The sequence below is a fragment of the Podarcis liolepis genome (assembly GCF_965112155.1).
Source record: "Podarcis liolepis genome assembly, chromosome: 3".
Taxonomy (NCBI): Eukaryota; Metazoa; Chordata; class Lepidosauria; order Squamata; family Lacertidae; genus Podarcis; species Podarcis liolepis.
Genome location: NC_139557.1, coordinates 34,403,581 through 34,514,317, shown reverse-complemented (window position 1 = coordinate 34,514,317; position 110,737 = coordinate 34,403,581). Strand labels below are relative to the sequence as shown.

The 110,737-nt window shown below is 43.5% G+C and overlaps 3 protein-coding genes across 14 annotated transcripts; all 3 read right to left on the bottom strand.

Moving 5' to 3' along the window:
* Positions 1 to 1,671: 1,671 nt before the first annotated feature.
* TINAG (tubulointerstitial nephritis antigen) lies at positions 1,672 to 34,022 on the bottom strand. The gene is made up of 11 exons (XM_083495654.1): positions 33,568 to 34,022; positions 29,059 to 29,122; positions 21,990 to 22,079; positions 19,728 to 19,842; positions 18,530 to 18,653; positions 16,502 to 16,652; positions 7,211 to 7,388; positions 6,469 to 6,514; positions 5,735 to 5,858; positions 3,348 to 3,393; positions 1,672 to 1,978 (listed from the first exon to the last, which is right to left on the bottom strand). Exons 1-11 carry the CDS (start codon positions 33,896 to 33,898, stop codon positions 1,862 to 1,864), a joined length of 1,386 nt encoding a protein of 461 aa, XP_083351780.1. The 5' UTR covers positions 33,899 to 34,022; the 3' UTR covers positions 1,672 to 1,861.
* Positions 34,023 to 38,452: 4,430 nt separating this feature from the next.
* On the bottom strand, positions 38,453 to 88,619 carry MLIP (muscular LMNA interacting protein). 12 transcript variants are annotated; one of them, XM_083495518.1, is made up of 16 exons: positions 87,919 to 88,207; positions 73,142 to 73,222; positions 69,850 to 69,993; positions 67,628 to 67,978; positions 62,421 to 64,007; positions 58,012 to 58,083; positions 56,838 to 56,903; positions 54,939 to 55,022; positions 54,776 to 54,835; positions 53,543 to 53,587; positions 51,154 to 51,198; positions 47,610 to 47,738; positions 46,554 to 46,742; positions 42,080 to 42,133; positions 40,533 to 40,692; positions 38,453 to 38,814 (listed from the first exon to the last, which is right to left on the bottom strand). In XM_083495518.1, exons 1-15 carry the CDS (start codon positions 87,982 to 87,984, stop codon positions 40,534 to 40,536), a joined length of 3,132 nt encoding a protein of 1,043 aa, XP_083351644.1. In that variant the 5' UTR covers positions 87,985 to 88,207; the 3' UTR covers positions 38,453 to 38,814; position 40,533. The 12 variants fall into 12 exon arrangements, with proteins under 12 accessions (XP_083351644.1, XP_083351648.1, XP_083351655.1 ...); XM_083495522.1 differs by having other exon boundaries at positions 38,453 to 38,776; positions 87,919 to 88,206; XM_083495529.1 differs by lacking the exons at positions 73,142 to 73,222; positions 87,919 to 88,207 and adding an exon at positions 88,271 to 88,619.
* A 7,553-nt stretch (positions 88,620 to 96,172) lies between these two features.
* Positions 96,173 to 107,870, bottom strand: LOC310702444 (uncharacterized protein; the record flags this gene model as incomplete). Its single annotated transcript, XM_083493928.1, has 7 exons — positions 96,173 to 96,350; positions 98,383 to 98,478; positions 99,816 to 99,893; positions 100,521 to 100,610; positions 102,062 to 102,316; positions 103,107 to 103,313; positions 107,814 to 107,870. Coding segments are annotated over 7 exons (936 nt in total), but the record flags the coding sequence as incomplete, so codon positions are not given.
* Between the last annotated feature and the right edge of the window lie 2,867 nt (positions 107,871 to 110,737).

The window sequence follows — 110,737 nt, the reverse complement described above, 5'->3', positions numbered from 1 at the left end:
TACTCTCCAGTAAGGGACACGCGTGGCACTGTTGTCTAAACCAGTGTTTCCCAACCGGTGTTCCGCGGCACACTAGTGTGCCGCAAGATGTTGCCTGGAGGGAGGCGGGCGAGTCCAAAAAAGGTTGGGAAACACTGGTTTCTCTTTCAAAAAGGAAACGTGGGTTAAAGCGCCGCCGCCTCCCACTCACTTTCCTGCTCTGGCTTCCCTAACAGTTTTCCGAGTTGCGTCACTGGATCCAGCCCCCTTTTCCACATGTGACACGGGGCTGGAGGGAGGGAAAGAGGGCTTTACGTCGCGCACAAAGGCAGCCTCCTAGAAGCACTCTGGGCCGGCGCCATTTCGCCGAAGGCGCCAGAGGACCCCCACCCTCAGCTCCTTCAGAAAGGAAGCCCCGCCCCTCGGCTCCCTACGCTGCCAGGCAGCTCAGCTGACTGACGAGGACGTTCTGCGGCGGCGGTGGCCGCCGCACAACCACCGCAGTTGCTGGCAGCGTCCGCAGCGCAATAAGTAACAGCGCCTGGTGCTGCCAACTCTTTCTCTCTCTCTCTCTCCCGCCCCGCCCCCAAGCTCTCGCGCGCCCCGCGTCAACATCGCCGCACGCAGCTTCCCAAGCTCGAGGCCAGCCGCTGCACGCACGTGCCGGCTCGTCATCGGCTCCGGTTGTTGCCTTTCTCTGCCGAGGTCGGTGGACCCCGAGCCTAGGCTTCCTTCCCGCACCCCGCTTTCCGAAGACCGCACACCAGTTGGGCCAGTACATATTCCCCTCCCGTGACTGGAGCGGAATAGCCCTTTCTCTTCTTCCCCAACCCTTGTCGTTGGAGGAGTCCCTCAGTCCCTCGCTTTGCTGCCTCCTCCCCCCCCCACCCCCAAAGCTTGGAGGTTCCCCGGCAAGGGGGAGGGGAAAAAATTGAAAGTTACACTTTCATGCGTCCCTCCTGGCGTGACGCTGCGCGCTGACGTCACGGGGCTGTAATGGTGGTGTGCCTCGAGATTTTTTTCATCAAACAAGTGTGCCTTTGCCCAAAAAAGGTTGGGGAACACTGGTCTAAACCACTGAGCCTCTTGGGCTTGCCTATTGGAAGGTGGGCAGTTTGAATCCGTACGCCAGTGGTGAGCTCCCGTTGCTCTGTCCCAGCTTCTGCCAACCTAGAAGTTCAGAAGCACACTACTGCAAGTAGATAAATAGGTACCATTGTGACAGGAAGGTAAACAGCATTTCTGTGCGCTCTGGCACTCATCATGGTGTCCCATTTTACCAGAAGTGGCTTAGTCATGCTGGCCACATGACCCAGAAAGCTGTCTGCGGACAAATGCCGTCTCCCTCAGCCTGAAAAGCGAGATGAGTGTTGTACCCCTAGTCGCCTTTGACTGTACTTAACCATCCAGGGGTCCTTTACCTTTACCTTCTACCTTATTCTCAGGTAGGAGTGCATAGGATTACAGCCTTAATTGGGTACCATGTAGACAAGCAGTGGGTATATTGGCATATGTATGCAATGTGCAGCCTAAGGTATCACAGTCATTATTGGCACCCATTGAGTAATGACATCTGCTACAGAAGGAGAAGGTCATGAGAACTGGCTGTTATACACATATGCTACCTTTCATTTGTGCCATTAATGAAGAAAAAGATAGACAGACTGCCAATATCCCTGGAGCTGGAAGCAAAGCAAGTAACAGAATTTGATCATGCTGGATGTACAGCCATGTTTTAATTCACACAGAAATGCAGTATGTTTAAGTGAAGGTAAAACAGTCACACAAATAAAACATAAGGATGCACAAAGACATTATAGATGGTACATTCTGGGTATATAAAAAGCTTTTGGAGTGTAATAATGATATAAATGAAAATCAACTAAAGGTGACACTTAGTAGCTATAATCAGCTTTTCAATATCACATTCGTTTTCTCCACGTAAAATCCTGAAATAGCCATTTTCTCCCCAGGAGCTCCCCCAGGAATTTGCAGCAATCTACAGGAGGGGAAAGAAATAACTTTTTATTACTGTGAATGGCCAGATCGTAGTGAAGCAGGGATGTAGTGAAAGGAGAAAAGGAGTCATATCGCCAGTGGCAATAATAGTACTGTCCTCTTCCAAAAGGTCTGCCACTTGCCCCCATATCTTATAAAGAACTACTTTATATGGAGTGAAACTTGTAGTATATCTAGCCCATCAGCATACACTGACAGCACCCAGACATTACAAGAGTAGACTAAATGCTATAAAAGTCATGAGCTGAAGTTGTTCTGTATCTCCTTCTTGTAACCTAATACTCCCTGCTCTGGGTGGTTTCTTGTCCACTGTCCAATGGGGCTGTCAATGGTTATTTTGAGCTGGGGAATGGCTGGAGGGAGGGCTTAAGCAGCTTCTCTCTATCCAATCCAACTTGCAGTCTTTCCTGGCTAACCTCCAACACACACACACACACACACCCTGAACTCTCTTTGACATGTGGTAGTCTAAGGCTGTGTACACACTGCACCCAGTGCACTCCCACAGCTGGTTTGGGAAGCAGTTCGCTTACAATGTTATCCATATCTATCCTGTTGCTTTTTGAGAAAGGTATTACGAGGCATCCTGTTTATGCTGGCTAAGGGAATTGATATTATTAAAAAACACTGATGTTTTAGACCTTGAAGGTCATGACAATAGGTATGGTTGGCATGCATATTTGTGGTATGAGAAGGTTAAAGCAGCTGATCTCTTAGTTTGCCTTATCTCAAACCGGAATCAGGCCAGTGGCCCATCTAGTCCAGCATCCTGTTCTCACAGTGGTCCACCAGATGCCTGTGAGATTAGAGTACAAGAATTCTCTCCCTTCTTGTGGTTTACAGCAATTGGTATTCAGAAGCATTTGTGCCTCCAGCTGTAGAGGAAGAATTTAGGTCTTGTGACTAGCAGCCATTGATAGTCACTGGAAACAGTCAGCAGAACTTTCACTCATTCTGCCACCAAACATTGCTATACTAATATAAGGTGAGAAAGCAGAAGGAAAACCACGACATTTTGCTAGGAACAACTGGCATTGTGGGCAACCCAACCACAATGTGAGCCCCCAGTTTTGGTAGCCATGGAAGATCACATGGACTTGATGCAACCAATGAATGTGAAACAGTAAAATGGGAGGAGGGAAAGACAAATTTAGATAATTTACATGAGCAAAGAAGGCTATGACCCCAATCTAGAGAAAGATAGTCATGCTCGAGTAAGTTCCACTGAAAGGGATGGTTAGTTAATTTGCAAGTTGACCCATTCATTTTCAGTGGGACTTAAGCACAAGCAACTTTTTCTGGTTGGGGTCCTCTGTCTTTGCTCTATCTTACTGCCCAAGTACACTTACCCAGAATTTCTGCTTTTGTCCATCTGCATCTGGCAGTGCACCCCACCTATCCAAAGAGATGGCATTCATCAGACATGCTATATATTTTTTCTCCACCTCCCCCGTACATCAGGGTGGGGGTGATGAAATAATCAAAGGAGGAGCTTTTGACTGTTTACATCTTTGCATACAAGCTTTGAAGCACTGCAGTTTGGTGTTTTCTAAATCACTTTTGCAGACATCATTTTGCAACTGTCTACACCTGCACACTATGCAGGCAGCATGAGAAGCTCTTGAAACACAGTCATCTGTACACACAGAAGGTGTGTCTAGCACAGATTAGTTTCTTTGCTCCCTCCCCTTTCAACACCCACTGACACTCCTTTTAAAGAAAAGTTGTCCAGAAGACCGCCAACCCAAGAGAAGGCACTCTCAGTTTCCACAAGTACTTCAGAATGCATTGCAAAATTATAGCAAAAGACACTTTAGAAACACCAAAGCCAGCAATATGAAGACTACAATGTGTGAACTCTGGCCAAAAAAAAATGTGTCTCCACAAGGCAGAGAAGGCACTTTACTGCTGTGTGTGTCTGTATACACCCTCTGATATGTTTTTTTTAAATGGTGAGCAATCAATATAAATCATAACAGAAGAGTGAATCTGAAAGTATATTGCTCATTGCTATGCTGATGAGAAGTATATTTTCAGTGTCAACATGGAAATTGCAGGCAATGTTAGAACTTAGACTTCTTGTCAGTGAAATAGCTTCTTATTTTCTTTAATGGGCTTTCTTCTGTGGGGAAGTTGCCAGCTCACTGAACCAAAGTTAAACAGAACGAGAGTAAGTAAATGTGAAGACATTTCCCCTGAGTTTCTGCCCTCTGCATGTCTATTTCAGTTCCAAAGCTACCCATTCCTTGGCTCGGGATAAAAATAAGCAGAACTGGGACTACAGACCTTTACAAATACTGATTAGACTACAGAATGGCTTATCACCAGCATCTAACTATAAAGGAGCGACTGTTAGGGGAACAAAGCATTAAATAACCAGCTATGCAGGTATCTTGGTACCTTCTGCTGTCATTGACCAGATGAATCCCTCTTGAAATTGGTTGCATGAAGGGTTCTAGTTCAATAGACTCCATAATTTCAGCAAAGCTCAGTTTCCTGATTTTCCTGACTACAGTGTCCATAGCAGCCAGTTTGTGATAACCCCCTTTAGAAAATCTAGTTTCACTAAGGACCAGACTTAGATGCTTGCTCAGTTATGTAAAACACTAGCAACCTCGCAGCCACATCCAAGCAGCATCTGTGCAACTCCATCACAAACCACCGTGGGCTTCAGAAGGGATGGAGGTTGACCGGAGTGGCCTGGCCTCCAACAATCTTATCCCAAGATGTGTTGGGATAACTCCCCCTAGTGCTGGAACAAGTTGGCACCAGAGAAATAGTGGCAAGAAAGTTGTGGGAATTCATAAAAACTACCAGGGAGGCAAGGCATGGCTGTGAAGTTCTTGCCCTCACAGAAGATGCTGTTTTAGCTGCTGTAGCAGCACAAAGCCCCTCTTGGCCTTCTGGCAGCTAAAAAAGACAGAGAAGACAATTTCTTGGGAAGCTGATACCCACTCATACATAAGATCATGAAACATCACTTATTAAAATGCAAGTGTGTAGAAACGTAAGGCGCTGGAAATGTATTTTAATTGCAAGCTTGTAGCGTTAACGATCCACTCAGTGATCCGTAAACCTCCACTTCTACCGCATATCAATAATGGCGAGAAGCAATTACTTTTAAAGTAGAGTTTTATACATTTAATTTATTTACTGGAAGACTCTCAAGTCCTAAGAGTAAGCATCAACCAGGGCAATAGAAGTTGTTGTGCAAAATAATGGAAAGGAGGAGATGTGGAAGAATCATAACCGCACCATAAATTTAAAGCTCTCTTACAGCACTTTAACAGTTGCGGCTTCCCCCAAAGAATGCTAGGAACCGTAGCATGTTAAGGATGCTGAGAGTGGTTAGGAAACCCCTCACAGAGCTACAATACCTAGCACCCTTAAAAACTACAATTCCCATGATTTTGGGGGGAACATCATAGCTATTAAAGTAGCGTAAGATTAAAAACTAATTTAAAATATTTAAAAAATAAGTGCTTTCAATATATGGTGTGGATGTAGCCTATGTCTATGCTCAGCCACTGTGTCCACTTTATGGACTATAGCTCCGAAGCAGAAGGGGAAGCAAAACAAGATGTGTATATTATATTCCCCGCCCCTGTGTTTCAGAAGCCGAAATGACTTCAACTATAAGTCTGCCATTTAGTGTCCATGGTCCCATGAGGCAGGATACTCATCCAGCAGAGGTTCAGCAGGAATCCATGCTGCTCAGCTTTCAGACATCACTTACCCAACAATCTTGACAGAATGGGTTCTCCTGTGATTCTCATGTTGCAGCTGCCCACCTGTCCTCCGAATGTGCTTATAGATCCCGCTCTTGTAAAGGAAGAAATCACGATACACGTGCATGACAGCTGGATTTAAAAAAGGAACCAGCAAGCAAAGTCAATGTTCATTTTCCTTATTCTTCCAATTTTACCTATGGCTCATCGCTGACAGGTCATAGACTAACAAGGAACCCAGCTTACGTCCGAAGTATGAAACATAAGCAAATAAGGTAAGTGTAAAACATTGGTGTAAGTGGAAGCAAAGCAGTTCTGTCTTCCCATTCCTGGTGTTTCCTGCAGCTTCATTCATTTCCCCATTCCTAGCCTCTCCAGATAGGGTCAAGAAAGATGCCTTTTCTGAAATCCTGGTTGACAGCTGCCAATCAGTGTAGACAATGAGTTCGACGGACCAATGACCTGACTGTCTGAGACACCTTCCTATGTTCCTAAGGACCAGGGGAAGGAAGACAACATGTGCAGGGAAGACATTGCCATTATAGTACTGGTGGGGATGTTATCAGAACCCTCCCTCTAAACAGAGGTAAGCAGCCCTATCAGTGATACAGACATCTGTTTGATGCTTGGTGTGACGTGTGGTGTTGGCACAAAGGACCTTACACAGTGCTTGTTTTTATGCGTGGGCAGGATGCAATAATTTGGTTTTGGTTTTGCAATCAAGAGCATTTGTTTTCTTTACCTTGCACTGGCCCGTTCTCCTTAATTTCTTTCATTATGTCCGTCTCCTAAAAGTGGAGGGAAGAGACATATACTATTTTTGCATATATTTCCCCACATTTAACATTTCAGAATGAGTTGGATATAAAGCTTTTACAACGGGCTGAATTTAACTATTGTGATAAATGGTCTGATCTTCCGCCTGCCCAGGCTAATGTGAATGACTAGCTGCCACTTAATGCTTTTTCAATTTCCATGCTTATTGGTGCATTAGTAAATTTGTAAGTGCCTCAACTGTTGTTTCAAACTAAAGATTTTATCTCTAGAATTTCATTGGGTTTTGTTTATTGTCTTGTTTTAAAGGAAATTTACCTGAATGCTTCCTCTCAGGGGACACAAAGTTTACTTTCACAGTGCTGATATAATAACAAACTTTTATCCAGTGCTGTAAAGTTTTGAAAGAACTTTCACATATATTATAGCAGTCCTGTAATGCAGTACAGTAATGCATTTTATTATCATATATCTGTTTTTAACTTTATGGTTCATTCCATAGTTCAAGAAAGGTACCAGACACCTAGGTGGAATCTAGACACATATAAAAACCACTTTGAAAACACTTTTATTTTTTTAAAAAAGCGTTTTAAAAAATACATTGAATTTTCCATGGCTCACCATCGCCATCTAGTGTCACATTGTATATTGCACTTAAAATACACTTAAAACGTTTTATTTGCAGCTGAGTCCCTGTTGTCTGCACTTACCTGTGAGGAGATTCTGTAGGGAGAACCGCACTGATAAATGCGGTTGGATGGTTCTAAGGCATTTGGACATGGTCGCATAGCCTGCCTTTTCCCAGCAGCATCAGCCACACTTGAAACCCCACAAGCAGCCGGGTCAGATTGATTCCAGAATAATGGGTAGCAAGCATGAGACACCAGCCTATTGGGATCAGACGACACATTATTTATTTTTTTATTATTTTTCAATTCTGTGTTTTAATTTTTAATTCCCCTTGAACCTACCAGAGCCAAATTTTGGGAGTTAATGGGGAGAGGGGGAAATCCCCTGTTGCACAAGTAGAAATCCTTGCACAGGGTTTGGGTTGATGGGAGTCGTTAGTTGAATCCTGCCCATAGTTTGGAAGCAATTGCTTTGGAGTAATGATGGAGAATCTATGACCCTTCAGATGTTTTTGTGCTATAACTAACATCATCCCTGACTGTTGGCCATATTGGCTATGGCAAAGGAGAGTTGAAGGGCAACATCTAAAGGGTCTAAGGCAGTGTTTCCCAAACGTTTTTGGGCAACGGCACACCTGTTAGCCGGAAAAAAATCTCGCGGCACACCACCATTAAAGCCCCGCCCCGTGACGTCAGCGCGCAGCGTCACGCCGGGAGGGACGCACAAAAGCGAAAGTTTTTTCCCTCCCCCTTGCCGGGGTGGGAGGAGGCAGCAGAGCGAGGGCAGCTGAGGCGGCGGCGGCGGCTGTTGTGGTGGTGGCGGCGATAGCGGGCGGAGGAGGAGCCGTCGCCGGGAGTTGCTGCTGCTGCTGTTGCTGCTGCTGCCCGGACATGCCGGCCTCCTCCTCCTCCGCTCCTCCCTTTTGCGCGCGCTGCCCCGCCGCTCGGCACCAGCACCGCGGAGCCGCCCCCGGCTCGACGCGGATCCTCGCCGCCGCCTCTCGCCGCCCGACTCGCCCGCCTCCCTCCCACGGCACACCAGCCGGTGTCTCACGGCACACTAGTGTGCCGCGGAACACCGGTTGGGAAACACTGGTCTAAGGATGTGTGAATGTGCCATCATGTGACTGCACCTTAGTCCACTTGCACTTTTATCCACCATTTTCCATTCCACTGCAATTGGCTTATTTTGCACAGGTCTTCCTGAAGGAGCGTCTCCACCTCCATCGTTCTGCCTGGACACTGAGGTCCAGTGCTGAGGGCCTTCTGGCGGTTCCCTCACTGCGAGAAGCCAAGTTACAGGGAACCAGGCAGAGGGCCTTCTCGGTAGTGGCACCTGCCCTGTGGAAGACCCTCCCACCAGTGTGGTGTAGTGGTTAAGAGCGGTGTACTCGTAATCTGGTGAACTGGGTTTGCTTCCCCGCTCCTCCACATGCAGCTGCTGGGTGACCTTGGGCCAGCCACACTTCTCTGAAGTCTCTCAGCCTCACTCACCTCACAGAGTGTTTGTTGTGGGGGAGGAAGGCAAAAGAGAATGTTAGCCGCTTTGAGACTCCTTCGGGTAGTGATAAAGCAGGATATCAAATCCAAACTCCTCCTCCTCCTCCAGATGTCAAAGAGAAAAACAACTACCAGACTTTTAGAAGACATTTGAAGGCAGCCCTCTTTAGGGAAGCTTTTAATGTTTAACAGACTACTGTATTTTAATACTTTGTTGGAAGCCGCCCAGAGTGACTGGGGAACCCAGCCAGATGGGCGGGGTATAAATAATAAATTCTATTCTATTATATTTTGTCATCCGCCGATACAGAAACATATGTTTTTAAAAACATATATCGAGCCAACGATAGATGCACATATCTCAGCCATCAACCATTTACAAATATTCCCTGTGTGTTGTCTTTCCAGAGGGGAAGCCCCATTGCAGCAAAACCAACAAAGAGCCTTGTGGCACAATAAAGACAGAGTTAACGAAGTAGATATGAAGCAGTAATGAAGTAATGGTGATGAACTGCTGATAGCTCAGTCGGTAGAGCATGAGACTCTTAATCACAGGGTTGTGGGTTTGAGACCCACATTGGGCAAAAGATTCCTGCATTGCAGTGAACTGGACTGGGTGGTCCTTGTGGTCCCTTCCAATTCTTCAATTCTATGATTCTGAGTGGCAATAAATAAATAAATAAATAAATAAATAAATAATCCAGGTAAGTAGGGTTAGGATTATTCCCACCTTGGTCAATCAGATGCTTTTAGGACAGGGTTGGCGAACCTTTTCAGTCTGAGGTCCACATCCCCTTCTGCACGACCTTCTGAGGGTTGCTATTTTTCACCATCTTGATTTTACAATTCCGTATATACTCATCAGCCTGTTTTGTTCCCCTCCGTGAGTCATCCAGGAAGGACCACTTAGCATCCTGTTGACATTTTGCTCTGAATTCCCACATTATAGTAAACATTTTATAAGCATGCTCTGTTGCCCCTTAATCACTTAGAAGTCCATTTTATGGCAAAATAATATATATATATATATAAAGTTATGTGTGTGCATGTGCTGAAGTAATGCTTAAGGTCATTTATGTGTTAAATGCTTGTAGGAAACATGGTTTTGTATTTAATTCTTTTTTGTGTCAATTAATTTCTGCCATGTGAAAAGAGCAGTAAAGAATAATTTGTTCCATTGGTTTTCAAATGCGCTGTAGAAAAGAGATATAGGCTGCCTCTAGCAATAATGAACAACAAATTATACACATTCAAGGTCAATATAGACTTTTACTGAATAAAGTCTGATTGATTTGGAAAGTTCTTTCCTTCGCTTCCTTCCTGCTCATGCACAGGAACACATCAGGCATGGAAAGGGAAACCTATGCACACTTCTTATTGGGTATGGATGAATCCAGATGTTGTTGGACTCCAACTCTCCTTGGCCCCAGCCAGCATGGCAAATGGTCAGGGATCTAATGGGACTTGTAGCAGTAGCATAGCATTGGTTGCCAGCACACAGCTGTACTGAGGTAGCACCAGGTGCTGAAATGTTGTATCCCTAACAATTTTGCACCTGGAGCAATCACCCCTGTGTCCCCCGCACTACACCACTGACTTGTGGTCCAACTGGTCTCCCATCCCTGCCAGAGTGGCATGCAACATCCTTACAAACAGGCTGTTTGTAATATGAACAGCCTACTTGCAGCAGATGACACCAGTGGATGCTACTAAGAACTATGAGATGAACACATGAGACTCCCATTGCCGCTGGTAATGGCAGGTGTGCTGTAATGCTGTTTGAGGTGGTGGTGGTGGTGGTGGTGGTGAGTTTAAAGATTCAGTTGGAGCCTGTGGGCATCTATTACTGGACATACACCTCTTTGATCTTCCTTATATTGGTTTACAGGGTTTTTTTTAGGCCAAGCAGCCTCCTGGCAATTCAGGTTTATTCTGTATATCCCTTTGCTACAGCTGGATCTTTCTTTTTCATTTGACACATGGACAGACTGCACATCATTTTATTTCTATGCAAGGCATTTGTGTGTTAATTCCTTGGCATGTCATTGACGATAAATGGTGAATGAGTGTGGGGTGGGGAGAGCAAAAGGCGGCAGAAAAGATTAACGTGCCAAAGGCAGGGTAGAAGATGACCGGTGCAAAGCAAGAGGAGGGAGGCTCATTTATTATTTTAGAGTTGCTGAAGAATACCTGCATAATACATTAAATCAAATAATAAGGCACAGTAAGGACATTTGATCCTTTCAGGGCAAAAGAAGATTGTCAAATAATATGCCAAATCATTTTCTGTATTATGGCTTTCATCTAGTTAATTCGAGTTAGAAATGCAGCTGGGACTGGAAGGCAAGTTATTGAATTCAAAAAAGACTAGAATCAGGGTGAAAAGATTGCATTCAGCTGGGTCATATTCAGAGAAGACCCACTGAAATTAATGGACTGAAGTTAACCATGCCCATTATACTCTGAGTAGCTCTAACTTTGTATACAACCTGGAGCCTCATGAGTCGAGCTCAGTCTGATGACCCTCACCCATCTAGACACTGGTCTTGCACGATACTTTCATAGCCGCACCTAATTTAGGTATTTCAGGGAAAGAGCTGAGCATCATCAGCACAACAATCATGCAGTGCTCCAAAACCTCTAATAACAAAATGCTACGCTGCAACAAAAAAAGCAGAGACATCACCTTGCCAACAAAGGCCCAGAACAGACATTAAGAAAGGTCAATTACTGATTCTTCTTTTCCAGGATTTGAGATATCTTCTAAGGCTTCCAGTGTGCTTCTAAAAGACTTTAAAGTATTAGTCAGCACAACTGTTCAGTTAGAAAAGCAGTATGCTTGAACTGCTCATTCTGTGCAGAAGTTCTCAATGACTGGAAGTCATTGAAAATAATGCTAGACAAGGTAGCATAGAAGGGGTAGAGAAAAAGAGCTCCATGTTGTGGCTTATCCACTCATTAAAATTGTACTTGTTTATACCGTTCCTCAAAAGAGCTCGGGGTGGCACACATGGTTCTCTGCCCCTTCCCCCTATGCATTTTATCCTCACAATAACCCTGTGTGGTAGGTTAGGGTAAGAGACAATGATTAGCACAAAGTCATCCATTGAGCTTCCTCAAGAATGTGGCATTGTACTCTTCTTCTCCCAGGTCCTAGTTTATTAACTCTCCCCGCTACACCACATGGGCTGTGACCAAAATTCAGCAGAGATCTATGGGATCAACAGGTGTCTTAGAGTCCACCTTACATGCTGAATGAATGGTGCAGGGTGTGGAAAATGCTCTCATAAGAAGTCATTGTAGGTGCATCCATGTTGTGTTAAGCAGTGTTAAGCAGTCTGCATCTCAGCAGGTTTACTGCCTTCTAAATCGGGTGGAGAACCTGTGGCCCTCAAGGTGTTACTCTCCAATTCCCATCAGCTCCAGCCAGCATGGTCAATGGTAAGTGATGATGGGAGCTGTAGTCCATCAACATCTCTAGGGCCCCAGGTTAGCCATCCCTGTTCTAATTGGAGGCCCTTCGTCTCTCTCTCAATAGGGTATCTCAACAGGCAGTTCTTGTCCAGGTCCCCATCCACGTCCCTGCTACTGAAACAGGAGAATAATGAGCTGTTGGGTGCCTTAAATCTAAACCATGGAGAGATGCCTTCCATTTAGTAGGATGGGCCTTCCGAAATGCTCAGCTCAACAGTGGTCCACTAGCTATGGTAATGTCCTAAGGTGCCAGATGGGACACCACTCTGACTTCTTAAGTGTGTAAGCTCTGCAGCCAAATCTGTACCTGCAGGATGGCAGACTTACAGCATAATCTTATACATATCTATTCAGAAGCAAGTCCCATTGAAGTCAATGAGGCTTATTCCCTTCCAGGTTTATTGGTATAGGATACCCACCACAGATAATTAAATATTGATATAGGGAGCTGCTTAGAGATGTTTAAATTTGTGTGAGAGCCTATTACATTTTCTTAAGAGCCTTGTCAAATCCATTTAGAAAGTTAGCATCCCACTGGCATAGAATAACTACAGTTAGTGCAATACTGACAAATGAGTCTTGCATCAGTCACATATAAGTAAATAGGACGTTTAAACCGCAGTGAACAAGCAGGTAAAATTTTAGGTTTCTCCAGTGAAAGGGAGTCCTAATTTTCATCTCTGAGATCTGTCACATCGCCACAACATGCATAATTACTAGTGCTGATGAGGCTTTGTTACCAACACAGGATTACTTTACATTTAAATCCTACAAAAGCGACAACATTTCCCCCTCGAGATAAAAATAATGGGGCAGGGAGAACGGCCTAACGTGCTTCTTCTTTTAAAATGCACTTTCCTTCTAAATATTCTTTTAAGCATTCTGAACAAATTTCTAAAGGAGAATTATAGGGGATTACTTAACTCAGTAGGTAGAATTATTTTCTCCTCTGAAGGACTGGTGGCAGGAAGGAATGGTAGAAGGAAGAGGTCAGGTAGTGAAGCTAGAGAGGGGAAATTTAGAAGGTGCTTTTAATTACAAATGGAATATGGCACTCACTTTAAAGTTCCTTAGTTCAGGGATAGTCAACCTGGTGCCCTCCCAGCGTTGCTGGGTTCCAGCTTCCATCGTGCTGGCCTTGTTGTCTGGGGCTGCTGGGAGCTGGTGTCCAATAAGATCTGGAGGCACCATGTTGATTTGGAGGAAACACTGCAGCATGTGCCTAAATCTGTAGAAGTCTGGGAGTAACCGAATGCTCAGCACATGTCCCTTAAATTGCTCAGACGCAGAACCACTTGCACAGACTTGTAGTACAAGACACATGATTCTACACATCTGTTTGGGGGCTGCTGAATGCAGGCTTCCACACCCATTCTACTTTCTACTAGTTGGTGTCTTGCCCTGCTATATCTGTGTATGGAGTGCAGTCTCTGAATCTTGCAGCATTATTATAGTTGGGTGGAAGCGAGAAAATAAGAGAAGTAGAGTTGCCGGAGCTATGAGGGCCTAAAGATAGGATCTGCTGGGCAGATGAGCTGTCTTTAAGAGAGGCCATGCCAGCTTCTTCCCTCCTCAAGTGCTATAATGGCAAGTGATGATTTGTATGTTCAGAAACATCCACTGCAGACTGAGCTTTCATACTCTCATTTTCTCAAGGAGAATGACTTTCGGTGACTACGATCCACTCATATTGAGCTGTGAGTGAGCAAAGAACTTGCGCTTACGCAAATCCTTTATTTAAGAAAACCGGCAACACCCTTTTGGCTGTCATTTCGGGCTCATTAGGGAACAAGGAAGGTGTAGAATGAATGTTATTTGAGCTCTTACTTAGCCATCTTTAAGGATTTCAGATCCTGATCAGCGCCATCTACAGTGACTGACAGCAGCCTTACAGGGTTTAGATGAGGGTCTCTCCTACTCCTGCCTGGAGGTACCAGGGATTGTACCTGGAGTTTCTGTGTACAAATGAGATGCTCTGCCACTGAGCTATGGCTCTTCCCTTTAAGAGACTAGGGTGTGTCTTAGGAACATGAGAAGTTCATTACTGCACTGTGGTGCTGCCTCCAGAATGGAGATGCATAACCTCAAACTTGAAGGGAGCAAGCCTGGGCAGAGTAGGCTGAGAGGTGACAGACGCACCTAATGTAAAGAAGTCTCCATGGTAGGCCCTGAGGGAACCATCACACCCTTCATTCCAAAAAGAATATGCTACAGGTAAAAGTCACTTTCGTGCGACATTCTGGTTTTGATGTATGAATCAGCAATGAGCCATTTATGAAACAATACATGTCTACACAGAAGTAAGTCTTGCTGAGGTCAACTGGGCTTTCTCCCAATTAGGTAAGTGTCGGATGCACTTAATCAAGGCATTAAGTTTCACTGAACCTCACAGGGCTTACTTCTGAATGGGGGCGGGGTATATAGGATTGTGCTTTAAGTTGCTAAGATAACAAAGAATCCAGTGGCATCTAAATAACTAACAAATTTGTTCTGACAAAGCTTTTGTGGACTAGGGTATACATTGTTTAACAGCAGCAGCAGCAACAACAACAGCAACAACACGCTCATCTGACTGGGTTGCCCCAGCCACTCTGGGTGGCTTCCAACAAAAATACAGGAAAAACAAAACAACAAACATTAAAAGCTTCACAATGGGGAACATGCAGGAGAAATGATTTTGTGGAAATATGGAAGGTGTTTGTAGAATTTGTACTGTTAAAATGAAAAGGGTGGTGGAGTGCACATTTTTGTTCTTATTTATTTATGATCCTTACTTTGTCAAAATAAAATCATCATCTAATAAAAAGAGAGAGAGAGCGCACTATGCTTGTCAGCTGTTATTATAAGTCATTTTATTTCTTAGTAGATGAGCCTATGTCTTGGACAGGCATATGTCTTATGGAATTATTTGGATGTATCATTTTGAACATTTTGGAACTGTTTTTGAAGAAGTTGAAGTTAGTAAAGCTTTGAACAACAACAATAAAAAAGCTTCCTGAAATAGGGCTGTCTTCAGATGGTTACAAACGGAGAGAGAGAGAGAGAGAGAGAGAGAGAGAGAGAGAGAGAGAGAGAGAAAAAGGAAGGAAGGAAGGAAGGAAGGAAGGAAGGAAGGAAGGAAGGGAGAGTTGCTGTGTTTAACTCTTCAACATCTGTCAGGAGGGCATTCCACAAGGCAGGTGTGTCTACTGAAAAGGCCTTCTGCCTGGCTGCCTGTAGCTTCCGTTCTCACCATGAGGGAACTGCCTAAAGGCCCTCAGTGTTGGACCGCTATAGCTGACATATCCAATGAATCACAGAATCATAGAGTTGAGGTAAACTCTAGTAAATGAAAATGTATGTTGTAATATATTTGCTCGCCTTTAAGGTGCTACAGACCTCATTGTTGTTTCAGCAACTTACAGTACAATCAAGACTGCCCCACCCATGAGGCAAGGTGAGGCAAACACTTTGGGCAGCAAGATCTACCGAGGCAGCAGATCCAGCCACCAAGGAATACATCACTTGCTGCCACTGCTGGCTGCAGCGCACTACTTGCCTAACCAGAAGTTGTTTTTGTTGCAACAGGCCAGTACAGCTTCCCCTCTGGATTTAGCTACCACATTCAAATAAACAGACCCTGACAATCAAGGAATTGTTGGTCAAATGTCAAATCTGATTCAAAATTAGTTTTGAAATTTGCTTATGACAGTTATTAGAGAGCTTGATGACCATGACACGTTCCAGGAATCAATCCTATTATATTTGCACCAGTCCTATTTCTAAGGTGGCGTCAGTATTATAGCGTTCATCTTTGTAACAATCTAAGGAGGTTGTTACTTTTTAAATGTTACAGATGGCGCACTGTAACTGGTCCAAGAAACTGTGGGTGGATCCAAACACAGAAATTTCCTCCCCTATAAATATGTCAGAAATTAGATCGTTTTAACAAAAGGGGGAAAATCTCTATGGAAAATGACGTTTTAAAATTTCTTGCTCTCTGGCGCCATCTGGTGTTGCATGTTAATAGCACATTCAGATCGCTGGTTCTTTACTAATGTAGCTGGGTCCTAAGGCCATCCTTGAGTCAATGAGGGAAGTCATATTTGCACTCACATCCCCTGCGTACACTTTCTTGCATATGAATGGCATGGCTTAAGTATATGAATACATTAACATTGCACTCTCTGGACAATAGATCTGCAATTCATACGGCACTTCTCATTTATACTGAGAAAATTATTGGGAAATCTTATCAGATTTGCACTTATGCTTTGCATAAATTTAAAATATGTCAGTTTGGTGACTTTGTTTTTGTTTTGCTTCAGGATGTTCACATATATAAGTTGCTTTTCTTAAACATTATTGCTGTTGATTATTTTAAGCTCTAAAAGCACAGTAAGTAAATGATTTATTTACCCATATTTTTTGAGGTAAGACCAAGCCCCATTTATGCTTCCTCCTCTGCATCCAAGCTGGTTTCTGGTGTCACAAGAGATCAAATTTTGAGGGGAAAGGTTGTCTGTGAAACGGCCTTTGGACCCAATTGCTATTCTGTCTGCCGCAACACCTGTTTTATGGGAAACAGTTGGATTACTAAGTAATCTATATTGTTTGGACGGTTAGAATTTTCTCCGTGCCAGACATAATAAATCTGTGTCACAGAATATATATGGAACCACGGAGTGTCCTTTAATTCTAGCAAATTGCTATGAGGGAATGCCCTTAACTTTAAGGTTTCACATTCCCACACAATTGGAGATGCACTTCCTAGGACTTTGATAGGTTGCATCTTCAAATGTGATCAATCCCTTTGGCCAGCTGGAAGGCAAGTTGAGAAACTCAAGATGCCCCAATTTGCTTGCCTACAGGGTATATCCTACCTAAAGCGTACCTGAGAAGTCCCTGTATGGCTTGGGACCTGGGATTTCTTCCCACACAAACGTGTGCATCCACTTCTGAGAGTGACCCTTAGGAACACAGGAAGCTGCTCCATATCTAGTCGGACAATTGGTCCGTCTAGCTCAGATTTCCCCACATTAACCTGCAGCCACATTCCAGGGTTTCAGATAGGAGGCATTCCCAGTCCTACCTGGAGATGCCAGGGATTGAAACTGGGACCTTCTGTTTACAAAGCAGATGCTCCACCACTGAGCTATGACCTTTCTCCTTCTCTGTGTCCCACCACTGCCAGAGTTTCCACTGGTGACTTTGTGGGAGAAGCCCTTCTCTAGGTTAGTACCCAGGTTGTTTTGGATGGTGACTGGAGCCAAAGAGCAGACTCCAGTGCTGCTATTCCACTCCCATAACAACCTTTGATCCAGCAGATTCCTCCACTAATGGAAGAGGAGATGGGATTGCCCCCAATTCCGCCCTTCGTCCTGGAGGCCCCCCGAGCCAACTTCCATGGTGTTGTGGAGGGTCTGGGACAATTTTTGTGTGTGTGTGTGAGAGAGAGGTACAGGAGGCACTAGAGGGAAGATGAAATGGTCAACACTCCTCTCTCTTCCTCCCATATTGCCAGAGCTACCTGCTGGTTCAAAAGCCATGAAGCAAGCGGAATGATGGATTCCACCCAGAGCATCCTGCCACTCCTCCCTGCTGCCAGAGGGCAACTAATCATAGCTACAGATAGGTTTTTCCTAGAGAAATAGATGGGAAGGAAAAGCAGACAACTCCAGTGCATGGTTGGTCCCTAGCCAATGGCTAGGGCCAAGCTGCTCTTCCACTTTCTGGTGCTGATGAGGGAAAGAGACCTCTGAGCATCTTTTCATCAAATTCTATCTTCCCACCCCCACCGATTTCTATATTGCTATGTTATCCAAATCAACCAGGCATTAGTTCATTGGTTTGCAAAAATCCACAACTTCCTGTAGATCAGAAGAGTAGGCCATTCTCTTCCAACAAGGGTCACATGTATCCACAGAGCCTTTCCCTGGCACTCACAGGGTTCCCCCCTCCACACTGAAATTAGGCTTGAAAGAAGTATCCTACTTTCTAAAGGGTTGACTGACCCCTGTCTTATACTGATCTCTTGCATGGGCGCCTGTGTACACAGAGAGTTCCCATCTAAGGAGGATGCCTGGCTGCATATGATAGACATGCTGTTTACTCTATTGATGTGGTTAGGGAAGATTGCATTTGCATGTTACTCTGCACCCCAAAGTCCAGTCTGGGTCTGTCTTTTATTCTAGCTTACGATCCACCTCCCCATTTAAGGGGCATTAGAGGGGAGGCAATAAATAAGAGAAGGATAATCCCAAAGGGAAAAAGACTACCCTAAACAGATAAAATAGTAAACCCTTTTGAAACCCTTTGGAAAAGTAAAGAGATGCACAAACCTTCTCTAGCAAGCAGTGAACTACTAACTGAAATATTCTATTGCAAGCATGGACAGCCTCTCTCCTATGTTTAGGGTGCAAGAAAAAGAGGGGAGGGACACATTACTTGCAGTTGAAAAGGCCCAGGATGCTGCACAGTTTCTCTGATCCAGTGGGTCATGAATCCACCCAGGCCATTCATACGAGGCCACAAAAAATTCGGGGAAATCTGTTTCTGTGATCAGGTTTTCCTACAAGAAACCCAAGGCATTTGACTGGATGACTATATTCAAACATACATATTATGACCAATAGTGACTCCCTAGGGTTTCAGATGGCAGGATTTCCCAGACCAACCTAGAGATGCTGGGGATTGTACCTGGGGACCTTCTGCATCCAAAGGAGATGCTTTGCCACTGAGCCACAGCCTTTCCCCATTTGACCCCACATGGGTGGATTTCTAAGGACCACTTTTTCCAAGTGTTATATGTTTTCTAATTGTTACATGTTATTTCAGGCTAATGCTATTCTAGGCTGCATCAACAGAAGTCCAGTGTCAGATCAAGGGAAGTCATAGGACCACCCTTTTCTGCCTTGGACATACCACACCTGGAATATTGTGTCCAGTTCTGGGTGCCACAATTTAAGGACATTGACAAGCTGTGCAGAGGAGGGCAACTGAAATGATCAAGGGTCTGGAAACCAAGCCTTATGAGGAATGGTTGGGGGAGTTTGGTATGCTTAGCCTAGAAAAGAGGAGATTTGGTAGCCAACTAAAGGGCTGTCACATGGAAGATGGAGCAAGCTTGTTTTCTTCTGTACTGCAGGGTATGATCTGAACAAATCGATTCAGGTTACAAGAAAGGAGATTCTGACTAAACATCAGGAAAAACTTTCTGATGGCAAGAGTTGTTCGACAATAGAACAGACCTTCCCTCAGAAGGTGGTGGACTCTCCTTCCTTGGAGGTTTTTAAGCAGAGGTTGGGTGGTCATCTGTCATGGATGCTTTAGCTGAGATTCCTGCATTGCAGGGGGCTGGACTAGATAGCCCTTGGGGTTCTTTCCAATTCTATAGTTTTATGATTCTGTGATTCTTTGTGCTAATCTGAGTGAGCAGCTTTCCATCAGAGGAAGATTTCATTTTCACATATAAGAGAATCACGATTTTCACCTGGTTAGCCAATTGCCTGTGCTTGACACATTCCCTCAGTGTCATGCCCAGGATGATGGACAAATCCATTTGAAGCATAGCTTGAGGATAACTGTTTGGAAAGGCTCCATTGAAGTTTGCTGTTTGAAGAGAGGAGAGAAAATGAAAACCTACCGTGACTTGTCTTGTGTCCAGCAGGGCAGCAGATGGGGGAAACGTGCCAAGACGATAATAGAAACCTTCTTTCAAACTCATTCCCCAGAACTGGCTGTAGTTCTTAGCTTTCCAGCTGCCGCAGTGATAAAAAAATAAAAAAAATAGTGTGTTAGTCATGCATGTTTAGCTCTATGGGCAGTTCATCATAGATGTTGCCATTTTAAAAAAGTTTTGAATGAAGCCTTCATAAGATTTTCCTCCATAAGAAACGATCTTCCACTGATGTGGGAAATGGTAGCATTTAAACTTGCCATTCAAGGTCTGCATTCGTACAATAAAAAGGAATACATTGCCCATTCCTTTTAAGATAATACTTTGATAATTCTGGGCAATTTCCCTCCTTTCAACATAAATATGGTATTCCTGAGTTTCATCATTCACACAAATTCACATCATTCAGTGCACTATCATACTATAGCTTAGTCATATTGCTTATCAGCTAATACTATGTGCAAAATTGCAGTGAGTTAATCACAGAAGATAGAGCTTTGCTATAGATATGCACAACCACAAGATTTATTTCTGTGCATCCGGTCTCAAGATTTATCACTCAGATTTTATCTTGGTTTCTTTCACATTTGTTTGTTTGTTTGCTTGTTTGTTTAAAATGTCCCCCTTGCATCCACCATAGGTATTCTTTTCCCTGTAGTGTTGAAATGCCTGATCCATATGTGGTGATATCCAAGGCTAGTCATATTCACAGAAGACCTATTGAAATCAATGGGTTTCAATGGTCTACTCTACAGCTAACACTAGGTATCACCCACAGCAAACCCATTTCCAGGAACCATGATGATTTAGACTTCCAAGATCATGTTTATCACATGAACCTTTGCTGACACAAAAATGGTGGTGGAACGGTGATCATGGTAATCTCACCTACAGTTGAAATGCAAGGGGTCGTCTTTTGCTGCAACAGTACTTACACATACACACATACATAGTGTGAGACACGCACATCCCTTTTTTGTCTTATCTACTGGGAGAGGGTGGCACTGTGGTCTAAAGCACCAACCCTCTTGGGGTTGTCCATAGGAAGGTCAGCAGTTCGAGTCAGTGTAACGGTGGTGAGCTCCCATTGCTCTGTCCCAGCTCCTACCAACCTAGCAGTTCGAAAGCACACCAGTGCAAGTAGATAAATAGGTACCGCTGCAGCGGGAAGGTAAACAGCGTTTTTGTGCGCTCTGGTATTCATCACAGTGTCCCATTGTACCAGAAGTGGTTTAGAAGTGGTTTGTACCACATGACCTGGAAAGCTTTATGTGGACAAACGCTATCTCCCTCAACCTGAAGTGAGATGAGTGCCACACCCCATAGTCGCCTTTGACTGGACTTAACCATCCAGGGGTCCTCCTATCTTAAGAAATAGGATCCAATTTACTGAGGGTTTCACCCGGCGACTGCTCAAGAACATTACTTAAAATGCCCCACTAACAAACACAGTCATTTTACGTTAACAAATGTTATTATGGGACAGGGTCTACTTTATGCATGGCTATCCTCCTGTAGTGTGTGTGTGTGATCATGGATACAAACATACATTTTTGGAGCAGGGGGAGTTATTACAAAGTGAAACCAGGGTTTCAATTTAGTCACCTTTTAATTGTGACATTTCTGCTGCCAGGCCCAGGCAGCAAGATATGGGAATTGCAGCAGAAAGTAATACTGTTTCTGCATTTTGTCTCCCATGGGATCAGTTAAGATGAAAAAATCTTGGTGACATTTTGCTGTATCTTAGTGCACTTTGCTGTATCAAGGATGCGCTGCACAGAGCAGAAATCCTTAGTGGATTAAGTGGCCTATATGTTCAATATAAAGAGTCATCAAATCATAAAGTTATAAAAATCAATGCGCTCCTTCTTGAAAATGGAAACTAACTTCATGGGGGCACTCAGCATTCAATTTGTTTGTGTGAAGCTGTTACTCTCGATATCAAAATCGTCGGGGGAATAATGTTCGAAGCTTCGGAGAGAGGTTGCTTCTCTATGCTGTGTAGAGGAATAGCTGCATAGAGTTATTTCAAAAGAAGAAAATCACATATCTTGCGCTGTGCTCACAGAGGAGGTGTAATAACAAATGCATACACACACATCTGTGGGCATGGTGCTTGGGGGGAAAAAAGATATCAAGGCAATTGCGTAAGGCTCAAGTGATCTTTTTCTCTGTCAATAAAATGGGAGCTATTTCCATCTTAGTGCTGCAGAACAGGACTTTTCTCACCCATAGTTGCCATCGTTGATTTGCTTAATTAAGTTGGGCTGCATGAGACACGTTTCTTCTAGGCAGTTCCACTTGCTGCTCATGCATTTGCTGAAAGGAATAAAAGGAGAGAGTTAGACTTACATAGGAAAAGTTTGTGGAGAATAATTACAAACACATAGTATGTTGTCCTGAAACAATGATCTTATAATCCTCTTTTCATCTCTCCCTCTCTGTGTGTGTATCTGGTGAAGAACATTTGGCCTTCTGTCATATATTCCTTCTTTGTTTTATCTGCTTGGTGACAGGTTTTTTTAAAATCAATAATCAAGATTAGTGGGTATTCAGTAACCCTTATGGGCCCCACAAAAGAATGGGTTCTTCTAAATCTAGTTTATGATTTACAGTTGTCCCCCAGAATATAGCTGTTCTTTGGAACAGATCCCTGCCCTATCTCAGAAAAATCTTCCACACCACGTTCATCCGAGCTCCTTAATGTGGTCTGAACCCACCAAGCCTCTTGAGCTTGCTGAAGCAGTTCAAATCTGCACGAAGGGGTGAGCTCCTGTTGCTTTGTCTCAGCTCCTGCCAATCTAACAGTTTGAAAGCATACCAGCAGGAGTAGATAAATAGCTACCACTGTGGCAGGAAGATATACAGTGTTTCTGTGAGCTCTGGCTTCTGTCATGGTGTCCTGAAAGTGGAGATGAGCACTGTTATGTAGTGTAGTTTCACCCTGGGCCAACAGGGGGATACTGTATATAGTTTTCACTCAGGTCTGTAGATAGTTTTCACTCAGGTCCGCGGCAGTTATTTTAGGCGGGAACTCTGGGCTGTTGTGGTTACAATGTTGACAGCCGGCTGCCTATAAATACAGGCCGGCTGAGCTGTTCGCAGTCAGTTCTATTCCAGCTTACCATAATGAAGAGCTACTTGAAGAAATCGCTGTGCCGGCTGCTATGTCAACCCACGACTTAACACTGGCGACGAAGGTGGGATGGATGGACATCAGAGCACAGCCAGATGCGGCCAGCCTCTGAACTGAGCTGAATCACTGAGCTGAATCACAGAGCGAAATCACTGAGCGAAATCACTGGGCAGAACCAATTCAGAGCTGACTGTTCTGGCTAGAGCACTGTGTTCCATCCATCGCCCTTCACGCCGGCATCGGAATCATGGCTTCACTTGTGCTTCTACCGCCGTTTGCGCCAGCCTCTGAATCATGGGACTCCTACCTCGCTCGGTTCGACTGCTACCTCCAAGCCAACGAGCTGACAGCAGTATCAAAGGATCGGAAGCGGGGCCTATTCCTCAGCCTCTGTGGGCCTGAGGTGTTTGAGACGGCCCGAGCGTTGGTTGCGCCTGAAGCAGTCCAGGCAACACCATGGGACACGATCCAAGAGAAGCTCCGCAACCACTACGCACCAAAGCCGTCCAAGATTGCTGCCCGCCATGCGTTCTACCACCGGAACCAGGCAGAGGGGGAGTCAATCAACAACTACACCACCGCCCTGCGACAGGCTGCAATGCACTGTGAGTTCCGAGACTTAGACGATGCCCTGATGGATCGAATCGTCTGCGGGGTCCGGGACATCCATCTGCAACGGCGCCTCCTAGCCAAGCCAGACCTCACGCTACAGAAAGCCATTGAGGAGGCTGTGGCCTCAGAAGCTGCTGAACGCTCCGCCCAGGAGATCCGCAAGTCCAGCAGCCCGCATCTTGCTAGGGAGCCAGTTCCGGTGCATCATGAAGAGGCCAGCAGTGAGGAGGCATCCTCCAGTGAAGACGATGACGTACACCAGACAAAGCGGGAGCGCAGGAAGTTCCAACAGAAGTCCAAGGGCCAACCGGAATGTGCTGGCTGCGGAGGCAACCATTCCCGTGCCAAGTGTCGATTCAGAGACGCCATCTGTAGGAAGTGTTCCAGAAGGGGCCACATCGCTAAGGTCTGCCGATCGGCTCCGTCTGACACCCCCCCTTCATCGATTCGCAAGTCCAAGTCTTCACTCCAGTCTGCCAAGGAAAGTTGTTTCGCTCTCACCAACTGCCGCTGCCCGTCTGGAACCACGATTGGCCAAACCGACTCGCCTACGCGACGCAAGCTGAACTTCACGGTGCTCATTGAAGGAGCTCCATGTGACATGGAGATCGACACCGGGTCTGCCCTGTCCATCGTGTCATGGAGCACCATCAAAAGACTGGTACCCAGAGTGTCCAAAAGGCAACTCGACTCTCACCGCGTACACCTGAGAGACTACCAGGGAAACGACATTCCCGTGGTAGGCGTTGGCCGGTTCCGGATCGCCTTCAAGGATTTTTCGGGCCTGCTCCGGTTGGTGGTGGTCGAAGGTCAGCGGCCAAGCCTCCTAGGGCTAGACTGGTTTGATGCCCTCGGCCTGGAAGTCACCGGCATCAACTGCATCTCTAACGCAGAGACTGAGGGTCTGGTCAAAGACTTTACCGAGGTTTTTGACGGCACCTTGGGCCAATATACAGGTACGCCCATCTCCTTTAGCCTTGATCCACAAGTCGCCCCCATCAAGCTAAAGCCACGCCGGGTTCCCTTTGCTCTCAAGGCTAAGGTGGACGAACAACTGGACAAACTGATCGCCCAAGGAGTTTTGGAGCCGGTTGACCACGCAAAGTGGGAAACCCCCATCGTCACGCCTGTCAAGCCAGATGGGTCGGTGAGAATCTGCGCTGACTACAAGTGCACGATCAACAAGGCACTTCAGCAGCACGCTTATCCGGTTCCTGTTGTCCAACACCTGCTGCATTCCCTGGGTGAGGGTAAGGTCTTCGCTAAGCTGGACCTTGCCCAAGCCTATCAACAACTGCCAGTCGATGATACCACTGCTGAAGCCCAGACGATCGTCACCCACCGGGGGGCATTCCGTTGCCGCCGGTTGCAGTTCGGGGTGAGTGTGGCTCCTGGCATCTTCCAAAGCCTTATGGAGCGTCTCCTGCAAGGGTTTCCGGGCGTGGTACCATATTTTGATGACGTCTTGGTGTCTGCAGACTCACACCAGCAGCTGTTCGAGCGCCTCCGTGCCGTGCTGACCAGGTTCCAGGAGGCCGGGCTCAAGGTAAAGAGGGAGAAGTGCCAGATCGCCGTTCCACAGGTAGAGTTCCTGGGCTATCTTATCGATGCCTCCGGTCTTCATCCAACCACATCCAAGATCCGCGCTATCCAGCAGGCCCCCACCCCAAAGAACAAAACGGAGTTGCAGGCATTCCTGGGGCTGCTGAACTTTTATAACATGTTCCTGCCCGACAAAGCCACAGTGGCTGAGCCTCTTCACCGACTCCTTAGCACTAAGACGCCTTGGGCCTGGGGTCATCGGGAGACGGCGGCCTTCAACGCGGTCAAGGCTCTCCTTTCTTCAGACAGTGTGCTGGTACAGTACAGTGAATCCAGGCCGCTGGTCCTTGCCTGCGACGCCTCACCTTTTGGCATCGGTGCTGTCCTTAGTCACCGTTTTCCAGATGGAAGAGAAGCACCGCTCGCCTACTTTTCCAGGACACTATCTCCGACGGAACGGAATTACAGCCAGCTCGACAAGGAGGCATTGGCACTTGTGGCTGGAGTGAAGAGGTTCCATGAATACCTCTATGGCAGGACTTTTGACCTCATCACTGACCACAAGCCACTCCTGGGCCTCCTTGCCGGTGATCGTCCAACTCCACCGGTCCTCTCACCACGCATGCTGCGATGGACTGTTTTCCTGGCTGCCTACCACTACCGGCTCATCCATCGCCCGGGGAAATCGATGGGCCATGCCGACGCCCTCAGCCGTTGCCCTCTTCCAGCATTTGTGGAAGACCCGGCTCCAGCTTCATCGCTCCTTCTGATTGAGGATCTTCTGGCAGCGCCTGTATCGGCTGCCACTGTGGCCTCCGCATCTGCCCAGGATCGCACCATCAGCCGGGTGCTCAACTGGGTGTGGAGGGGGTGGCCACAAGGGCCTTTTGCATCGGAGTTCCAGCCCTTCGCAACCAGACAACATGAACTCTCAGCTCATCGTGGCTGCCTGCTGTGGGGAGACCGCGTCGTGATTCCCCAGGGACTCCGTCAGCGCGTCCTGGAGGCTCTGCACGTTGGCCACCCGGGAATTGTCAAAATGAAGGCGTTGGCTCGGTGTTACGTCTGGTGGCCTAATATGGACGATGCCATCACTGCCTGGGTGTCCGCCTGTCAAGCGTGCCAGGAGTCGAGGCCTGCACCACCGGCAGCTAAGGGACACACCTGGGAGACGCCAAAGACACCCTGGTCGAGGGTGCACATCGATCTGGCTGGCCCCTTTCACGGCCGGACCTTTATGGTAGTGGTGGACGCCTATTCCAAATGGCTGGAGGTCGCCCTGATGCCCTCCACCACTACCGAAGCTGTCATCCAGGTGCTGCGAGGCCTGTTTGCAACGCATGGGTGTCCTGATGTCCTTGTCTCTGACAACGGACCGCAGTTCACGTCAGGCACGTTTGAGCGGTATCTTTTGGGACTGGGCATCCGCCATGCCCTAACGGCACCCTTTCATCCATCCAGCAACGGGCAAGCGGAAAGAATGGTGCGCTCGACAAAAGAGGCACTGGCGCGCCTGGACCGGGGAGACTGGCATGAGCGGGTCGCCGAATACTTGTTCGTGCAACACATCACCCCTCATGCGGCCACAGGGAGGAGTCCTGCTGAACTGCTTATGGGCCGCCGCCTCAGGTCACCGCTCGACCGGCTACACCCAGACTTTGCCGTGGCTGAACCCCCAGGCTGTGCCAACGCACCACGGTCATTTGTCCCAGGAAACCAGGTCTTTGCCCGGAACTATATGGGGGACATCCCTTGGGTGCCAGCCACAGTAGTGGGAGTCACTGGACCTCGCTCGTACCAGGTGGCACTCGAAGACGGACGCTTGTGGCGACGGCACATAGACCAGCTTAGGCGCAGGGTTGGGGACTTGGACACTACCGAGGTGCCCCCAACTGCGCTTGCGGCTCCAGAAGAGACACGTACAGATGGCGAGGCCCCACCTACACCTCCCTCGCAAACTGCCAGCGTGGAGCCAAACCAAGCCGTTTCAGAACAGACTCAGACCACTCCACTTGCGGAGGCTCCACCCACAGCAGCGGATCCAGGGGAGTTGGTTCCAACGCCACCTAGGGTCGCACCACAGCCTCAGCGAGAACTGTGTGGCCCTCCGGACTTGGCTACCAGTCCCCGGCGGTCTGGCAGAGTTTCCAAGCGCCCAACTTATTTAAAGGACTATGTTGTTGGACAGGTATCACTGTTGGTCTAAGTATGGGAAATGTAACCAATATGCTTTTGTGCTTAATTGAACCATTACGCGTAGTGCTGTATATAAGGAAACCATTACGATTGTAACTAACGCCTTATCTCGGTGGGGAGGGGTGTTATGTAGTGTAGTTTCACCCTGGGCCAACAGGGGGATACTGTATATAGTTTTCACTCAGGTCTGTAGATAGTTTTCACTCAGGTCCGCGGCAGTTATTTTAGGCGGGAACTCTGGGCTGTTGTGGTTACAATGTTGACAGCCGGCTGCCTATAAATACAGGCCGGCTGAGCTGTTCGCAGTCAGTTCTATTCCAGCTTACCATAATAAAGAGCTACTTGAAGAAATCGCTGTGCCGGCTGCTATGTCAACCCACGACTTAACAAGCACCACACCCCATAGCCAAATTTGACTGGACCTAACCGTCCAGGGGTCCTTTACCTTTTTCGCGTTTGTGACAATGTCCTTAAAGTGAAGAATCATAAACTGTCACATGCCTGCAGACCTGTTCCCCAGATAGAAATGGAATTCATTCTAGGGTTGCACATTCTGCTTTCCAGACCATTCACAGTCCAAATGCTGCTGCAGAATTGTTAGGATGGATTTGGGATTGGAATCTGGCCAAGACCAGCAGCTGGGTCCTCAGATACAACAGACCATTTTATCTAATCAAGAAATTAGTCATGTTAGTGCTTTGCTCTCTCTGTAATGCATGCAGTCATGCAATGAAAATTGCCCAATTAATATCCATTTGAAAGAGAGGTTAATGGGCTTGTTAATGCATTCAAAATAAGGTGTAGATGGCTCTGTCTCTTTCTCTCAATCCCTCCCTCTGTCCGTCCTATATTGCTTGGCAAATGCTGTGGGATTTTAGTTTAAATATGCTTCTGCTGCCTCAGTCTGCAATCCTAAACCCACTCGCCTGGTAATAAGCCCCCACTGAACTCAACAGGACTTACTTCTACATAGACATGGATAGGCTCACCCTGTTAGTTGCCCTAACTTAAGATGTAATCAAGAATTACATTTAAGGGGCAGGGAGGAGACAATATTTCAGTTCTCTTTCTTTTTTACTCCTCTTCAATCACATTGATCTGTATAAAGTCAATGACTAATAACTAAGCAAGCTTTTAATTATGGATTTTAATGCACCAGCAGCTTTTCTGACAGAGATTCCACTATTCTTTTCCCTTTCAAAAGAAACCTCCACACCATCTAAATTCCTTAGCTGGGCAACTGGAGCCTGTGATCTCCTACTTCACAGTCTCTAATTAATAAATTTGGTGAATCACCTATCAGCCAAACAACATGGGTGCAATAATAACCAACTCCTATTTCAAATAGTCTCAGTATCTATAGGTAAAGGTAAAGGGACCCCTGATCATCAGATCCAGTCATGGCCGACTCTGGGGTTGCGGCACTCATCTCGCTTTATTGGCCGAGGGACCCGGCGTACAGCTTCTGGGTCATGTGGCCAGCATGACTAAGCCGCTTCTGGCAAACCAGAGCAGTGCACAGAAATGCTGCTTATCTTCCCGCCGGTGCGCTACCTAGTTATCTACTTGCACTTTGACGTGCTTTCGAACTGCTAGGTTGGCAGGACTCAGTATCTATACAGCGACTTAAGATGCATGAAGTGTTTCACATCCATTATCTTGTTGGAATCCTTGCCACATATTCTGTCTATTTGCAGGTGGGAGATGAATGGGTTGCCTAAAACCAGCTAGTGAGTTTGTGAGATAGACAAGAGCTGGTTTCTTAAGGCTGATCTCAAGAGTGAAGACGTTTCATTTGTTTCTCTCAATTACCAGGAATTGCAGTTGTCTTGAATTGTTGCTCCTTCTTCATAGTACCGACCACCTTTGAAGCATCCTGCCAATGCAGTACATAGAAAAAAGGAGGCCATAATTAGCCAAATGCCAGCGAGGTAATTGATTGTACATAATTTGCCTAAAGACAGAGGATAGCATTCTGTCCCACCGCCCAGTTTCTGCCAAGTAGACATTTTAATTTTCTGCATCAGTGAACTCGATGAATAAGCGAATCATGCCCGTACAAATTGAGAAAAGATTTCATTATATATTCTTGTAATGCTGTTTACATATCCCTCTGCTTCCAGCATAATTATTCACATTCCTAAAAAGGTTTAATGATCATTCCTTTGTTTCCCCTGTCTGAAAAATTTATGCTGTGTACTCACTTTAAGCAGAGTACATAAGCATCATTAGATTCATATAAACATGGAATGAAACATGCATTTTCCTGTCAGCTAATTCTGAACACAGTATAGTTGAAAAACTAATGGGTCTGGAATGTCTCCAAAAAAGAAAGAAAAAGAAGTCATGAATATTAGGCAAAACCCTACTAAAGATAATTGTGTGATACAGTCCTGTTGAGAGCAACAGACTTACGCTAGTCACAACTAACACCCTCTATTTAATGTGTAGGCCAATCCTGTGCATGTTTACTCAGGAGCAAGTCTGCTTGATAGGGCTTATTCCCAGTGGCATATCTCTGATATTTCAGAGTCATCTTCTCTAACTCCGTGGCCACTTTTGGAAGTAATGCTAAGCCAAACCAGGGCTTGGCTTGGCATTAACACACAAATACACAGGTTCCTGAGGAGAGGATCATGGCCATTTTGCTCCTCCCTGGTCTTTTTATAGTTCAGCTTGGTGCATCAGCTAAGCCACTGAGCTACAGCCCTTCTCACATGTAGCCATGTTTACCCCAAAACATGTTTCTACCACTCTTCCGTTGTTCCCCCAAGTTTTCATTTTAGATTGTAAGCTCATCAGGGCAGGGACCTGTCCTCCTGTATTCTCTAAAGTACCATATACAACCGATAGACACTGAATCAATAGAACTGCAGAGACTTGCAGCTTTAGATAATATTTATGAATCAAGGCCACTAATAGTTAATAAGGTGCCTCCAATCCACCAGGCGAAAAAGTTATACAGACCTTTTTTTGTGATCAGGAGACAATCACCCCTCTCTTTTCTAAGTAGGAGATACATTTAGTATTATTTTTCCGTTCATAGAGGCAGAAATAGATGATAGATGATAGATAGATAGATAGATAGATAGATAGATAGATAGATAGATAGATGATAGATAGATAGATAGATAGATAGATAGATAGATAGATAGATAGATAGATGATAGATAGATGATAGATAGATAGATAGATAATAAATAGATAGATAGATAGATAGATAGATAGATAGATAGATAGATAGATGATAGATAGATGATAGATAGATAGATAGATAGATAGATAGATAGATAGATAGATAGATAGATGATAGATAGATAGATAGATGATAGATGTATCTGTAACAGGCTTTAATGGGCTGATGTGCACAGCTCATTGCGGCAAAGAGAATGTTGCCTGAGGTGGGAAGATGCCAAGTGTCTTTCTCTTCCTCCAGCTTCCTGGAGGAACAAGCCTCACTGAATTCCACTCTTCACAGCTGCTTCACAGAAAGTCCTTCTGATCTGCGCTGCCTCAAATGAGGGAGCCTCTGTCATCATTAGCAGAGAATAGATATTCTCCTCCATGGGGTTTCCTTGGCAAATACAGCTCCACGCCAGGCTATCAGCTGGAAGAATTGTTTGCCGGCAATTTAACTGAAAGGAGCCAACTTGCTATTGGTACTCAGCAGAGATTCTCTTTTCTTTCAGAGGTGTGTGGAAATTGGAGGGCGAGAACGGAGCCCTGTCCCTTTCAGCATTTCCTTTTCATGCTTTTCTGCTGGAACTAGAGCCAGGTTAGTGCTTGCATTATTTCCGTGGATAGCCTTGCTTAATTCAGGGCTAGTGATGTTGTTGGACTCCAAGGTCCATCAGCCTCAGCCAGCATGGTCAATTGTCAGGGATAATGGGAGTTGTAGTCCAGCAGTACCAAGAGGGACATCAGTTCCCCCTCTCCCAATCTAGTTGGCAATGGATTCCATGAAGAACACATGCAATATCAGAAATTTGTAGACCTTTGGTCCCATGTGTAATCCATGTTCTGGTGATACTCTTGCTACTATAGTCCTTAATATTATTTGAGTCTGGTTTGGTTTGGAGTAGGAGAGGAGAAGCAGCTGGTGTAAAATTGGTATAGCTCTCTTAAAGTCTACCAGTGATTTTGGGCCTTAGCTCAGTGGTAGAACATTGGCTTTGCATGCAGAAGGTCACAGGTTCAATTCCAAGCATCTGCAGATATCTGAAATCCTTGGAGCGATTCTGCAAGTCATTATAAAAAAAAAAGGTAAAGGTAACGGACCCCTGGATGGTTAAGTCCAGTCAAAGGTGACTATGGGGTTGCGGCGCTCATCTTGCTTTCAGGCCAAGGGAGCCGGTGTTTGTCCACAGACAGCTTTCTGGGTCATGTGACCCATGACTAAACCCCTTCTGGGGCAATGGAACACCATGACGGAAGTCAGAGTGCATGGAAACGCTGTTTACCTTCCCGCCACAGCAGTACCTATTTATCTACTTGCACTGGTGTGCTTTCGAACTGCTAGGTTGGCAGGAGCTGGGACAGGGCAATGTGAGCTCACCGGTTGTGAGGATTCGAACCCCTGACCTTCTGATCAGCAAGCCCAAGAGGCTCAGTGGTTTAGCTCACAGCACCACCCGCGTCAGTGTATGCAGTATGCAGTGTGTGCAGTACTTAACTTGATGGACCAATGGCCTGACTGACAGCTTCATACATTGTTGTTCCCATGAATTACACAAGGGCTTTAGAATCTAGAAGCAAAAACACCAGGTCCAGAACCGAAAAGACAAATGAAAAAAAAAGGAGGATCAGATTCCATCTAAATAGGAGCAAAGCCACTTGTTTGTTGCCGCTTTGCTGTACATTCCTGTCTATAGATCTAGAGCCCTGACTCATCTTCAGAGATGAGAGGGGGGATCCAGATTTGCCAGGGAGGTTTTCCTTATTAGGTCTCAGAGGATGCCTTTAAATATTTTTTTCTGAAACAGGTATCGACTTTCCAAACATTATTTGAATTCATCTTCAAATCTATGACTAACTGAAGTCAATTGATTTCAACTGGTCTAATCTGAGTAGAGCTTATGTTAGCTTCTACGATTACAGGTGGTAAAAGCATAACATAATTGTCAAGGGCTGCCTCAGGTCTCAGCTCACAAAAGACCAACGCCAAGCTCTTCTTATATACAAGGATGTTTATTGCAGTTCATTATTGGTTCCACAACCGAGGCGTGCAGCCCCGCGTCTCTTAGCCTTAGACCTTAGAAGTCCCCTCTGAGTCGGTCCCTCCCCTACACCAGTTTAATAAGCTAATGCTGCCCCACCTTTTTCTCTCTTTCCTTTTCCGCAGGGTCTTTCTGCCCGCCGGGGTTCCTCCCCTCCTGCTTTCTCCTGAAGCGGAGTCTCCAGACTGCTCCTCCCCCCTCCTGTGGGCTTTGGGACCTGGCTCCTCCTCCTCCGGGCTCCCTGTTCTTCCGCGCGCCTCCTCATTTGAACTTGGCGCGCGCGCCCAAACTCTGACCTTCCTTTTGACAGTTATGCTACTCCCCTCACTGTCCTCCTCCCCTTCCGGGAGAACGGCTTGCTCTGATCCCTCCCCTTTCTTTGTCGCTGGAGCTGCTCCCTCTGACACACTGGAACCTCCCCCTCCTTCGCTGCGCTCTGGTGGGGAGGCTGGCCCTGATTCCCAGCTGCCGCTTTGGGGTCCCCTGCTGGCCCCCCGCTCCTGACACTTTCCCCCTGGGGCTCCCCTTGCCCTTACCACAGGCGCCCCCTTCTGGGAATCCTCTGATTCGCTGGAGAGACTCATGGAATCCCCTGCGTCATTGCTATCCTCTTCCTCACTATCCTGGGATTCCTCTCCATCGCTCTCCATTTCCTGCCTTCCCTGTGCCTTTGTCCCTGTACCCCTGACAATAATTTTGCGTGCTAAATTACTTCACGGTATCTGTCACAGCACAGTGTGTGAAATCCAAGAACATGTTTTGTTAATAACTTCCGATGAACTTTGAGAAATGTCATTTGCGATACATTTTGATTTCTATTAAAATGTGTTTAAAATGAGCAATGCTACCAAATGTATTGCTTAATTTTGCAAGTTCACAGATTCTATCTGTGGGGAAAGTTCTTAGCTCAGTCATAGAGTGTCTGCTTTTGATGCAGAAGGTCCCAGATTCCATCTCTGTCATCTCCAAGTAGAGGACACACCTCCTAACTTGCCAATAACAGTTTCTAAAAAAATAAATAACGTTGTAGCATTTGGCCAGTTTACATTCAGGGGGACACATAGGTTTTACGCCAAATGCAGCTGGAGATATATTCAACACTCACCCGCTAGCACTGATGAAGCTGTAATAGGGTTGCCCCGGCAAACAGTCCAGAAATCAGGGCAGCAGTCTACAGAGCCAGGAGGGCCTGAGGAACAGAAAGCATCACAGTAGCATGTGGCATTCCTGGCATAGTACAGAAAGGTGCAGCCATCATCTCTGCCTGGACAGCAGCCTCGTAGCCTACAGTAACTTCCCCCGGATAGTGTCCTTTTGGCTCTGTTTTCCGTCGAATGGTCTTTCAGCAGAATATTATTATTGGAGGCATATAGTCTGTCCATGCAAAGCATGACTGCAAAGCAACAAAAAACAAAAAGGCAGGTATAGATCTCCATTCTGGGGTGTTTGTTTCCCAATGGTAGATTTTCTAGGTCTCGCTGAGCAGGACTCTTTCAGAATGGTTCTCTACCAAGTGTGCAGGTCAAAACAAAGCAAAAAAAATGCTCATGATTCGAGCAAGAAGTCCACACAGAAGCTTGGAAAATAATGTTCTCTGTGATGTGGAAAACATTTGGACTTTAACCATTAGTCAGAGATGTTATAAAATGCCCTGTTTACACAAGATTTTTACACAAGCCGCTGAGTATCACATAAATACTGGACACAAGGTCCGAAGAAATAAACAGAAATCCTTTCAGATAATTGGAACGATAAACAACTGGGCACATCAAGAGAGCTGAATACTTTTCTAGAAAGCTACATCTGATCTCACCATTGTGATGTATAAAGTATCTTTGATAGTTTATGGGTCTATCTCTGGCAAGATTAAATGCTGCACTGATGCCATCACATCTTGAAATACATGAAAATACTCCTACTCAGTAGGCTAATTCAATACATTTTTTATGCTTGAGGCAGGTTAGGAAATCTCTACACATATACAACAAATCAAGGTGGATACTACCCAAGGCTGACCTAAATGTTTTGACAGTTGAGGCAGAAAATCTCTCACACATACCCCTCCCCTCCCCGGGAGTAAAAATACAGCCAATTAAATAAATAATATCTTGCCCTTTTAGAACACCCCAGAATCAGTTGCCTGAGGCAACTTCAAATATAGCAGCAGGAAAACAGTCTTCGCTAGGCATGGAAAGATTCAATGGAAATTGAAATTTCACATGGCTGTATGAGTCAGAAAAACTGTGTCTGGGAAAGCACAGGAAACAAAAATTGATTGAAGAGCATTTCATCACGTCAGACAACATTATTTTTAGTCACCAAACCCAGATACTGTTGATTTTTCACAATAATGCTTTTTGCCCAAGAACATAGAAGTTATCGGTAACTGTTTTAGAGCTTAAAGCGAAGCTACATGAACATAGAATAAGATCTGCTACTAATATTTGGCAGTTCTGCATGTCCATCACCATTTTAATGCTGATAATTATTGCTATATTGGATTACCTGCCAAAGGGAGAGGAATACCTACCGTGAACCTATTGACTTTGAGGCACACTTCTCAGATTACTGTCACCCTCAAGGCAGGCAATTATAACCCAGTCTTAATCACAGTCAACATCAGTAGCACAATACATGCACTCTTATGTTGGATGGACCTGAGGTTCTAATGCCTACTATTCTTAGATACTGTCAGGGCTTTTTCTAGCCGGAACTTGCCGGAACTCAGTTCCAGCACCTCTCAGGTGGGCGCCATTGCCATTCTAAGAGAATGAGGGAGGCGTTCGTGGTGAGTTCCAGCACCTCTTTTTCTAGAAAAAAATAGCACTTGGTTAGTATACTTCTAGCTTAATATCCCACCAGTGTTACTTGTTGCTTACTGGCCAAACTACATGTTACACACAAATGCATGCAACTCTAGGCCCATAGCTATTCTGAGAGAGAGAAAGCCACATTTAGGGTGATAAGGTTGTGTCATCATGGGATCAGCTTCGAATCCTCATATTACAAACTCAAAATTTATCCAGTTTTTGTTCAAACTCTCATGGAACAGCCAGAAGGGCCTCCCCTGGCAAATGGCTTCTTTTTCTCACAGCAGCAATGCAAGCCAAGAACATGTATGGGAACACCCCAAGCATATTTGCTGTCCCCGGGTGCATGCGGAAGGGCAGGTGAAGGAAACGTGAGCTCCTCTTTTGCAGAGCAAATACCTCAGGTTGGGGCAATCAAAACAGAGAAAACCTGCCCCTTATCTAGCCCATTCAGCAGTCTCCCACTTGGCATTTTCGCCTGTTTGGAGGGCCCTCAAGGAACTACTGTACTGCCCAAGGTTAGTGCTGCAGTGGGGATGAGGAACCTGCCTCGTGTGTATACTACAAAGCCCACCATCCATTAACATTTGACCATGCTGCCTGGGAATGATGGGAGTTAGAGTCCAACAACATCTGGAGGTCCATCAGTTCCACATCCCTGACAGAGCATCTCATACCTTGTACAGCATTCCTTGACAATTCTGATATACCTGGCAACACTGAGTGGATAAGTGACAGGCAGCAAGAAATGATTCATTACCTCGTCTTGTGCTAATACCCTCTGGAAGAAGTTTTTCCTCTTCAAATAAGACTGCGAATGTGCGCCTACCTCATTCTGCACTGCATTTTGTTCTGTGAGCTGCCCAGGGAACTTATGTAATGCCACAGCACCATAAATCCAGTAAAAGGAAAACAACCATAAATTTTATATCATACAAATGTTCTCGTGCAAATAAGGACTTTCAGATGTGCCAGCCAGCAGCCGAAAATCCAAGTCGTTGCAAACATTGTGCCACAACCTAATTAAGCATGCTAAATGCCCATTAAAATCACATGTAGTTTAATTGAAGCCTCGTTATTTTTACATTAGCTTTAGGAGTATATTACATGGATTCTCACTGAGACTTTACCGCTTAAGCAATTGCCATAAAATGTAATGACACATATTTCTACATTTTCAGCGGTTAATGAAGCACCTATTAGCTACTGAAGCACCTGCACATTGACACACCAAACATAACCCTTGCAATATTTCTCATTTCCAATGGTGTTTTGTTTCAGAATACTGACTTTTGGAGGGCTGTTTGCATAAATAATGACTCCTACAACTGGGCTAGAAAATCAACAATCGCACTGTCTCTGCTCTACATAAACACCATTCATTTAAAGCACATTTCCACCCCAAAGAATCTTGTAAACTGTAGTTTAAGGATGCTGGGGATTATAGCTTTGTGATGGGTAAACTACAGTCCCCAGCATTCTCTGGAAGGAGGAGGTGTGCTTTAAACGTGTGTCAATGGGTGTTAGGTTGATGAATGGCTACACATCTTATCACCTTTGACATTTTGCTCCCAGAATCTGTCTTGCACTGCTTACCTTATACATTCAATGAAAACAAGTGATAATGGTTTTCCTAGGGAGAACTATGTCAGGTACAGCTGGGGAAATTGATGTTTGAATACTACCCATTACACGTCTTTTTCTTTTTCTTTTGCAAGGGAAATACAAAACTGGCACAGTAAGGATCAGCCAGTATTTTTCCATGTGCAGGAAGGTTTTTGCTTCTACCAATTCTCCACCTATCCTTGGGATACATTCAGAAATAGACCTGTAACCTGAACAGGTACAATGCAAGAAAATCTTGTTCATTGGGCCTAATGAAGCCTCTCTCAAATGACTGGGACATTCTAGGTTGTGCCCAGTGATTACGACTAACCCAGATCCATTCATTTCAATGGGCATATGCTGAGTAAAATGTCAGTGAATGCAATCCTCTGTTTATCATTTTCCAACTGAGGTCAGACTACTACACATTTCTCATTTTCCATCATACAGTAGTTTTGACAATCACCTGTCTTGGGTTTGTCTTGTCTTGTACCATTTCATATTGTTCAGTCAGTTTTGTGTAGGCTTAGAGCTGTCTGGAAATTAAGAAATTATTTGTGACATACTGTAATAATCCAAAGGTATAGCCTGAAAGCAGGTGAGTGTAGCACTTTCCTGAATGTCAGTAAGTTAGTGCCTGGAACAACATGGGTGATGCCTTGGACGCCATGTCAGACAAAAGGTGCAGGGATATAAATGAAAGAAAACAATAAAATTAAAGGCTTACATGTCTTTAGAAGCTTATCAAAACCAATTCTCTCTCTCTCTCTCTCTCACTCTCTCTCTCCCCATTTTCTGATACTGTCAGGAAAAAACAGTCCTTGAATAGAAAGAGGAAAAGGTTGGGCACCTGAATCTGCTTGTAGAAATTATTGTGTACAAACCTTGTCACCACCTGGATGTTTCTGAAGCAGCTAGGAGGCTGGCAACACAAGAATGGGCCTTCTCTGCAGTGGCTCCCCACTTGTGGAATGCTCTCCCCAGGGTGGCTTGCCTGGTACCTTCATTACATATCTTCAGGCACCAGGCAAAAATGTTTCTCAATAACTAGGCCTTTGGTTGATTGAACATTCTAAAGTTTTTAAATGTGTTTGTGGGAAAGGGGTTACCGGTTTATTTTTGTTTTATTATGTATTTGGTTTTCTCATTTTGTATTTTTATGCTGTGAACCTACCCGAGATCTTTGGATGAAAGGCAGTACACTTGTACCTCGGGTTAAGTACTTAATTCGTTCCGGAGGTCCGTTCTTAATCTGAAACTGTTCTTAACCTGAAGCACCACTTTAGCTAATGGGGCCTCCCGCTGCTGCTGCACCGCCGTAGCACAATTTTTGTTCTCATTCTGAAGCAAAGTTCTTAACCTGAAGCACTATTTTTGGGTTAGTGGAGTCTGTAACCTGAAGCGTATGTAACCTGAAGCGTATGTAACCCGAGGTACCACTGTACTGTATATAAATTTAATGAATAGTATTATAATAAATAGAATAATAAATAAAAAGAATAATAAATAGACTAACACAACTAACAAATCCTTCTGACCACTATTCAGCAGGCATAAATGAGTCACACATGAAAATTGCTTTATACAATATACAACTCAACTTTATTTCATTTCAAAATGTAAATCGTTTTCTGATCAGCCGAAGCTGATTTTCTAGGCAACATGCGTTAAAAACACTTCAGGAAGTTATACAGAATTTTTCAACAATCATTTCACTGTATATTCACTGTTGAGTTCCTGATTACTTGTGGTATGCTACTGATATTTTACAACGAATACAGAGAGAGGCCATTTTTAAGCTGCAACACTTCAGCTCACTTCAGCATAGATCTCATGTCAGCATCGCAGCAGACTGGTAAGTAGCATTCCCTACAATTAACTTCTAATCCGAAATCATGTCTGAAAAGAGAGAGAGAGAGAGAGAGAAATGCCACAGACTGAAATTGTATCTAATAATCTCCATCAATTGATGTTCCAATTTATAAACAATTAGAACTGGATTACCACGTAAGATTTTACTAAGCCACTAACATACAGATAGTCATGTACTCAGGCTATTGGATATTTGTGAAAAGGATGTTAAATTCACTATAAGAACCTGAAATTGAAGGCACATTAACATTTTAAGTGTAGTGGAAAGTAATCTGAATATATATCCACTACCCTAAAAAATTACGTCTTGGAATGCTTCAAATGTATGTTCAAATAAATTCCATCATTTAGGCACCATAATCTTCTGTGTATGTATTTTCTCAGATGTAAGTCCAATGGAATTAAATTGGGCTTAGTCTGAAGTAAGAATGCGCAGTATTGTAGCCTTACACCTGTCTTCATCCTAAAATGATGCACTTGAAAGCATCTTATGCTCCTTTTCAAAGTCCTTGTTCAGGGCTTTGTAAATTAATACAGCTCAGGTCCAGCATACCTTAGGGACCACCTGAACCCTTATATCCCAGCTTAATTGTATTATTGTATTATTATTACTAATTGCATTATTATTATTATTATTATTATTATTATTATTATTATTATTATATATTAACTTTATATACAGTCATGCCTTGGAAGTTGAAAGGAATCCGTTCCAGAAGTCCGTTCAACTTCCAAAAAGTTCAGAAACTAAAGCACGGCTTCTGATTGGCTGCAGGAAGCTCCTGCAGCCAATCGGAAGCCACTGAAGCCCCGTTGGATGTTTGGCTTCCAAAATAGTTCGGAAACTGGAACAGTTTGGTGTTCGGGAGCCAAAACGTTCAAGAACTAAGCTGTTCAAAAACCAAGGTACAACAGGGGTGTGTTGACCAGAGTGCAAACATGCTCATATGAATAAATAATTTTGATCCATTATTGGGCTTTAGTAGAGCATGTCTACAGTGCTGAGTTGTTAACATCGCATGAAACATCCAGCTGTGATGATGTCCCTCTTTGTTAATAAAGGGTATTATTTTACACAGACAGCCTATAATTATTTCAGAGATCCTGGAGGCTAAAGACTGATGCACTAATTCATTGATGAGAACCTAAGAGGTCTTTATTAGGCAACTTCTGCAACCCATTTGGAGGGTCATCAGTGTTTCTGTTCTGAGTGCAGAGGGCAAGATGGCTAGACCCTGCTGCTGGACCTCCTGCCATGTGCCTTGCATGCTTTACATATCGAAAAGGTGGGTCATGAACAGGAAATAGTATTGCAGTGGTCAGAGAAGGTTTTCTCAACCTTGGGTCCCTAGATGTTGTTGGACTACAACTCCCATCATTCCTAGCCAGCATGACCAGTGGTCAATGATGATGAGAGTTGTTGTTCAAGAACATCTGGAGACCAAGGTTGAGAAAGGCTAGGATAAAGTGTTGGTCTAGAACAGTGTTTCCCAAACTTGGGTCTCTAGCTGTTTTTGGACTACAGCTCCCATCATCCCTAGCTAGCAGGACCAGTGGTCAGGGATGATGGGAATTGTAGTCCAAATGCAGCTGGAGACCCAGGTTTGGGAAACACTGGTCTGGTTCCTGGAGATCAGGGTTCAAATCCCCACTTAGCCACAAAGCACACTAGGTGACCTTGGGGTAAGTCATACTCAGCCTCATCTACCTCACAGACCACTGTGAGTACAATGCATGCCACCTTGAGCTCATTGGGGGAAGGTAGGATAATAAACAAATCTACCTTAGGTGGTTTTCGCAAAAACGTTCTCAAAGTCTCCTCTGGGTAGACAGTGAGCTCTGCTGTGAGGACTGCCATTGTCTGGAACATTTCCTCTGCTTAGATCTTTGTTTTCCTGGCAGGGCAGCAAATCCAGCTTGTTTTGTGCTCTAGCAGAACAAAGCTGTAAAAGTTTCCAGTTAGAAAGAATATTGCTATTCTGAACACAACACAGGTATGCTTGCCCCTCTCTTTTTCCTCTTCAAAAAAACAACATAGCTTTTAGAAGTTTTAGAAGTTTTAAATTTGGGGAAACAGAATAAAGGCTTCACTCTAGAACAAGCTTCCCCCTCCTGCCCCCACACCAGCCATAGCTGAGGAAGAAGTTTGGTAGGTGGGGCTCCTGACAGCCATGGCATGAGAATAACATTAGAATCCTGTGTCTACATCAGGCCAGCCATCCACTCAGCAACAAGAGTGTTGGCTTCAGTCTCCTTGTTCAGCCACAAAAAAGGTACAGGCAGGATTTCCCCTTCCCCTTCTATATGATAAATTCTATCCTACCTATCGCCATGCCGTGATCACCATTATTTTCATTTGTAGGCACAAGTGTGTAATTTGTGTGCCATTTAGTGCTCTCTTTCACACATATTACACAGTTCCTGAAGCTACTCCACTGGCTTCCGATAAGCTAACCTATAAAACAACTTGTGACCAGGATACCTGGAGGAGTGCCTCTGCCCCTACTGTCCTGTCCAAGCATTACACTCTTGGCTGTGTCACTATCTTGGTTGGAGGAAACCAGGGGGAGGGCCTTCTCTGTGGTGGCCCCCTTTCTATATAGAATTGCCTCCCTTACAGCTCCAACAAGTGCCAACACTTGTTAAACACAGCACTTGTTAAAAACATAGGTAAAGCTAAAGGGACCCCGACCATTAGGTCCACTCTGGGTTTGCGGCGCTCATCTCGCTTTATTGGCTGAGGGAGCCAGCGTACAGCTTCCGGGTCATGTGGCCAGCATGACTAAGCGGCTTCTGGCGAACCAGAGCAGCACACGGAAATGCCATTTACCTTCCCGCCGGAGCAGCACCTATTTATCTACTTGCACTTTGACTTGTTTTCGAATGCTAGGTTGGCAGGAGCAGGGACCGAGCAACGGGAGCTCACCCCGTCACAGGGATTTGAAATCTTCTGATCGGCAAATCCTAGGCTCTGTGGTTTAACCCACAGCACCACCCGCGTCTCCCGTTAAAAACATACCTGTGCACTAAAGCATTTCCTGGTGTTTTATTGTCAAAAGTTAATTAATTGTGTCATTTGGGTTATCAGCTGCATTTTACTTATAGCATTGTGGTTTCCCTGTTGTGTATTTGAATGCCTTTATAAAGAAGTAAAATAAATAAACAGATTAAAGGATTTAACCCATGCATGTGAACCTGTCATACAAAACAACCTTTTCCCATCTACACCCTCTCCTAATTTTCATTCTTACATTGCATCAACAAGAACAAATCTGAGTGAGCGGTCATAACCCTGCATGCATTTAGAAATGCAGAATGCTTTACCATTACCTCTTTGGAGCTGAGTGCTTCATTTTCTGGAATGGGCACTATCGGATGAGTGGGCTGCAAAGAGAGGAAATGTCAAGAGCGTTACAAAGCAGACACTGCAATGGCACTTAATGCCATTTCATGAGGGTGAAACACCTGGCGTATTGCAAATGGGACGCCAATACACTGAAGATAAATGTTCAGATAAATGCCCATGAACCCTGCATGACAGTTTGATGTCTGAAAAACTCCTCTCACTGTACTGTTAGCAGAATGCCCATCATTAAGACAGACAGCATGCATGTGCGGGTCTGTGTACTTTGAAGATTTTGAAAGTGTGTGTCTGCAGTGCATCTCAATGTGCACTGTGTACAGGCACTCAGACACACCCCAATACTTTGCAAGATTTCCATCAGTGGTGGACAATCTTCCAAATGCTGTTTGGGGTGGTGATGAAGGTGAGCCCCCCCCCCACACTGTAACAATAGCCTTAAAAGCTGTGCTTCACCCTTTCCACAGGATTAAATAAAGGAAAATATTCACTTGTGGAGACTGTTGGAGGATGGGTGCTAAACCAGTTTTCAGTCTCTGGTGACCTCAGCCACTGAGCCTTACGTTTGCTGCTACCCACATAGCCCCAGAGAGTGCTAGCTGTATAGTGATCACTACTAGCTTAGATTAATTTAAAAGGGAATCAGATCAGCTCCTCTGTCTATAACAGCTTTCCCTAGACTTAGGATGTCTCTGGGTGTTGTTGGGTATCAACTACCATCAACCAACATGGTCAATGATCAAGGATGGTGAGAGCTCAGCAACATCTGGAGGAACCAAGGATGGGAAAGGCTGGTCTGTAGCTGAGGGTCTTCTTGCCTACATGGAATCCTCATGTTTAGAGCTTTCACTTTTGGGGCTTTCCATAACCAGCTGTTTTGTCCCCTGCTAGAAATAGGATGCTAATTTAGATGTTTAGTTGCAATTCCCCCAAAAGAATAAAACCCCATATCCAGAAAATGCCAGCTTGAAATACTTAGTTTTTATTCATATGCAAACAACCGATTTATTGAGCACTTATCCTCATTTGTTTCCAGGGAGGTTAGATGATGTTCCATCAAGGAAACATTGACCCATACTTTCCAGCGCCTTTTCCTTTTCACAAAGGTCTGATTTTGGAGGGGAGGGAAGGAGGGGGTGCTTGCAAGAATGCCAAATCAACTTTAATTTCTCTACCTGAATTTGCCAACATGTCACTGAATCCCACCAAAAAATGGGGGGAAGAGTCAGGGAACACCCACTGTCAGCTCTAACTCCAAATTGTTGGAGTTAGAGTAGAACCTATACACATACCATTTGTATGCAGCTAAGGACCATGCTGAGAGTAATATGAGTGTAGGTATGTCACCAGTGGCTCCTCTCTCTCTCTGACCTCCCACACCTGCCCCAATAAACCCAAGTGTTCCTTCTACTCTTCGGGCATCTCAAAAGGCTTTCTGACACTGTTCTTTCTAGACCAGCAATTCCATGTCAGAACACTTGACACTTAAGCTGCAGCGCCAGAAGATCACAAAATAGATTAATTAAACCTTTATTCCTCTTGCATGAGAGAATGAGTCATGTTTACTTTCCATATTTTTAATGGTATGGTAGATCACCTGCTATCACTCACAGCAGAAGCGTGGGGCTTTTTGAACGACTGTCTTTTTAGCTGTGGGAGGTTTTTTTCATTCCCAAGAGGAACTGTGTGCCCTTGACATCAAATTCTACCAGTTGGCAACTGGCAAATGCCATAGCAACAAGACTGTTTCCAACATCTTCTGTTTCCCACATATTTTCTGTGCTATTTAGTGAGGCTAAAATCTCTTTCAAACTTTCGTTCTCCCTAGGCGTTTAAGACATGCAGATCTGTTTTGTCCTGATGTGAAAGGAATGCAAAAACATACAGAAGCACTTAAAGTTTACACACAAATCCAATTTATTTCTAAGGTAAACTGCCCCCCCACCCAATTCTTTCAGGCTGTGTGTCCTGTCTTACAGAAAGCAGTCCTTTGTTTGAAAGCTGTCCTGTTCAAGTCCTTTTCAAAATAAAGAACCATCTTAAGGGAGACTTTGAAGCTGCCCATCAACAGTCAGTCAGTACAACCTGGTCAGGAGGTCACAGCCTTAATCATGATGATGAGAAGCACTTCTTTTTACATTATAGTACAGTGGTACCTCCGGAACGGGTTCCATTCCAGAGGTCCGGCCGGATCCCGAGGTTTTCGCAACTGGAGGAGAAGCGTTAGACCGCTTCTGCTCATGAACCCACGGCGGTAGACGGTAGGCCACTTCTGCACATGCATGCATGGCAAAACACTTCCGGGTTTGCTGCTTTCACAACCCGAAGTTTACATTACCCGAGGGTTACGTAAGTCGAGGTGCTACTGCCGGCCTCTCGGGCACCCCAGCGAGTGGGGGAGCTGCGCGGCTTTGCTGCTGGCCTCCCCTTTCCTTGCACACCCATCAGCTGTGCCCCATCAACCATATGGCTGGTAGGCGTGCAGCTTTCTTCCCAAGCCTCTGTGGGAGGAGAGCGATCCCCACAGAGGCTTGGGAAAAGGTCAACAACTCTGGGAAAGGTGGGGGGCACCAGAGGGATCTTTGCACCATGGCGCCAGATATGCTTAAGATGGCCCTGATACAAGGCATAAAAAGACTCTTTCTCACCAGGTTAATTTACAATGGCACTCACCAGGGAGATCTATATCTCTATCTATCTATCTATCTATCTATCTATCTATCTATCTATCTATCTATATCTCCCTGGTGAGTGCCATTGTAAATTTCTTTCTAAATGAAGAATTGCTTTTTCAAAAGCCAATGAAAAATACCTGAATCCATTCAGCTTAAGCAGGTGTGTTAATGCTTCATGAACGCTGAAGGTCATTTTGCTCAGTGAATCTTGCTCTCTAGTGGTAGAATGATCACAGTACAACTTACCTAGTTAATTCAGATTTCATTGTAGACACAGCAGAAGGTTAATTTAAAATTCAACTCATGTGAGATAGTTTGAGAAAATGCCTAGGATATATTTTTAATGATGCTGGAAAGACTGCACTTTCTATTGAAAAAAAAAATCTCTAAAGCTAATCAGAGATCAAGTGAAATTTAGATCAAGACCAATGAAATTTAGCTCTGCCGTGCTAGGATATCTACAGTTTCTGAAAAGGAATGGGGTGGTATTCAATTATGTTTTACACAGAAATGGGACACTCACATAATTTTTAATTCTGGTCTATGTGGTCCAGAATTTGACTTAGTATTGAATCTGATCGTATTATATACTTCACCAAGATGCTTCTGGAAATAGCATCCTCGTGGTAACTTCTCCTCCCATCCCATAATATTTAGCAATGCTCCCCACATGATAGGGCATTTTCCACATCCCTGTCAGCCAATGAGGCTGCCTTGAGGAAGGCAGTGAAATTCACAACACAGGGACGCTTGTTTTAATGCTTTTTCATTTGCATTATTTCACAATATTTGAAGATGCTTATTAGAGGCCACATATAACTTATTGATGTCAAGTACCTGCCAAGTAAGTGTCCTTAAAGGTAAAGGTACCCCGGGCAGTTAAGTCCAGTTGTGAACGACTCTGGGGTTGCGGCGCTCATCTCACTTTACAGACCGAGGGAGCCGGCGTTTGTCTGCTCCGCAGACAGTTTTTCCAGGTTATGTGGCCAGCATGACTAAGCTGCTTCTGGCGAACCAGAGCAGCACACAGAAATGCCATTTACCTTCCCACTGGAGCGGTACCTATTAATCTACTTGTACTTTTTGGTGTGCTTTCGAACTGCTAGGTTGGCAGGAGCTGAGACCGAGCAACGGAAGCTCACCCCGTTGCAGGGATTCAAACTGCTGACCTTTTGATCGGCAAGTCCAAGCCTCAGTGGTTTAGACCACAGCGCCACCCGCGTTCTTATGTGCTTAAAAGTGCTATGTTTTTGAAACTGCCCTGATTTGTTGTGAAGCATCCAGGTATGGTTCTGAATACCAGTTTCTGGGGAACAGCATCAGGAGAGGGCTATTGGCCCTGCTGATGGGCATCTGGTTCACGCAGGCATCTGGTTCATAAATGGCTGCTTACCTGGTCACAGCATAGGCAGCTCCAAATACCTACCCCCTGGGAGCAGTGCCTGATTTAGGCGGTCAGTCATTGGAGAACTCCTAAGCCAGCCGCTAGGGAGTACTGGGCTTTCCTGCCATCTGTTTATCTGAATCCTGGCCAATCTGGCCAGGCTAGTGGGCAGGGTTTGGGAGCCAATAAAGACCGTCTGCGTCTGACCCCAGGCCTTTGGTCTGGTCCAGTCGGGCTACTTTTATGTTCTTATGAAACCATTTGGCCAAAGGGCACTATATCAATGCATTCGTATATAGAATTACTTTGTCTTTAGAATTGCTGCCTCAAAAACCTTTGTCCTTCATTAACACAACAGAAACACGGGGAAGGGACATTTCTCACCTTGTTATACAAAGTATTGCGATGGTAAGGACTATAAGAACTGTCATGGATGTCGCCAAAGATGGAACCCAAATGATTGAATGGACCAGGAGTTAGCAAGTCAGCATGAGAGAGTCCCTGTGGGTGCAATGGGGACTTAGTAGGAGAGCTCAGTTTAGTATATAAATAAGGATGGGAAAGAGATGAATCCTGGAAGAAAGAGAAGCAGACAAAGAGACTGGTTAAAGGACAACCCAAGAGGCCTAGAGGGGATGCCCAGTTCGCTTGACTTTGTACGATTAAGAATTCACTTGTTATCAGTGGCGTAGCGTGGGGGGTGCAGGGGGGCCCGACCGCACCGGGCGCAACATTTGGGGGTTAGGGTTAGGGGGTGCAAATCCACGGGTTAGGGGGCGCAAATTACTTGCCTTGCCCCGGGTGCTGACAACCCACGCTACGCCACTGCTTGTTATTTCTGTATGGTTTTGTGGATGTTAATACAGTTACTGCAGTAGATACAGTAAAGGACTGCAGTTTATTATAATATGAAAGATGGGCTCATATCAGCAAGGGAGAACCTACTATGTTGCCTCATGCTCCTGTTGGATTGGACACAATTGTTCACAAGTTGTTTGGATAAGGAAGAAAAAATAGTTAATGTAGCGGGACAAGGAGTAGCTGGTGGATGTCTGATTTGCTTCATCCGAGGGTGGCATAAATGGATACCTTCCCATGCTATCCTCACAGCAACCCTGTGAGGCGGGTTCATCTAAGAGCTAGTAAATATTCTCCCAGAGTTACCCTGGAGCCTGGTGGCTATGTGGGGTTTGGGGCCCAAGTTTCCCCATTCTTACCAACCCATGACACAAAAGTGGGGAGGCACACAGTGCAATGACATCAGCAAAGGAGGGGGGCAGTTCTTATTAGATATTGGGGATAAGTGGGAAGAGGGTTTGGTTCAGGGATGGTTTGTTATTTCCATTGTTTAAAATATTCACCTGCACACTTAAGACAAATTCAGCTACACTGTTCCAGTAAGAAAATCTCAGCTGAATTAGGAAAAGAAAGAAGCTTTACCTGTTCAGTTTGTAGGCCACCGGTTTCTTCTAGGTACTTTCTGAATGGGTTTGGTTGGGCAGGTTCCTCTTCCTTTAACGTTATTATTTTTGCTTTCACCATTGTTGGACGAATGACACCAGGCTTTGTCTAGTTTCCAGGAAAGAGAAGTAGAGAGATACGTTTGGGTGTGTGAATTGTGTGCACGTCTTGGAAAACTGCATACATTCCTAGATATTAACTTGCCACCCTTACATGTTATAAAGTATAAAGATACAATCGTTACTTCTCAATGAGTATTTCTTCTTGCCGAAGTCAAGAACGGCTAAGTACGAAAGGGAAACTGCTGCACTCGTCCACCCTGATGCATTTGTGGCACAACCAGTATAAATCATAGCTGAAAACCACCTTTGGCACAGGAGACATTGCTGGACTACAACTCCCATCATCCCTGAGCAGTTGCTGCCGCAACTGGAGAGTCAGAACTTCTTTTTTTCTTTTCTTTTTTTAAGATCGTGTATAAAACCCAACCCACAAGGCGTGCCAAGGCTTGCTTTATTTATTTATTTATTTATTTATTTATTTATTTATTTATTTATTTATTTATTATTTTATTTACACACACATACACTTCCAGATAAATAAAAATGCCTTAACCTGGAATCTAAAGGCTTGCAAAGTAGGCACCAGTGGAACTTCTTTACCGGGGGTTTCTAAAACCAGGTGCCACCCCTGAAAAGCTCTGTCCTTTGTAGCATCACAGCCCAAAAATGGAAGGCACCAGGGGGCAGGGCCTCAGTGGAAGATGAGAAGAAGACTCAGGCGGAATGTGGTAGCTAGCAAACTGCATATAGCCTACTAAAAGTGAACTGTGTCATGACAGGTGTTTAAGCCATCTGTTTCACTGTCCCAGATAGACAAGCTTTTTCTCAAGCTGCCCTGGTGGAATGCATTTCACTTAGTGCCGTGGTTCTGAACCCCCCACCCCTGGAAAACTTTGAAAATTGATGGGGGTCTTGGAAGATCTCTTAATGATTTTTCTGCCTGTTGTAGCAATTGTAATACATTGTGCTAGAGGCTGGATGATTTTTAACTGCAGTTTCGCAGACACACCTCAGACCACCTGTTGCACCTACTTACTACCAACAAGGTAAGAAAAAGGAAGGAAAAGTTTGCATCTGTATTGGAATTATTAAAAGGTGGAGAAAGAGAAAGGGAAAGAGAAAGGGGAAAAGAGAGGAGAAGGAGAAGGAGAAGGAGAAGGAGAAGGAGAAGGGGAAGGGGAAGGAAGGAAGGAAGGAAGGAAGGAAGGAAGGAAGGGAAAGAAAAATTACTTTCAATGCTTTTTATGTCATTCTCCTACCAGGGCTATATTTCACTCAGGAAAATATTAATAGAACATTTTGTATTCTATCAATACTTAAAAAAAATAAAGCAATGACAGTCAGTGGTCTCATACAACCCACATAAGGATAATAAAAATTCCTTTTCATGTATGTATCAGAAGAACAGGAGGCAAAAGCTTTGGATTTAAGAAGTCTAATTATTGCCCTCCCACTGGCAACTAAATTACTGCTCTCCAGAAACGCCTAACAGGAAAATGCAAATTCTTTTATTTGAGCCCATGTTTATGGAGCAACAAATCTCATGAACATTCACGAGATACAAGTTACTTGATTTGTACATGTAAAACATATAAATTAAATATTTTGAACTCTCTTTTAGCACTCTATACTTTCTCTGTATTGCATTGTTCTATAGGAAACATCAGGTCTTCATCGATGCCTTATGGAAGCCAATACTTAGGAAAGCCAGATACATAACCAATAAGAAAATATTTATTTGTATTTGCTTGTGTCCTGTTGCTGATCACTTCCATTTTCCCCAACACATCACAAGTCATTTTGGGTGGCACAACAATTCATCACTCATATTGAAAAAGATGAGCACGAAAGCTTTCCCAGGGGACAATATGCCCTTATACTGTCATAGTCCATTTTCATAACCATAAGGACTAGAAACTTGATGTTGAAGGAAAAGAAAGCTGAGATTCTCAGGATACTGAATGCTATGCCTACTATCAGTTTCTAGGCTTCCATGCTGCATTGCATGTCAATGGTTAGACAGGGCTATGGGACTAGGTTTTCCCAAACCCCTTCCTGTCCAACAGTGCTATGAAGTTCAAGTTGTTACTTAATGCTCATGATCTGTAAATGAAAGCAAGGCACTTCAAAAATAGCGAGGAATCCGTTTTAGAGTTCCAAATAAGCACGTTGTTTTCTTGACATCATAATAAACAGCCTGCTGAATATTGCTTTGCAGTTAATAAAATGATGAAGTCCTGAGGCTCAGCACCAGACTGAAAACACGACATCTCAAGCGTTTGATTTATTCAATGGAAGATAACTGCAAAGCAGCTTCGAATACAATGGTATTAGCAATCCGCTGCATTGATATTGCTCCTAACGAAGCAATATATTTGGCAAGCCTCTTTGTCAGCCGCTTGGCCAAAGTTATTTTGCTTGACAAATCACATCCCAGCTTCAAGCAACATGCAGATCTATTCCGAATGCTGGGCACTGTTCTGCGAAACTCTCTCAGATGCATAGCTGCATCTCCCATAGGCAGGGAGACAGAGCAGCAAATGCTTAAGCATTTAATTTATTATCACTTCTGTTAAGTTGTGGGTGAACATATCAGACAACGCAGCGATTCTTCAAACAGCTCTTGTTTATTCATAGGCCAGAACAGAACTGAACTGAAGGGTTCAGTCAGCCTGCTTATATAGAGCTCCAGTACAACGTAACTGTAACAATTTTCTAAAACTATCCAATCACTGAACGTCACTTTTTGATCCTTCATTTGCATAAAAACTATCCAATCACTGAACGTCACTTTCAATCCCTTATTTGCATAACTATCTACAGTATCCCCCTGCTGGCCCAGGGTGAGAACTTCAGTACATAACAACTTCATTTTTACTTCTAGAAAGAGGCACTTCCAAGATTTTGTTTTGCACATGCCAACATAAGTTGATCTACCCACTTCTAAGCAGTTGGGGTTTTTTAAGTGCACTATATGAAGGAGTGAAACTAATTTTTGTTTCACCCAGGTCAAAGACCAAGTTTGGCACACACACCCATGCACATTTGCATCATACACTCACAAAGGCTGGGAGCCTCAATGGTGCCCCTCTGGAGACTTCACCCGGGTCAAAAAAACCCAGTTAGCCCCACTGAAGCTACAGCTCTACTATATGCAACACGCAGTTTGGCCCTAGGTAGAATAATTCCATGCCTGTAGGTTTGGTTTAGAGCCCTGCAACTGAATTTCATCTTGAGCGATGGGTTGCTCTGACACCGCATTTTTATTATTTAATTGGTTGGTCACATATTTAGATTTAAAAGCCATGAAACTATAAATATAAATAAAACTACCTTGACCCCGTGATGTGTTTTAAATGCAATCATTTTCAGCTCCATAACCTATTTTATTTTATTTTATTTTATTTTATTTTATTTTATTTTATTGTAGTGGGGAGTGTTAGTTTAGACATGAAACATACCTTTTGCTTCTCAGGTGCCACAGATTGCAATGAACGAAGGTTAGCCTGAAATAAAATACATACAATATCAGTTCAACTAGAAGCATACATTGTTTTCCGTCATGTTAAGAGTGTCTTGTTTTTCTTTGGAAAAAGTATGAACCCAAAACAAATGATGTGTCAACCCAAAAACAAATGATGTGTCAGATTTTTTTAAAAAAAATATGAGACTAAGCATCACAATAGTGCATAATATTTGAAGATCTAAGAAAAGGAGAAAGGTAGCCCAAATGAAATCTGTTTCTACAAGCAACAAAATGAATTGCACAAAAATCAAAATGCTCATAGCAGCAGCTTATCCAGGGATACAGGGAGGGGAAAGTTCACTTCAGTTCACATTTAAAAATGAACTTAATTGATGCGTGAACCAAAACACAGGTATATTTTAATTTTTTCACTTCTCTGATTTTTGCAATTCAGTTCTGCAGACAAGTAATGAACACAAAAACATATTCACTAGGATAAATTGTTCATTAAAATCCGTATATTAGTGATAATTACATACTCAGCAATGCATTATATTGGGGGAAATTGCTTGCATAAATGTGTATATTTGGAAAATTGTATAAAATTTGTATATTAGGAGGGATTTGCAAGCAAATGCTGGTGAATATTCATGATGACTGAAGACTAGACAAATGAGAAACTGAGAGGAACAAAAACTGACAGATTCTCCTCTCCCTAATTGTAGGCATCTTATATTTGAGTCCTGTTTCAACACTGCATTATTAGCACTTGTGGCAAATGAATATCAACTGCATATTTGTTGCACTAGATAAACTGATCTTTTGGAAAGCCCCCAGGCAGTTACCAGTGGAACAATGCCCCAAACATAGTTTAACATTTTTGACAATTTCAGAAGTGTGAATGATCACTTCTACTCCCTTTTCAAATCATTATGGGCCAGCACATGATAAAAAACCCCATCACCTCTCTAGCTATCTATTGCACTGATTTAGAAATATAAATAAAACATAAACTGGGAATTTTTATTCCTTTACCTCCTACAGTGAGCCTTCTGAAGAAATAAAACAAATTGTAGGAGGAACCATGAATATGTATTCTCATGTAGACTAAAATTGCAACATCAACCTGTCTTGAAATAAATACCTTTCCCTGGATAATAAATGTTCTCTCCCTCCCTCCCTCCCTCCCTCCCTCGGTTAATTGTGCATAGAAGGAAAAACCCACCTATGTTTTCATCAAAATCTCTGCGCTTCACCACACCTTATAACAAAATATCCATGGTATGACAGGAGAAATGAATACATTTTGCAGTGAGAAAGTAACATCTTAGTTGGAATCATTTGTGCATTTTCTTACAAATTCTTTTTAAAATTACAACGTTTCATTCCAAATATTGTCATATTTATCCAAGCAGAGTCTATGTCTGTAAGCAGTTCATTCATTCCAAAATATATACACACAGAAGAGCAAGATTTGCAATACACCCCAAATCTGAAATTGTAAGTGACATCAGCAACTTTACACAGAGGAAAATAGTTAAACTATAAAATTTGTCCCTGCAAGAGGAAGTGATGGCTTTAAAAGAGGATTAGAAAAAGGCCACCAGTGGCTATTGGGCACAATATTTATGTTCCAGACCCTTCAAGTTCCCCTATTTTCCAGGGACAGTCTGGGATTTACAGAAGATGTCCCAATTTTTAATTTGATCCTGGAATGCCGGATATATGTTGGAAGCCACCCAGAGTGGCTGGGGCAACTATTATTACTATCATCATCATCATCATCATCATCATAAGAGAAAATACAGTTGGTGCTGCCCTGTTATAGCTCCTCATTGGTTGGAGCTAATGAAATAAATCCAAGTAGGCTTCAAGATTTCTGTTCCAGGTGCCTGTTCTGTAAGGAGCTGCTGCTAGGTGAAGAGATGGATAATGCCATTTAATGCTTCATTAAATGCTAATGCCTTCAAGCCACTTATTTTCAGTTCCCCAGAGATGGGCTTCTGTCATTCAGTTTGATAGACTAAAGATGATTAAGATTACAGTGAATAATGTGATTTTGAACGTGGCATTCTTGTAAAGGTATTATGATCAGTGCTTAATGTGTGTGTGTGTGTGTGAGAGAGAGAGAGAGAGAGAGAGAGAGAGAGAGAGAGAGAGAGAGAGAGCAGATGCCAGAGTTCAGATCTCTCTGGAAACACCTTTCCCAGGTCTGGAAGTTGTTCTTCCTAATCTGTAGCGACTTGCTGTAGCCAGTCAGTGATGAGAAAATGCACTCTGCATTTATATGCTCCAAGGCTGTGCTGTGCTCTTGCCAATAGATACAAAGGCTGAGTGCAGGCAAGAAATTTAAAGTCCATTTATGACATTACTTAATTACTTACAAATCTTGTTTCCCGCCCAGCTGGTCTCTGTGAAGACATCAATGTCTGTAGGTAAAGATTAATCAGCCCGATATTGTAATTGCAACATAGGTTGGCCAGTTCCGTGTGCATTGTACTGAGAAGTTTTGTGCCAAATTGTAACTTTCAGGCAATTTTCTGCTGTTGTTATCACCAAATAGCAATGCAGACGAGTAACAACACAATCTTACGCACATCTACTCAGAAGTAAGTTTGACTGAATTCAGGGAGGCTTGCTCCCAGGTGAATATAAGATTGTTGCTTAAGATACACACAGAATTTGAACATGAAAAAGGGTGTCTTGTTAAGATATTAGGACTATGTTGAATGAGACCATTGTGGTCAATCACTGTAGCAAGTGATTCACTGTCAACCATCCAGAACATTATTTAACCCTACCCTGGAATATGTTTATTTTTCCTTCTGGGAATTAAAAACATCAGAGTTAGTTAGCACATTGCTCCCATTGTGAGGAACTAGAAGGACCACATAATTATCCCCATTTGGTAATAGTAGACAGGTAGAACAAATTGGGTGGTTCACAGGATAAAACACCAATATCGAAACACAAAATATATAATCAAAATAAAAACAAGAACAACCCAATAACACATTTTAAAAGGGCATTGAATGCAAGGTAGAGGAAAAAATTGCATCCTTATCAGTCCACCACAGAACTGTGCCTCCCTCCTCCTCCTCCTTCCCATTATTATTATTATTATCATCTCCAAAATCAGGGGACGATCTTAGGGGCCCTGAAAAATTTGGGGGAGGGGCACATGAGGCCCCCAAATTGGTGGTTAGTCACTTCTGGCCTTATGTGTATGTAGTTCCACCCACAGAGTGAAAAACCTTCAGGGTATTTCACACCAGAGCAGGAATCTGTAACCCTCCCGTTGTTGTTGGACTACGGATCCCATCATTATCCCGGGCAATTGGCCATGCTGGTCGGGGGCTGATGGGAGCAGCAGTCAAACCACCTCTGGAGGGTCACAAGTCCCCCCCACCCCACCCCTGAACTTGTGTCAAAGATGAAGCATGGGGTGTATTAACGACCCCAGACTATTGTGCATTTGTCAGATGGAAAAGTACAATTTCATATTAACTTGAATTTGAACACCCTTAGCTTGCTTTGTTCATGTTTTCAGGGAAGAAATGTTTTGCTGTGGACATCTGGGTAAGACAACATGCATTCTGGTATCCATGCCCACTTACTTTGCCTGCATCTGAATCCAATATGTTCTGCAGGGAGCCTGGAGAAGATTCACAACGGCGCTAGAAAGGATGAGTTGAAAATGGCAAGTGCTCAGTTGCAGAAACCAAAAGGGGTTGGGGAGAAAGCATAGAGACAAACAAGATGCTTTAAATATCTGGTTACCATAGACAGGGGGTCCTGTAAGACTTGATCAATAGCAGCACACAGCTCTTCAGTTTGTTGCCTGAGCTGAGCAGGGGAGCACATCTAGAAGATTTTAAAAGAGAGACGGTTACCTACAACATGATTCTCAGCTTCACCCCAAGGATGTATTTGCAGCTCACCATCCCCTTTTCATATGATCTCCTGCTTTTATTACTGGGATTAGCTTGTGCCATGAATATCGCATAATTTGTCTTTGTCTTGTTCAAGTCCTGTTCCACAACTTGCATCTCTTCTATAATCAACAACAATAGGTCGCCTTCTCTTGACTTTACCAAGTGCAAACCGCATTGTGTTGTCAATTGCAGTGTGCCTGCAAAGCCCAACGTATGGCTTTTCAGCCTCCATTCATTTTCTGCTCCTTCACCATCTTTCTTCTTGCTACATCCTATTATATCTTCGCCTCCATCTTTCTCCAGGCAAGAATGCTCAAGTTCAACACGATTAAGCGTTTGGGTTATTTGTTTATTTGTCTTGAACACAAAAACACAACACTTTAAGCTCCCCAAAGATGTATCATGACCCAACGCCACCCAGAGCATGCATGTATCTCCCAACCCCTTTTTGGTCTTTCGACAAATTTCACACAAATATCTGAAATGCCCTTGTAATTCTAGAATCAGAGAGCTTAAAGGGGGCATGTGGGGGTGTGTAGACCAGCTACCTTCTCAATGCAAGAACTGTAATGCAAAATGCAACTACAGCAGAGGGAGCCAATGTTCTGTCCTCTGGATATTGTCGACTACAACTACCAACCAGCTTGGCTAATGGTTAGGAATGATGGGAGTTATAGCCCAAAATATCTGGAGAGCACTAGCCAAAAATTGGAAATCGCAAGAGATACCAACAACAGAAGAATGGCAGATGAAGATGTTGGACTTTTTGGAGCTGGCCAGCCTGACTGGAAAAATCCGCGACCAGAAGGAAGAGGAGATACAAGAGGATTGGAATAAATTTAAAGAATATTTAGCTAAATACTGTAATATAAGATAAATAGAAAATTCTTGGAAGAAATTAATAGGCTTAGGGGTAGAATAAGAATATGTGCTAGTAAATAATAAGGATTACAATATCAATAAAGGAGATGAGGTAAGTAAATGAAAGGAGTTAATATCATTAGAAATATGAATTTGGAGAACTGTTAAATAGGTGATAGAATGAAATTCAGATAGAGGGGATTTGAGGAAGTCAGTTTTCAATGTAATGAAATTAGGGATTTGAAGTAATAATTCTTTTTTGTGTCTTTTTTTCTTTGTTTTGTGTTTTGTAATGTTTTTCCTTTTTCCTTGTGATAAATGTGAAAATCAATTGAAAAAATTGAAAAATATATATATCTGGAGAGCACTGGTTTCCCTTGGACCATAGCATCCTTGGCAAGTGCCCATCTAGCATCTCCTTAAATGCCATCAAGTGAAGGAGAGTCTGCCATCTCCCATGGCTATCGTTTCCACTGGCAGACAGCTCTTACCATTACAAAGTTTTCATTAGAAGTGGGCAAAAACACAGCTATCAGCATTTTGTAATAGCCTGCATCTTTTGGGAACCACAACTATCACATCCACATCATACATCTAAAGCTCATTTAAAACATATTGCTCCCCTCCCCAAAGATCCTGGGAACTATAGTTTGTTAAGGTGACTGGGAATTGTAGATCTCTGAAAGGTACATGACCATTTTCAAGATTCTTTCGAGGTAGGAGTGTGTTTGAAATGCTCTCCAATGAATGGCGTGGATGCGACCTAAAAGTGCAAATTCTAACATTTATTCACTGTGGACAAGATCAGTCAAATGGAGATATGACCAGAAATAAAGGGATTTTCATAGGGATGGGTTGAATTCAGAGAGAAGAATAGAGTCACCTCTGAATGTGTATCCAAAGATTTGTTTTCTGCGACTTCTTCTGCTTTGGCTGGTTCATCGAGTGCCTATGGATTAATTCAAATTATTCTGAGATCAAGGCAGCATTGGAAAAATAAAAAACAAAGGCAGAACTCCAATGCAAATTTTATTCATTTGTTAACCTGTTTCTTTCTTTTGTTGAGATTGCACCCATCTGTCCAAGCCCCCTAAGCAACATGCATACAAAGTCCCAAAGAAAAGAATTCCCTCAAATCAGCTGTTACCGTAACCCCAACTCATTTTGCAAAGTACCGCAGGGGAACAACAACAAAAATAATAAACCGCACTTGTAGTATTATAATCTTAATCTCCATGCACACATTTGTAGAAGCAGTAGAATCTAAGGAGTAAATTTAGGAAAACATGAGTTTTTCCTAAATTATTTTTGTGTTTTTTTAAGATTCCCTTGTTACTTTAAGCTAATTTCTCCCAGCCAGGTTCCACAATCAAGAGAGAGATCCAAGGGCCTGGGCACAACCAATGTGACTTCTGGTTCTTAGTCATGCTGCCGTTCTGATGCACTGTGCCCACCTGTCCTCTAGAGGGAGCATGCACACTGATGTTTACTTTCTCCCATAGGGACACTTGAAGCTGCTTTTGCTCTGAACTTAGTCATCCTGCCCATCTAGCACAACACTGGCTATGCTGAATGGCAGTGGCTCCCCAGGGCAGTGAAAGACTTCAGGCTTTAACATTTCACCAAAATGTGGTGCTCCACTTCCTCTCACATTCCATTGTTTGTCATTGTTGTGGCACCCAGTGTAAGTGAACCAGATGCGCTCTCCCAAATTTGCTTCTGTCCAGGGTTCCAAACAGAATTCTTATGGTGGGGAACCTGGATTATTGTAATGTTAAGCTCCTTAGAAAGACTAACAGAAACCAATCCAGACCTCCAGTTCTTCAAGACAGCACACACAAATGGTGGCAAGTATCCCTGAGGATGGATGCTCTGTAAATGTAGCCAGTAGTTTAGAGTGACTATCAACGCTTAGGGCTAAACAGCTGGCAATCATCTACCACAAACAGCAGAGCATTGGTCATATGTTTTGGTACCCCAAATAAGTGATTTTATCAGGCTACTCCTAATTATAAAATTACCACTATCACTGGAATAGGGTTTTTTAATAAACTAACCTTCTGTTCGAGAAGTAGCGTGTTTGTAGGGATTGCTGCAAAAGCCTTGTAGCTTGTCTTGATCTTGTGTGACTACAAATCATAAACAAAAGGGGACGGTGAGAATGGAAAAAGAAAACATACATTAAAATCTCAACTGTAAATATTGTAAACATTAAGGGGGCTAACATGCTGCGTGAATATGTTGTTCTGACTTTTATAGAACACTAGCTCACACATTCATTTCACTATTCATTGGCATGCATTCATTTGTCTGTTAGGGTGCACACAATATTCATTTTATGCTTTGCTTCAAATACAATCCATGCAGCCCACATGTGTGAAAGGATGCCCTTTTGCTGACAGGGTCAGTGAAGACCACTCCAGATAAAGACAGGTGACCACTTTCACAGAGCAATAGTGATAACTCTTTGCTTTGCAAAGAGAGGCAACACTAGTAGTTTGATAACAATACAAATATAATGGACCTGAGACACAGACAACCACTGAAGTGGAGGTGGAGGGTGGAGAGGCCTATTTGTGACTTTCTCCATTCTGACTTGCAGTTGCCTTCCTTAGCTCTGTTTGCTAGACGGTGGTGAAGTCCCTTGGACCAGATAGCAAGCACCTTTTCATCTAATCAATTTCACTCCCAAGGAAAAGGTAAACACACTAGGAACACTTTTCCAGACAACCTGTATATTGAGCACTCATCACAACTGATTTGCAGGGAGCTTAGATAACTATTTAATGAGCATCCATTCAGATTTGTTTGTGGGGAATCTATATGACTTTCACTTTCCAGTGCATCTCCCCATCATTTTCCTTACTGCAAAAACTCTGATCTCTTAGGAAAGCAGGTTTGCTATGTAAGAGGTCCAAATGAACATTATTTGGTCAACCCGAATTTGCCAGTATGTGACTGAATCCCACCCAAAATTAGCGACAGCAGGGCTTGCCGATCGGAAGGTTGGCGATTCGAATCCCTGCGACGGGTTGAGCTCCTGTTGCTCTGTCCCAGCTCCTGCCCACGTAGCAGTTTGAAAGCATGTCAAAGTGCAAATGGATAAATAGATACCGCTCCAGCAGGAAGGTAAATGGTGTTTCCGTGTGCTGCTCTGGTTTGCCAGAAGTGGCTTAGTCATGCTGGCCACATGACCCGGAAGCTGTACGCCAGCTCCCTCAGCCAATTTGCACTGTGTAGAGTTGTCAGTGACTCATAACAATAAAGCTGGCATCAAATTATTATTTTTCTTTCTTTCTATGAATAAATGTGTTATTTGATGAGGATTTCCGCCGTGTTCCTCCCAATAAGCTGTTCCCCTGAAACCATGACTCTCATTAGAAGTTCTGAAGGCACAATGTTCTAGAGAGCAGTTCCATGTACTCAAAATACCAATACTATGAGAGATGCTGTTTATTCATGAAACATAAGTCCATGTGTTAAAGTAAAGGTAAAGGTACCCCTGGCAGTTAAGTCCAGTCGTGAACGACTCTGTGGTTGCGACACTCATTTCGCTTTACTGGCCGAGGCAGCCGACGTTTGTCCACAGACAGTTTTTCCGGGTCATGTGGCCAGCATGACGAAGCCACTTCTGGTGAAACCAGAGCAGTGCATGGAAACACCGTTTACCTTCCCACCAGAGCGGTACCTATTTATCTACTTGCACTTTGATGTGCTTTCGAACTGCTAGGTGGGCAGGAGCTGGGACTGAGCAATAGGAGCTCACCCCATTGTGGGGATTTGAACCGCTGACCTTCTGATCAGCAAGCCCTAGGCTCTGTGGTTTAGACCACAGCGCCACCCACGTCCCCTAAGTCCATGTGTTAAGACATGCTAATTTCTCACAAAAATATGAATGATACCTGTCTGTTTTGCCTCATATATCAGGTTCTACAAATGTAGAAATTTACTTCCTATCTTAAAAAAAAGAAAATCTGGGAATTATGGTTAAACCATGCATGGGGCAACTGCCCTCGCCTGCCCACTACCCCACTGTGGATGTCCATGCACTAAAGTGATTTCTGGAATGCACATAAGATGTGTGAGAGAATTGTGGGCTGCACATACAGCATATTTATTTTGCAGGTAGCCACGTGTGTGTGTGCGCGCACACACATGAATGTGGCAGAAAGACTTCTGTCCTGTATGTCTGCAAAATCTATTCAAGCATTTTGTGCAAACTGCATAGAATCACATGCTTTTCAATCCCTTGCACAGTGAGATGACTGTAGTAATAGCAGGCCATGAATTATTAGCAGCCTTTAAGAAGGCATGCTCTGCTTTTGTGTGGGGAAACACTTCCTCACAAAATGAACCGTGCTTGAGATTTATATGGACAATGGTTTATAAATATTTGTATCCAGTAACACAGCTGCTGCATTTTAATTGAATTTGATTAAAGCTATTTCTATGGAACCAGCCACAAAGTTAGTTCCCGCCAACAATAATTATAATATCCATCAACAGCATGTGTAAATCAGCCTATTGTGGATGCAAGTTTGAATTGTGCTGCAATTGATTGGATTGAAAAGTGGGATTGAAGACAATGCCCTACTTGCTTCAGAAAACAGGGCGCATCACAACAAAAAAATTCAATTTCAAAATTAATTAATCCAGAGCAGCTCATGGTTATTTCCACTTACTGATGAGCACAGATTAGAACTGTCATTCTATCATGAACAAAGCAGAAAGGGAGGAAAGTTCTCTTTTTAACAAGCTGGAATGTGTGCCAACAGTGCCAAAAGATTTCGTGTATGTAAATGGTCACTGGTTCAACTGAAGGGATTTTGAAACAAAGCCTTAAAAGTAGTTGCTGAGCAATCTGGTGCACACTGTTAATGACATGTGGTGTCAAAACCACAAATACAGTTATCCTATGATGCAGAAATTCATGGATAAAGGTAAAGGGACCCCTGACCATTAGGTCCAGTCGTGACCGACTCTGGGGTTGCAGCACTCATCTTGCTTTATTGGCCGAGGGAGCCGGCATACAGCTTCCGGGTCATGTGGCAAGCATGACTAAACTGCTTCTGGCGAACCAGAGCAGCGCACGGAAACACCGTTTACCTTCCCGCCAGAGCGGTACCTATTTATCTACTTGCACTTTGACGTGCTTTCGAACTGCTAGGTTGGCAGGAGCTGGGACCGAGCAATGGGAGCTCACCCCATCACAGGGATTCAAACCGCCAACCTTCTGATCGGCAAGTCCTAGGCTCTGTGGTTTAACCCACAGTGCCATTTGCGTCCCTAATTCATGGGTACTCGGATGCATATACCGTTCCTTCATCAGTGGTACAAGCCATGTATGCAAAATAATGAGGGCCTGGATTATTTTCATTTAGTCAAAGATATTGAGAAGAACCTAAGAAGACCCCTGTTGGATCAGGCCAGCAGCTCATCTGGTCTGCAACTGGTGCAACTGGTATTCAGAGGCATATGGTGGAGGGAGAAAGTCGCTATAAAGGTTTACTCTAGGGTGATAGATCATGGTGAAGGAAGAGAGACCTTAACCACAATCTGAGCTGAGCTAAACCTTGGCTTAGCTGCCACCCCACACCCAGGGAGGAACAAACAAGGTTCCACCCTGCATCTCTGGGAGGTGGCATATCCACACAGTCATGGGAAGCCATACTGTGATGAGCAAACCAGGCCACTGAATTGCATTTGCCAGTTTCCTGCCCACCCACTCAGTTTCAAGAGAACCTTTAGGAGCTCCTCACAATATCTCTTTGTTTCAACCACCTTGAACAATTTGACACCAGCAGTTAGCTTGGCTCCCTCACTGCTCCTATGCAAAGTTTTTCTATACTTTGGCTCAAGGTGCTTGGAAAACATTGCTGGATGAGGATTATCTCAATTATCAAAGATATAATTCATATCGCTCAGAACTTTGATTCTCTCTCTTTTTCATTCTTTGGGCACCATTTTCCTGCAGTGGAGAAGAAAGGGAAGACCAGCAGGGAAGCTTGTAGGGATGGAGGAGAAATTCGACTCAGTGCACATTTCAAGCCAAATCTATCACATTTCCATTTCTTCCAAGCCACATGCAAACCGAAACACAGCTGTGTCACACTTCTCCAAATTTTGCAGTGCTGTTCTCCAACCAGTGTTTACAAAAATGCGTCTATTAGTGGAAAGTAGGCATAAAACTGGACGTATTAGTAAAATAACATGCAAAGAAGCATTAGGATAAATTGCTTGCAAAAATGTGTCAAACTACATGTGATTATTAGAAGAAATTAGTGCTAAAATGCTGGTGATTTCCATGAGGATTTTAAATATATATATAAAAAATGCTAATTGCTGCTTAATGTGGATAACTTAATTTAAGTCCGGGAAAATGAGACACCGAAACAACCAAACTGGATGGACTCTCCCATCCCTGAAAGCAAGCAAGCAAGCAAGCAGGCAAGCAAATATTGAATACCTGGGGCTTCTTATTCTCAGAGGCAGAAGGCAGAGAGAAAGACAGTGGTGAAGTCACCTCCCTGGATCCTGACAACAATGAACAAGGTGAGTGCACCGTGGCAGGAGATCTGTGCTGTGGTACCGTTGGGGTCCTGGGTCTTGAAGATAGAGGGCAAGCTCGGAAGTTTGAATGAACAGAGGAGGACTCTCTGTGTGGAGAAGGGGCTTTAATACGATAGCCTGGAGGAGTGGGTGAAGTCGAATCTGTATGAGAAGCTTGCCAATGAGGTGAAAGACCTGGCGAATTGGTAGCTGGGTCCTTAACAATGGCTTGCGGTAAACATCCATTTGACCGGCAGCTAGAATGCAATACGGTTGGAGAGAGAGAACCCTTGTCTGCAGTGGGGGAAATGGCGTCCCTTTGGCTAACACCGGGAGGAGACAGTGGATAGGACTTAGCGGTAAAAGTGGGGGAATAGGTATGCACCTTCTTAGACTTTTCAGGCCCTCGGGCTTTGTGGGCAGGAGAGTGGGCCCCTTTCCTAGGGGCGTGGGGAGGTAAGGAGAAAGTGGGAGATTTCGACTGTAACAGAGGAGACACAACTGTTTTTCTATAGGAAGAAATGGTGGGCGACAAAGGGCGCAATTTGTCAGGGGAAAGCGCCCTGGTGTCAAGGTGCTTTTTAGGAGACGGGGACCTGGTTCTAAGAGTAGGGCTGGATTTTGAAAATGAGGCCATGCGATTGGGCACGGTAGAAAACACCGAAAGACGAAATTCCTCTTGACTTGGAGAGGCGGACCTAATTGAATACTCTGAGGCAGCTTTCTTAGGGGTCGGAGGGGTCATTTTAAACTTTTGGTCTATTGCCAGCGTTGAAGAGCCCAGGGAATTGGGAGAAAACGTAGCAGGGCAAGATGCAGGAGAAAAGGGTCTTTTCGGAGTGGATCCTGACTTCAAAATAGCAGTCAGAAGAGAGAGTCTGGTTGGTAGTGGTGACTTAGTTCCGGATTTCAGAAGGTTCCCACTGGAAGACATTTGGCTGCCAGGGTTGTTGACACTATAGATGGTGGAGGAGGAACCATGAAGGGGAGAAGACAGAGGCTTTGGACTAGGGGATAATAAGTGTGTCGTGATATAGATGGGAACCACAGACAAGGGGGCAAACCTCTTGGGCGGGAGAGGAGAAGCGGCCTGAGGGGATGAGCTCTGAAGCGTGTCTGCTGAACTGTGAGCCTGTGGGGAAGAAGGGCACGAGTCTTTGCTTGATAAAGGGGATGAGGTGAGCTCATATTTCTGGGGAAGATTCCTAGCCTGGAGACCACTGGGCAACTGAGCCCCATCTGAAAGGCTGTGACTTGGGAAAGAAGGTCTTTGCAATATGGGAGAAGGGAGGCTGTAAGAAGCAGTAGACTGTAAATAGGTAGATGTCTGGTGTACAGAGGACCCATTTGCAGACTGCCATTGGCTGTGGGATTCTTGAAGAGAAGAGGCTTGGTGGACAGCGGGAGACGGGTCCTGTTCTACCGTCAGGTTAGTTGGAAAAAGCAAATGAGCAACAAGTGGCTTATAAGAAGGATGATCAGAGGTAGACAGAGGAGAAGTTAACTGGAGAGGGGAAAAGAAAAAGAAATGTTAATACAGAGCAGCAACCATGATGTTCTTCAAATTATGCATCCTATTTCCATTCACTACATCTGTCATGTGCTTTAACAGCATAACACCTCCTTTAATTACCAGTGATTATATTGTGTGCTGCATTGCTAAGTGATTGCTATTTAATATTAAATAATCCATGCACATAATTTTTGGCACTTTGCTTTACATAAAAGAAAGATATCAGTGTTCTAGATTCAATACTAATTTGTTTCCCCCTTTCCCATAAATAATAATAATAATAATAATAAATGTCATTCACAGCTGTGGGTTGTAAACAGAAGATGTGAAAAGCTTCAGGTTTTTGAAATGCAAACCCACGAAGGATTTTATTAGCAGACATCTTGGTGTTATGTGCAATTGCAAAGGGACCCAATGGCTGCAAATGGGCTCACAGTTATACATGCACATCTCCCCAAGAAGTTGATGTGAAGACATAAGCATTGCTGTGTCCTGACTTGAAGACACCAAGCACATTCCTTAGCACCATCTGGCTAAACACTTTACCCATGAAAACAATTGCTGCTTGAGGGATTCTCTAACAGCTTACAAATCTCATACACACACACACACCAACATATACAGTATAACATGTTTTACTATGTTTTATATATGCTGTAAGCCACACAGAGTGGCTGGGGAAAGCAGATGGGCAGGGTATAAAATTATTATTATTATTATTATTATTATTATTATTATTATTATTATATTATTATTATTATTATTATTATTATTATTATTATTATTATTAATCATGACTAACCCACTGGCATGGGATGCAAACTAGTACCTATTATATACATATGGAATTCCATATATACAGAGTTCTCTAAAAGAATAAGGTTCTTCTTGGTTGGCTGAGCACAATATAAGCAGCATTTTATACATTTAAGAATGACTCCAGGTAAAGTGCAGCTGAATAATCCACTAAAAGGAGTGGATGTGCAGCTTGTGGGTATGCCTGGGTCCATTTGTGTTGCTTGTGGCTCCGGTGGCCTCCGTGGTGCAGAGTGCCTTCCATGAGCTTTGGTTGGTGGCCCAGCTGCACCCCTGTCTGGACAGGGACAGCCTACCTAGTGTCATCTATGCTCTAGTATAGGCTAGATTACTGCGTTAAACGTGGGGTTGCATCTGAAGATAGTTTGGTGCAGAATTCAGTGGGCAGGTTGCTCACTGTTGAAAGACGGTTTGAGCATATGACGCCTATCCTGGCCCGATGGCACTGGCTGCTGTTATGTACTGAAGTTCTCACCCTGGGCCAGCAGGGGGATACTGTAGATAGTTTTCACTCAGGTCCACGTCAGTTATTTTAGGCAGGAAACCCTGGGTTGTTGTTGCTACAATGTTGACAGCCGGCTGCTTATAAAAGCAGGCCGGCTGAGCTGTTTGCTGTTCAGTTCTGTTCCAGCTTACAAAATAAAGAGCTGCTTTGGAGAAATCGCTGTGTCGTCTGCCATGTCTACCTACTATTCAACAGCTGCCAATTAATTTCTGGGCCCAATTCAAAGTGCTGTTTTTGACATAGAAAGTCTTAAACAGCTCAGAACCGTAACACCTTAAGGACCACCTCTTCCCATATGAACCAACCCTGGACCCAATGATCATCACCGGAGGCCCTTCTTTGTGTGCCTCCTCCACAAGAGGCCTGTGGTGGTCCCCACTTGCGGAATGCTCTCCCCAGGGAGTCTCACCTGGTGCCTTCATTGCATATCTTTAGGCACCAGGCAAAAACATTTATCTTCTCCCAGGCCTTTAATTATTTAAACAACCTATGGCCTTTAACTGGGGTGGTGAGGGGTATTGGTTTTCAGTAAATCAGCAAGAGTTTTTGACATTAGGAACAACCACAAAGCTGTTCTGCTCCTAAATTATGTTGTTGAAAAATGAATTTTAAAGGGGCAACCCGGAGTGGTGTGTGTGTGTGTGTGTGTGTGTGTGTGAGAGAGAGAGAGAGAGAGAGAGAGAGAGAGAGAGAGAGAGAGATTGTACACTTGGTTCTGGTGCTGATCACAAATCTTGGCTTGGACATGTGTTCAGAAGCACCCTGTCCTTTAATTCTTACTATATGTTTGCCCAGCTGAGCCCCAATTTTGCACCCAGCTCTCAGTGATGAACCTCAGGTTTCCAAAAAACGAAAACAAAAAACAAAGTAGACACAAGGTGCAAGAGTCCTGGTCTATAGGAAGCAATCCTTACACATATATCTCAAAGCAGATAAGGTACGAGTCTACTAACTACATTTGAAACATTCCCCACCCCCTCAAAATCTTTATTTTACAAGTTACAGTGCCACAAGTTAGGCAGCCCCCCCAAAATGGATTTGAGACAGATCTGCAGCCAATCTCAGCTCTGAAACAAGTGTGTATGGTTAATACAGTCCCCGTGTTTGCCAACACATGCTTGCCACATTCATCGTTTACCATTTCATGTCTACAGTTAAAAATAAACGTAGGTGTACAGCAATCTAAAAAAAATAGCGTATGAAGAAGCCTGGAGATTTGGTACTGGATCCAGCTTCTTCCACTAGAGGAAGGGAACCGCTGGATCCAGCCCATGATTATCAGCAAAAGTTAGTTTTGCTGATGACATTCCCAGACTGCTTGGTCCAGTGAATAGTTCTGGCTGCTTCAGAGTAATACTGTGAGACTAAAAGCAGTCACAGTTGTTCATTGATCTGTAGGATGCTTCACACTTCACTCAATGCCTACACAGAATGCCAGCAAATCTCATATTCAAATAAGTCATGTGAATTTTTTGTTTGCACACACTAGGAAGCAATTTACACATGATGATCCGCATGCAAGAGAGTTGCAATTCCCTACGTCAAAATGAATTACGAAGCTGCCTTATAGTGGTCCATGAAGCACAGTCTGCACTGAGTGCCAGTGGCTCTAGAGTGTTTCAGATAGGAATCTTTACCAGAGTTTCCTAGAAATGGCAGAGATTGAGCCTGGGATCTTTGGGATATAAAGCCTGTGCTGTGCTACTGAGCAACAGCCCTTCCCTTCCTTTGTTTCTTTAATGGCCCCTACCCAAATATATATATATATATAGAGAGAGGATTTTTGTCATGTGTAAAATAGTCCTAAGTAGAATGTGTGCTCAGGTTAAGTGTTGTTTCAGCCATCATTAGGTGAAGTAGTATAGTAACAGTCTACACCAACCTTCTCCAAAGTGGTGATTTCCAGATATTATGGACTATAATTCCCACCATCTCTGGCCACTGGCCATGCTGGTAGGGGCTGATGGGTGTCCAAAACACCTGAAGGATACCAGCTTGGTGAAGGCTGGACTACTCCCATTTGCCATAACTGCAAAGTGTCATGGAAAGTACAAAAAAATGTTGCAGTGCCATGTGCTTTTTCCACCACCACACCAATCTCCTCCACTAGACAAGCAACTTCTCTCAGCCATGGAAGGCAAGAAAATAGGGGGGGGGGGACTAATTCATAACTGAGCAGGGTAACGAATAAACAGCAAGTCTAACCAAGAAGAGTACAAACAGACAGGTTTTCATAGAGATGGTAATATTATCTTTCCCATGCATGCTCACAATTAGGAAAACAAGATACCTGAGACTGTTTCTGTTGGCTGACAGAACTGTAAGAGATCTCAGTATGCAGTGGTAACTGTGGGGCTGTCGGATGTCCTCTGGATCCGTCCCTCGGAGACAAACAGGATGCATCCAGACCCTTAGATCTTCCATGTCCATATCCGTTGCCTAGGGGAGTGTTTTTGTCCTCATCCGAGTCCGTAATGAAGACAAATTCAGCTTTGAAAAGGTCATCCCCTTCCATTTCCCTTCTGCTTGACTTGTGATCTTTGGCTTGGAAAAGTTTGTGGCGACTGTTTGTGCAACTGGCAGAGCCGCCGTTTCCCTCGTTTCCACTTCCTACGGCCTGACCTCCAGGAACTGCTTCGGCCTATTGTAAAATAACAAAAACAAACCAGACTTGGGTCAATTGTTTTACTTTCATAAGCTCATTTTCTTTACCAGCCAAAGAATTAAGAATTTGTACTACAAGCTAATGTTACAGTGCATTGGAAAACATGTCCAACGTCTCAGGCACCAGAAAAGATGGGGAGGGTCACAGACAAAGAAAGTGGGGCTTGTATTGTTGACATAATGAGCTTTCCACTGTTGGCGACTTCCCTCTTCCCTCAATGCACTTTCCCATAAATATGGCCTGATACAAGGGAAGACACTTGTCCCTTTCAAGCAGCACCAAAACAGTGAGGGGGGTAGATTCCAGAAGAAATCGTTCACATTTTATTAGGAGCAATAAAGGAACTGGGGTGGAGGCAGGTGCAGTCAAGCAGAATGGACTACGAGACCCCTTAAAAGCAGGCACGGTGGAGACTGGGTTCTGGCTGTGGGCTGCACGAAACCAAAAGACTGGCTCCCACGCTCCTCAGAGGGAAAAATCTGGGGCAAAGCCCCATATAGACATTGAAGCCACAAAAGGACTTCAAAACCAGGACACTCTCTGAGCAGACAACACAAAAGAATTTGCAGTCAGGGAGCTTGACTGTACTTGTTAAGGGTGGGCATTTTAGTACAAAGCATCATTGTTTTGTTACAGGGACCCATTCAGTGGTCCTGCAGATTTTGGCCATTAACCCCTCAAATGCCAGAAACAGCTTTGCTGTGGCTCCTGAATGAGAGACTGGAGGCTGTCCCCAACAAGGCACCATGTATTTTAAACAACAAATACAATATCTTAGCTTGTTTCACAAGGTAGGACCCCACAAGGGAATAGCTCTTAAGGACTGTACACTTAACCCTAGTACACATTGTGCTCATTCAGGAATGCCTCCTAGGAACTTCTTGTGTAAACACATTGGCTTGGGGGAAACCGAGTTGGCACTCCTTAAGGTCACCTCCATTGGGGATTTAAAGGGCACAACTGAAGACATGATTGGAAAGACATTCTGCTTAATCCAGCAGAGCATACTTACAAAACATTGCTATAGGATTGGGATTAGTATAGATTAGCCTATGGCTTTATATCTGTAAAACAGGGTTCTGTAGAAAATGAGGATGCCCAAATGGTCAAACCTGTCTCTGTTAAATTAGTGGCTCTAGCCCAGTCTGTTAAGCATCTCTTTGCAAGACTAAAGAGAGTACAGGTGACTGGTTGCCAAAGAATTTATGAGCTGGATATGCTTCCCAAAGGTGGGCTGAAATGGGTAGGCCTTCCCTATCCCTCCTGGCTGGTTGTGATGTCATCAAGGTGTGATGAAGAACAAAGGACAGCTATAATGCAGCCAAAACTAAAAACATTTTTGAAGAAGGTTCAAACATTAATGCAGTGCTGACATAAATATCACTTCCAGGAAACCCACAAGTTGAGCATTTTGTCATAATTTGTTTGCACAAAGTTTGTGGGGAGGGTTAGACGACTTCCATGATTTATTGAGCATTCATCTGATTTGATTATGGAGATGTTTTTTGACATTAAATCAATCACAGTTATCCTACACTTTGCAGTACATTTCCCCACCTGTTTGCTTTTCACAAAATGTCCAGGTTTTTTTTGGGGGGGGGGGGTGTCAGAAAATGGGTCTGTTGCACTACAGCACCAAATAAACTTTAATTACAAAACTAGGTTTGCTGGCATGTGAGTGAATCCAACCTGAAAATAAGAACAGTTGATATTGCTTGTAAACAGTAAAGATTACAAGCAAAGAGGACCTATGCAGATGGCAGCCAACCTATTTCAAGACAGTTTGAAAGACTGTCTCCGCACAAACATAAATCAGTATGAAAATATAAAAAAGGAAAAAACCCTACCTTGTGCCCAGTAATTTCTCGAGAGTTTCTATCCACAAGTCCCTCTGCAAGAAATGTTGTGGCATTGGCGATGTAGAACTGAGTTGGAAGCCTTCCAAACGAAGGAACAAAAGTGAACCTCAGAAATTCAGATTCAGAAGGAACCTACAATATATACATATTTGCATGTGAAGAGGATATTTAACAAAGAACATATAGTAATGCTGCATTACCATGTCTGAACCACTTTGCAGTCATTTCACTGGACCTAACTTCAGGTCAATATTTTCTCTGACAAACTGGAGTGAGGATCATCTCTTCTGACTATTTTACTGTTCATATTTTCTCATCTATATCAGCTTTTCCTAGTCAACCCAGGCTGAATTTGCCCTTGCTGACTCAGGCCTTATCCACACTTTTCCTCTGTTCTTTCCAGGCATGGTCCACAATTTAGAAGTCCATGTTCAAGCCCTCCCCTTTTGAAAACCTGCTCTTTAAAGCTCAATTGGAGCAAATGTGACATGTCATGCCCCCCCCCGAGGGCACCAGCCACACCCCTGCCTGCTCTCCGCCCCCAGTAGTGGAGCATGCAGCTTCGCCACTGGGAGTCATATCTCCTCTCAGCCTCCTCTTTCCCAAGTTAAACATACCCAGCTCCCTCAACCATTCCTCATAAAGCTTGGTTTCCATGCCCTTCATCATTTTGGTTGCCCACCTTTGTGCATGTTCTAGCTTGTCAATATCCTCCTTATACTCTTGTAATAGGAACACCTTGCCTGGGAAACTATGCTTTCCCTAAGCTTCTGCCATGTTACTGTGAGCTGGTAAAGTAATTGCTTGTTTTTGTTGCTGTTTGTCTGTCTTTTAGAAGCATAGGTAGAAAAGCAAGTAAATGGAGCTGGAACAGTTTGAGCAGTCCACAATACTTTCTCTCTCTCTCTCTCTCTCTCTCTCTCTCTCTCTCTCTCTCTCTCTCCCCCCCCCCCCCCACTTTTCCTGCGGCACACACCACAGGATTTTACTAGTCAATCTAAAGTTTCAAATGTGGGGGTGGTGCCATAATCAGATCAGCATTTATGCTTCCAGTGGGAATACTCCGTTTTATAAGCACACTAAACAGATAGAAAGGATTCACTCCATGCTTTTGCAATTAGCAGCACCATTTTACAAGAGAGACATATGACTCATTTTAAAGTATCTCATCAGTTTAACCACTGGCATATTGGAAAATGTTAAGCCAAGCTCTCCCTCAGAAAAAAAGCCTTCAGTTAGATGCTTTCATTACCTTGTAAAAAGAATGCAGTTTTACAGTTGAGGCTACATAGCCAGAGCCAAGTCAACATTCCTATGCAGCTTAGCAGAAGAATACTCTATGGCCCAAAGCTGATTTTTTGATTTTTTAAATACTCAACATGATCAAGAAAATTTTCATGAAAAGAACTGCTGATTATAGAACACCCACAGACTTTCAAGATGTGTTATACTAAAACTGAGTCCTTCTAACTACTAATTATGTGGAGAGAGTTGTCCCGCAGATATTATATAATTCTTGTGTTTGCTTGTATGTGTACAGAAAGCAATAAAAATGCTTGGCCTCCATAGCAGCTGGTAAAAAAAAATATGGGGCAGGATATGTGTGGCAACAGTCTATCACAAATTTGTAAACACAGGGGAACTCAATAGCAGTCTTGTGGTAAATTAGAGAACACCACATTTCTTGAGATATAGGCCGTGCACATTCTGCCACCCAGAGTGGTCGGGGCAAGTCAGTCACATGGGCAGCATATAAATAAAAAATTATTATTACTGATCTGAATTGAGAAAAAGAAGCACCTAGCTGTGTTTTAAGCTGGTAGTGTGTACACAGACATAAACCCACATCACCCATCAGCGTGAGATGTTAATCTCAAAATGTCAGGGATACAGGCAGAAAAGGCAGGAGAGTGAGTTCGGTACTGCTTAGTACTGCAAGACGTTGATTTGACACATTCCTCTGGGGAAGTACCAATGGCTGACATAGCTGTCAGTCACTTGGAGGGCACCAAGCTAAGGATTTCACAGAACTATCAGGCCCACATGCTACAATTTTACATTTTTACGGGTCCATTCAGATCACTCTCATTTGGGGTTATCTGGAGCATGAAGAAGTTTTCCCAAAGCCTCACCATCCGGAACTGCAGGGTGTTCTAGCCAGCAACACGTGGCACAGATATAGGGAATCGATTTAAGTTTTGTAGTCCACATATTTGGCCCCGCGTAGTCACCACAGATGAACACAAATGAAAGAGGTTTGGCTTGGGCATGGGGCAATCAAAATACTTCCAGCCTGCCTGCTGGAAGTGAGGCGTGGTCAATCCAGATGGGGGTTCCTGAGACTTACATCAAATAGGGTGAGCCCCCTCAGGTACCTTCATCTGAGGGAGTTGCTTCGGCCCTGCCCCATCCCCAAGCACACAGACATGGCCACTCCCCCCGGATCCCTTTAATGGGATACCCCAACATTTGGATGGAGGGGCAGGATTGCCCCAATGCTCAACCAATTGTGACGATTGCTATGAGGTAGGCAAAACCACCGGGTCAGTGGCAATTAGCCCAGTGGGGAAATTCCTACCTGGCCCCCTTAAAGAACGGCGACCACCGTAGCCACAGCAAAGTCATTGACTATAAGCTTAAACTGAGGGTGGGTGGGCAGGGGGAAAATCCGGCGAAGGAACAAACAGGTAGTGCCTCAGGGGTGGGCTGCTTAAATGGGCAAGGGGCAGATCCGAAGGAAGCCTACCTGCTCCGTCGGCTCTGCTACCTGGCACAGCCCAAGTCCCCAGCCTGCATCCCCCTGGTGCAGGCCAGGATCCAGTTCCTGATATGCCCCCACCGCTTATCAGGAAGGGCACCACTGTTCCAGTTCCCCTCTCAGGGCTCTAGTAAAGCCTTTGCCATCCTGCAATGCTGCTGCACCAAAAAGGGTGAATGGACTTATCTGCATCTGCAAATGGGTGGCATGTGAACAGGCATCCAAAATAAAAATCTGTATTCAGAACCCACTGCATAAAACCAGCACAACATTTAAAGCCTCATCTTAAGCCTATCTACCTGGAAACAAGCCACTGTGAGTTCAAAAGGGGCTTGCTTCCTCTAGCTATGTTATGGGGATTTCCATCTTAAACATGAAACATTTATACCAGGAGTACCAATACAATGATTTAAAAATTTAACATCCTAGCAGAACAGCATTATACCTACAGCAGTGTTCAAGTCCTAGAATGTTTTTTTTTAAAATATACAATAGGCCATTACATTCAAAAAGACTTCATACCTGTTCTCTGTAAAGGAAATTAAAGGAGGAACTGTCTCTCACATTTCTTGCCTCAGTCTGTTCTCCATGTTGTATGGGTTGCTATTTACAAGAGGGAGGGGGGAAACCAAATAAAATAATGCTGTAGATTTATGCCTGTGTCTTAGGGAATTAATATCTTTCTAGCTAGAGATTCCATTAATGGGATATTCTAGGAGTAGGCAGCTTGTGTGGGCAGAGGAAGAATTTGGGACACAAACGCTCAGCTTGTTCAGCTACATTCAGTTGCTAAAATGTGACATTGTTAAAGGCAAAATGGCTGCTTCCTAATGTCATGGGCCAGAGGTGTCAGCAAAAGATTTTCACTGGGCAAGATATTTATATGAAACTGTTAAGATAATTAAAACCTTTATTTTCCCAATATTAAATATGCTGGATCCATTATATAGAATACAATGAATCCACTTATTCGTGGAGGTTTGATGTGGCTTTGGTTATGGTGTCCCTCCTGTTGTTGTTGAACTCCCAGTGTGGTGTAGTGGTAAAGAGCGGTGGACTTGTAATCTGCTGAGCTGGGTTCATGTCTCCGCTCCTCCACCTGCAGCTGCTGGGTGACCTTGGGCCAGTCACACTTCTCTGAAGTCTTTCAGCCTCACTCACCTCAGAAAGTGTTTGTTGTGGGAGAGGAAGGGAAAGGAGATTGTTAGCTGCTTTGAGACTCCTTAGGGTAGTGATAAAAAGGGATATCACATCCAAACTCTTCTTCTTCTTCCCATCATCCCAGACCACAGGCCATGATAGCAGGGAGTGATTGGAATTGGAGACAACAATATCTAAAGAGCCACAGTAATAAGTTTTGGAGTCAAATGAAAGTTGTGTCCTGTTTTAATCCCAGTATTTTGTAGTCCTCTCTTTTAACATTTGCAATAAGGCGCTTATGATTATCTTTGCAAGATAGTGCAAAAATGGTTTTCTTTTAAAGCATTGCTTCTTAAATTGTATCCCATTGAATGATGCTAACCTATCTTTCTTGGTTTAAATACAGTATTAGTCAATTGACATATTTCAGTCCATAGTGGCTTTCACTTAATGGCTTTCACAGAGTTATCCATAAAAAAATTCTGGTGAACAAATAAATCGAATGAAACATACTTAGACAGCACTTGAATGTTCTGTATTGTGAAAGTTTTAAAATCTATCCTTTTATTTCCTTTCAATTTTTTGAAATATTAAAGTTCTACCTGCTCACTGCTTGCACATAGCAGCTCTGCAATGAGACAGAATATTGTGTTACCTAAAAAAGCTAGGCACTTTGCCTAAGTGACTATTTGAAACATCAAAAAGTCATTTATCATACTGAACTACTAAGAATGCATTTTACCTATAATGGAAAATACTTCAGAATAGCAAAATGAGAGAAGAGAATAGATGTTAGAACTTTTACAATGCAGAAGTTCAACAGAAATTCATTTATTTGTTTGTTCAACCAGAAGGTTTTATGGATAATTTTGTAAAAGCACTTAAGCATCCTATGAGATGAGGTAGATAGATTTCTGAACATTTCACTGCGGAAAACATGTTATCGTCATTCAATGGGATATAATTTAAGAGGTGACAGTTTAAAAGAAAATGATGGATGCATTGATTTTCAAAGAAGATCAGGAGCACTTTATTGCAAATGGTAAAATCCTATGCTGGGGTTCCAAACAGTAGGGTTGCCATATCTTGAAGAGCAAAAAAGATGACAGCCCGAGGCGCTGCCGGCCCAAGCCAGGGGAAAAGGCACACCGGGCCACTGAACTAAATAAATGAATAAAAAACCCCCAAACCATGGCATTTCCTTTAAAATTTTAAAATCCCCCCATGGGCATGTTATCCCCCCCCCCAAAGGACATGTCTGGGATTTCCCAGACATATGGCAATCCTATAAAACAGGCCACAAAGTTTAACTCTTAAACTTACTCCTAAGACAGAGATGGTGGCCCGGTGGCCTTTCCTATGTGTTGGGACTCCAACATCCATCAATCCCAGCCATTGTGGCCTGTAGTCTGGGCTGATGGGAATTGTAGTTCAGCAACATCAGGAGGCAACATCATTACCAAAGCCACATTAGACCTCTTGGACTAAGTGGATTCATTGTTTTGAAACCTATTCTATTATATTTTTTTATTCCGCTGAAGGATTCAAGTGCCACCTGCTTGTTGCTCGCACATGATGACAGCTCTACAGATAATGACACAGATTATCGTGTTACCTAGAAAAGGCACACAGCTTTGCCTAAGTGAATACTTGGAACATCACCAGTCTGTAGCACTGATCATATGAAATTACAAAGGATGCATTTTATTTTACCTACAATGGGAAAAGGGAGGGAGACAACGCAAGTGAATGTTGCTTCTTTTAAGACACAGAATTCTTGCTTTGCTGGTGCGGACCTATAAAAATTTGTGTGTATAGCATGAATAACGACGGTTTAAAATATTCGTGTGTAGGCGCATGGTGCTGGCACCAACTGCTTGAGAATGCCCTTCAGAATGGAAGTCAGCCACAAAAGCTGCTTTACTGTAACAAAACTCAAGTGATTGTAAAGTAAAAAAAAGTGCCTAGCAAAGTCATCTTGGTGTTTTTAAAGAAAATCGCTCCAAATCGAAACACTTCTACAAAGATTATGCTACACTGTATCAGACCCCTAATAAGCTGATGGTTAAAATTATGGCCCTAAAGTGTCTCGCCTAGCTGGCTTCAAGGAATCTGCACAAGAGAAAAATGCAGTTTTGAAAGTAATGTAAGACCCTATAATAATATCTTATTCTTCATGATATATTTATAAATTTATAAAATTGCCATTATGATAACATAATTGCTAAGACAATTTAAAATGTTTTATAACAAGATCTCTGATTCAAATACACTGAGACAGTTCTCACTCAGGTCTCTACTTAAGAAAACAGGAAAATGCCTTCTACTGATTCGGACTGTTGGTCTACCTAGCTCAGTATTGACTACAGTACACTTATGGAAGCAGGTCTTCTGTTTTTTAGGCCGAAATTGTTTCCCAACCCTACCTGGTGATGCTGCCAGGGACTGGACCAAGGACCAATGCTCTATCACTTATTAGAAATCCATGTTTTACCTGCTTTTCAAAAACATCATAAATAATAGCTGTGTCCCGGAGCCAATTGGTCAAATGTTACTGGTTCCATTCAGACAAGCAACTGGTTTGGGGGATGAGGAGCTGATTACAGGATGCTAATGCTCCCTTTAGGACTTGGATAAGAAACATCTGGTTGCCCAGATGTTGTTGGACTCTAGCTTCCACCAGCCCCAACCAGTATGGTGAATGGTCTGATGCTTATTTTACTTAAAAGCATTGATAAACCGCTTCATGTTTTACAAATCTCTAAGCATTGTGCCATGTAAAAACCACTGGCGTCATTAGAACAAAAATACAACCCCAAACCAATAAAACAGCAGCATATCAGCATATAAAAACAAATTAGGAATTCAAGGGATTCAAACATGGTTCAATCTTCTAGGTCAAGGAAAGCCTGAGCAAACAGATATATCTCTACAAGATGTCTGAAGCAACTGGCGGTTGCCATTTTATACATGGCTGAGGGAAGAGTATTCCATAGTACAGGAACAAAAGCAGAAAAAAACCTATTTTCATATCACCACCCTATGATATTCTGTAGGATCTGGTGCCATGAGTAGAATGCCCTCAGATAATCTAAATGAGTTTACTGCCCAACAACATCTGGAGGGCCATAGATTCTCTATTCCTGTTTTAGGGGAGCTGAGAACCCAAGGTTTTGAGAGCTTATTGTTCAGCTTCACACATTCACCCAGCCTTGAGGGAGCTTATTTCCACCAGTGCTATCACAATATTGCTCCTGTGTGTCTCTGTGTGTAAAGCATCCATTTGGGAAGAGCATCTCACATATGGTTTTCCTAGCCAATCAGCAACTTCCCTTCTGGAGGGCTGCCAATCAGGTGGAAGATAGTTATGAGGTTGGTTGTACACAGCCCCAGCAGCAAGCATTTCCCACACAGCTGGTTGAACATGTGAAGAGGACCTTTATCTTAATGACCTCTGTTAACAGCACAGTACCTACATCAAATCAGGAGCTTTTAGAAACAAGAGAAAGATCAAAGGAAGAGCTGTCACTTAACTCTCCAAGGCAATCATCCAGGCTTGCTTTCTATTTCCCAAAGGTTTTTTTGGAACATCTCCCCCCCTTTTTTTTACACATCTAACAAGGGAATACCATGAACCTGCATTTACCAGTTATGTCTGAGAAAAGAGCAGCGTAATTAGTCCCTCTGGGATAGATCCACTTAGCACAAATAATTGACAGCTGCCTCAGTGGGAAACCAAAAACATTTTCGGCTAAAAATGTCACACAGCTTTGGCTCAGTGTTTATCCTGGGTGCTAGAAAGAGCCATCACCTTTAACAACCACAGTAGCAACACCGCCACCGGCCCTCTTCTCTGGGCTCACCCATTTGGCATTCTCCCCAGTGAAAAGGGCAGGGCTCCTCCACCTTTGTGGTGCAATTCCAGCAGCTGATCATGTAAGCTGCTCCAGCTGAAATTCCCCTTTTTTTATACAAGCATTCAAAGGGTGGGAACTCTGTCCTTCTTTTCACCCTATCAGCAGTATCATTTCCTCCACTCTTCAGTTTTCCGCTTCCCCCCTCTGAACAACCATTCAGCGTTCTGTTGTCCTTACTGGGACTCCTGGTTTCTCACAACGCTGCTGGACGCATTGCTTAGCGTTGTTCACATCACTTTGCAAGTAGCTCACAGCGGTTTTCTCCGCTCCCTCCCTCAATTAGCATTTCCATGCCCCATTGTGGTCCCATTCGCAGTGACCCCTCGCCTGGCAGCAAGGCCTGGTCTAAGGTGAGCAAACTGGACAAGGACAACGTTCTCGGATTTGAAATTGGCCACAACTTTATTGATTCCAGAAGTAGATAGGATTTGGCTTAAGCATTGGGTTTGTATCCCTCCTTAGTCTCCTAGTGGAGGCAGGCATGACAGGGTCGATCATGGGACCAAGGCCTGCCCCCAAGACCCAGGATTTAAAATTGGGACTGCCAAGAACTATCGTCCTACTCTGCATCCAGAATGAGGATTTCCAAACTGTTGGTCACCCATCCCACCGTTGCTCCTGGAGGTCATGACCCGTTGTGACAGGCCACAACTGCCACCCACCCCAGGACTGGGTAAGTAGTCATTGTGTACATGCATGCAGGTATTTCTCTGCACAGCCATTAAAAAATATATATATCTTGAGGTACAAATTTTCCAATATACTAGACTTTCAGAAAACAATGTTATTCTCCCCCCTTTTAATTGTTTAAATGTAAATCTCTGCCAGCACCCCACTGGTAAAGTAGAAACTAAGTTGACACAGAAAGGAAGTGGAATGCTCCACTGTGGTGTACACTCACTGCAATGTCGCCACAGTAGGGGACAACCACTGGAAAAACGTACTGTTCACATGCACATCACACATATGTGGGTTGAAGTGTAAATTCATTCCGTTTTAAAATCTCTCTTTGCATCAACCCTGGCTTGTGAAAAAACAAAACTCAGCAACTCATAGAATCAAGCAGGATATATTTGGATTGAGTTTGACATCATGTGTACAAAACTGACAAGGAACAAACCAACATGCAGAGTGCACTGAATACAGACTAAACTCTGGTGTGTGTACACAGCCTTAGTCCTTATTGGGCCTCTTCTGCTGTTTTGACTCCATTAGGGTTTCTTCCCCCATTGAATATTTTATACGTCTGCACAATTTGTGAATCCCCCAAACCTTCTGACACCTCCCTTATGTGCATTGTCATGAAGGGTGCTGTTTTGCTACAAACTCCGTGTGCACGTTCAATAATAGAAAGATGCATAGAGGAGACTTTTGCACCCAAATGATAGACTCCTGCAGCCAATCGGAAGCTGCGGAACCCACGTTGGACGTTCGGGTTCCAAAGAATGTTCACAGTCATTTCCAGGCTTGCAGCATTTGAGAGCCAAAATGTTCGACTTGAAGGCGTTTGACTTCCGAGGTACGACTGGAGTCTTGTAAGTAAGGGACACTGTACTGTACTACCCAGGACAGGATGGGGTTGTGCAGGGTTGTTAAGGCAGCAGAGAGCATTGTTGGCTGCCCACTCTCCACCTTAGAGCAGATTTATGCCACAAGGTGCCATAGAAAGGCACTGGACATAGTAAAAGATCCATCGCATCCTGGTCACTGTCTCTTCGAGCTCCTGCCGTCGGGACGGAGATACAGGACGATGAAGACAAGAACGAGCCGTCTTAAGAACAGCTTCTTCTCCAGAGCGATCTCGGCCCTGAATGGGAAGACCGGACTTTGAAAGTCATCTAATCTCCCTTGCTGTATTATACTGTATTGTTTAATTAGTGTTTTTATGGAGCAGTCAAGTAATTTCGTTGTCCCCGAAGGGGGCAATGACAATAAAGATATTATTATTATTATTATTATTATTATTATTATTATTATTATTATTATTATTATTACACTGTATGTACATCAGAGACTTCATCTGTAAAGCATTTCTGGACCGAGACATTGTTAAATTTTCCTCTGCTTTCTGTAGCTCTTTTATTTCATTTACAAGAGGCAAGAGGGTAACAACACATTTGGAAAGTTTTAAAACATTAATATGAACTGATGTAACAGGAAAGCATATGCCCATTCTATTCCTCAGTTTAAAGTAGCCAACTGATTCTAATTTAAAATCTTATTATTATTCTACAGCTGAGTTGCTGAAGATTGTTTACTCTTTTCTACCCCAGTCTGGCCATTTTCTAAAATCATGTGAGCTGTGTCAGTGATGTTAAATAGGCCACTATAAAATCTGTAATTCAATGAGGAGGAATTTGGAATCCAGCAGTAAAAGTTATTAAAATGGAAGGGAGTAACTTTAGATTAACATCTGAAAATGGAGGCAAGGCTGGGGGGTTTGTAATTGTCTCACATGCAGGCTTAGAGTCAACCCAGCTGTACTCCAGGGATAATCAATATACAAGGAAACATTATTTTCACAGGAAGCCACGGCCAATTTCTGAATACATTTTATATGCTAATTCTAACAGCCAGTCTGCATTCCCAGGGCTCAGAAGAAGGAAAATTGTGATCTTCTGGTAGATCTTGGAGGTGATTTGCAGTAGATCAGCAAGAGGTGGATTTTTAGTTTTACTCATATCCATTTAACAACATCAAAAGCCTCGGGGGGGGGGGGAAATTGCCAAAAAGTAAGACAACTGAGAGGGAAACCAAGCATGGAGTGAGATGAGTTTTGATCCTGAAAACAAATTCTAGATCTGAGCACATGCTTGGAAGCAACCTAGGTCTCAACTGAAGGTGTATAAAAGTAAGCATCTCCAAGATATTTTGCTGGTAATGGATAATATGATGCTCCACTCCATGTATAAAAGGCAACTAAACTCAGGGCCACCCCATCTATGAAGCAAGGTGAGGTAATAGCCTCAGGCAGCAAGATATATAGAGACAGTTGTTCCCAATGTAGATCTTTAATCCGTGCTTGTTTCTTATGTGTTGTTGTTGTTGTTGTTGTTGTTGTTGTTGTTGTTAGTTTCTCTTCCCCCCTTCATCCAAGGATCACAGAGTCATTTACAATATAAGAACACATAAATGCATATCATAGTAACAAACAAAAATAATACCCCTCACAAACTCAGTTTTAAAGGCCATAGGTTGTTTAATTAGCCAAAGGACGAGAAGAGGAATGTTTTTGCCTGGCACCTAAAGATATGTAATGAAGGCTCCAGGCAAGCCTCCTGAGGGGGAGGTGTTCCACAAGTGGGGAACCACCTCAGAAAAGTCTCTCATGTTTCCACCCTCCAGACTTCTCTTGGAGGAGGAAAACAAAGAAGGTCCTCAGGTGATGATCACAGGGTCCTGCAGAGTAGCAAGTCGCACGCCAAAGGTTTGTTGCAGTTCCCCACCACTCTGTCCTCAGTTTCTCCCCACCCACTTAAAATCCCTGCTTCATATCCAAATTTCTCTCTTTAGTGAAAGAAGCATTCTCAGGGTCATGGCAAGCCAATTTACCAGGGGCAGCAGGGGCACCTGCTACCACCCTCCCCCAGGACTGCCAGCAGTCTGTCCTTACTTGCTGGCACCACAGAGAAGCACCCTCAAGTCCTGGGAGATTTTACTGAGCCTGTAGCAATGTCTCGTGATCCAGTAACAGCTTCAGTTGGTGAGTGGCTAAAACCAGGCCTGGCACTCTAGCCAGCTGCTAGCCTAGCCAGATCCCAGTGGTGATGGGTTGCCTGGCCAGACAGCAGCCTCTGACTGCTTGCTTTCTCTTCTGGCATCTTTCACTTCAACTAGGGTTGCCCTATGTCCGGAATTTCCCAGATATAGCCAGAATACTGTAGCCGGAAGCAGTGTCTGGGCGGAAATCACTGAAATGTCCAGAAAATCCGGACGTATGGCAACTGATGTTGGAAGTCTAGATTTTGGCAAATCTCCTTAAAAATAGGTAAAACTTTTTTTTAAAGGCTCAATAACTTGCCCCCCCAAGAGCTAATCAACTTTCACTTTTTTTACAGAATGCTAAGGATGTCAAGAATTCTGTTAGAGATTCCTTGCCCTCTGTGCAGAACTATAATTCCCAAGGTCCTGTGGATACTGCCATAGAGTTAACATTATAATGTTCTCCACTGAGGACAGGAAGAGCTCTGTTTGTATTTCCTTTTCATTCCCCCCCCCCACACTATTGATATGCAAGTCTTTTCTTCTTCTTTCTCTCCTCAGTGCTGCCACTGTGACAGTTCAGTCAACTAGAGAGAGTCATGTAATAGCTGTTGTTGCTGGAGTCAAGTTCTGTCACTATTCTTAGAGTACCACACCCTACGGTGGAGGGTTAACATGCTATCCTGTTGATGAGTCATACAGATGACATCAAGGCAGGGCTAGGCTCTACCTTACTAATTTTAACCAATAAACCAATTTCATTGCTGGAAGGGAAAGGGAAAACAGACAGAATATCTGTGTGATGCATGTGTGTTTCTGCCCCCTTTAACTACCAATTATGATTTAAACTAGTAAGATAATCAACAGGATGAAATTTACTAAATTCCACTAGTTCCGTGTCTTTGTTACCTTGTTTTAGACAACTGGAGAAAACCTTTCTAGTTCAGCAACCTTACTCAAAAAAAGCATAGCTACCTACATTTGTTTTAAAAGTTTTACGGGTGTTATCTGTGTTTCAAAGATTTTATGTATATTTGGGGTTTTTTAAAAAAAATAGTTTTGTAGGTTTTAGCTGTATTTTATCTACCGTTTTAATGAGCCCTTTGATTAAGTGGTATATTAATCAATTAAAAAATCACAGCTTATATACCATTTGGATGCATGGTGGGGTCACCTTGCTGTTGGGACAGTTGACTGGTTTGAAGCAGAGATTCTTTGCAAATGGTTGCTCAGTCTCAGTTAGGAATGTAAGAAGGCATCGATTTCCATTCTGCCCATGGTGGTAAAATTCTACATAATTAACTGCATTATTCTGACATTAGGCCACATTGTTTCAGTAAAAAGAAGATTCAGTGCAGATTGGAGGGTAGGAGTCATCAAGTACACATAATTTATGGACTGAAAACAATTGTGAATACCAATCAGATTCACTGGATTGATTTGCATGCCGGACATAAATGAACTTTGGCAATTTCTGCTCCTATTTTCTTCAGAATTCTCTGACATCCCTAGCCTGATACCAAGTATTTCATTTGCTTTTGTAAAAATGTGTTGCTTTGAAGGAAATTAGTTATATAAGTGCAGTGGTACCTCGGGTTAAGTACTTAATTTGTTCTGGAGGTCCGTTCTTAACCTGAAACTGTTCTTAACCTGAAGCACCACTTTAGCTAATAGGGCCTCCCACTGCTGCCGGGCCGCCAGAGCACGATTTCTGTTCTCATCCTGAAGCAAAGTTCTTAACCCGAGGTACTATTTCTGGGCTAGTGGAGTCTGTAACCTGAAGCGTATGTAACCTGAAGTGTATGTAACCCGAGGTACCACTGTAATTAACAAGTAGCTTTGGAAGGTGGAGGGTATGTGTAAAGTTTTTTCCCATATCCAGGGTGAAGTCCAAAGAGTTGAGAGTGATGTGTGCTCCATGTGAATTTGATGCCCATGCCTACGTGATTTCCCTCCTTGGATAAGACACTGGAAGCATAAGTCTCAGGTGAATGAGGCAGTTTTTGAAATTACCAGCATTTTACAGCAGCAGGGCTGGTTTCCAGAATTCACTTATCACCACATATTCCAGACTTTCCCATATCCTCTTCCCCAGGCTCCTCCTTTTCCTTTTCATCAGTCAGCTAATGTTCAGATGTAAAGCTGGGTTTGCCCATCTCTTCCTGAGAAAGCACCACAAAAATCCAGTCCATCTTGGGCTGCAACTTGCATTTTTAGCAAGGAATGCTATTAAGATGTCTCAGTTTACTTTCAGTGTGAGCTTTCCACTTAGCAGAGCACCTTGCAATAAACACCCTGGTCCAAAATAAACAGCATTCATTCCTATCTATCATTTGCACAACCTGGGGATGTTCAGTTTGAACTGAAAGGCAGTGAACTTTGACTTCTCCTTCAGCCAAGGAGTGTGGTGCTACTTGAGGTCAGTGTACCTTGTCCTACCCAACTACCAGAAAGAAATAAGATACATTTGCCTCTAGCCCTTAATGAATCAAGTTGTGACACATCTATCAGTGAAGTTGACCAAGCTGCCAACAGAAGTTGACTAAGCTGCCAACAGATAGTAAGAGAATGATTAATCAAAGCAAGTCAGGAGTGTCTATGGCATTCTGAAACGTCTTTCTGTAAGGAAAGTCAACATCATTGTTGCTGTACTGATAATCAGAGACTGGCATTAAAAGCCTTTATCTAATGTCAGTCTCTCGTTCAGATGACTCTGTAATGCTTCAAGCTCCATCAAGTGGAAACAGTCAGGGATCATCTTATAAAGCTGTATTATAGAACAAGATCCAGATTGTGAAGTACTCTGAATTCAAATCTATTGCTTGGTGCTGATCTCAGAAGTACTGCAGCTACCTTGAAATTCAGTCTGAAATTATACTACTTACTGCAGACTCATAAGTAGCTACACACTTAGTCACCTGTGATGAGCAAAACCATCCAAGTGCCACAAATTACAAGTTCTCACAACTTAATCCATGGGTCTGCTATTCTGCGAAGATTCAAGAGTAAAATCACATCAGTCCACAGATTTTCTGCAACAGCTATGTGGTTAGAATACACTTATTACGGCAGCTTCCAAAGATTTTCCCCCATGGACCACCTGAAATTGCTGGTGGTACAGTACTGGTGGACCACCGATTGATTTTTCTGCCTCTTGTAGCAATTGCAATGTGCTGAACTAGGTGTTGTGGGAGTTTCAAGTGTGTTTCATAGATCGTTTCTTAAAGATTGCATTTCAGTGTGTTCAGATTCAAACTGTAATACAATATAATATAATAAATAAAAGAAGTAATAAAGGAGTTGGACTGGATGACCCTCACGGTCCCTTCCAACTCTACAGTTCTATGAATCTATGGCCAAGAAATACAATAAAAAATGGATATGACTATCTAATGCAATATATGTGCCATCTTCAATCACAAATCCACCAACATGCTGTGGACCACCTGAATGAAGCTCACAGGCCACTGGTGGCCCATAGACCACAGCTTGGGAATCCTTGCACTATAGCAGACTTCTGCTCTCATCATTGAAATCATCTGGAGAAGCTCTTCTGACTGTCTTGCAGTTACAGTAAGTGATATTCCATTAGTTTCTACATGAACTCGGGCTTTTTAGCACAGGGGTATCAAGTAATATTGAAGTCGGGCACCTACAATTCTGTCATCTTGACACCTGTCACAAACATTTCGCCAACCATTTTTTAAGGAGAATTAATAGGAGCCAGTGGTCATATGGTTCTGCATTTTATACTCTTACAACATCTTCATGTACATAGCCATGATTCTTAATGAATTGGCAGCTTATAAATGTTCTTTTAAGTAAAGGCGAATAAAGAGAAGGGAAGGAAATTCATTGATAAGCTCTCAGACCAGTGCAACATCTCAAAACATGAAGCTAGCCGCGTGTTGTGGGGACGCCCAACATTCTCATGCCATCGTGAAAATGTTTTGGACTGAGGTGCCAGACGGTAATCTTATCTCCCGCAAGAATCTATTTCAATTTCTCCCTGTGGATATTATATTGGCAAAGGGAGCCTGACATATTTAGGTATGTGAAATTCAGTGCAAAGCGAAGATGGAAAATATGTTTACTGCATGTACTGTATGTAACAAATGTCACACTAAAGATGCGGGGCTTGCAAGTCCGTTTGCCTTTGATCCTACCCCTTCGTATCAATCATCTCCCACCTCTCGCTGGGCCAGGGAAATGACAAAATATTCAGGTAGGGCAAAGATGAAGCACTGACGCAGCAGCTGTAGCGGTAACATAGAGTACTTTTAAACGAAAGGGCACATTAAAAGGTGAGGAAGTCTTTGGGGAGGAAAATACAAGCAGTGCTATGGCTAATGCCCTTTACCAGACAGGGCACTCTGTCTGCCTGCCTCTCCTTCCTGAGAAGAGAAAGAATGAGAAACTTGCAGTCACAGTCCTGAAGAAAACCAGCTAAAGCACTGAGGCTCCCCATTACATTTCCCCTCTTGCGCATAGAGCTGTAGTGGATCTGTGCCTGGTCTTCCAAAAACAATTTTTTACACGCTATTGATGAAGGGGCAAGTTGCTACTCCCACTGTTACTTCATGTCTTCATTCACAGCATCAAATAAGCTGTGAAGGAGAATGGGAGGCAATTGCAACTGGCCTGGAAGAGGTCCTGGAGAACAGTACAACTGAGGAGAAATGGGAAGGAGGCTTCAAATGAACATTCATTTCCTAGGCTTTTCACAGTACAGTCTTTTGCAGGCTTACCCAGAAGTACGTCTCATTGTGTCTGGTGAGGTTTATATCCTAGGTACCTTAAAAACAACCAATTTATGATGATATCGTTTTTGTGGACTCAAGGCCACTTTTTTAGATGCATGAAGCATGCCCACCAACATGCCCCAAAGGAAAACTGGGACGTGTGTCTTTCAGGGCCAGATCTTACGGAAGCCAAGTGTTACGTTCTTTCAGGTTGCATCCGGCGGCGACCCGGAAGTACCAGAAAGGGTTACTTCTGGGTTTCACCGCTCACACATGCGCAGAAGCGCCAAATCGCGGTGTGCACCTGCGCAAATATGGCGCTTCAGGTTGCGGGCTTTTCATATTGCGAACGGGCCTCCGGAACGGATCACGTTCACAACCAGAGGTACCACTGTATTATTATTTTTTAAAGTTGGATGTAAAGAGGCAGTTGACATAGTGTTTCATTTTTGCTTTCAGCAGCAAATAGGTTGCTAGCCCTTAAACTGAAAATAGAAATGGAAGTACCTACTGCAGCAAAATGGGAAAATAAATGTTGGACTTCGTTGCACAGCTTAAAGTCCTATTTTTGCTTTAAAATTCAGAATGAAAGTATTAAAGAAATATATTATTGCAAGGTTGGAAAAATAGGTGGACTTACATACAGAGCTGCATTTTTTAATATGTAGGAAAGAAAATTATATAACACGACATAGTAAAATCTAGGTAACAGTATTGTATGTACTGGTATGTTAATAATGATGTATAGTAGTTTTGTATAAAAGATAGAGAAAATGAACTGATAAATTTGTATATATTATGGAACTCTATGTATACAATTTACTGCAGCATACCAACAGGTCCAGGTATTGACAGGTACGCCTACATCAAGTAAACACTAATTCTAAAGAACAATTCTAGGTCCAGCCTGGGGGTGGCAGTGGCCTTGTCCCTAGGTTACTAGGTGAACACATCTCTGTGTCAGAACTTAAATAATGTAGCACAAAAACACCCCATGATAATTGAGAAAATAATCTCTAGGTGAAGGGTTGAGACTAACAGGGCCTCAGACAAAGACTCCTTGAGTAGAATAAAATGTTTGCACTGTTGTCCACAAATGATTTTATTTCTTTCACTGGCATTTGGGGGAAGTTCCAAGTCAAAGCCAGCAAAGTAAAAACTAGCAATTCTCACAGTGAATTAGGAGAAGGCAACAAAACTGATCCCTCAATTGTATTGCCTTCCTTCTCAAGAACGCGATGCAATTTCTAATTCATCATTCGGTGGAAGCGACAGGCAACACAGTTTACCCATTCCCAGGGTCAAGAATAACGCAGCCCTTTCGTGCTACCGGGAAAACAAATTTGGCACAAGCAAATTCCATTTATCACCCCGGAGTCTAAGTCAACATATACTGTAAACAAAAGCAAATCTGGGGGATTTTGGATTCTTCTCTGCCTTATGCAGTATTGGACACATAGTGGAAGGCATGCACCGTGTTGAAAGACTTGTTAAAATATATACAGAATACTTCACAAGATACAGAGGCAGATCTATAGCTTTATCATTTTAACAGGCAACTCCAAAGTACCGAAACGTCTGTAACACCACCCCCATCATTCCGACTGAGAGATAACAGCAGAATTAATTTCTACACACTGTTATTGAACCTGTTAATCTTCAAGGTCACTGACTCGAGGAAGTATCAAAATAGTAACTGGAACGTCTCAGCCATGCAAGAGCTACCGTACTTTGCATTTCTTCCATGTCCTCAACAACTCCAAGCCACCCCATTATTTTAAGGTAAACCACTTGTTACCTTTAATTTCTCATTCCACAAAGTGTTTCTTGTTGAAGCTTCTGGTTTGTGCTTTCCTAACTCCATTTCCAAGGAAGAGAAGGGATTCAGATCCCACAAAGCAGCGCCTTAGCCGGCTACATGTTAGACACCCTACCACATCACATACTCAAGTTGTGAGACAGAACTGTATCAGGCTGCCCAGGCGATAATTTCTTGTTAGCTAGGGTTTCCATTTATAGACGTAGAAAATTCACAAATAGAACCCTGGAGGGAAGGCAAGCAACTAGCTTCAGATAACAATAAATGCCAGGCTGGCATCAAAAAAGCTGGTTAGCATTCGGCACTATCAGCACCACACAATTTTGGTTACCTGGGGATCGTGAAATAAACTCTGCTTAAGGATTCCCTGATGAAACGGGAAGGACCTCAGAGATACAAGTCTGCAATAGAAGTTCAGACAACAAAATGCCACCTCCCTGGGTAATCTTTGGCTCCAGCCCAGAGGGACATCAAACACCTAAGACAGACTTTTCCTAGAAGAACGGTCCAAATGGTTATTTAAAGCTCAAAATCTAGTTTGGGGATCTGGCTTAAGAGCTTTGTTAAGGGAAAAGAGTATTCAGCAGCAGTTTTTCACTGAAATTGTTCAAACCTCCAAACTATGTTTTGAATGTGAGTTTAGAATTTGGTGCTGTCCTCGAGGGCAGCTTCTAAAAAGCAAAAGCTTTTTTGGGGGGAGCGACTAGGACCATTTGTCATTCAAATGGTGTGTGCGTGCTACATCATGTGATCGATTATGCAGGGTGGGGTTTACCTGTTTAACCCCCCCTCCCCCCAATATTTTATTCAAGTTGGCACCCCTACACAGACACCATCATCATCCACAGGGCAGGATCGAAAGAGCTGCCTTCTTCTGACTCTTTTCCTAACAGCAGGTTCCCCATAACACTTGACGCCACACAACATGTGGGGATATTTTTTGATAATTTCCAAAGCTGTATCGGGAATAATTATGACCACATTTCTCAGTGAGGCAGATGGTAAAGTTTGCTCCACATCTTACAGTACGATGCAAGCAAGTGCACTCAGGCATTATTACAATCAAGCAATATGCAAAACTTTCCACTCTCTTTATTGGGGGGAAGATGCGGGAAATCTATGGAAATGTGTTGATTACAACTTCAAGTGAGGCAGCTATCAAAAGAGTCATTTGAAGTGGATATAAAAGTGATGGAGAACTGAACCAAAGTAATTAAAACTTCTCAGACGTGGGAGCAAGTTCTAGTCCCAAAGTGTCTTATATTTGAATTTTTTGCTAGATAGGCAGATATGCTATTCATTCACTCGCAAACGAATTAGCTAATTGAAATGTCCCATTATTCATTGCAGCTGCATGATACCAGTGCAATACCTAAAAGGAGAAGCACGTACAATTTATTAAAGTGCCCACAACTTTCAGAATTTTAGTTTCAGGTGTCTTTTAACTGTACTGAAAGAGCAGAGTACTCATTGCAAAATGGCAGTCTTAAAAATATTTTCCCCCCACTCTCTTGTAAAAAGGAAATTATTAATTAAAGGCTCACACGTGTGTGTGTGTGTGTGTGTGTGTGTGTGTGCGCGCGCACACACACACACACACACACACACACATACACACACACGCACACCCTTGCAGGGAATACATAGAAATAGATAAATAAATTTCAGGAACACCATGAAAATGGAAACCTGCCAGTTAGAAGATGAGAAGCAGATGCTATTTCAAAGTAAGGTGAACGGAGGACAATGCTAATTAAAAGGCCAATTGCAGACCTTTGAATATGAGTTACTTCTGAGCAAACATATATCAGGACCTTGTTAGTGGGGTTGGGCACTGCTGGATATTTAATGAGAATATAGTAGCATTTTAAGTAAGGTAAAGGTAAATGACCCCTGGATGGTCCAGTCAAAGGCAACTACAGTATGGGGTTATGACACTCTTTTCGCTTTTCAGGCAAAGGGAGATGGCATTTGTCCACAGACAGCTTTCCAGGTCATGTGACCAACATGACTAAACTGCTTCTGGTGCAATGGAACACCGTGATGGAAACCAGAGGGCATGGAAATGCTGTTTACCTTCCCGCAGCAGCGGTACCTATTTATCCACTTGCACTGGTGTGCTTTCGAACTGCTAGGAGCTGGGACAGAGCAACAGGAATTCATCCCACCCCGTTGTGCGGATTTGAACCACCGACCTTCTGATCGGCAAGCCCAAGGGGTTCAGTGGTTTAGACCACAGTACCACCTGCGTCCCTTGTCTGTATTTTAAGTACCACCTTTTTGACTCTGCTCTTAGATGCTTGAGAAAAGCAATGCCTCAGAATTGCTAGCAAGCTGCAAGATGCAGGCAACCCAAGCAGAAGTCCATTTAACTGGAATAAGAATATTGCTTCCTTCTGTTATCCTAATATCCCTCCCACTCTTGGCCTCCTTAGTAATGAATGGTAGACTGTAAGCAGCTCAAGGCAAGGCATTCTGTAAAACACCGTGGCACATCAATGGTGCTATATAAATAAAAAAACCAAGATTTAATTACATTTAAAAAAACGTGTTTTACACTTCAGAACAGGAGTTTAAATCTTAGAAAACCATTCCCAAATCTTTCGAAGGTCACTTCATAATTACAAAACATCTCCCTTTGTATTTGGGACAACCTATAATAAAACATTTGAGATTTGGTTTAGTAGTATTTTATTGAATATGTACAGACACACACACAAAGCCTTTTGCATAGCATGGGATGCAGGCTCTGATGTCTAGTTAGTTGTAGAAGAATAACCTGGCAGCAGTTCATGGCTGATAAAAGTCAGCAGTCCAATATTAGTAACTCTGCTGGGAGGGGGATCATTCCCTGGCGCACAGAGCGGGATTCCTAGGTTGACAACAACAACACACCCTTTGGTTGCTACACCAACGAAAGTAGGGCTGCCTTGGAAGTGGTTCAGAGCCATTTGGGCCACAGCTAGCAGCCAGTAGTAGGAGAGCATGCCCGGGAGCAGGAACAACTTGTCTGAGGGTGTTTTCACACATCGCACTAAAAGCGCCTGCGAGTCTCTCATGCCCTATTTTTGTACACTTATGAATGCTATTAACAGGGCAGTGAAAAGTGAACAGTGTCATATTTAAACCAAACGTGCGTTCTACCCTACTAGATGCCAATGCAAAAAGAAATTTTAAAAAATTGTGGTATGTGTGGTTTTTTGTTTTTGTTTTTAATCCCCCATAACTTCACTCCAGATAATATGATGCCTCAGATTATTAATGTGTAGTAAACTACTTGCTTTCATTGAAATAATTCATTTTTCTTTTCTTTTTAGGTAGGTCACTTCCCTGCTATTTCTTGCAAAACCCAACCTGACAGTGTTTTGTTTTTGGACATGAATTTGGATTGTCGGTGTCTCTATGAGCATGTTCATGTTTTCTATGAATTTGCAAAGGTATAATGTAGTTATCTTTTAAAAAGTCAGCTGCTTGGAGACCTTTTAGGTGACAAGTGCCTAATACATCTGCAGAAGAAGAGGAGCAGATTTTTCGGTGGAAAATGAGGTGCCAGTACTCATATAATGACCACTGGACTGTGGTGCCGGCACAAAATGTCTGTCCTGGGCTGTGAAAAAAGGTTTGTGCATACTCTGTACCAGTGAGTACTGTCACAAAAAGCAAATAATAATAATAATAATCCCTTAATGCTGTGCTGAATCCTGTCCTCCAATTGCTCAGAACTTTTCTTCCCCTGCCAAAGAGTCTTCCATTTTATTTTTATTTTTCCTCTTTCTTGGGGCACTTAAGAATTTTGGTGGGCTTACCGTATTCTTGTGAGGTGCCTGTGAGCAGTGACTGTGTCCTTCTTTCCATTAAACTTTCTCCATTTCTGTGCAACCTCCTTGGCTGCCTCTACTTCCTGCTCTGAAAAATCCCCGTGGGAGAAGTTATCTCATGAAGTTCTCTTCTCCAAAGCTTTAACTGAAGAACGGGAAGCTGAGTTGGGGAGTGTGTGTCTCTGTCTACTGAGCACCTGAGATGGGTACACTCACAGATATTGTTCTTGGTACATTAAATTCACTAATATATCCATTTTTGTGTGCATCTTTTTGGACTATCCACAAGTGTGTATAATTATTTTTTTGCTGGGGGGGGGGGGCGAGAACAGCGTTGTGAAATTTGGAGCTTGCGGATTTTGAAGGGCAACTGCATCTCTCTGCAAATACTGGTTTGATTTCTTCCCCACCCTTAACTCTGGGTGGATGTTCTTACCCTTACAAACATCACAGAAACCCAATAGCCAAGTTGATGGTTTGTGGTTTTCTTGTGAACATTTTAAGTATAGCCAGTGGTAACTTCCTAAAGTGGAAAATGCTATAGCTCAGAATGACTAGAAACATCACATGTCTAAGAACCACTCTTCCATAATCCTGAAAGCACCGGGGATGGTTTTGGGAATGCACTCTGAACATGCTCAAAGACCTGTTTATTTCTCGTTACATCACATGGTTCGGACACAAAAACATGTTTCTGAGCAGAGGCATGGTGACCCCTTGGCTGAAATTAAACTCTGCGCAGAGAGGTATCCCACTGGAAATGAAACGCACTTGGAGAGCCTGCTGTTATCGTCACAGTTCTTCCCTTTCAGCTGGCGTGGAATCGGAGGACGAGGGGGAAGCTAATCTTGTGAGGGATCACAGGCCACATTCTGACAGCAGCACCTGCTGCCATCGCTCTGCGGACAATACTGCTTGCTTTGTAAATACGATGGAGGAGGGCGAGATAACCAGCCATGGGAAATGGGTGGGGGAAAATAGTGTCACGTGCCTTATACTAACTAATACTACGTCCTCCTCTAAGGAGCAGAAACACAGGAACCTTGAGTGCTAAACATCCAGAATATGTTTTTCAGAGAGGAACCACTTGACCACGGCTTCATGCCAAGCCTTTTTTTATCGACAACAGGCTTCAAGTATGGAATATGCATGCATCTGTGGGGGGTAGAAGGCAGAAGAGTATGTGAAGGAAGAAGTCTGACTATGCTTGTAGAAATATGAGGGCCAAACAGAGGAATTCACGCCCGAGGTGTTCTCAGTTGGAATAGCTGACAAGGGCAAAATGAGAAAAACAGTGGAGCTAAAATCAGAGTCTCCACCATCTCAGAGGACTGATGGGTGGATGGCTCAGCTTCTTTTATGGATGGTTGTGCAGCTTCAAGGCCAGTGCCGGATTTTATGTATAAGCTAAACAAGCTATAGCTTAGGGCCCCACTCTCTTGGGGGCCCCCAGATGTACATTTCCAAACTGTCAGGGCTGCCTCAGGTCTCAGCTCACAAAAGACCAACGCCAAGTTCTTCTTATATACAAGGATGTTTATTGCAGTTCATTATTGGTTCCACAACCGAGGCGTGCAGCCCCGCGTCTCTTAGCCTTAGACGTTAGAAGTCCCCTCTGAATCGGTCCCTCCCCTACACCAGTTTAATAAGCTAACACTGCTCCACCTTTTTCTCTCTTTCCTTTTCCGCAGGGTCTTTCTGCCCGCCGGGGTTCCTCCCCTCCTGGATTCTCCTGAAGCGGAATCTCCAGACTGCTCCTCCCCCCTCCTGCGGGCTTTGGGACCTGGCTCCTCCTCCGGGCTCCCTGTTCTTCCGCGCGCCTCCTCATTTGAACTTGGCGCGCGCGCCCAACCTCTGACCTTCCTTTTGACAGTTATGCTACTCCCCTCACTGCCCTCCTCCCCTTCCGGGAGAACGGCTTGCTCTGATCCCTCCCCTTTCTCTGTCGCCGGAGCTGCTCCCTCTGACACACTGGAACCTCCCCCTCCTTCGCTGCGCTCTGGTGGGGAGGCTGGCCCTGATTCCCAGCTGCCACTTTGGGGTTCCCTGCTGGCCCCCCGCTCCTGACACTTTCCCCCTGGGGCTCCCCTTGCCCTTACCACAGGCGCCCCCTTCTGGGAATCCTCTGATTCGCTGGAGAGACTCATGGAATCCCCTGCGTCATTGCTATCCTCTTCCTCGCTGTCCTGGGATTCCTCTCCATCGCTCTCCATTTCCTGCCTTCCCTGTGCCTCTGTCCCTGTACCCCTGACACAAACTATAAGATAAAAAACAAATAAAATAAAACCTACATACAGCAACAGTGTTTTGCGTTGTGTAGGCTCCTATTTGTTATGTGCAAATGGCTTTAGATACCTATTAGGTCCGTAAATTACCATATAGCATATATTCAACACAAAAAACAGTGACAATTTGTTGTTGACAAAGGGCAGCTGAACATATAAAGGGCCCCATTACCTTCAGTAGTTTAGGGCCTCATCAAACCTAAATCCAGCCCTGGCTTCACCTAATGACTGCATCAGCCCTGTTTTGAGAAGAGGCATTAGAACAATCAAGTTTGTTATAGCGCAGGATGTAGAGATGCTCTGTCCATCATCAAAATAATACAGTTAAGAACCCCAGCTTCCAAATTTTGGACTTTGTTTTTAAGATTAAGGATAGAGGAAAAGAACTGAAGGGGTAAACAGCTAGCATAAAAAAGAAAATAGTTTCTTCTCTAAAAAACCTTACAGCAGGCAATCTTAAGTGTCTCAAACTTACTTGCGAGGAGCAAGGACTGCTCATGATATTCCAGAAATCATAAATTTTCGACAGGGGACAATCCCAGTTTTTAACCCTGTGTAATCAGGATAGAGGGTTGATGAGAAGGAGCCTCCAGCCAGGTATGATGGCCACGAGGGCTGGAAAGATCTATGTGAATCCACCCATTCATCTGATGGAGCCTCTCCTGCATGTACCATTGTCTTCTGACACTTTCATTGGGACAGCATCGCATATGTGGAACTCCCTGTCCTCAGAGTCTAGATCACTTTTCTCTTTATCTCAGTTCCACCAGAGTTTGAAGAACATTTTCCTTTGAAATGAGCCTTTAATTCTGTTGCTGTGCAATTTCATTGCTAATGTCTCGTCTCTGGGGCCTGGGCTATGGGTTTTTTTAAATGCAGCTTTCAGTATTGAATTATGTTGGTATTTATCTAGTCATTTTAGTGGTGAAATTGGCTAATTTAATTTTTGTGTTTTGTGAAGCTCTCTGATCATCTCCCTTTGGTTCAGAGAAAATGAAGAAAGATTGTTGTGTATGTAAATATTCTTAAGAATATCAGGGGCTCTGTCTTCTGCATTCACAATTATCTCTCCTCTACTAGAATCCTGCATAAACAATGTGAAAATATGGCCACCTATATATTTTTTTAATTGGGCCAACATTTTGGTAAGATAAAAACTTACCATAAAAGATGACATGAAAATCAATGAGAGTGTGGATAAAATGACTGAAAGAAAAATCTGTTGGCCTTTCCTCCAATTATTTCCCAATCATCTTTGAAATAAGTTTTTGTATGACAGCATAGCTCATTTTAAAATGCACTTGAAGCTGAATTTTGAAGCAAAGTTGTGTATGTTTAGCCTGGAGAAGAGGAGAGTGAGAGTTAATATGTGAGCCATCTTCAAGTATCTCAAGGGCTGTCAGGTGGAAGATGGTGCATGCTTGTTTTCTCCTGCTCTGGAGGGTAGGACTCAAGCCAATGGATTCAAGTTAAAAGAAAAGAGATTCCAACTAAACACCAGAAAAAACTTTCTGATAGTAAGAGCTGTTCAACAATGGAAAAGTTTCCCACAAGAGATGGTAGACTCACCCTCCTTGGAGGTTTTTACGCAGAGGTTGGATGGCCATCAGTCATGGATGCTTTAGTTGAGATTCCTCATTGCAGGGGGTTGGATTAGATCAGGCATAGGCAAACTCTGCCCTCCAGATTTTTGGGACTACAACTCTCATCATCCCTAGCTAACAGGATCAGTGGTCAGGGATGCTGGGAGTTGTAGTCCCAAAACATCTGGAAGGCCAAGTTTGCCTTTGCCTGGATTAGATGATCCTCAGGGTCCCTTCCAACCCTACAATTCTATGTACACTACAATTCACTCAGTATATCAGTTTTTATAAATCCCAGTCCAAGCACAATTCAAGGCATATTAATTGAGCATACCAGTAGATTTTGGGCTGCTGAAATTCAATTCCGTTGTATTGGCTTAAATCAGAGATGGAGAACATCTGGCCTGCAAATGTAATCTAGCTCATCAAACCTCTGAATCTACTGCCAGCAAGCTCCCTAGGCTATCTCATTCTACCTAGCTCTACCCTTTAAAAATATGAATAAATCTGAGCAGTTCACAAACCATATTCAATGCAACAGAAAAACTTTTTTTTCTAAAAAGAATAATTTATTAAGGGGGGTAAAAAGCATTGTTTAAACAGTCTGAATAGAGGTGGCCTTCTGAATTGTCCGTCTCCTCGGGCTCAAAGTCATCAGGGTCTTGCGCTAACTGGTCCGTGTCTTCGTCTGAAGTGGAAGGGCGTGTTAGGATGATTCGAGGTATCTTGGATACAGTAAAAGAATGCAGGGAAGGGGGTAGGGAAGAGAAGTGAATTGCACAAGAGAATCTAGAAGCTAACATTCATTTGCTGCCAAGAACTCTCCTCTGACACAGATCTCCCTTGCAAATTTTAATGTCATGCATTTTCCAGATATTCTCTTAATGCTTAACTGTTCCCCAAATGTTGGATAGCTTAGGAATAGTCTATTCTCATATCCTTCTTCCTCAGATTGGAAGGAGAGGCCCACCTACAGTGGAAATATGGCTGGGGTAGGACCAGAGAGGGTCTGTGCTCAGATTATATATGGGGTTTTGATGGATGGTTTTATATTGCTGGATTTTTTCATTCTATTTTTTAGAATGTACGCTTTCGAGCACAATTCAAAGTGCTGGTGCTGACCTTTAAAGTCCTAAATGGCCTCGGCCCACCCCCTTTGTTCAGCCCAAACACAGGTCCAGCTCCGAGGGCCTTCTGGTGGTTCCCTCAGCACAAGAAGCGAAGTTACAGGGAACCAAGAAGATGGCCTTCATCCTGTGGAATGCCCTCCCATCAGATGTCAAGGAAATAAACAACTATATGATTTTTAGAAGACACCTGAAGGCAAACCTGTATAGGGAAGATTTTAATGTTTGATGTTTTATTGTGTTTTTATATTTTGCTGGAAGCTGCCCAGAGTGGCTGAGGCAACCCAGTCAGATGGGTGACATATAAATAATGAAATTGTTATTGTTATTGTTATTGTTATTGTTACTACTATTACTACTACTACTACTAGAAAGTTACAGGACACCTTGAGTGGTGATTTCCGGGTCATGCAGCCAGCATGATTAAACCACTTCTGGCATACAGAACACTGTGACAAGTGCCAAAGCGCATGGAAACGCTGTTTACCTTCCCACTGCAGCAGTACCTATATATCTACTCTTGCTGATATGCTTTTGAACTGCTAAGTTGGCAGGAGCTCACCTCGTCATGTGGATTCAAACTCCCAACATTACGATCAGCAAGTCGAAGAGGCTCGGCGGATTAGACCACAGCGCCACAGCGATCCCTTTCAGGATCTGTATTATTTGCAGAAACTGCCTACAACATCCATCCACTATCACTTTCCCTCTTGTGGTTTTCTCAGTAACCAGAGGGACATTGGATTGATATCTACTGATATTTAATACTGTCTCTCTAAATGTAAAGAACCAATAATTTTCAGCAGTTACTGCATTTTTTATTAGAATGGTTTAGGCATTAGGGTATACAGTCGTACTTTGGAAGTTGTATGGAATCCGTTCTGGAAGTCCATTCGACTTCCAAAACATTCGGAAACCAAGGCGTGGCTTCTGACTGGCTGCAGGAAGTTCCTGCAGCCAATCAGAAGCCACGGAAGCTCTGTTAGATGTTTGGGTTCCAAAGAACGTTCGCAAACGAGAACACTCACTTCTGGGTTTGCAGCGTTTGAGAGCCAAAACATTTGACTCGCAAGGCATTCAGGATCCAAGATACGACTGTATTAATATTTGCTAATCTACTAATATAAATCAGAATTAAAGTTAGAGAAGATTTGAGCTGTTTTGCTAAACTATTAAGTGCTGAAGCAAGTATTTTAATGCTATTGCAACAGGGCATATTTCCATTTTTTTCTGGAGAAGAGCTGTGTGCCTGAAGGATTTTCCACACTACTATCTATTCAACTGTTTTACTTTAAATTTGTTCCTATGGTTTTTTGCGGGGGTGGGAGAAGAAGCAGAATGTTAACTAATTCTAACTATTGGTAAATAGTATTCATTCTCCAAAGTCAATGATGCATTTGAAACCTTCTGACAAGAGCCCAGGCTAACACTGACATCTGGTGGGTTGTTTTTAATTCAGTACAAGAACCAGACAGATAACTTACCATTCAGGGGTAGGTGGGTATAAATAAAAAGAGCAGGGATTTTTTTTTCTGGGGAGGGGAGATTAAGCTATATTTTACCAAAACATAATAGTAACACCTCTTCAGACACTATTAATGCATAAATATCTTCCTTCACCATTACTTACTGTTATAACATGGTTTACTGTCTGGAATGGTCCACTTTTGGATGGCATCTCAACAGGGCCAGAATCAGGTGTGCTGGGTTCTGATATAAGGGCATCCTTAAAAAGAAAAAGAAGAAAAATAGCCAATTCACTTTTCAGGCATTATTGAAACAGGTGAGGAAACCTGGAACCATAATGTTTATTCAACAAGTGAAAAAAGCACCTCTCTCTCTCTCTCTCTCTCTCTGCCATTATTTACTCAAAGAATTTCTTACCCACTCTTCATTATTGAAAGTCACCTCAGAATAAGTTACAGTAGAAACGTTACAGACCAGAGACGTCATGAAAGGACAAAATAAATAGAGGTACAGCCCAGAACCTAACAACCAACAACTGAAGCATGCCACCAGATTCATCTAAAGCAGTGTTTCCCAACCGGTGTTCCGCGGCACACGAGTGTGCCGTGAGACATCGGCTGGTGTGCCGCGAGATGCCTGGAGGGAGGCGGGCGAGTCGGGCGGCGAGAGGCGGGGCGGCGGCGGCGAGGAGAGGCCGCGCCTCCTGCTGCTGCCTGGCGCTCCTCCTCGCAGCCGGCAGCGCTGCCTGGGCGCCTCCGTGCGACTCTGCCTCGCTGGGTTTGGTCTCCCAGCAGAGACGGGTCACACGCGCACCTCCCTCCCTCAGCCTGCGCGGAGGGAGAGCCAGAGAGAGGCATCGCTCCTGCGCGGCGGGAGAGGGAGCAGCCGGAGCGATGCCCCAAACGAGCTGAATTCCGAGCGAGGGACTGAGGGGGGAGGGAGAAAACTTTTACTTTCGTGCGTCCCTCCCGGCGTGACGCTGCGCGCTGACGTCACGGGGCGGGGCTTTAATGGTGGTGTGCCGCGAGATTTTTTTTCAGTAGACAGGTGTGCCGCTGCCCAAAAAAGTTTGGGAAACACTGATCTAAAGGTCTGTGTGAAAAGTTAAGTCTTCGGCAGCACTGGACTTAGGTTCATAATATTATTATTAGCATTGGCATTTTAGTCACCTTTTTTGTTTACAAAAAGTAACCAAGAGCAACTTACAATTGAAAATTTTCTCACAGAAGAAGAGAGCAATTTTCTTTCAGTACAGGCCATCTGCTAAAATACACTGCTGAAAGAGGGTAGGCCACAACTAATGAGCTTAATTCAGTATTAAAGGTAAAGGTAAAGGTACCCCTGCCCGTACGGGCCAGTCGTGTCCGACTCTAGGGTTGTGCGCCCATCTCACTTAAGAGGCCGAGGGCCAGCGCTGTCCGGAGACACTTCCGGGTCCCGTGGCCAGCGTGACGAAGCTGCTCTGGCGAGCCGGCACCAGCGCAGCACACGGAAACGCCAATTCAGTATTAAGTGACCTTTAATAACCCACCTAACCTACCTTGCAGTCCAGGAGAGCATTTCATAAAGTGAAATATGAAAGCAAAGACTCTATACCTCCGCAACTTTGTCTTCGGATTGTACCCCAGCCAAGTCAAGTGGGCCATCTTTGGACACATGTGCTATTAAGATTCCCTGGGGAGAAATAAGACATTTCAGACCTGGGAGTTTATTTTGCTAGCTATGCATTACTAAGCGCACAGGGAGGGAAAAAAACTGCCTTAAAAATTATATGGACACCAGTTATTTTGGTGGGCACAACAACAAAAAATTGAAGCCAGCCTTCCCGGGCTAGTAAGATCAAACCAAAAATTCACTTGGGAGAGAAGAGGGCCAGAATCAGGTGTGCTGGGTTGGGAAGAGATTTGAGACCATGAACAGAAATGTTTTTGTGGCATGATGACACGGAGACACTGCCCCAAGAGCAAGGAGCAATTGTGAAATGAACAGGTGTGATACTTGCATTAGCATAGAAGCAAGTAGAGTCACCTTGAATCAAGGTGGGAAATGATACTGGTAATGGCATTTCCAACATATGGGCTTTGTATACAAACAAACAAACAAATATTATTTTAGTCATCCCTCAATAAGTTGAAATTCATGTGATTATTCTGAGGTTCAGCATAAGCTAATCTTTCTGCTTTTCTTATTAAGACCATGTAATGACTTCCAGCGAGACAATGGCAAGACAGGAGGACGACTGTTTTGGTCTCTCACAACAAAGAATTAGTAGTTGGAAAATGTGTGAGTAATGAAATGCACCTCATCATTTTCTTTACATGAAGATGAGCCCTTTCCACCAGCAATGCTAATACCAAGACTCCCCATTTGACTGCACACAGTAATCGTTATCTGGAAGAGAATTGTAGTTCATATTGAATAGGCAGTTAACAAGCAAACACAACACTTATTCATTCTTATTACACAAGCAACAGGTAATGAAACTCACGAACGACACACACACATGGACAATGCTGTTTCGTTCAAAATGAACAGAGATCTCAGCAGTGCCTGTGCTGCAGTAATTACCTTTTTAAACGTGGTAGCACAGAACCGGAAGAATACTTATACTGTACAACATAAATGGCAGCCCCATTAAATAAATTCTAAGATATATTTGTTTATGACTCCTGGAAGACGGAAGTTATTGAGGAAGTGCGAAGGAATTGGAGACAACCCCAGCAGATTCACCCAAACCCTCCAGCATTGACCCTCCCACCTGTTCTCCCTCCAGTTTCCTCCATCTTGTGATCTGGGATGCAATGCAATGGGACCTGTATCAATTGTCAACACAAATTGCAATGTGACAGCTTAATTTTGGGATGGCATAATGAATGTAGGCAGTATATGATGGCAGTCTGGATTCAGAATTAGTCATCAGGGCTATGGATTTCAACGGTTCTGCATCAAGCAGGGCAGTCTGGATCCAACCCCATATTATTAGTTAGCCTCTTAATTTAACAATAAGTTATAATGAATTATGCCATTAGGCAGTACAAAGTAGTATACCATTAGGTGCTCAAAACACAACATTTACACAGGGGTCCCTTTACCTTTACCCAATGTAAAAAAAATAAATCCTTTTAATGATCAAAGCCAGCTTCAATTTTAAAAAATGCATTGTTTGACCAAGAAGCTGTCAAATTATTCCTTTGCATAAGTTTAAAGCACAGATTTCTAGCACTCACGTCTCTAACAATTATTTTTAATAGTTTACATCTATCTTGTCTGTTTAGAAAATGTAATTAGTGAAAGCATAAGACAAGTCACAATTTCTGGGACGTTAATCCATGAATATTTTTCCTTAATTTAGTCAACAACACAATCCTCTACAGATCTACTCCAAATAAGTCCCAGTGGGGCTTGCTTCAAGGGATGTGGCTATAGGATGCAGTTTAAAATAAGTTTTGGGTTCTCAGCCTTCTTCTTCTTTACCTCCACTTAGAAAGAGTGCCTTTCCCTCACACACATTGCCTTGTATAAAAGTAACTGAGAGCGTGGGCCTACTTTAGGGACCTAGGAAGGTAAAGGTAAAGGGACCCCTGACCATTAGGTCCAGTTATGGACGACTCTGGGGTTGCAGCGCTCATCTCACTTTATTGGCCGAGGGAGCCGGCATACAGTTTCTGGGTCATGTGGCCAGCATGACTAAGCCACTTCTGGTGAACCAGAGCAGCGCACGGAAACACCGTTTACCTTCCCGCCGGAGCGGTAGCTAATGAATACAGACTGTTCCATTTATTAGCATTCCATTCTAGAAAGCAGAACCAAGAGGCAAATGCTCCTTCTTGCTCATGGGTTACCTTCAAGGGTGACTGTGTTGTATCTGCAGCTCCTGGGATCTGCTCCTTGCTTTCCTTTGAAAACCTGTTGCCGTCCGTAGGGAAGCTGTTTGCAGCTGCAACTGGAACCTGTGGTTTGCTGTTGGCCACTGGGAAGGGTTTTGACTTGGTTGCCACTTTTTGCCTTTCCTGTTGAAAAGTGACTCTAGCATTTCTTTGATCTCGAAGGTTGTCTCCAGAGTCAAAGAGACTCCCAGAGAATTTGGATATAGGCTCCTGTGCAAATTTAACCAAACAAACAAACAAACAAACAAACCATGGCTTAGCTTTATGTGTGAACCAGACCACAGTAAATGTGAAAAGGCACGAAAGGCAGACAGAGCTGCTTGTGTAGCTTCACTCTCACTTCTGAAGGCACAGCCAGGATTAAATGTTTTCCACAAATCCAGAGAATCTCAGCTCAAGCTCTGAAATCAACAGTTTCTGACAGCAACTCAGATGTCTATGTGCAAATTTACATTGCTGTGAAAATCCCAAGATTATCAGTCAACAGTGAGGATTGGCATTGTACAGTTCATCCTGTGAAAATCTGAAGAACAAAATTGTCTGTTCTGGACATACACTAGGGATAGTTGATGTATGTCAAAATAAACTAGTGAATTTTACTCAGCATAGACCCATTGAAATTATGAACATAAGTTAGGTCCATTAATTTCAATGTGTAAAATTTAGATGAATACCACCCAGTTTCTCTCACACACCAAAGCCTCTATTTCCTGTTCCAGAATCTCTTGTTCTTTTGCCCTTCAAACTTCTCATTATTTTTTCAGCTACTTCTGAAATGCAGCAATCATGTAAATGAGTATTGGACTGATTTCAATGAGTTCAAGGGCTATCATACTGCTAGAAAATCTGTGAATGTTATTACTTCCTAATAACATTCAGAATCTACAACATTAGCCAGCATAATTTCTTTTTTCTCTCCATGGTTCTTTTCTTTGATTTCCTCAAGCCTGAATATGGCTGCAGGAGGGTGCAGCGTATCTTTTGCTGGATTGGCACTTACATCCTCATCAGGATCCTCCAGCTCCTCGGCTTCTTGTTCGGGGCTGATCCGCCCTTCCTTCCGTTTTTCATTGGACGAGTTGAATTTGTACAGACTGCACCCTTGGACATTCTCCTTTCCCTTCAAAGAGCCCCAGCGAGAACCCTGAGAATTCCAGTTATGACTGCCATGTAGCTTAGGAGACTTGGGAAGCCACTTAACAGAGTCCTGCATGGAAGAGCAAAAGCACAAGAGTTTAATTCAGCACAGAGTTCAGGCACTCAAAAAGGATGCCTGCTAATTGGACACAAGCTAGAACAGATGACTTCAAGTTTGCCAGGCATCCAGTCAAGCACAGGCTTATCGGGTGTGTTGCGAAGTCAGCCAGTCATTGGCTGTGGGAAATGAATGGAGTCACTATCTGATGACAAAAAGGTTGGACAATAGTGAGCAACTTAGAAGATGCTGTTGCCTGCCAGAACAATAGGAGGCAGGGGAACACACACAGACATGCACTTTCATCAGTAGCTATTGGTAAACTCTTATTTTGTTGGACAGAGAGATGCCATGCAGAGATGAGACTATCCAGTAACTTGGGCTATCTGCCCCATCTCAAGGCTTGTTTACCCTACCCTTCCCATGTGCTCTATCCCTCCCCATCATTCACACAATGCATAAATGGAAACATAAGTTTGGATGTTTCCATCCACAGTATGTGAAGGGGGGTTTGCAGTGGCATGGATGAGCTCAAGGGAACTACAACACACCTTCCCAGATGCACACATGTCAGTCTTCCTGTCCCCAAGAAGACACCTAATCTTAAAACCAATCTACCAAATTTGTCAAAGTTTCGTCTTAAATGTTTTGATACTTCTGGCAATCAAACTGTACAAGAGCTATGGACTTTGCAACAAAGCTCAGCTTCTTCACAAGCCTCTTGAACCTTTAGTAGCCTTACAGGACTGATTAGATCAAAAAGAGTTGAAAAAATAACTTCTAAGTTACTTTTGCCTCTGATGACAAATGTGCTTGGAAATTCATAAGAAACACCTGCTATCGATGGGCTTATCAACTATGGTAGACTTAATAGTCTATTGGGCCATACCTGGTGCCATTCTTGATGACTGCCTAAAACATCCAGATGATAAAGACTAAGGTAGAACAACATATTTCAGGAGCATTCATTTGTTTCTCCTCCTATAAAGCTCTGTACACCTTGGACCCATAACTTCCACCTCATTTTGTCTTCCTGAGACTAAGTTAAGACCTCTGTCGTAACAATACATAAGCCTTGTTCAAAGAGCAGAGTGATAACTTCAGCATGTTACATTTCTTTCTTTTTATCCACTCATAGTTCTTGGGAATGGGGGGGCTATAGAATAAATCTAGGATATTTGGTAACTACAAGCAATATTTAGGTGGTCTTAATCTCTATAAATAAGGCAAACACTCAGGAAATCTCCAGACTTGTGACAAGAGAAAAAATGGCAAGCATATCCAAAGCAACAGCCCTTCCACTATCTTCACTGAGGACTGTATCAGATCATTAAATATATTTAATTTATGCAAATTACATATTTATGCAACTTCCACACACAATCACATATACACACATATGGGGTGTGTAATTGTGTGATACACAAACAATGAATGGAACTTCCAGCAATGTGTCTGTTATGGCACCATCTAGTGGATTCTGTTGCAAGAAACAAACGCAACAGATTTCCCTAGTTCATCTCCAATTGCTGGATCCTATGAAACATTTATTATCTCTGTAGCCAGAGACAGTGGCACAGTGAAACACTTCCCACTAGGTAAACAGACTCTAGTGCGAGTCAAAGGAATCTGTCTCTAGCCAACGTCTTCTAAAGAAAATGGACTGTTTGCCCACAGCAATTCAAGCCAAATGGGCTGACATAACAGAACATTTAATTTAAACACACAAAATACATAAAAAGGGATTTGCGGGTTATTTTTCTAAGTACCTCTTTAAGTGTTTAAAAGATTCACACACTTCATGAAAAATCTGGTTCTTCAGCAGCTCTGTTCAGTACCAAGTAATTTACACTTCTAACGGCATTCACACAACTGATAGCAATGCAAGATCTTTGATGGTCCCTCTCTGGATTATTATATTTTCATTAATGGTTGGTTGACAGTAATAAATATTTTGATTGATTATTATGAGATATAGCTGAGAGAGGAACAGGGCTGGGGCAGAGACATGCAAAACCTTTTGGCAATGATGGGAGCAACACAGCCATCCCTGTGTTATGGCATCAGATTGTGTCAGGATAAGAGGAAATGTTTGATCAAGGAGTGGCGCTCAAGCAACTTTGGAGCTGGTTGAAGTAATCTATTTATGAATTAAACTACAGTTTGAGTTGGGGGAAAACAAATGAGATGCTCCAAAATGGCACCCGTGAAGAGATGGGTTCAACCACAAGACACAGCTGTTTCAGAAACCTACGCTGGTTACAAAGGAAGGAAATACCATCAGGCCCACAACTATGATTTAGCAGGTGTAGCCTAAGTCCTCCTCCACCACCATCCTCACCAGCAAGGCCCGGACAGACAGGGTGCCTAAGTGTGCCTGCTGACAGAACAAGAAGAGACTCAAAGGAACCAGTAACTATAAGCCTAAAGTGAGCTGTTGTTCAGGACCTAACCAGAACACACAGTCATCTCACAGCGGCAACAGAAATCACCATGATGAGAAACCAGGAAGCAAGCAACCCAGCTGTTGAGCCAGCCAAGCACAGTTTTCTTTCCCCTTACACAAGGCGAGGGAGAAGCCCTGTGATGGGTAGACACTGAGCCACGGGATGCTTATCCTTCATCAGGGCAAACGGTTCCCCATTGCTTCCCAGTGCAGAGAAACAAGCCATCCGGCAAGCAAGCCGTGTTCCACAGTGTGCATGGAACCAATTGGCAAGCCCATGATCTGTATCATCAGATCAAGTGGTAAAGGAAGTATGTTGCTATACCAGCTTAGAGATCTATGGAAGCAGGAGGTGGGTAAGGAGCCTCCTCATTGCTGCCGAGACAAACACAGATGATCAGCGCCAAGTGCTTTAACTAAACACTGTGGAAAGTTATTTAGCTAACAGGTATTAGGGAGAGACTGCAACCAAGACTGATGTGATCCTTCAGACATTACAGCAGGGGTGGGGAACATTTTTCAGCCTGAGGGCGACATTCCCTTCTGGGCAACATTCTGACGGTCACATTCCAGTGGTGAGGGGGTGGGTAGGTGGAAAAGTGTGTGGAGCAGCTGATGGCTATTTTACCTTTGTGCAGTAGTGTCATTTCTGCACACACACACACACACACACACACACGTGCACACACACATCTAGACAAGCAAGAGGCATAATCAGATGCACATTCCAGCCAAGCAGAAAATCTAGGTTGTGAAGCAGTGAGCAAGTTCCAAGCATCAGATAAAGGCTGGAAGGGCTGCATTTGACTCTCAGGCCTGAGGTCCCCCACAGATGTGTTACAGTCATGGAAGCACAAAATGAGGGCTGTAATCGACAACCTGATCTCCTGGGGTTCTCAACCGTGCAGGGAGCCTCCGTGTGTAGCAAAGGCTCCCTGCTGTAGAAGCTACAGAAGAGCACAAGCAAGCTAGAGGGAGCCATGCAGCATGAGGAGCAGAAATAAGGCACACCCTTGCAACTCCTTCAGGGCTGTGAATCCCAAAGAGGGCTTCAGGGTAGGAAGCCGAGTCGGGCTCTTAGGTCCATCTAGTTCAGCCTTTCTCAACCTGTGGGTCCCCAGATGTTGTTGAACTACAACTCCCATCACCCCTAGCTAGCAAGGCCAGAGCTCAGGGATGATGGGAGTTGTAGTCCAACAACATCTGGGGACCTACAGGTTGAGAACCGCTGATCTAGTTCAATATCATCTACACTGGCTGACAGCAACTCTCCGGAGCTTCCAGTAGGGTTATTTCCAAGCCCAGCGTGGGGCTTCTGGGGACTGGACCGAGGACCTTCTGCGTGTGCTCTGCCCACTGAGCTTTCTTTCTATAAAGGCCAGATTGTCACCTCAATGTACATCAGCAGAGCCGTACCTTGAAGCAGACAATGGAATCTGCAAGCCGAGGGTGAGAGTTTAGTGCATCAGATGGCAGAGTAGGACAAGGAACCACGAGCAAAAGCGTCAGCCATCCAATACCATTGGCGCATGATTTTAACACGATTTTAAGAAAGAGATATGCAAGAGGGGGACAGGGTCCCACAAGCTCAACCCACACTCCCACTGACGTGATGTGTGGGGGAAATGAGTGGCGTTGGGCAGCTGCCAAAAGTGCAAGGAGGTAGCTATAATGTCTCTCACCCTTTCATGTCCTGGTCTGGTTTGCCCGCCCCTCAAACAAACACCCATAGAATATCAAATTTGAAGCCCTATTTGGCATCCCGCCCCCCTGCTTTAATGACAAAGAAAGAATCAGGACAGGGCGGGTGCAGCTACCTCATATCCCACTTTTGTCAGAGCGTGTAAGAGATAAATGCTACTTCTCTCAGTTAGCAAAAACAAAAAAGCAGTCCAAAAGGAGCTTGCCTCATCCAGTGCCACCACCATCATGCAAACAAGCACACTTTATTTCAACAACTTTATTAGCCATCATAAAAAAAAATCATTGAGCTTTAAATATTATTTCTAGTGCTATTCTACTACTATGATGATTTATTTACAAACACCTAGTTATTAGACATTAACATTTTTACAAGAACAACCAGGGAACTCTGCATCAGGAACTCCTTCAGATCTTGGTCTGCAAAGAAATTAAAATGGGAAGAATTAGGATAGCAAAAAGCGAGGAATGCTGGCACAAGCCCCAAAACTGCACAGTATGGAGCTAATAAGCACACCAGGATAGCTGTACTAAAAGACAGTTTTAAGTGCATCTTGAAGAGAAGTAGCTACAGAAATGTTGAGGGTACACTCTGGCCCAAATAGAAAAAAAAATGTACTGAAAATATAGTCAAAGAGAAAATGAACCAAGCAAGACAGAGTTACACCATCCTGTTCCTCTGTTACATCATGGATGACATGGCATCAGTGGCCTAAATATTAATACTATATAAGCAAAGGCAAAGGAGCAGAAGAGTTGTTCTAACCTGCAAATGCTGTCTTCGCATCTGTCTTCACATCAAGAGTTTCCTCAGCCCCGTCCTGTAACAGATCTGAAAGGGTATTACCATTTTTCAGTGGCAGGACCACAGAGTGCACTACATCTTGCCAGCATACACTCAGTCTCAGTACACATTGGCCAATCAGATGCGTCCAGAAAGCCCACAGATAGGGCATTAATGCAATAGCCCTCCTGGGTGGAACAACCTTGTTTAGATGCTATGCCAACCCAAGTTTTGCGGTGATCAATAATATTCTTGCACATTGTTTATGCTGCATTGGCCATGCCCTTGTTCGCTACTGAATCAGGCTGCAATCTGAATGCTACTTACCTGGGAGTAAGTTTAATTGATTTCTGGGAGGCATAGCTAGGATTGTTATCATGCCACAGCTAATTAGCCAAGGGTGAAGAAAAGTGTTCTTGAAGAATGAAAACTGGTTACTGAAACTTTTATGTGCATGCCCAGCTCTTCCCATCCCTCTCCAAACAGCTGACTAGGAAAGAGTTAAGGAAAAGGAGTGAACAGGGAAAACAGTGAACAAACTGCTCATGCATTGCATAAAGTCTCAAACTAGGCAAAGCATACCACACAGATTGCTTCCCTCCTATCGAAAAAGAGAGCAAGTGGGAAAAGAGGGAAAGATAAAGAGTATTTTATTAGACATAAAGAAAGGGAACCTACCCTGCTGCTCTGGTTCCTTCCTCCTCTGTCACTGGAAATATTAGCTTCCTCTCAAAGCTGGAGAGGAAGTGAGACTACAAGTCCCATGATGCAGTGAGACTTCCAAGTAAAAGACATACAGGCATGACTAGGATGTTGTGCAACTTTAAGAGTCTCTTAACCCCACTGTGCAACTTGGGCTCAAGGCAGCAGTTCTTACAGCTGCAGCAGAAAAATAGAAGTACTCTCATCTACACCAACATCCATGGCCTTTGGTTAGAAGAATAAACAATAATGAAGGAAAGAAGTGCAGTAATAAACAGCCAGATGCTTTATTGCCTGATGGATTCTCTTGAGAAATCAGTCTTCCGAGAGAACTGGTGATGGAATTCCATCTACACTGTGGATAAAATCTTTTCCAAAATTCTGGTAACTGGCAACAAATCCTCTGGAAAAAGTCTTTTGAATAAGAACTGAAGGTCAGTAAATGCAAGTGGTAAGAACGATGCTTTAAAAATAAATGTTTTAAGAACTCTCAAAAATAATGTTAAACTTAATTTCATTTACAGTGGTGCTATGTTTGCAAAAATGTTGAGTTCTGTAATTTCAGCCTGGGTGAAAATCTTCCAGGTGGTTGCTCATTGTTTTATTCCAAACATATATATATCTTTAGTATTTTAGTATTTTTTTTATTATTTTAAAAAATGCTAACCATGTAAGACACAGGTGCTTTGAAGCAGCAGGAAAAGGCACAAGAGATAGCAGTGCTGAAATGCTGCTCCGTATAGGAAGGGTTTCTGCTGCCAAATTATCATGTTTCATCTGTTTCAAGACATTCATTTCCAATGTAATGAGCTGGCAGGTGACACCAGGCAATGTTTATATGTGTACATATCTCCTATATAGTAAATCAATACCCCACAGGTGCATACAGTGTTTGTCTGACCTTTCTCTTTTGCTAACAGCACAGCATGCCTTTCGGTCGACTTCATATGCACTTCTCTAAGCATACATTTCACATTGCTTTGCGATTTTAAAGTGATAAGAAACCTATGGCAGAAACGCAGTGATGTTAAATCTGAAAACTGTGCTTGATGAAGCCATGAAGAGTCTCTGACCAATACACACATGTAGTTCATGTATTGCTTCCCCTGTATTTTCTTCCCAACGGTCCATCAATGCTAGCACTGTACTTGCAGTATTTTAGAAGGGTGTTTTTATTTGCTACATTCCAAAAGTAAAGGGCATGGATGTTGACACCCATATGAAATTGGGGGGGGGTGTACGTGCATAGGATTTCAACATAATTCTCCATTTGGATATTTATGCACTAGATCAAACCCCTATTTACAAGAAGGGAGAGAAAATATGCAAGATATATTGTAGCGCAATATCAGACGCAAAGTTTCAAATACTGTGGCTTCACACTTGTGCTTCAACTGCAACTTGATCAGGATTCTGCTTTCTCCCATTTTTGTTCATTGATGAACACACTTTAGTGCAAATATAGTCCAACAAGACAAGAAAAATATATTCTTGCTTTAGAACATTATTCACCCATGAACACCTACAAGGGAACAATGCCCAGATTGCAATCTTCTAGCCAAAAACATTGTACCACTCAGAACACACTGCAGCCTCTGCTGAATGACAGCAGCCATTCAACTGATCACCCAGCACAAGCCATATTTAAGTAAAATGATTTCATTTAAACTGGGAAGCAAGTATTTATTCCATAATACAGATAAACAGTTCTGGCATTGGGGATGTTACTTACACAGGAGCAGTGTACTGAGGCATGCCCATATAAACTAGTGCTAGCAAAAGAAACGACTGGCGGTGGTAAAT

Bases quoted from the DNA above. Each gene is read 5' to 3' on its own strand.
- TINAG (XM_083495654.1), bottom strand. From the start codon at position 33,898: ATGGAGATCTATACCTGCCTTTTTGTTTTTTGTTGCTTTGCAGTCATG. The intron at 7,389-16,501 runs GTAAATAAATCA...TGATCCCAATAG, and splicing joins TCTTACCTCAAAAAATATGG to GCTGGTGTCTCATGCTTGCT. The intron at 1,979-3,347 runs GTAAGTGTACTT...CCCCTCCTGTAG, and splicing joins GACAAAAGCAGAAATTCTGG to ATTGCTGCAAATTCCTGGGG.
- MLIP (XM_083495518.1), bottom strand. From the start codon at position 87,984: ATGGAGTTAGGAAAGCACAAACCAGAAGCTTCAACAAGAAACACTTTG. The intron at 69,994-73,141 runs GTATGAAGTCTT...TATATATTGTAG, and splicing joins ATTTCCTTTACAGAGAACAG to GTTCCTTCTGAATCTGAATT. The intron at 54,836-54,938 runs GTAACCAGATAT...CATCCTTTCTAG, and splicing joins TACAGGACCCCCTGTCTATG to CGCCGTTGTGAATCTTCTCC.